Consider the following 143,732-nt stretch of genomic DNA (forward strand, 5'->3'; position numbering starts at 1 on the left):
TGGGACGGAGGTCAGAATGCTCATGGCCCGTGGACATGAACTCATGTACTCCTCTCTGGGCAGGCCTCGCTGGGACGGAGGTCGGAATGCTCATGGCCCGTGGACATGAACGCAAGAAAATAAGAACTGATAAGAGTTGGGGAAGGTGGAGCTGCAGCTGTTGGTGAGTTCCCAAAGTTGGCCAGTGCAGATAAGCCCTTATAGGGCTGTACAGAATTGTCTTGAGAACCAGCAAAAGCATCTTGTGGAATCTTAGACTATCAGAATTCTAGTGCTGGAAGGGACCTCAGGAGGTCATCAAGTCCAGTTCCCTGCCCAAAGCAAGTCCAACCCCACCTAAATTGTCCCAGCCAGGACTTTGTGAAGCCGGGACTTAAAATCCTCTAGAGAGGGCGATTCTACCATTTCTCTCGGTGATGCATTCCAGTGCTTCAACACCCTCCTAGTGGAATAAAAAGTAAATGGGAGAGCTCAGCAAGGATTGAACTCTCAACCCCTGGCTCACAAAAAGCTAGTGCATGAACCCCTGAGCTATGGGGGAAAAAAGGCTTCCCAAGAAAGTGGCTAGTGAGAAACACAGCATCTGCTCATCCTTACTGTGAGGCTGAAGTTGTCTTGCAGGTTCCCAGGAGGCTGAATAGGAGCATATTTAGGATGGGGACTGTGGACACTCTTTCTGTTCCTTCTCTCGATTTCGTAGCCATCCTGCTGTCTTCTCTAACCTGTGCTTGATGTGGGGATCCTTGGGAATGTTTTACAGAGCTGTTTTCTGCAATGGAGGACGTGAAGGGGCTGGAAAAAGTGTTGCTATTTCTTGATTGCTTTTGGAAGTTTGAGGGCTGCCCGGTGTCCTGGAAAAAACAATATGGGTGCAGAAACCATCTCCGCAAGCTGAAGAAACAGAGTGGTGAGAGTCTGAATCCTGGGAGGGGCCAAGCCCTGAGTAGAGCAGGGAGAAGGGATGCAAATTACTAAGGCTCCCATGTGGTTGCGTTCTGTGGACACCGACTTCTCGGAGCCAGCCAGGCACTGATTGGCAATATTTAGCTTTCTTTGTAGTGTGGAGAGTGTTTCAGTGGAAACTGTCCACAGAGGGAGCACCATGTGGGGTGCATTAGCTCCTTGCGAGTGAGAATAAAGGAAAAGCAAAAATTGCAGCCTAGACTTGCAGGCCCCGCTTGAGATGCCTGGTTCTGGTGTGTCTTTACTTGCCTAAACAGTGCCTCACTGTCTACACTGCTTTTCATGCCAGTACTGGATGGCATGCTGTGTCTGTCCTCTGCATGTCGCTGTAAGTATGGACCTGTCGTAGACTCAGCCCCTCTGAACTTCTCCCAAGCCCTTTGTGCCCAGCTCTTACCAGCCCATGCGTGCGTGCTTCAGAATATTGATGACAGACAATGCTGCTAACTTAGGTAAGTCCTTCAGTCAACACGCAGCAATACAATTCAGGCACTAAAATTACGGGCACATTTTCAAAAAGGGGTGCTTTAAAAATGAGTGTGGTTCAGGAGAAAGAAGTTTTCCCAGCTCTGCTGCTGGCCTTCTAGGTGAGCCTGAGCGTGTCACTGCCTTGCTCTGTGCCTCAGTTTCCCCCCTGTAAAAGAAGGCTGGTGGTATTGACTTCCTTTCAAGTCTTTGAGATCTATAAATGAGCTAAATTTTATTATTGTAGATGCTAAGCAGTGGCCTGATGGTGTTTTTAAAAGGAGCTGAGTACCCAGTAGCTTGCGAGACACTCCTGGGAACTGGGGGCACTCAGCACTTTCTGAACATCAGGGCAGTTACAGCTGGGTATCTCTAAGGACCACAACTTTTAACTTACTCCACTTGGAGTACAAGGGGTTATAGGTCATCTACAAGTCTTCTCCGCTTCATCCTGTCTTGAGACAAAACTTCTAGCTGACTCCAGGAGTACCCCAGTTGTCCTTCAATCTCAGTAGGCCTTCTCCACCTTGTCGGAGGTCTTCCTTTTTTGCATTTTCCTGGTGGGTTCCATGTGAGAGCTCGATGGATGATGCTGGGATGATAGCGATTGGTGTCGAAACTGAAACCACAACTTAAGGTACCCAGTTTTGGAAACTTTTTTGGCTACAAGGGCCAGGACTTTTGGAGGAAACCTGAGGAAATTAAGGTTCTCACTAGAAATTGGGACTCTAATCTTTCCAAGTTCCAAACAGACTGGAAAACCTTCTATCACCATGACTAGTTCCCTCAGATTGTCCCTGTCAGTGACACTAATTTTGTCGGGGGGTGGCAGGTGAAGCATTGTGTTGATATTTATATATTTCATGGTGTGAACACATAGTGATTTTCATTTGGATTTGACAGTTAGTGATGTGGCTGCATGATCTGATTGGGTAAATTGACAATGCCCATAATATTTGTGAATTCTAAAAATTATTAGGTTAAATTAATTCCCCCACCCCTTACAAAAGTGCGCTGCTTCAGTCATTTCTGCTGCTGTTCACCCAAGAGCTTTCAAAGTATGTAAGTCTCACTCAAGCCAGAAAGCGAATTCTGCTAGGAAGGCAGAATTAAATTCCCTGTTTAGTGGGGCTGTCAGAGTATCTGGTTACAAGACAAACCTATCAGCATCTGTTTGTTGGTTAGTGGTACTGGTTACTCACAGCTCCCCCTGGCCCCACATAAATAGAGGGTGAACCAGCCACTCCCTATTCCTTCTAGCACTAGGATCAAGTGGTTGCCCCTGCTCTTGCTTGGCATCTAAGAGCTGAGTCACAGAGGATGACTCAGCTTCTGTCCCTTCCCCACCCCCTGCTTCCAACCCCTGCCACACTGCAGGGGAGAGGGGAACAGGTCACTCCCCAGGGTGGGGACAGAAGCTGAGCCAGCCTGTTTGCCAGTTCAGCCTTTTAAATGCAGAGTTGTGGGGTGGGGGCAATTAACTGAGTAACCAGAAATTTTGCTGGTTGCTCAGTTACCAGATCATTCACTCTTCAACATCCCTGGTGAGGAGCAGGCATGGCCCTAGCGCTGAGTAGCATGTGGAAACTAGTTCAGTGCCCGTTGGGCAGGTCAGTTACAGACCAGCTAGCGTAAATGGCGTGATGCTACGAAAAGGCCTGTGTTTGCACAATGCAGTAGAAGTGCAGTGCAGAACTGGTGAGCCCCAGCAAGTGTGCATGGGGCTGTGTATGCCATTAACACTGAATTGCACTGCTGTGCTTTCTTGGGTTGAGCTCAGATCCCTGTTCTTTGGCTCCAGCGTGTAAGTGAAGTCCCTGGTCTGTGCCTTGAAAAGCATGTGACTGAGGCACGCACACCCCACGATTGCCAGGGAACAGGGGTGCTTTTGAGAAGCCCAGCTGGAAGCATGTGCTTAAATGAACCCCATTGACTTCCCCAGGCCGTGCACCCGCTGAGCATTCAAAGGCCAAGTTGTCACAGTTTCCCAGGGTTGGCGGGTGCACCAACAGGGCCAGGAAATGCACAAGGTTCCCTGCTCTCAGGCCTCTGGCCCACTGCTGAGCTCAGCAGCTTGGGCCAGCACCTGGGAGGCCCAGGGCCTCTTTGTCATTCAGAGCCCACTGCAGTTTTGTCCTGGGACTGTGCAGTGAAGCTGGGGGGCTGCTCTCAGCCTCGACCACCCTGTCTCTGCTTGTAGGCAAAGAACTAACTCCTCATAGCTTTTTCCAGGTGCACTCTGGCTCCATGATCTGTGTGATGGGAAGCAGGGATGAGCAGGGGCTCTGGCCCAGCAGCTAAGCCTTGCTGGTAATTGTATACCAGCATGCCCTTGCTAAATGAGCTCTCCATCCTCAGCTGCAGTGTCCAGTCTTCCTCCTCCAGAGAGGCCAGCTGTGTGAGGGTGCACAGGAGAAGGGGCAAGTCTGCTGGGCCATCACAGATACTTTGAGCTAGTGAGCACTGCAAGGATAGCAGTGAACACTTGGAGGTGTTGGCTAAAATCCCAGGGGCTAGGCCTGTGTGTACGGGCCACACTACTGCAGCTTTACTGCTGAGGCCAACTGCAGCACACCGAGGGCCAGGTTACATTTCCCCTCCCCACGCACACAAGCTTGGGAATGATCACTCCGATCTTGCAGTTAGTGGAGAGCCACATAAAGCATTTTTTTGCAGCCTCTGTCTCCCTCCTGTGGCTGAAGTGGTGGTTGCTCTCAGCTCTCAATTGTTTCAGGGCACGTAAGCCACAGATTAGTTTGACTGTGGGGTGAACACTTGTTTATCCAGAGTGGAAAATGGTGCCAGGCATGATTAAGCATAATTGGATGGCATCCCTGTTAGTTTACAAAGCCAAGCGCGTGAGGCTGCAAGGGTTTTGTGTCAAGTGACAAGGCCAGCGGGGCTCATCCAGGGCACACTGCTGCAGGGCTAAGGCGGGCTGCGGTTTGGAGCCCAACATGCAAGTGGGAGGAGAACAGCTGATGTTTAGAATTATGGGCCTGTTGCTTCTGAGCCGCATGTGCCTTGGGCAGCTGTACATTGGTTTTTAGCTGAGGACGTGACTAATCTCGCTCCCTGCGTGGCGTTCGTCAGCTCCTACAGTGCAGGGTTGTGGTGATATCCCACACAAAGTGGGCAAACTTGCTTAGTGAATGATTCACCAGCTCCTTCCTCCACCAGCCAGACACACCTGCGCCCAAGCGTACTGTCTGAGACAAGGGCTATTTTTGTATTTCCTGTGGCAAGTGGGGCATGGGCCAGAGTTTTTGTTTTTCCTTTCGTGGGCCTGACTCAAACTCTACTGCAGTCCCTGGGCGTTTAGCCTTGTGGGGCAGGGGGGTTTTGGCTTGAACCGGCAGCATGGACATTGGTCCTAGGCCTTGGCCAACACTGAACTCATGTTTGTCGCCCTGACAGGCACGTGCCTAACAAGGGAGTGCGCCCATGGCTGGTTCCCATCTGCTGTTACACAAGTGCTGCAGCAGCTCCAACAAAGAAAGTTGTTAATTCTTCTAGCCCCTGGTGCCTTGTTTCCTCCAGCACCAGCCCTACTGCTCCTGTGCAATGCAGCCTGGGCCCTTGTGCTGAACCTAGAAGAGGGCGCAGCAGCTGCTGTCTGAGAGTCGGTTTCAGCGTTTACGTGCTCCTGGGGAGGCTTGCCTCCACTTTATGCCTGTGCAAAGGGAAATGCAGCAGTTAAAAGCCCACTCCAGACTTCATTGTTATTAATAGGTGCAGGGCCAAGCACTGAGTGAGTGTGTGTGTGTGTGTGTGTGTGCGTGTGCACGCGCATGGGTGCGCATGCACACTGCTTAGCAAGGCCTGGACTGGCTCTGCAGCAGCATTGGGCTTGCATGCTAGACAGGGTTCCTGCCCTGCTGTGCCAGTCAGCACCACACCCTCCCAATGGGCTGCTGCACTGTCAAGTAGGGGTGTAAAAGTCCATTCAAATGCCAGGGGGGGAAGGGGGGGTGCTGGCACCTGGGGCTGCTCAGGACAGCGAGAGCCTGTTGTGTGCAGATGGCAGTGTGGGGTGGTACCCCACGGTAGGTCCACTCAAGTCAGGATGTCAGTGATCCACAGGCGCTGTGGCCCCCTGCCCTTCGATGCATTTTTCCTCTCACACGAACATGCGGGCTTCACTGTGAAGAATTAAAGTGCTGTGGGGAAGAGCTCTGCGCCTCATACAGCATGGCTGTCGGCAACTGAGGCTGTGAGCCCCAGCTGTGCAGGCAATTGTCAAGAGATGAACGTAACGGGGGCCTCTTCTGTCAACAGCTTGTGGGCAGGAGGAGTGTTAGGAAATCTCTCTCACACACACACACACGTGTGCGTGCACACCCCCCCCCTTGTTAAAAAGGAGGCTTTGTCCACCTGGGGACCCTCCCCCCCTTGCCCCTTACCCTACAGCCGCTCCTTCCTTACAGGCTGGGAATGGGTATGGGGCGGGGGGGGGTGGTGGTGGTGGTGGTGGGGTGTGTGTGTGTGTGTGTGCGCGTGCGCACGCACACAACACACAGCAGCTGAGTCATTTGAGCTATGCTAAAAACACCAGAGGTCCCCCCCTGCAAACCTGCCTCATGAGGCACTTTCTGCTACCCTCGTCACCCCCCCGCAGCCAGCTGCCTGAAAACCGTCTCCTTGGGCAGGGCTCGCTCTGCCCGAGGGCCAGAGTGCAGCAGCCTGGCTCGAGCACCACTTACGGCATCTTGACTCCTTTTGCACAGGACAGCAGCAACTTCCCTTGGTGTAGTGACTGGGCTACCCCCCATCTGCAGCACGTGAGGATGGACCCGTATTTCCTGGGTGAGCCCCAGGGGGTTCTTGTGTTACCGGGGCAGAGGCAAGGGGAAGGATCAGATTTTTTTAGGGCATTGCAGAAAAAGGGCTGCATTAAATGCAGGGCTGTGGGCACAGTCAAAAACAGGGCCCACACTTCCAGAAGCTGGTACAGGAGCTACTTTTGGGTATGTTGCTGGTGGTGGCAGGGGGAGAGGGATTAAGCCTGGGGTGGGTTAGGACAGCAGGGGGAGGGGAAACAGGGATGACCAAGGGCATGCACGGGTTGCAGCCAGGTCCGTGGAGGGTTAGCGGCACAAGCCCTGTGGGCTACACCAAGGGCTGGAACCCAATCCCCCTGTGGGGCTGGTTGGGGCAGAGCTGGGGCCCTGTGGGGGGGGGGGGGACCACCACAGGAAGCAGCTAAGGGGGCTAAACCCCTTCTCCCCTTCCCAGAGAGAGAGAGAGAGGCTACTGTCAGCTTGACAGCAGGGCCGCTCCAGGGAGGGGGTTTAGCCCAGCTGGCCGCCCAGAGTGACAAGCAGCTAGGTGAGCTAAACACCTTCCCTTTCCTCCCCAGGGAGGTGCCCAGTGCTGCTCTGTGAAGACAGGGGCAAGGGCCTGTTAGCCTGTCTAGTTTCCCACAGCAGCAGGCAGGCTGACAGCCCCGCATCTTCAGTTTGTGTGAAAGTCGCATCAAGGCGAGATTCACACACCCTGAAGAGGCGTAAAGTGAGGGTTTACTGTATTTGATTCTAAAAGTACTTTCAAACTGATTAGCCCCTCCCATGGACGCTGAGGCTGCAGAAATGCATTAGGGAGCAAGCACAGCCCCAGCAAAAGACGGGGAAGCTTAACTTTTTTGGAGCCTGTGACGATTATAAATGCCACGAGTGAGACACATCATCCCTTGGTGGCAGTAGGACCGCCTGTTTTGCCAGGGCCTTGTGCCTGCAATGATGGGTGCTTTTGAAAGCACTTCCCCAGCCCCAAACACTTGTGTAAATCTTGTGCTGAAAGGCTTTGCTGGATAAGATCTTACTGAGGCGCTCTCCCCATCAGTTTGAATTCTCAAACCAGGGCTTCACTGGGAGGTAAATGATGCCTACTCCTCTGCACAGGGGGTGACTTTCACTTGTCGTCAGCTGCTTCTTACTCACATCGCCCGGGTATGATCCTGTTTCCACTGAAATGAACACAAGTTATGGCATTGACTTCAATTGTGGCACAATCTTAGTCCTCGGCTTGATTAAGGTTAAACCCGTAGGCTCTCATAACATCAGTGCCCCATCAAGCAGTGCTAGAAGATAGTTTGCGTAGGTCACATTTTATTAAAATAGCAACAAAAACTTGTGGAAGAAGTGAAACAGTAACAAAGTCAGGCCTTAATCTGGCAATGAACTCACCCCCCCATTTAAACGCTTCCGAGGCTCCCTGTTCTAAACGTAATCCATTTCAGAAGTGTTCTAAATGTAGCTTCTTCAGAGCTAGTCAGTTTTGGGTTCACCCTTAACTGCACTCGGGGTATCACCATCATCTTCTGCTATTGCAAAAGTATTCATCCACTCCTTCCAGCGTTAGTTTGGTTGAGTACACTTTTCTCTTGTGAACGAGAATCGCAACGCTCCCTGAACTAAAAGTTTAGTCCTAGGAGAGGTAAGTTTTCTTGACAAATCTGTAAGGCTGATCTAAGAATTTGCTTGAGGTATGAACACAGCGAGCTGATCAGAGAGAACTGGTAGTTCTACCACGCCAAACTCATCTCTCCCTCCACCAGAGAGCGTTCAAACCCTCTACTAGTGTCAAGTGCCCTGCGCCCACCTGCTTTGACAGAAAAAGCACATGTGCATATTTGGAGAAGCAAGGGTGACTCTTCTTCCAAAAACAAGCTAAACCAGACTGTCGACCCTTTGTAAGGCTGCACTGAACTAGGAGGAGGGTTTGTGGTCACCAGCAACAACATGCCAGCGTTTGAGAGCAAGTGCTTTTAAAAAACAAAAACACACCCACAATACACCTAAAACAGTGGTCGTAATGAAGGGAGCCCACTGACAACTGAGGGCCCCCGACTCTCACAGGGAAATTCAGTTACAAACTTACTTTGTTTTTAGCAAGATTTTGGTACTTCTCAAGTGCTTCCCGGCAGAGGCGTCTCAAGTAAACAAGGGACAAAGTTATGCCGGAGTCCCACAGCAAGACTACAGAAAGCACAAAAACCAATCACGAGGGGGCAGGGGCGGCTCCCCAGAAATTTAAAACCAGTCCTCTCCTCAAACAGCAGTCTGCAGGGCTGGACGCCCCAGGAAAAGATCAGGTTTTTCAGCAGACCTCCTGCCTCGCTGTGTGCAAAATGTGAACAAATTCCATCACCACTGTATCAAATAGCAGCTCTCTCTGTTCATGCCACTTCATATTAAAAATAAAGTCATCCCTGTCCAAGGAACCATTTGAACATTTGGCATAAAACGCACAGGCGCAGATACATCACGAATGCACAGCTTTCTAAGTACCAGATCAGGCTGCCTGTCAGAGCCACTGCTAGTTTAAGTCTGTGCTAGTCCACCACCATCTCTTAGAAGTGCACACTCATTCTGTGGTCCGTAAGCTGCTTAATGACAGCAGTGTGCAGGTTATGGCCAAAGAACAGATCCCAATGTAATATCGGCGATCAATCCCATAGAAGACGTACTGATCACCACTGGGGGTGTCCAGAGCCTTACAATGACACTTCCCTGACCCTTGCTTTAGAGAGAGAGAGGTGGAGTGACGGAAGAATGAGGTACATCTTCTCCCAACGGGCGTATACGTGTCCCGCTGCCTCTTCTAACGTCCGTTAGGAGAAAGGGAGTGGGGGCTTGGCAGGATGACCGCTACATAAAGAAGAAGCTACAGAAGAGAGAAGGAGAAAAAGGTTCAGAATCAAAACGAAAGGGAAAAAGGAAACTAAACACTGCTAAGGAAGCAAGCTGTGAAGGAGATCACGAGCGTGTGCACCTGCAAAAGTTTTAGTGCAGTAGGACCAAAGCAGGGGTAGTGTAAAGTTGTCAGCCCACCAAGTTTAGTGAACTGGGGAAGGGGACCATGGAATGGGGTTTTTAAAATGCTAATGAGTGCTGCCTCGGTGAACGGCTTTGACATATGAAAAGAGCAGGCCACCGCTACAACAAACACCAACCTTCACATCAAGCAAGCATGAAAAACTCACACACGGTTCTCGCACGTCCCTCCACTTCCTTTTGTCACCGAACAACCACAGCAAAAGAAAGTTACAAAGGCCACAAAAACGACAGTGTTTGGGTAAAAATATATTTCCCCTTCCCACTTTGTGTGTGTTGGCAAGATTCACATTTGCACCGCGGAAAAAAAAAGGAAGCGAGACATCCTGGAAGAGCGAGCCATTTTGAACTTCAAAAATGAAATATTCTGACATCAAAAAATGACACATCTAAGATGCATACATACATAATTCTGCATTAACACTGGATGTAGGTACACAGTTATTTTGACAAACACATGGGTTATTTTTAAAGAGCAACGTACAAATGTCCTGCACTTATATTTTAAGGCCATGAGCATGTTTATTTTTTAAGAAGTACACAAAAAATAGTCCTGCTGTTCACAGCTTTATTTTCAATTAGTTAAAAAAAATCCTTCATGTTTATATAATCCCATGCTGCCACACCCTGTGGGATGACCTATAATGTAAATGCACTTGGTTCTTTGGCATAGGTTGTGGCAGGATTAGTTGTTTCTAACATCTAAAGAATGGCAACTCAAAACATGATTCAAATGGACAGAGCTGAGATGATCACACACACCAGGCATTGCTGCTTTTCACCACAGCCATTTGAAAGTTGAATGAGAACTACTTGAAAAAAAAAAAATGGTAGTAAATAAGCATTTTTTAAAGAGACAAAATACAAAAGTCGTCTTGACAGGGTTACAAGCAGGGAAAATATATGAGGCATCCAAAGGATAAGTGATCATCTAGTTAAGAAAACTCCAATGTTTAGGAACACACTACCTGGCCAGGCTGCTAATAGGATGCATTCTTCAGAGCCAGACCTGGTCAGTTTTTCTAGTTACTTCATATTCCCGCACTGAGTAATTCCCCCTTTCCGATCTGCAAACCCTTGCTCCTTAGCCCCAGAAATGACGTGACATCCGACACTGAAAAACGGCATGGATTTTTGGTACAAGGGTGAGACTTTTTTATAGTTACCATTGAGGACAACCACAGTCAAGGCCCAGGTTAAGAAAGGGACACTTCATTTACCTCCTTGTTACACACAGCGTGGGACTGTCCGGAGCACTCGGTGTTGGCCTGACTCTGGTCCTTGAAATGTCCCGAGCAGTTTTGCCCTGGATTTCAAAAGGAGCCTCGTGGCCACTACTGAGCACTCAAATAACAATCCTCACCCTCTACGCTTCCAATCTGATAACAGAGGAGATGGGAAGTCAGTGAGAATAAAGGTCTGATCCGGGCTTTGGGAAGTCAGCCCCCACTGTGCACAGTGCATTTCAGAACAACTATCAACCTTCCCAGGGAGTCAGCCAAGTCCAGGGAGTGTGCAATTCCCAGAAATGTGCTCTCCATCATTCCTGCTCATTTATAACATCCTAAGAAATAACAGGCCAGCACCTCAGGAAAATGCAGCGTTGTCAGTGACCAGTCATGGCTCCCTAAACAGTTGACAGTTAGCAGATCCTTGCAAGCAAGCATTAGTTTTACGCTGCTACTGTAACAGGCTAGCACTACTCACTAGCAATTTAAGCTTGGAATTTTCAGCAGAGCTAAACGGTTTCTAATACCCAGTAAAAGCTGGTGCCTAAAGCCCTTTGACTCATCTGAAAATCCCAGCTGAAGCTTGTGATTGTTCAGTAACAGTTTAGAAACTCTCGGTACCGCCAGTGGCAGAGAAATCGACTTTCATTCATTTCAAAAGCGGGCAGAGGTGTCTTTTGTGGCTGTACTTACATGCAAAGGTGAAAGCACATCCAACTAGCTTTGAGGGGATCATTTATTCCGTGCAGAGCCAGGGACTACTGTGAAAAAAGGCACAGATACAGAAAGGAAAGAAGTGCAGCAGTAATCAGCTAAACATGGCCCAGGGATTATTAAAAGCTAGTGTGCCATGGGGCGGGGAAGAGGGAGAAACGGGGACTTTTGCAAGTTTCAAATTTATTCCAAATTTCTCCAAAACTTAATGTTTTTTGTTTAAAAACCAAAAACCTGACCCCCTCCCCCCAGCATTTAATATATTTGGCAACAACTCTGGGTCCACAATAAAAATAGCCAGCTGCAGCTAATATTTTCAGCCAAGTGTCCCCTGAAAGGGTTTTTAAACAGAGCAGGAAAAACTAATGTTAAAGTTCAGTTTTTCCTTGGCACAAGACCCCCCGTGTTAATTAAAAATAGAACACGCACAGACATGGCTGATGCACGCACAGTACACAAGCAGGTAAGCTGCAGACTTGAGCAGATTGCATGATCAAATGCAGCCAATGGCGAGGGAGGAAACTGGTTTCACGTGTTCAATACCACGTGAGTTTCGCAGGTTAGGCTGAAGCAGAACTGCAAAGATCTCTGATTTTTACTGCTATTTAACTCAGACTTTTGGTCAAGCCAGTGAATGTGAGGGTCACAAAACAACCGTGCTTGAATTGCAAAAGTTTCTCCCGTTTTTGCTCTGCTTAGATTTCTGCAGTCAGTTCAGGCACCCTTTCCCCTCCCTATGAGCCATGTTTATGCAGTAAGGAGGGGGACAGAGAAACACCACCCCCTGACAAACCTGCCTTTGTGAATGTGGTAGCCTCGTGGTTGGGTAGAAATAAGCAAAGCTGGAATGTGTGGGATCAGGTGGAGAGAGTTAATTGCAAGAGGAAGAAACAGGAAGCTACTTAGCCAGGTGCAGAGGGAAACCTGGCGGAACACCGGCAGTAAAGGTCCAGAAGTCAGAGGGTGAACACGGGCTGCCACTTCTTGGAACGTATCAGAAAGGAAAAGACTCTGTCCGAAAAGGAATGGCATAGAAAATAGCAATTCAGCAGCTCAGTTTTCACACCAACGATGCCCTGAAGAAAGGCCTGGCATAGGCTAGATATTCAGTCGCTGTTGTTTGCATCCCAGCTGCTCAAAGCACTGATGTTACTTTCATTATGCTTTTGTCAAGCAAGCTAGCTCTAGACTGTGAACAGCTGAATTCTCCATTTTCGGAGTAACTGAAGTTAAGAGAGTTTTAATTAACTTTTTAATGGTTCACGGGTGCTTCTCAATAGAAGCCGGGATGTTCCAAGACTGATCCTGCAACCACATAAGCCTGTGCAAATATTTATTCCCGAAAGGACTCCTACTAAAGTCAATTGCATGAGTAAAGTTACTCTCTTGGGTTTGCTGAATGGGGAATCAACAGATCAATGGTGAGATGACTCTTACTCAGGCAAGTTATAGCTAACGTATTTAAGCTTTGGATTGGGTTTCAGTCACCTGGTTAGTTTTTGATGACGGACTCTTGATTTCAAAGCAACGGGGGGACCTGCTATCTTGAGAATTTGCCATTTCTTTCGATGCACATTTTGCACGGCATTTCATGGTTAGCCACAACACTTAGTATAGAAGAATTATTGCAGAGATATTTAAACTGTTGGGTGCGTTACAAAAAGCCAGGCAAAAAGCCGTATTAGCCGTAAGGTAAAAAATTCATGCAAGAGTAAACACATGCAACGTCTGTTGCTCTTTCGATACCTACGCACACAAAAACCTAACAGTTGGATTTCTACGGTCTTACAAATCAGCTATCAAGGCAACACTCATTTAAATGGACTTCTGGGGTTTAGCACTAAACTGGGGAGGCTCTGGCTGAGTCTGCAGTGACCTAGTTTGCACTGAACAATACTCACACCTCAGCTAATCCCAGGAATTTCCCTGGAAGTACTTACTCATGGAGCAAGACGCCACTCAGTGTGACCCAGGCCAATTGCATGTAAGGCCTGGTCCTGAATCCCTTCCATTGTCTTTAAAGGGCTTTGGAGCAAACCCATGATGGACAGTACTTGCTGTCAATTCAAAGCTAAGTGGCAGACAGAATCAACTGCCCCTGCTATTACCCAAGAGGTAAATGGCATCAACTTTTCAAACACACACCTCCCCTCCCCACCCTCAATTCCCAGCTGCTCACACCCACTCCATAATTAAATGAGTTAATAGCGATTTGTGTTTAAAACAAAAACCAAAACAGATGGCAGAGACACGTTACTGCAAAAGCAGGTGAATGCAGGAACATCCTTGGCTTGCCAGGCTTTATGTGAAGCTTGCGCTGCAAGTTAAAACAAAAACAGAAACAAAAAAACGTTAGAAATAATAGAAACCCAAAAGAAGGAAAGAGATGGAACAGCTGGCGCCGGCCTTCTGCTGCCGCGGACGCCCATGCAAATGGGTTATGAGATTAAAAAGGAGTGAAACAAACCTGAACACTGGAGTCAGTTCTATTCTATATGACAAGCAAAAGCAAAGGAAAACTGAGTGGGGATGGGAGCCACATAGTTAGTTCACACTAGTTTCCTGTTTGGTAGTGTCTTGGGCCAACGTTTTCTAAAAGCAGTTAGGATTTTTGCACGCCCAATCTCTGACTACCTCAGAAAGGGATCTGCTTTTCAAAGGGTGCTTGGCATTTTCTGAAAACTAGGACCTTTTGAGGCCTCTCAAGTTGGGCACGCTAAGCTTCCTCTACACTTTCAAAAGTGACATCCATCTGGATCCCACTGAAATCAACTGGCCTCTTTTTTCAATGGGTGTTGCTCCCAGGTGATAACTGAACATATTACATAGTGTACAGTAAGGTTTATACCATGACCAAATACGGCCTGGTACAGCGATTCCCAATTTTTACACTAGCATGGACCCCGATCATCCCCTACAATCATTCACGAACATCCAAAGCCCATTTTAGCTGTACATGTCATTAAATGAAAAGGGAAACCACAATATGGATTTTTGGACAGCAATTAACAACATTATTGGAAGAGATTTTATTTATAAATAATTGATTGTAACTTTGCAATTTACCTTAAAAAACTTATTTTCTATGGTAAAAGAAAGCTGTGTTAGTCTGTACTCCAACAGAACAAAGCCGCAGAAATGTAGCCCTTTAAAGGCTAACAAAATGATTTATTCGGTGATGAGCTTTCGTGGGACAGACCCACTTCATCAGATTAATTTCATTTCCAATCTGGACTGACGTATATAAGTACAGAGGACAAAAAAAAAATAAAATAAATAGCAATAAAAACTGACAAATCAAATAGGATAGAAGAAAGGGGGTGAGAGGTGGGGGGATGTTAATTGTCCTGTCTGAGACAATTACACGCATCAAAAGAAGGGAAGCAGTCCTTGTTATGCCTGAAGTAATTGATGTCTCTGTTCATATCACATGTTATTGTATCGAATTTGAATACGTACTCTAACTCAGAAACCTCACGCTCTAATCTGTTGATAAGTTCTCTGTGTTCCAGGACACAAACTCTCAGGTCTTTAACAGAATGGCCCACTCCATTGAAACGTTCACTGACCAGCTTATGTGTATTGAGTTTCTTGATGTCTGCTCTTTTCTTTCTGGTGCTCTGTACTTACAAATGTCAGTCTGCTGGAAATGAGATTCATCGGAAGACATGGGTCTGTCCCACAAAAGCTTATCACCGAATAAATCATTTTGTTAGTCTTTAAAGTGCTACATTTCTGCTGCTTTGTTTTACTTTCTATGATCATTTTCACCCCTCCCTTCCACCCCCCCGAAAGACCCCTGCAATACCCTCACAGACCACCAGGGGTCCACAGACCCCAGGTTGGGAGCCACTGCCCTAGCAGAGGAGCACCAGTTTAAAACTTCCTTTCACTAAAAGGAAATTGGAAGAGAAGTTTCTGGTACCGTTTTAGGAAGCGACTGTACATTAGAACAGCCAGTAAGAGTCGCACCTCCTCTGCGTGTCTGAGAAAGTGCAGGGAATACAACGCACGCCTCTCGGAAAGCGGCTGATGAGCTTTTTAAGGGAAGAGACGAGAACCATTTCACGGACCTGATTCCAAAGGACCCACTCTGGTTGTGCTGTGATCACGTGGTGCCAGCTGACACTGGGATGTTTAAATATGAAAAAATACCAAGGCCACAACTGTGATTGGTGATGCGATCAGGAGTCAGGTACACACTTAAGCACACAGTTATACAGAGCCTAACACAGAGGGGTCCTGGTTTACAAATAGGGACCTTAAGTGCTGTGGAGATTTATACTCATGTGCAAGTGCTGGTCCCTATCAAATATTTTCCCCTCCCCTATTATCACAAAAAAAAATTAGAAAATGAGTCTGAAATTCCATTTACGAATCAATCAGCAAAACACAGTAAAAAAGCAGTAATAAACACAAGGGTTTCTTTTCATGCAACAGGACCAAATTCTCTCCAGCCAAGTTCCGCCAGCAGACAATGTGGCCCTTCTTCATTATTCTGGCATGTGCAGAATTTTGATAAGCTCTCAGCTGTCCAAGTGACAGATGTTTAATTCCACATTTTAAAAATAATCAGCTCAATAAATTGCATTTTGGGGCTGCTACAAGGGAAATGTGGCTGAGACCGTTTTAGGGATTAGCCTGACTTGCAGTAGCAATTGTATAAAACGTCACAGTCACATCATTCAGTTTAACGATAAGAATGAAAAAAACCTTACCTATTAAAACTATCATTTCCTTCACACTCAAAAGGAAATTTAAAGCTTTTAGGGACCAAGGTATGCCACAATGCAGATGCATCCGCATTTCTCTGCCCAGCTTCTGTTAGTAATTTGACCATTATACAACAATTTGAGAAACTCCCAACAATGGGTGTGGAATGACAGGGTGTGTGGGCACTATTTTAAACATATTTACAAAGCAAAGTGCAGGTTCCTTGTGACTGGATTTCTGTGGCAGAGCAGAAACCACGTGATTTGTGATGGCAATTAGAAACATGACATATATGATACACCTATCTCATGCATGTGCCAGAAAAATTCACAGGAACAACTAAGAACTAACATCTGCTACTACAGTTACAAAACCAAACCCCGCTGGGCATAGCTTCAGTCTAATACATAAAGAGATGAAGAAACCTATTGCCGGTTATATATAAATATTAAATTAGCAGCGCCATTTAAAAGATTTCTGAGTAGGAAAAGGTCAGCAAAAGTCCCAAGTTACTCAGGAAAAAAATGCCGTAATACTAGGGGAACACAATGTAGGAACAGCCAGGCCAGGCGGGACCCTTGTTCCAGTCTACCTTATTTAAAGAAAACACACAAGGGAGAAGTCTCAGCACTCGAGGCTGGTTGCTGCCAGAGTTTAGTTCTGTACTGATCCGTTTTTTAGGGTTTTTTTAAAATTATATGAGTTTCCTGCACACATGAAAATGCTGCATTTTCTCTCTGCTGGTTTTCACATAAGGTTTCAGGGCCAGCTCCTCAGCTAACATAAGCACACTGATTTACACCACGGGGGGAAACTGGCCTTACATCGTTTTAAATGTCTTTGCTGGGTGTGATTTTTGAAACACTGATCCAAACAGCATCCACAGTCTATGGATGGGCAAAGTGCCACTTCCCAGTGCAGAGAAACACGCTCGTGTGCATGAAATGAAGCAGACCCTCAAGCTCGCATTAATCCCCCTAAGAATGGTAGAAGTTCGTCAGTTAGCAAGTCCGATATTCAGATTGAAAAAAGGAGAGGAAAGGCGATTTAGATCACACCAGCCGTTCCTGAGCGACGCCATACGTAGATAAGCCTCACAGGGCCAAAGAAAAAAAGAGCCCCATCATTGGTCACACTTCATTTCCTATCGGCAGTGACAGCGTAGTGTTAATCATTTATGACAATATTTCATAAAATGCCAGGAAATGCGCTCCACCACATGTATAATGCAAGACCTCTCTGGAGCGTTGCCTACTCGACATTTGCTGAGCTCTGGGGGTGACAGTTTTTTGGCGGTCTAAAAGAAGTGTGTTACTCAGTAAGATTCTCCTGCATCTCCCTCTTTAGAGGGAATGTGTATCAGTAAAATAAGGGTGTGCTTTTATCTCAGGCCACTTGGGATGGACTCCTGACAGGACCTCTATCCTCTCTGAGGCTACTTTTACCTGAGACTGGCCACAAGTCTAACAGCTTGTCCTGTTCTGCTCTGCAGACAATCCATTCTTATTCTCCATCTCTGTCAAACGTACACGCTTCCATTGTAAATCTCCAACCCAGAGTGTCTTTGGGGAGTTTTAAAGCAGGATGAGGCAGTCAGTGCACATAACAAACACAGACCGCTTATCTTAATTCTGACAGCTAGTGCGATCTGAGCTAAAAGACAGCTCCGGCTGGGGGCAAATGCAGTCCCTTGCAAAGAGACAGCAAGAAGTAGGTAATATCAAAATATTTACTAAAAAAAATCTAATGTTGGACAGGGGCAGGGGAGGGACAGGAATCTCAAAAGAGCCCAACATCTGCTTTAATGCTACAGCTTCTTGGCCAGATGGAAAGTCATTTGAATCCAGAGCTTTAGGACAGCTTAAGTCATACTCTGCTCTCATTGAAGACAATGGGAATTTTGCCATCAGTTTCAACACGAGCAACGTCGGGCCAGTAAGATTGGCCATTCCAGCTCAGACCAAAAGTCCATCTAGCCCAGTATCTGTCCTCCGGCAGTGGCCGATGCCAGGTGCCCTCAGGAGATCTGTTCCCAGCTGCTGGCAAACAGAATCTATGGACACCGGGTCAATAGCCATTGAAATAATCTAACCCTTTTAAAAGCCAATACAAGGACAAATTCTGCCCTTGGATACATTCTGCCCTTTGGAAGCCCTGTAAGTATCTGAGAGTTGAATTTGCCTGGAAGTGTAAGTACGTAATAGGAGAAAACACAAGGCATTACCTTTTGCCAGCTGCACAGTATTGCTAGCTTATTATGTTGAACTGATACTACGTGAATGAAACTAACCTGGTACCGTAGTTTTAAACGAAACATTCAAGTTTCCAAGTGTTCACTTTTTGGCCCTGGGCTGGTCCATGTCAGAATGACATGGTTGTTAAGCTTTTGGTTTTAAATGCATTTATAGCTATAACTGCAACCCTGAAAGCGTTAGACTCGGAACTAGCTTCAACGTATAAATAAGTAAAGTAGAACTAGAGGCCCTCGTCTTCCACTCAGAAGAGGGAGTCTGAATGGAGTGCCCCAGAGTCAGTTCACAACACACTTGAGAAATCCCAGACTAGCCCCTCTTCCTCCACCGCTTTCCGACTGTTCTCTCACACCAGCCACAAGGATACATTAAACTGCCAAGTACCCTTGTAACAAAAAATTAAAATCCTCTCCCCACCCCGCCCAGCCCCTTGGAGAGAACCTTTAATTCAATCGGTCTGGTAAGAGCCCAGTTTCCAGCCTGATGATGGGAAAAAGCAAATACAGACATGCAACAGACAGAAAACCAACGCAGGCTGGACCAAGGCCCCATGGTTGTAGTGCGACAGCTCCTTACTTTTTCTTGTCCTTGTCTTTCTTGGTTTGTTGGGACCCAGCCTGTTGAGCCTGTGACTGTAGTAGCTGAGCAGCTGCCTTCTTCTTCTGGAAGTTGCTCAGCTCCTCCTCAAGCTCCTTCTTTTTGTCTTCCACTTTTTTCTTCTCTTCTTGGTGCGTCCGCTTGAGATGGTCAAACTTTTCATGGAGCTGCCCGGACGGGGAGGGAGAGAAGAGTTGGAAGAGACAGGGAAAGAACAGAGCTGGTTACTATTTGTACGTAGGCCTGCACTTCCTAGCCAGGTCCCATCGGTCTCGGGGCTCTGCACAGACTCAAAGCAGAATCACAGCAAAACCACAACACCAGCCCTCACGAATTCACAGGCTAAACAGAGAAGGTGGCTGAAGGAAAAATCATGCAGCTGAGGTAGAGAAGGAATAAGGGCATGACTGAAAGCCAGCGGGATGCAAGAGCCTAAATCCCATTTCCAACCCTGTCTTATGTACGGCGGGCCTAAGTCATCGAGGCACTTTTGAACGTTACCATGGGTAGGGCTGGGAACTGAAGGCAGACCGTCGCACTCCCGGCCTTCCCCGCTAAACCCGCCTTGTCTGATTTTGAAAGGAAAATTTCCTAAAGGGATCTGAAACATCCTTCTTACTCTACAGGGAGGAGCTGCGTATTGCTAGGTCCTTATATAGCAGTTATTCCGCCAATGGGCTTCAGGAGAAATGAAGATTTCATCTCTTGTGGTGGGAAAGCTGGCTGGGAGAACTGCCCTAAACACCTGGTTTATTCAAGTGTTGACACAGATTCAAGAGACCTTCCTGAGAGGCCCCAGCTTTCCCCCCCAACCCTCCAGCCTGGCTTTTCTGAGACTGTTAGGGAACAGAGTCCCAATTCAGAGTGCTGGGGAAGTCACAGCAATGCACGTCTCGTTGTTCATTGTAACCAATGTATTCCTGCAAATCTGAGCTCTCGTACGTGCATAAAGCCAACAGACCCAGCTCATCATCAGAAGGGACTGAACCTGTGACCTTAGGAGCTAAAGCCTGTGCTCTGCCACACGAGCTAAAGGCCAGCTGGCCCCAGGCAAGGCTGCAGAGCAGAGTTTTCACTCTCCCTTGTCGGTGGTCTCAGGCCCTCTGAGGACGCACCTGTGTGCAGTGACAAAACATTGTACAATGGTGACCGGCAAAACCGTGACACCATCACATGGTGAGACGCTCCCCAGAAACTCAGGTGTGCAAGTGGCAAGGGGTCACGTTGCTCTCGGAACATTCACAGATAACCGTGCGCTGACACCCTCGCCCGTTCGATTCCCCTCTGCCCTGCACCTTGTGGGGGCAGCCGCATTCGCACGAGGCGCATAGGCAGCGGGCCCGAAGTGCCACCTCTCTCGGCTGAAGGTGCGTTACTCCCCTTCGCACCCATGCAAAGGGACGACAGGAGGTGCAAGGAGGCGGGGAAATGGACTCTCGGGCTTACGGCTCCAGGGAGCACAGACAGAGCAACCCCTTTTCAAGTGGATCTTCCAAACAACAACAGTTCGACCACACTGCGAGAAACCCCCAGGCTGCAGGGGGACCGTTCGTCCTGAGAGCAGGGTTAAAGGGCGCCTGGGTAACCGTCCCCGTCCGGGGAGGCCGGACCGTTCGTCCTGAGAGCAGGGTTAAAGGCTCTGGGCCGCAGCCAGATTTCAAAGGCCTGTCCTGGAGAAGACACCGGCCCTTGAAACTCGAGACAGGCAGCGGCACTGCGCGCCACCCTGTAAAGCCATCAGCTCCCGGATGGCAGCTGCTGCCAGCGCTGTGGGCAGAGGGGAACCACAGAACTAGATGTCCCTTTCTTTGGGGTAGGAGGCCACTGTGCAGGAAGGTCTCCCATCTGCAGAGCCAGCCTTACATATTGGCTGGGGCTTTGAGTTCTCTGTGCCTATGGTACTTATTTGCACCCTGCTACCACCATCCTGACGGCCTCGGAGCACCCTTATGAAGCAGGGAAGTGCTCTATCCCCACAGCCCAGATGGGGGAACTGAGGCACAGGGACTAAGGGTCAGTTGTTTAGGTGCCTAACTCCCACTGAAAACTAATTTAGGTGCCTGGACATCTTTAAAAATCCAGCTGTAAGTCACTTGCCCTTTACCTCACAGGAGGTCTGTGGCAGAGCAAGAACTTGAACCTAGGTCTCCCGGAAACTAGGAATGGGCCCTAAATCACTGGACCATCCTTCCTCTCAGAGCATTGCTGGGATCTGAATGTCTAAGTCCTTTAGGCCCATTGACACTCCCCAGCCTAAGCCTCCACACATGCTCCATTAGGTTAGAAAACACTCACATCTTTCTCCGCTTCTTTTAATTCTGCTTCCTTCTCCTTCACTCTCATGACGAACATCTGCCTCATTTCTTCCTCCTTCTTCTGCAGTTCACCCAGGAATTCATTCCGCTTTGCTTCGTAGGTCTCCTGGAGACTGTTACAAATACACAAAGGAAAAATGATCACGATTACACTCAGCGCGTGGAGCAGAGATATTCACCTCAGGCTCTGGAGCGCTTGGCATACCACTTCTCCCTCCATATTGCTGTGAGACTTCAGAGATCTGATCACAGTGTGCCCATCTCAGTTCCCGTTTTCCAGAAAGCTGCGGACTGGGAATTATAGGAAAGATACAGGCTGCTAGAGTCTTCACCTCACTTAACAGGCATCATGAATGACTCAGCTTCAAACACACCTACTGCATATGCACTGACCACAATCCAGCTGCTATCACCACCTTCCAGGATTGGTACGTTATACATTTGTCTGCTTCCAATCTTGCCTCATCTTTTCTCTGCCCTGCCTCTAGCCTATGTAGACTGTAGGATGCAGACTCAACAGAACAGAACACAGATTCTGGGCTGGTATATGTCATTAAACACTATTATTCTCCCTCTGAATCGTTCTCTTCTACAACTTGGCTTTCTTCGTTCCTCCATCAACACAAGACATCTCTTTCTTGACACTGATTTTCTTCCCAGTGAGGCGATTCTGCAGGAGACATCGGGGGGATAAAACACACACCTATAAATATAGCTACAATTTTCAGAATCTCTCAGGGGATTTGGAAGCCAAATTCACAATAACTTTATTCCTTCGGCGGCTTTGAAAAATTCATTTCGTAAGGATAGCTTAAATATGATGAACAACAAATGGTCCTGGGGCACCTTATAGACTAGCAGATATTCTGGAGCATCAGCTTTCCCGGGCAAAGACCTGCTTCATCAAATGAAGCAGGTCTTTGCTCACAAACACTTATGCTCCGAATTAGCTGTTAGTCTATAAGGTGCCACAGGACTTCTTGTTGTTTGTGAAGATACAGACTAACTCAGCTACCCCTGAGACTTAAAGATGACAGCAACTATTTCTGCACTTTGTATTTCTAAGAACAAATCATTCTAATTAAAGGTCTGTTGAGGTGGATTTTATGTTTACACACAGGCTCTGGTGTATGTGTAAGCACTATGGGGAAAATTAAAACTGAGTTTGAGAAGATTTGTCCCTAATTTGGGACACGTTTTATTCTTCGTTGCATGCAGTGATTTTCTGTGTTAGTCCTCTGCCCATTCCCAGTCAAAAATAGCCTTCAGATTGCTAAATGTTGGGCTTCATCTTGCACAAGGTGCTGAGTAATCCCAGCTCCCACTGATGTCCCCACAGCACTCTGCAGGAATGAGTCACTCATGAGTTGTTCTTTTACAGTATCATTTGCAAACAGATACAGTCTCATGACGCCTGGTGACCTAGTGGGATTCTCCGCATGCTGAACAGGGGGAGTTTCCATTTTTGTAAGATTCTCACCACCTGACAATGGCAAAATGAAAGCTGGCTTCTTTGGCTCTGGCCTGGCTACAGTCCCCAGACTGGTGATAATAGGTAAAAATCCAAAGAAATTAATCAGAAACTACCCGATATTTGATGTTAGACACAAGGTTCTGTTTGTGGCCCATCTCTAATTGAAATCCTTTAAAGCATCCAAGTATAGGTGCTGGAAAACTAACATCTTCATCAACAGAGCTGCTCCCCATGGATGCTTTCAGTCTTCTCCGTTCACTGGAGTGAAGATTAGACACTGCAGTTGCACTGTAGTAATCTAGAGAGCAGCAGAGTCTTACAAAACAAAACCAAAAGCACTCCCTCCTCCTTTAATCATATCCTGTCTTGCAGCCGCCACCCTAGTAAGCTAATTTCCAACCAAACAGCAGGGCAGCGTGGCAGGAGGAAGGCTGGCCAGCTCAGGAGGAGGTTTTGTTTTTTTTTCTCCCTGGTGACAGACAAAATTACTCATTTTTACTGATCCTGGCTTCTTATTTTAGACTGGGATTTGCAGAAGAGCCTAACCAAGTTAGATCCTCAACTACAGTGGGAAATCCCACCCTTCCTGTTAAAACTTTCAAATACACTAAAGCCGGCCATGCAAATTGTTGACGTAATACTACCAACTTCCCTGACATCTGCCTGGGCCGGATTCTCTATAAGCACAACTCCATGATGTCTCTGGATTTCATCTGAGCCAAATTCTTGGTTGGGACAATACAGCTGACCTCTCTGGCATTCTGCCAGCAGATAATTTGGCTTGGCAATTCAAAATGACATATGGAAAACTCACTTCCGGCCTGGAGGGATATAAAAAGCATGGCCACTTGGGATTTCAGTAACTTCTTGTTGTTGCAGCTCTCAAGAAGATGCTGTTACGTCAACTAGCAAAGAGGCAGAAGCCTAAATTCCAGAGAATGCTCCCAGGGCCTGAACATCTACATCCAATTAAGGAAAACAGGTTTGCAAATTACTATCCATTAAAAAAATAAAAGTTCTAGTTTTTATTTTAAACACTGACAGCAGTTACTAACCCAAGCGACAGGAAAAGGATTCTGTAACAAGGAGAAGAATGCACTGGAAGCAGGCAAGTACAATAATACAGGACTACCATCAGTATTTTGTGAGAACAAACCACCTCTTCTCCAGCAAAAAGACAAACCTCAAAACCAAAACCATTCTGCCCGGCTCAGAGACACTTCCTCTGATTTTATCACCTCTGAAAGTCTGCACAAGTAGTGACCCGCACCCTTGCAATGAGCTTAATTGCACTGTTACTGGCCTCTCAATGTATGCTTCCTTTCTGAAACAGCCTGTAAGTGTAAACAGTTTGCTGGGATCTCTTATCCAGTTTGGCTTAAGATTAATGGAACACTTACTGCTCCCGACAGAGAAATGTAAACCAGATCAGGAACCGAGACAACTGTGGACGTGTGGGCCAAAGAGCACAACACGCAGGCTTGCTTGCTTGTCTTGGAGGAATAACGCCTGCAAACTCTAAAACCACTGTTCCCCTCATTTCTGGAATGCTTCTACAGCAGCCAAGGGGGCGGGGGCATTTAAAACTCACCTCCACCCCATATACAAAACTAGGCACTTTCCCCATTTCCTTCCTACTTATAACTTGGTCAAAAGTGGCCTCCAGCGCACAGGAAGCAATGGGAATTCCTTGAATTCCTGCAACGGAAGGGTTGGCCCACGTTAAATTATTGCCCTCTGGAAAGGATATCAACTCAATGTCACACGTGAGCTGGCTAGAGAGCAGCGTGTGTGTGTGTGTGTCTGTCTGTCTGTCCTCTTCTCACTCCCACTGAGATCACTGATATTATGCCAGTGTGGGTGGAATAAGGCCATATCTTTACCTTGAGTTTTGGCACACACCTGGGTTTGTATCAGAAAGAAATTCTGTTCGCAGCAGTGGATGCACTCTCATTGATGAATGTGGCTATTCCCTTTCACGATTTAAAAAACTGCCCCCCTCCCTCACAACAGGCCCTTCATGCTCAGACATGACTAAGAGCATAAGCACATCCTGCATTTAAGCGCAGGCTGACTGAGGGGATGTCTTCACTGCGCAGAAAATCGGGCTGGTCAGGGTCGATCTTCTGGGGTTCAGTTTCATGCCCCTACTAGGGACACACAAAATTGAACTAACTGGGGTCGGCAGTTGACCCTTGTACTCCTCAATATCAATATCCTCTGTGAGGATGGCCACGTAAGGCGACTGTTGATAAGTCAAATGCAGCTAGAACTGCGTATCTACAATTGACTTCCATGTCTCGTGTTGACCCGGCCTTAGTGGTCTAACAGCAGCAGTGCAACCAGGTTCCAGTTTTGGATCTCACCTCAGGGGGGAGGGATAGCTCCGTGGTTTGAGCATTGCCCTGCTAAACCCAGGGTTGCGAGATCAATAACTTGAGGAGGCCAAGAGGTTTCGGGCAAATAAATAAATAGAAAAAAAATCTGTCAGGGACAGTGCTTGACCCTGCCAAGAGGGCAGGGGACTGGACTTGATAACCTCCCAAGGTCCCTTCCAGCTCTATGAGATGCATCTCTCTATATATTATTCCTTACCCCAGCCAGGAATGACTTGGTGGGCGGAAAAGACATGTTTGGATGAGGGGAAAAAAGCCAACCCTGAGAAGAGCGTGGGAGGGTAGAGAAAGAAAAACAACTGCTGTCCCTCACCAATGACTCACCCCAGCAAGGAATGTGGGCTTTGTTAGGCTTCCCTACCTGAATGGTTTACTGTCTGGGTCGGTGTCCTTGAAGCCCATCTCTTCTAGCTTACAACGCCTGTACAATTCATAGTGACGGGTGTGCGTCTGCTCTCTCAAGTCCTCCATGTTCACTCGGATCAGCATCTCACGCAGCTTCACAAAGTCACAGTGGTTTTCATTTTCGACTACAATAGAAATGGCAAGAAAAATGACCCGTCAATAAAAAAAAGTTACATGCAGGATTCATCCCATTCCTTCTTCTGCAGGATTAATATTCACTGTGCATCTATAAGTCTGGAGTTCCACATAATAACAGGCCTGCTGACCGAGGCGTGGAGGGGGGCGAAGGGGGCAGTTTCCCCAGAGTTTTAAAGGGGCCCGGACTACAGCTGACACTGGTATTTTGGCAGCAGAGATGGATGGAGCTCTGAGCTCCTCTGAAACACCACAGTACCATCACTGGGCCACTCCAGGTAGCTGGGAGAGGGGGCAAGACAACAGGCAGCCGGCTAGGCCCCACCCCTTCTGCCCTGGCCACACACCCCTCCCGCTTTGCCCCAGAGCCCACAGAGGCTGCCAGCTGCACCGCAGATCAGTGTTAAAAGTTAGGGGCCAAATTCTCTTCTTCCATGTCAGAGCAGCACACGCTAGTGTCACTGTAAATAGGACTAGGGCACTAGGTTTCCCGAGAACAAGACAACACTGACTTTGCACAGGCCTCACATGAGATTTCGGGATGCTACTTGCTCATTGCCGAACCTGAACTCGCACCAAGATGTCACTGTTTTGTGAGCAACTGGCAAGTTCCCAGCGGCTCAGTGAGCAGCCTGTGTGATCACCACCAGGAAGAGACTATGGCTCTGCAGTTTTCTCCTGACAGCTGAAGAATTATTTTTTAAACGCTCTTGCCGCTGGGTCAGAGACTCAGCCACAACGGAACGTTTTCATCCAAAACCAGCAAAATTCCTCCTTAATTCCTTGGCATCAGTAATACCCTCAGAGGAGGGCTCGTAGGAGAGAGAGAGAGACACAGACTGTTAGACATTTGTCCCTCCTGTGGAAGTCCTCAGGACCTTCTTGGATGGAGACCATTACCAAGGTAAGAGTCCTCCCCCATAACAGCCAAGGTATTTACAAAGTTTTTTTCAGTGGCGGCAGCTTGGATGAAGAGTGGGCTGGACAGTCAAACACCTCTATGTCCCCTGCCCAAAGGCACGTGCCTCACTGAAAGCAAGACCAGGGCATCTGCACCACCAGTGCTGGCCAGATCACACAGCAGGACGAGAACAGCAACCAGGGTCCCTGTTTCACAGCGGCCACATCTGCTGCCTCCTGAGCTGCAGTGGGGTGTGTAGGGGGGTGTCCACTGCCAGGCCTAGGTTTTGCCAGTGTCTATAGCGTCCGGGTTGACTCCTCAGCCGCAATAAGGGCTTGTCTCTACTACAGCCAGGATCAGTCTTGCAGCAATTGACACACTGAGGGAGAGTGGGGGTGGTGTCGATTTAGCAAGTCTAGTGAAGATCCACTCAAATAGACCGCCAACTGCTTGGACATCACCTCTCATGCTCTACTGGAAGGAAATGAGTAAGGGAAGCTGATGGAAGAGTTTCTCCCATTGACCCAATGCAGTGTGGACCCTGTGGTAAATAGATCTGAGCTACATCGATTTGACTTACGTGACTAATATAAATCAAATTGTGTCACTTGGAGCAACATTTTCCCCAGTGTAGATCTACCCGCATGGCATGTCTACACTGCTCACTAACACTGGGGTGTGACTCAGGTTTGAATCCAAGCTCGCCTTCTGTCTACACACAATTCAGTCTAACCTGGCTCAGGACCTGGGCACTAGGTCCCTGACAGACACGAGGGTCAGACCCTGATTCCTTCTGAGACTTGGGTCCAACCCCAGCTCTGAATCAGAAGGTCTGAGAAGTGTAGCATGCATGCACTAGCACAGCCATGAGAGGTTTACAATGTAGTGTGGACACTCAAGCCTGGGGGTCGAGACACCAGATCCACAAGCCCTGCTCCCATAGACCCATGCAACGCAGACAAGTTCTTGGGACTTCGGAAGGAACCAGCACACTCAAGTGGAGAATTTGGCCGTGTGTGCATGTTGTTCGAATTTCAGGATGAGATTTTCACAAGCACTCAGCATTTGCTTAACACTGACCCCATTTCAATCAGTGAGACAATGCCCATTGACTTTCATCAGAGAAGAACCAGGCCAGCTGTGTGCCCTGGGGAAAATTCCACCAGGTGAGAGAAAGCAAACAAGACCAACCATTCGATGGGCTGGCCATTCCTTGTTATTCAAAAGAAGTTTGCTGGCACAGAAATACCAGGAACATAGACCATTTAAAAAAAGAAGTTACGAATTAAATATACTTAATTCTTACTTGCTTTTCCCCTAGACCAAGCAGTCAGGTGGTAGTGTCATGGGACAAAACACAAGTTTCAACAGTGCTAGTGAAGGCCTGTTTTGTTTCACTTTTTCAGTGGCTTTTTTGACCCTTACCACTGCAGAGCTCTGACTGCCCAAAGGCAGAACATTGGCAAGATCAGCAATTTTTGTTTTCCATTGGGACAGCCTAAAACAAGGAGATCTGTGTTTCTCTTTTGACATACCCTGCACGACCCCCCATGGATATTGCCTGGCCTTGGTCATCTTATTGCCAATCTTGACTTCTTCGGTACTGCCAACAACAGCAAATGGAAGGTGGACCTAGAAAAGCAAAGGCATAAAGAGATTAGGGATTTCCTCTGTTTCTTTGCCAGCGAGTGCTTTTGAAGAAAGCTCTATTTACTACAGCAGCTGTGATAGTTTTATTTCAAGTTACTGAGTTGCCTTTGCAATCCAGCTGGCGTCTTTGGAAGAACAATGGAGGCTCTAGCTCAGAGGCGTGCTCTGAGTTCAGATGGGAAAAATCTAAAGCAGATCAGCTCCCCCTCACAAAAAAAGTCCTACCTCACCACCGCACTCAAGTTTCGTTAAAATATGGACTTTACAGTTAAAGGTTAGTGCAACTCACTGCAGTTTACTACCCAACATTCTGATTTTCAGAAACAATTCTGAACAATTCGCCGGCTATTTGAGAAGGGACAGTGATTAAATCCTGCAAATAGAAGAACGCTGACTTTTCTTTTCTATCCGTCCCTATCAGATGACCATGCTAATGTTAAATCCAGCACTGGTACCCTCTGCACAAGGCAATGAAAATAGAAGTGGATTGGAATGCGTAGATGGACAGGAGGAGAAATCTGCCCTGCCTGGCCCCAGAGCAGTTGCAGCTCTGTGAGTAAAACAACCTCCCACCAGCCTTTCCCCTCCGCCCCACAAGGGTGTGAGTGAGAGTTGATAGATGATTCTGCTATCCCACCCTGACTGTGGAGATGGGTCAGATTTCACTCTGCTCACCCACTCCTGCTGTCCTGGAGCACCTGGCTATGTCTACAACGCAGCCACTCGTGTGCTTCCCAGCATGGGTAGAGGCTTATTAGCTCTGCCAGAGTCAGGGCACCACCACCAGTGAGGAAGGTGGTGGTTCAGACTAGCCACCTGAGAAAAGTCCCAGGAATGCCAGCTCCTACGTTCCTAGCGAGTTCCCTGAGCTTGAGCAGAGCTAACGACTGTCTATTGGGTGCTGGGATCTGTGCTCCTAGCTGCAGAGCAGACAGAGCCTCAGTTACTTTGCTGTAGACCCTCAGGGACAACTTGCTGTTTAGTGGTGGCACCACAGACAGCATGGGGGACCTTCTGGGAAACAAGAGACCTGGGTTCAACTTGTGGCTCTGAGCAAGCACCTAGGCACAGCCCATTGTGTTGAGGCGCTGCTCATACAGCAGCAGCCACCACAGAGAAGCAAATGTCAATGTATATAAGTTACAGAGGGAGAGGTGTAGGTTGGCTATTAGGAAAAACTACTTCACCAGGAGGGCGGTGAAGCATTGGAATGCGTTGCCTAGAGAGGTGGTGGATTCTTCATCCCTCGAGGTTTTTAAATCCTGGCTTGATAAGGTCCTGGCTGGGATGACTTAGTGGGGGGTTGATCCTGCTTGAAGCAGGGGGCTGGACTAGATGACCTCCTGAGGTCCCTTCCAGCCCTAGGATTCTAAGATTCTTGCACTAAGTGTGACTAGAAACACTCTCCTCTCGGCAAAGCAGAGCTAGCGTGATTTTAGGCCACCCAAGCTGTGACTATGAGCTAAGTCAGTGGTTTCCAACCTTTTCACTAGTGGGACTGCCAATCACCCCCCCCCAAAACATTTGCAGACCCCCAAAGCCAATTCTATCTGCTATGGACACTTCATTAAACGAAAACGGAAACCACAACATAGATTTTTGGACAGCCAATAAGAACATTATTGGAAAATATTTAATTTAAAAATAATAATGGTTTGTAACTTTGCAATTTATGTAATACTTATTGTCTATGATGATTTTTATTTATATTTTATTTCTTTCATGGACCCTCTGCAATAACCTCACCTGCGGACGACAGGTTGGTAACCACTGGGCTAAGTTGCTGGAACGGCAGAAATGGCAGATCACCTGAAGAGACTGGTTCTAACTACCAAAAATTGGAACACACACAATCTTGGTTGGAGGACTGATGCTGTATACCATGCAGCCCACAGCTGCAGCTGGGAGGAAAGCAGTGGGGGAGTGCTAAACCTGTGCTTTCACCTGTGAGAACAAAGTATAACAGGGTCCAGAGAAAGAACTAGAGCAGTTCATGGAGGACAGGTTCACTGATGGCTCTGAGCCAAGATGGCCAAGGATGTAACCCCAAGCTCTGGGTGTCACTAGCCGCTGGCAGCAAGAAGCTCTGGACTAGACGATGGGCTGCACAGATCACTACACAATCCCTGGCACGATGAGGCCCTGATCTTGGGTGCGAGCCTCTATAGCGCAGTTAGACGCAAAAGGATTTAGTTTTCCTGTTGCTTTTGCAAATAAGCCTCCCGGTGAGTGATCTGTCCCTGCCTGCATAACCTTTGCACAAAGGCCTGTCTGCGCTTTGTTCCCTAAAACCTCTTCATTGCTACCACTCAGGCGGCTAGTGCCAGCATGGGCCAGTTTCCAGCCCTCTACCCACTGCACCACCCAGAACTGCTCCACCCGAGACCAGAGCTGCAGCTGCCTGATTCTAGTCCATCTGCCAGCACGGAAGTCCAAGGAAGGTGGAGTGAATCCTCCAGCCACAAACTGTGAGTGGGTGGCTTGGAACAGGAAGCTTTGCTCCGAGTCCTCTATCCTGCTTACCATACTGCTCTGGCACATGAATCCTTAGTAAGGGGGAAAGCATATGGGAAAAGACGTGATGGGCAGAGAATTATTTTCAAAGTTTTTGGAATATAAGTAAAATGGGGCCGGAGGGGCTGACCGGAGCAGAGCGCAGCTTCCATCAAACTCTACTCACTGGCTCCGATCGGAGTTTGTTTGGAAAGCAAAAGGATGCAGCACGCCCTGCCCTGCCCGTAGGGGTGGATGGGCTCAGAAGAGCCAGACTTACGCTCATTGTGGCATTTATCTCAGCCACTGTCTCTTCATCTGTTGGGAACTGATAGATCTGAACGCCGTTGCTCACCAGTTCACTCATGATTTTACTCTTGAATTTATGTAACTCGTTTTTCGCAATTGTGTCCGCTTTGGCTATTATAGGGATAATGTTGACCTGCAAGACAGAGAGCACCGTCACTGGACTCTGCCAGCGCCCTCACAAAGGACGCCTCCCTCAATACATTCCACCAGAAACAGACAAAGCACGTTAAACAGTGATGCAATACAGATCTTCGCAAGAACACGAGATGCCCATCTGTCCAATTCGTTGGCTTTGGGGTTGGCGCAAGCAGCACTGCCTTAGACAGGACTGCTCCGATGGCTTGGCATGTGCAGAGAAGACCGCCATTACCAAGTCAGCTGCAACTGGGCCGTACGTTACTTCCTCTTCTGCAGCAGACGCCACTGGGCCTGCGAGGAACCGCAGCCGCACAGATGATACAGACACTTCTAAAGGACATTACCACTGAGGCACTCATCCTCTTCAGCTCTATGGCAAGTGTAACTACTCTGGGGTTCACCTTCAGCAAACAGCTTAGAGATCTGTCCTTGGGCACGGTGACAGCCTGTTATTACAAGGAAATGTTCAGACTCAAGGAACTAGGTACAGGGACCGGTACAGAGATTAACTGTCCCTTTATTGCTTTGGCCTGAAACAAACCACCTTCTCCCTCCCCTGCATTAAAGAAGTTGGCAATCTCCTGTAATATATATTGCCTAGGGGAGTGGCATTGAATCCGGTATATAAAACCAAACTGGACACAGAGCCAGCAGATTTACATTGGCAGAGGACCACAGAGTGCTTCAAGCAGGCCACAGCACTGCTGGGATATATGAAAATGGGCTGGGTAGCCTTTCTTGGTCTACATTACTGGCTGTGGTAACTTGCTTACAGCTCCCCGCAGAGGTCTGGCCAAGCCAGCTCACCTTAGCCATAGGTTACTAGAGCTCCTGATAGCCAATGCCTTTTCAACCCTCTCTGAAAAGGCCACGCCACTAGGTGCGATCTAGGCTTGATGAGCAGCCTTCCTTTGTCTATTCTGCCCTGTGGCCATATAAAGTGTGCTACAGGTTGAACCTCTCTAGCCTGGCACACACTAGTCCAGTAACACCCGTGATCCGGCATGGTTTTAGTTAGCCGGATGACATCTTATCATGAGCATGGACAAGTTTCCCGTGATCCCATATAGTTTGTTTCTGGCCACAGTCCTGGCTCTCAGTGCTCTGTGCTGTCATTTACCCCTACATGTCTTCTAAGAGCCCAGTAAGCAGTGGAAGTGTTGGTAACGTGCTACACAATATTGACCTCCCACAGTCCAGCAAATCCTCTCATTCGGCACAGGTCAGGTCCTGAGGGTGCCGGACTAGAGAGGTTCAATCTGTACCATCAGGAAGATGTTAATTTTGACCTATATGGAGAAAGCATAAATACAATCCTCTTAAATTACAAAAACTAATTTCCTTCTGCAGATGGCCCTGTAACAGCAGCTAATCCCTGTCCAGGGAAACATTTGCCAAATACAGGCCAATTCTTAGCAAAATCCCTGCAACTACAGAAAAAGCAGGCTCCAAGGTTTAACCACCTCACCACCATCAGGCAACCTGTTACAAATTCTTTCTGGCCCTCAGGCCTCAGGGTCACTGAACTGACGTGGAATCTTCTCTGCATCTGACATGAAGAGCTGCAGATGCCTGCTTTACTGTCCGGTGCGTATGTCAAACCAGAATACTAGCAGCAAAGGTGCCTGCTGCACAGCAGCAAACTATTTGGTAAGACTGGCCGTCTTTCAAGTGGTCTTGGCTTTTCTTCTGACTTTTCAGTACAAAACAAAGCTCTTGAAAATGGGAAATTTGCACATGAGCTTCTCTACCTTTCCAAGGGCTAAATCAGCCTCCCCATGTTGCCTAAATAGCTCCTCTGGCTGTAGGATCAGTAAGGATTGTGTAGCCTGCCGTGTGGAACTGCTGATCAACTATATCAAATAGTGTTTGGTGCCTATGTCTTTGAGGAGCATAGGGGGACAATTACAGCAAGGCACAGTTGACCTCCGCTCCCACAACAGCGTTCCCTGTAAGCTGAGTGCTTGGGTGGCCACCCAAGAGAGATTCAAGGGCCGCCCAGCTAATTAGCAGAGCGCCCACAGCCAACACCTTTTATTACTACTGGTGGTGCACATAAAATTTATTCTGCCCATGGATGGAAAAAATTAGAGAGAACATTGCTTTCTACCCCCACACCCCAAAATGTGGCTCTCTCAATGGTAGCCACAACCGTTTAACCTGCAGCAGACTGCTTCAGGACTTCTGCTTGTTTGGGGCTGGTGGGAAGTAAAGTGGGCGATGTTGTTCTAACTCAACATGGCGGACCAGTTGGGACTACAAAGGATGCAGCTTTCTGTCCAAATCCCTGTTTCTGGTGAGCCTCTGGACATTCGTTCGTGCTAACCCGCCCATGCTGTCTAGTGATCAACCAGCAAGTCATTTTAAGCCTTCCCTGCACGTCTATCCCTTCACAGCAAATCGTTATTTTCCATACACCTTTGGGGAGACCTCCGGCATGGGCCCCAGATGAAGTGGCAGCAGGAGAGCACCCCAGGGACACGAAATGGAGAGCGTGTACCTTGCTGTCGAGCTTCTTCATGGTGACCAGATCCAGAGACTTCAGCGAGTGGCCAGTAGGTGCGATGAAATAGAGGCAGGCGTGAATCCTCGTGTCGTGGTAATTAAACAGGGAACGCTTGATCTTCAGCTCCTCCTGCAGATAGGCTTCAAACTGAGTGTCGATATATTCCACTACGGGCTTGTAGCTGAAAGGGTGGAAGGAAAAGTCCTTTTCAGAACAAGGCATTCGCTGGGGGTAACTTCCAGTCTAACCGGCAGACACGAGTAGCGTCTCTTTGGCTGGTTTGGGTTTCGGCCTGTCTAATTTGAAGACTGCCGCCAACCACCTTCACGTTCGCCAGGAGAGTTTCTACTTCTGGGGCCAAGGCCGGCCCCCAGCCCACACGTCTCCGAATGACCACGCGCTTTACCTTTGCTCAGAAGAAAAAAGGCATCATAGGAGAGCTCAGCAAGGGCCGGGGGCAGAGAACCCGGGTTTTCATACCACTGACCCTGCCACAGCCGCCTATCCCCAGAGTAGAACACATTTCCTCCACACACCCGACAGCACAAACCGTTTGCCTGTCTGCCTCAAGAGAGACCAGATGCAGAGGTATTTTTTACATCAAATAATAGTCACCCCCAACTGTTCCAGACTCCTGGCTGGGTGTTATATGAGAGACAGAGAGAGAGAGACTTACCCAGGATAACCCCGGCTTCTCCAGAGTTTGGATCTCTGAGCAAACATAATCACCATTTTTTTTTTCTTTCTAGCATCATAGGAGATGCTACCACAGTGCACCGCAGTCTGATTTGGTAACTGACTGTGCTTTCAGAGGACGATGTCCAGCTTTGTAGCTAGTACTGTTCAAACTGCCTCTTACTGGTAGGTTTCCGAGGTGGGGACAAAAAAGTTAGTTCCTTGTAGAGATGACAAAAGTTGGCAACCCACAGGATGCACAAGGGCCTCTTCCCAAGCACTAGCAGGCCCCCGTCCCTCAAACGATGCATGCTAGGAGACCAACTGCGCAAATTTTCATCCCTTGTTTAGAAAACTTTGTTCAATTGACTTCATTTAATCTTTCCTGCAGCTAATGTACGTTCGGTCAATTGAACAGCATTAATCCTCCGCTGCTGCAAATCGGTGACTACAATGGATAGCGGCCAGTTTACACCAGCTGAGATTCTGAGCCTCCTTTGCCAGATCCCAGCAAAAACAATGGCTCCACCTACTTTTACACCCTCCCCTTACTTTCACACTCTCCCGTTCCGGTTGGCTCAAACACAAAGCCCATTACTAGGTCCCGTATTTGAACGCATTCACATTCCTAGGAAATCCTGCTTCAAAGCCCCTATTTTGTATTCATGTTTTAGAGCTCTTACAAGATGAACGATGGCCTGCTCCTTCCAATGTTCTGTGGTTTAGCTTGTCCCAGGACCAGGGAGCAATGCAAGACGTGGGTCTTAGTTCTGTTAAGTGACATTACACTGAAATTCCATCTCAGAGGGGCAGCCGTGTTAGTCTGTAACTTTGAAAACAACAAGCAGCCTGGGGGGTATCTTACAGACTAACCAACTAAAAACCTAGTTTTTTTTTTTTTTTAAACCAATGAAGTGCGTTTATCCATGAAAGCTTCTGACCTAATAAATTGGTTAATCTCTAAGGTGCCACAGGACTGCTTGAAATTCTGCTGCTTTTCTGCCATCTTCTCAACCTCCCTACAGGCCCAGGCACAAGAGAACACACTCCAAGAAATGGCAGGAGCATAAAGCTATGAGATGTTCCCAACACATGCTCCACTGCTGGTCTCCCAGCAGTATCATGGGGATAACAGCTGAGAGGATGAAGATGAGTCCATTAGGGGTCTGAGGTGGAGGAGCTGAGAACATTCAGAAAAGGACAACTAAAATGATTGGGGGATTGGAACGGGTCCCAGATGAGGAGAGGTTAAAGAGACTGGGACTCTTCAGTTGAGAAAAGAGGAGACCAAGGGGTGGGGATGTAACAGAGGTCTATAAAATCAGGAGCGGTTTGGAGAGGGTGAATAAAGAAAAGTTATTCACCTGTTCCCATAACAGAAGAACGAGAGGACACCAAATGAAATGAATGGGTGGCAGATTTAAAACGAATAAAAGGAAGTTCTTTTTCACACAGCGCACAGTCAACCTGTGGAACTCCTTGCCGGAGGAGGCTGTGAAGGCCAGGACTATAAGAGAGTATGAAGAAAGCTAGATAAATTCATGGAGGTTAGGTCCAAACAAGGCTATTAGCCAAGGGTGGGAATGGTGTCCCCGGCCTCTGTTGTCAGAGGCTGGAGATGGACGGCAGAAGGCAAGATGCTTGATCACTGTCTTCGGTCCACCCCCTCTGGGGTACCCGGCACTGGCCACCATCAGCAAAGGGGATGCTGGGCTTGGCGGACCTTCGGTCTGACCCACTAATGGCCATTCTTACTTTCTTATGTAATGTTCTTATTCCCCGTGAAGGTGGTCAAAAGTGTAACTTGCATCTGAGTCCAGAGCAGGGAACCACATCCAGCTTGAGGCTGCAGGGCAGCTGTCTGACAGCTATACCCAGCAGCACGTGACTGGGCGTGTGATACATCGAATTCTTCTCCGATTTAGCTCTTGGGCAGAATATGGCCCATGCAATATAAAAGCCACCTGGAGATGGGACACAGTTATCCACGTGGCTAGAAACAGCTGTCACGCATCGCACTGTGAATGCTCAGCACAGAGTCCTCCCGCCGGGCTGCGGCCCCTGGGTAATGCTGTCTGATCTGACTGGGAGAAGCCAAGGAGCCACCCCCCGCCGCCTGCCCCGCAATAACACTGTATTTTAGAAGTGGCTAGGGATGTCTGCCTGGGACCCGACGTGGTCTGAAATTAGAGGAGATGTAAGAAAGGCTCACCAAAATAGGCTGGAAAGGCCTAACCTGATAGCGCCAGCTGCTAGTCATGGGTGACATGTCTCAGATTGTACTCAGAGAGTTAGAACAATAGAAACATGCTTATTCCTCCCCACCACCACACACACACACCCCCAGCTGCCTCTCCAAAGGTGCTCTGGAGAGTGAAATCTGAGAGACTTCAGTGACAATGCCGCCTGCTCTGTCCGGCTGTTGAATGAATCAAACACAAAGTGACCCAGCAGTAACAAGCTGCTGTGATCCCACACTGAACACCTGCTCTGACTTGCCTGCCTTCTAGCTTGAGAGCATATGGCCTTGCTCAAAGCACAGAGCTGCCTCGGGCCAACACACGCTTCACTTGTCCTTTCTCCTTTGTAGGAAAACACACAGGGTGTTAGTAACAAGCTGCCGCAGAGCCGGCAGAATCGCGTGGCTGGTACCCAACACACACACAGCGCTGGGGTGCAAATACAGAGATGCTTTTCAAAACAGCAACGGCTTTTCAAAACCAAAACCAAAACCAACCAACTTCCATCAAGGGGCAGAAATAGTAAGACAACCCTAACACTCATAAGGCTCCGACTGGAGCTTCTCTGGGCCAAGGTGATCCCAGGGGAAGGCAGAAGTGTTCTTAAGTGTAAGATTGCCTAGTTGAGCTTCCTACAAATACTAAACAACGACATATGCTATATGTTGGGTCACCCACACAGAGTGTTTATTTCTTCTCTGCTAACCGAAATAAACCCCATCCACATCCCATCGCCTTCGCACCAAGAGAGAAGTGAGTTATCTAGTGCTGAAATCTAGAGGAACGGGCCCCGAGTCAGGAATACCTAAACTCCAGTCCCAGCTTGGTTACAGACTTGAATGACCTTTCGGCAAGTCACTTCACTCATCACGTCCGTTTCCCATCCAGCAAAGGGTGACAGAAGCAGCCTGCTTTCCAGATCTGAGGCCAGGATTCCCCAGCTGATGTTTTCACCATGCAAAGCCTCATCTAAATGAAGTCATGTTATTTAACACACATTAAAATCCATTGCCGCTGGGATCCCATTCATTTACACTACACTGCAGCTTAATGAGCCCTTTGGTCAAACCAAGAGTTTCAGAAGCAGCTTGTCTTTTGCTTAGCGCAATAAATCTCCACAGTTTAGGGCACTATTCTGCATTATTATTTCCATTACAGCAGTGCCTATATGTCCTCCAATCAGACTCAATGCTTTACTGCCCTCACGCACTGCATATGCCTGTACGAAGATACAGTCTCTGCCCTGACGAATTTACTTCCTAAAGAGACAAGACTGGCACAGGTTGGGAGGAGACAGAACTTTAGGGCAGGTCTACACACCACCTGGACACCCAGGCCTATGCAAACAATTTGGACTTGTGGGGCTGGTTCATTTCTCCCCTATCATGGGGTCCCACAACCCAGGCTCCAGCCCATGCCCAGAAGTCTGTGCGGTAATGAAACAGCCCTGCAAGCCTGAGCCCCAGGAGCTGACGTTGGCTGACATGGACCAGTTCTCCATCTGGGACAGGGGAGCAAAGCCCGCAGGTAAGTGGAGAACATGGAAACCTGGGAGATGGGTCGGAAGTAGGAGGGAGCATGGGCAACAATGTCAGAGTAAAAAGAGGGCCAGGAAAAAACTGGGGGGCAAGTTCAAATCAATATCTAAGATGCCCATATACCAATGCAAGAAGTATGGGTGATAAGCAGGAAGAACTGGAAGTGCTAATAAATAAATACAACTATGATATCATTGGCATCACAGAAACTTGGTGGGATAATACACATGATTGGAATGTTGGTATTGAAGGCTACAGCCTGGTTAGGAAAGACAGACAGGGAAAAAAGCGGGGAGGTGTTGCCTTATATATAAAAAACATACACACTTGGACTGAGGTGGAGATGGACATAGGAGATGGACGTGTTGAGAGTCTGTGGGTTAGTTTAAGAGGGGTAAAAAACAAGGGTGATGTCCTGTTAGGAGTCTACTACAGGCCACCTAACCAGGTGGAAGAGGTGGATGATGCTCTTTTTAAACAACTAACAAAATCATCCAGAGCCCAGGATTTGGTGGTGATGGGGGACTAACTATCCAGATATATGCTGGGACACTAATACAGCGGGGCACAGACTATCCAATAAGTTCTTACACTGCATTGGAGACAATTTTTTATTCCAAAAAGTTGAAAAAGCCACCAGGGGAGAAACTGTTCTGGATTTGATTTTAACAAATAAGGAGGACTTGGTCGAGAATTTGAATGTGGGAGGCTGCTTGGGTGAAAAAGTGATCATGAAATCATAGAATTCACAATTCTAAGGACTGGTAGGAGGGAAAATAGCAAAATAGAGATGATGGACTTCAGGAAGGCAGATTTTGGTAAACTCGGAGAGCTGGTAGGTAAGATCCCATGGGAGGAAAAACTGAGGGGAAAAACAACTGAGGAGAGTTGGCAGTTTTTCAAAGAGACATTATTAAGGACCCAAAAACAAGCTATTCCCCTATGTAGGAAAGATAGTAAATATGGGGCAAAGATCGCCTTGGCTTAACAAGGAGATCCTGCATGACCTCAAACTAAAAAAGGAATCCTATAAAAAATGGAAACTAGGACAAATTACAAAGAATGAACACAGGCAAACAACACAAGAATGCAGGAGTAAAATTAGAAGGGCTAAGGCACAAAATGAGCTCCAACTAGCTACAGGCATAAAGGGTAACAAGAAGGCCTTTTACAAATATATTAGAAACAAGAGGAAGACCAAGGACAGGGTAGGGCCATTGCTCAGTGAGGAGGGAGAAACAGTAACGGGGAACTTGGAAACAGCAGAGATGCTTAATGACTTCTTTGTTTCGGTCTTCACAGAGAAGTCTGAAGGAATGCCTGACATAGTGAATGCTGGTGGAAAAGGGGTAGAGTTAGTTTTTGAAATATAAAAAGAACAAGTTAAAAACCATTTGGAAAAATTAGATGTCTGGAAGTCACCAGGGCCTGATGAAATGCATCCTAGAATCCTCAAGGAGCTGATAGAAGAGGTAGCTGAGCCGTTAGCTCTCATTTTTGGAAAGTCATGGGAGACAGGGAGATTCCAGAAGACTGGAAGAGGGCAAATATAGTGCCCATCTACAAAAAGGGGAATAAGAACAACCCAGGAAATTACAGGCCAGTCAGCTTAACTTCTGTGCCAGGAAAGGTAATGGAGCAGGTAGTTAAGGAAGTCATCTGCAAGTACTTGGAAGGTAGTAAAGTGATAGGGAACAGCCAGCATGGTTTTGTAAAAAACAAATCATGTCAAACCAACCTGATAGCTTTTTTTGACACGATAACGAGACTCGTAGATAAGGGAGAAGCAGTGGATGTGGTATACCTAGACTTTAGTAAAGCATTTGATACAGTCTCGCATAATATTCTTATCGACAAACTAGGCAAGTCCAACTTAAATGGCGCTGCAATAAGGTGGGTGCATAACTGGCTGGCTAATCGTACCCAGAGAGTAGTTGTTAATGGTGCTCAATCCTGCTGGAAAAGCATAACAAGTGGGGTTCCACAGGGGTCTGTTTTGGGACCAGTTCTGTTCAATATCTTCATTAACGATTTGGATATTGGCATAGGAAGTACGCTTATTAAGTTTGCAGATGATACCAAGCTGGGAGGGGTTGCAACTACCTTGGAGGATAGGGCATAATTCAGAATGATCTAGATAAATTGGAGAAATGGTCTGAAGTAAACAGGATGAAGTTTAATAAAGATAAATGTAAGGTGCTGCACTTAGGAAGGAATAATCTGTTTCACACATACAGAATGGGAAAAGACTGTCTAGGAAGGAGTACAGCAGAAAGGGACCTAGAGGTTCTAGTAGAGCACAAGTTAAATATGAGTCAACAGTGTGATGCTGTTGCAAAAAAAGCAAACATGATTCTGGGATGCATTAGCAGGTGTGTTGTGAACAAGACACAAGAAATCATTCTACCGCTCTACTCTGCGCTAGTTAGGCCTCAGCTGGAATATTGTGTCCAGTTCTGGGCACCCCAATTCAAGAAAGATGTGGAGAAATTAGAGAAGGTCCAGAGAAGAGCAACTAGAATGATAAAAGGTCTGGAGAACATGACTTATGAAGAAAGGCTGAAAGAATTGGGCTTGTTTAGCTTGGAAAAAAGAAGATTGAGGGGGGACATGATAGCGGTTTTCAGATATCTTAAAGGGTGTCATAAGGAGGAGGGAGAAAACTTGTTCTTCTTGGCCTCTGAGGAGAGAACAAGAGGCAATGGACTTAAGCTGCAGCAAGGGAAGTTTAGGTTGGACATTAGGAAAAAGTTCCTAACTGTCAGGGTGGTCAAGTACTGGAATAAGTTGCCAAGGGAGGCTGTGGAATCTCCCTCGCTGGAGATATTTAAGAACAGATTAGATAGATGTCTATCAGGGATGGTGTAGATAGTGGTCAGTCCTGCCGTCGGGGCAGGGGACTGGACTCGATGGCCTCTTGAGGCCCCTTCCGGTCCTAGTGTTCTATGATTCTATGCTCAATGATGCTGTTTCCTTGATCTGCCTGCCATTAAACTCAACCATAACTACAGCACCAGGTTTCTGACGCTGCGATGCTCGGGGACCTGGACACTAAAAATCTTTCCAGTCGTAGGTTTGAGACCTTCCGTCCTCAGGCCGAACTACTGCAAGCCCTATGCAAATCCATCTTTACCTGTCATCTTTATTAATCTGATCCCCAAATCCAACGGTGTCTACGATCGTCAGCTTCAGGCGGACGTTGCTCTCCTGGAGTTCGTAGCTTCTTGCTTTCAACCTCACACCAGGCTCATTGTGGGTGGCGGGGTCACTTTCAAACTTCGTGTTAAACAGAGTGTCCATTAACGTGGACTTGCCAATGCCGGTTTCACCTGAGCAGAGAGAGGAGGTGTTAGAGATAGTGACCATTCCACCCCCTACTGTTCTGTCCCAAGCTCTCTTTACGGCAGAGAGACGGAGGGTGCCATTGTTACTTCTGTGGCACCAAAATCATACTGGATGGCTCTCCAACATATGGGGAAGCTCCTCAGGGCCCACACGCCTCATGAGATGGCTGCCATCTTGGCCAACTTCCAGGGACTGAACTGAGGACTTTCAGAGATAAAAGCAAATGCTGCAGTAGCTTGAGCTTAAGTGGGCTTGTAACAAATGCATTTAACAGCAGACCAGTCAGGGAGGGGTACCTATAAGACACCTTCATCACAGGACTATCTTAAGGTTGCCAACCTTGCAAGATTGCCCTGGAGGCTCCGAGAATTAAAGACTAATCTTTCATTTGAGGTTATCTTTCACGATGAACCCTCCAGGAATATGTCCAACCACAGCTGGCAACTCTAGACTTTTTGAGACCACGGAACACCAAACAGTAATATTTTTATGTAGCACACCTGTGAAAATTTTCTTCAAAAAGATTGTTGGCAGACCGAAAAAAACCAAACAGCAACATATCCAGCAAAAAGAAAATGAAGTAATGTAATCAGGTATCACAGCAGTGAAGTAACATTGCATCTGGTTTTAACAACAGAAAATACTGACCATCAGTGTATTTTTCTGAACACTCGCGGCACACCTGCGAGCTGTTCGTGGAACGCAGTGTAAGAAACACTGCTCTAGACTACTTACCTCTTCTGATCGAAGGAAGCTCAGCCCAATCAAGTGCCCTCATCCACTGCGTGATGACTGCAGACACCTGGTACCAATAGAGCTACGAGTGGGAATTTCTGAGGCTTGAGCCAGGCTCTGTCGCTGAGCCATAAGCCACCAGTTCCTAACCTTTTCAGTAACACGGCACACTTCACTGAGACAGACAATTCCACAGCAACCCCACATTTTTAAGCTGAATCAATCGCTCATAAATGTCTCCCCTCTCCAGCAGCCCACTGGAGCCAGGACGTGGCATTTTAACCATGTCCCAGCTCCTCTCCTCTCCCCCTCCCACAGTGGGGGCAGCTCCCCGTCAGCCCGTCTGGATCAGGAAGCAGCATTTCAGCTGCCTCCCAGCAGGAATGGGCCCTGCGGGATTGGCATTTCCCTTCACAGCAGCTCTGAAGAGAGCTGCTTGGAACTGACAGACCCTATGCCAGCTGGGACTCAGCCAGCAAATTGGCACAGGGTCATCAATTTCCGCCCCCCATTCCGACTCTGCAAAGAGCTTCCGCAAGGGGAAACTGATGAAATTTCACAGCACGCTTGGCCTGGGCTCATGGCACACCGGTTGAGAACGACTGCCATAACCGACTCCGATTCAGTATGGATTGGGCCCAGAGGGGAACACACCACACACACCTTTTACGGAGGGGCAAAGGACTGATAGGGATAGTTTCCAACAGTAGTTTTGTTACTGCTTCTCGGGGGGGGCGGGGGGGGGGGGGAAACGAACTGAGGTCTGTAGGTCTCCTGGAGTAGCTGAGAACCAAAAACAATTACAAGCCCCCTAATCAATTTTGTTGCCCTTTTCTGAACTTTTTCCAATCTGTTTTTGAGATGAGGCGACCACATCTGCCAGCAGTCTTCAAGATGTGGATTTACAGAGGAAAGAAGATAATTTGCCTTACCCTCTGTCCCATTCTTAATGGTTCTTAACATCCAGCTTGCTTTTTGGACTGCTGCTGCATGCTGACGAAAACAAGATGCAAAAAGGGCACGGACGTGCCCAATTTGTTTTCAGGGCACAGGTGGCAGGTTTAAAACTAATAAAAGGACGTTCTTTTTCCACACGGCACGCAGTCAACCTGTGGAACTCATTGTCAGAGGAGACTATGAAGGATAGGACTATAAAAGAGTTCAAAGAAGAGCTAAATTCATGGAGGTTAGGTCCAAACAAGGCTATTAACCATGGGGTAGGAATGGTGTCCCTGGCCTCTGTTTGTCAGAGGCTGGAGATGGATGGCGGGAGACAAGTTGCTTGATCATTGTCTTCGGTCTACTCCCTCTGGGGCACCGGGCCACTGTCGGCAGATGGGATACTGGGCTAGATGGACCTTTGGTCTGACCCAGTGATGGCCACTCTTGTGTTCTTATGTCACCGCCAAGACAGCTTGATGGAAGGCAGTACAGAGGAATGGCATCTTCACAAAAATAAAGGTGGTAATATGAGACCGCCTTGCAAGAAAGGCCAACAACAAAGAGTAACAGCTCTGTGGTGGCCGTTTCCATTTAATAACCAAAGACAATCAGCCTGGTTTTAAGGTAAGGACCCTATTTGCCATGGTGCTCTACTTACTCATTTAGTAACACAATGTCCTCTTTTATTTAAAGAGGTCCTTGCCTCAGGTTGGCCTGGACCACGCAAAGAAAGATGGTTCAACACACATGGTTACTGGGGAATCCCAACAGGCAAAATGTCATCGGGGGGGGGCGAGGGGAAGCACGTCCAGACTACGGTCCCTGACTGCAGCTACAGCTACAGCTGACACTCCCGAACCGGATTTAATCTGGCTCTCTCGGGTGCTCGAGCAGTGTAGACATACAAGTGAGAGCCGATGCCATGCGCAGTTACACAGCACCTCAGGGGAGCCGAGCAGGCTAGAATAAAGCTTGAGTCTGCTGGCTCCAGCAACAGTCACACCCTGTCACTACCAGCTAAACATCCCCAGGGCCTCGGCCCATTCAATGCTGGCACTAGGCAGCCTATATTCCAGGAGTCTGCCCTATGCTAGTCCCAGAGAGCCCATTCTCCAAGCAGCTGGTCCTTGCTCCCTCACTGTGCTCCAAGAATGGGTCCCAAACTGTGGAGCTGTTCCAGGTAGAACTCCCCCCACCCTGCTGAACCCAGACTTGTACAAGCTGGGTTTTATTCTGACCTAATAGGGCTCAGGTGGGCACACTCCACTTTCTAGCAGCACCATCTGCCCCTAGCCAGAGACCTCCTTCCACCAAGGGAGCCCAAGATACTTACACCTATTAATTTCAGTCTTACAATTTTCTCACTGGAATACCACCATGACTCCTGCCTTTCTTGCACTGACTCATGGGACACATGAATAAATCTTGCAAATACATACAGGCCAGGAATGAAAAAGTTTTAGGCTTAAAATTTTCAATATTTAAATCCAGACTGGAGTCTAAATGCCCACTAGCCAGAGCGATCACTTGAATGGATCAGGAACCAACCGGTCTAGAAATGTTGGAATTTTCAAGGTGTTCCTGTCCTGGAAAGCCGCAAGATATATACAGAGCCTTAAAATCATTTTATCCTCATAGCCACAGGGCTTTCCCTTTTGCTTCCCTCCTCACCTGATTTCAGCTGCCAGTCTCTCAAACGTTTAGGGCTGAAAAACAATGCTTTCTCCAAACCAAGGGCAGGTTGGGATCCCAGCAAACCATAAAAACAGGCATCCATAGCACAGACACTGACCAGCTCGATGCAGTCCCCTTGAGGAATGCATAGTGCATAGAATTACTATTATCAAACAGTTCTATTGCAAATCTTCGGTGCTGTGTCTGAGAAGCAGCTGTTAAAAGCAAAACACAGACAACCCTGCACACTGTTCTCTGCAGCTCAGAGGTACTTCAGCACAACATGCCTCACTTAGAGGTGTTATGTCACCATCCAGCAGGCAATTCCATTCTTTCCCTCAAAGAGAGCCCAGTTGTTTTCCCTCCTTCTTTCGGACAAGAGCAGAAACGTGTGCGTGAAATTTCTGTGCAGAGCTTGACAAAAGTTGAGTGGCGCATTTTGAAAAGAAAACCCGTGAAGCAAATTGCACCGTTAAAGACGAACTGAGCCCTGCTAGGCTAGGAATGTTTATAGCAGGAGGAGGAGGGGAAAAAAAACAAAAAGCAACCAATTTATGGTGTTTTAATCATCCAGCGGCTTGCTGGTGGGGAAGCTCCTGGCTGAATTTTAAACAGCTTCATGCTGCTAACAGGCTCGTGAAGGTCGGTAGCTCTGGTCATCTTTCTCCACATTTGTTCTCCTGTCAAACTCTTGCACACCGAATGCTGAAAGAGGGGTCTTGTCTGGTTAGCCAGAGGTGCAATTCAGATAGCAGAAACTGCACAGCGGGCAATATTCTAAACATGCCACGAAAACCCCAAGTTAAAGCATTTTTTAAAATAAACCTAACGGCCCTAATCAGAAAAAGATAAAACATTTTGCTTCACCAGACGAGTGATGCCAATAGTGCATGGACTGCACTGCCAGGGTAAGCATGTGATTTGCGCACAGAACAATGCAACATGATATCCTGAGGACAACCAAGACGTTCAAACTGCTTCAACATGTCTCCCTGAGGTTGAGCTGTGTAATTTTTCATTTGATGTAGTTTGAAACTACATGTTGAACCTCTCTAGTCCGGCACTCTCTCGTCTGTCAACATCCGTAATGCGGCATGATTTCAGTTAGACACACAACCACTTAGATGTGGGTGCGGCCAAGTTTCCCAGGTCCCATAACATTTGTTCCCAGCCACCAGTCCTGGCTTTCAGTGTTCTGTGCTCTTATTTAGCTCTAATTTGCCCCTAAATGTCTTGTAAAAGCCCAGGAAGCAGTGGAAGTGTTGGCAATGCTGCTAGACAATACTGACCTCCCGTGGTCTGGCAATTCTCTCACTCAGCACTGGTTAGGTCACAGTCGAGAGAGAGATTCTACCTGCACTTATCACTGGGGGGTGCTGGGAAGGAAGTCCAATTCTCAGAGGAGCGTCTCCTGGACAAAAGGATTTGGGATTCCACTCTGGGAGGAACAAAGAAACTAAGGCAAGGGAACAGATGCCATATGGCCATGGTGTTCAACACGCTAGTCACTAGCCACACATGGCTATTTGGCTGGTTGAGCGTGGCTAGTTGGCTTGAGCAATAAATATATATTCAGAAGAACGTGCCTAGTTCTGTATAGCAGTAGCCACTACAGTATAGAGAGAATCAGGCCTGCCACCTTTTCATTGACCCCCACACCTTCGGGCCCCTCTGCATTGCCAGAGCAGTGTAATAGGGCCTTCACAGAATCAGGCCCAGCATGAGCAGGCTGCATTCCCACCCTGCCCCAAAACATAGCGGCCGCCGAGGAATCTCTTGGCTTTACTCACAAGCAGAAAGTGAATCGCCAGCAGAAGTGTTGGCAAGGAACACCCACAAAGTCTGCACGTGTTACCTAAAGTCAACCTCGCCCTCCAGCATTACTGGAGTTTCAGCAGGGCTCGCAGGCATCTCCCACGGCGCACTATTTAAAGGCAGACAGGTTGCTGGGCGGGGTTCAACCCAACATATTAGTAGAGTGAGTAAACTGGCATGTGACCCTGAGCACGCCTGGGCAAAACAGTGTCAAGTTAAAGAGAGAGCGAGCGGGGGGATGGGAGGGGGTGCACACCCATGGGCAAAATCAGAAGTCTCCTCCGCTCGCCTTAGGCAGTGCTGGCAGAATGGGTTTTCAGGAGGGACTTCAAAAGAGGAGAGGACAGAGGCGCTGGGGCGAGAAGCTGACACACGCGTGGAGGAGGCTGGCCGCTTTCCAACAGATGGGAATAGCAACATCACTATCAGGCAAATGCCCATGAGGAGCGGGGGGTAGAAATGGGGGCAGCGGGGTTAGGTAGCTTGTCTTCTTCCACAGTACAGGGTTTTTCAGTGTGATTCAGTCATAGAATCCTAGGGCGGGAAGGGACCTCAGGAGGTCTAGTCCAGCCCCCTGCTTCAAGCAGGATCAACCCCCACTAAGTCATCCCAGCCAAGACCTTGTCAAGCTGGGACTTAAAAGCCTCCAGGGATGGAGAATCTACCACCTCTCTAGACAACACAGTCCAATGCTTCACCATCCTCCTGGTGAAGTAGTTTTTCCTAATATCCAACCTACACCTCTCCCTCTGTCGCTTCAGCCCATTGCTCCTTGTTCTGCCATCTGACACCACTGAGGAGTTTCTCACCCTCCTCTTTAGAGCTCCCCTTCAGGAAGTTGAAGGCTGCTACTAAATCACCCTTCAGTCTTCTCTTCTGTAAACTAAACAAGCCCAAATCCCTCAGCCTATCCTCAAACGTCAGTTGCTCCAGCCCCTTAATCATTTTTGTTGTCCTCCTCTGAACCTGCTCCAGCACATCCACACCTTCAAAAGGGAAACACAAAGGAAGGCCACGGGCCACTGGTGTGCTGAGACCACTGCCATGCTGACCAATAGATCAGCCTCTCTCTCTTTCCGCATCCACCTGCAACCTTCTGTCGTCTCTGACGTGAGGGTGAGACTGCAAGATCTCCAAGGGCAGACATCATCTTTCTGTTCAGCACCTTGCACCGCGAGGCCTGAAGTCTTTGACTAGGGTTCCTAAATGCAGTGATAATACAAATAATACAGACGCAATAAGGAGTATGAATTTTTTGAGGGCAGCTGAGAGGGAGCCAAAGGAAGGATTTGGACTTGCATCTGAATTTACTGCACATCTTATTTTTCCAGCTACAGCATTAAATTCCTAACACCAAGTAGCAAGTGCTTGTTCATGCAGTCGCACACCAAGGCAGCTGGAGTTTCATTGGTTTAAAAACAGAGCTGCCCACTGCACAAACTGTCCACCTACAAAGCCGTGTTTCCTTCTAGGAGGCCCTGATGCTGGACCATATTTTCAAATTTCAGAGGTTTGACACATTAACAACAGCCTTTTAGAAAGGAAGACAGGGCCCGAGAAAACCAAAAAAGTTACAAGCCCTCCCTTTCCTGCCCCCACTTTTATTTTGGAGCAGCAGTAGAAAATGCCACTAGTTCCTTGTAGATGAATAAAATCAACTATTCGGGGCGGGGGGGGGGGGGGGGAAATGAAGAAGGAAAATCAATTTTTAATTATTTCAATTATAATTTAAGAAAAACAAAACTTTTTAAATTAAATCTGAGTTTAATTCAACAGCCATTAAGGCCTACACATTTTAGAATCTCTTCAAACAAAAAATAAACGCTGGTTTGTGTGTTTAATTAAATTCCAGCTTCCATCTTAATACAGTCTGACACCCCTCACGAGCAAGAAGTTAATTATCTACTGAATGAGCAAGGCATCTCATTCACCATCTTCTTACTAAAATATACAAGAATCAGAAAATATTAAAGCTATGTATTTGCTTAAATAAATGTATATATACATGGTGACCACATACTGCCCTAGGTAAGAGAAAGATCTACGACTGCTAGTGTAAAGACATTCTTTAGTTGTTAATTGTCTTGTATTAATGATTAAGGAAAACGTTTATTCTCACTGGTGACATGCAAAATAAGTGAACTATAAACAGAAAAACTGACAAAAATTTAGGCTTTCCACTGGATCATTTAAATCATTGCTCTCTAGCGCCCTTTGATAAAGCTCAACTGATTGGATTACCCATTTTACTGAGCGTGAGGGATTTTGGTTTTAAATGCATTCTCTCTTTCACACACGCACACCTTCATGCACAGCCCCATACACCGTTATATTAACAATTTCCTTGTCACTGCCTTTCTTGCTGTGAAAAGCCATTTGAGCAGCAGGGCAGCACCACTTACCAACGCAAAGAATATTGAAGCAGAATCCCTGAGAGGTTGATTTGTTGACCAGCTGATCTGGAAGGCTATCAAAGCCCACATGACCGGAGAGGGCCAGGTTTCGAAGCTCATCGTTCTGAAAAACCCAAACAGAAAACACTTGTAACCGAGAGGCAGAGCGACGAGGTATGGGGTGGCGGGGGGTGAAAGTTACAGGACTATCGGGCCTTCTCAAAGGAGAGGAGAAGCATCTTCCACTGGGTCCCCTTTCAGTCAAGGGGGCCGAAGGCAGGAGGGAAGGACAGTGTGGATTCTCAATCACTCGTCATTCTGGCTCAATTTCCTGCTCAAGTGTCTTCCTTGCGTGAGATCTACCCAGCCCTACTGTGGTGTTAGCTATCTGCAGTGCCCCAAACCATAGAAAGTAGGCAGTTCTTCTGTGCCAGATACTGACAGATCAGCAGGCAGGAGCAAACTGCAGAAGATGCAACGGAAGTTCTGTGCCCCAGCTTTGGACACTCTTGTGGGGAGCTGGGAGCGACACACACAGCCAAACAAGGTCCTGCAGGACTTCTCTCAGAGGAGCCCTGTTGTGACTACCCCCGACCAAGCGGCCACCATGGGTGGAGCTCATCCGAGCACAGCTATGGAGCACCTGGGGAGACGGGATGCTCTGCCTGGCTTTGCTACCCTGGAGCACAGGGAGGCTGACAGACATGCGGGGACCCTGCACGGCACTGGGGGAGGGGCGGTTCTGTGCTCCCAGAAGGGGCAGGGCCTCAGGCGGAAGGGGGCAGGCAGCCGACCCGCTGCACCGCCCAGAGTGGGCTGCGTCGCATTCTCCTGCGCCGTGTGGCATTCCAGTGGGGATTTAAAGGAGCCAAGGCTGTGACCGCCGCTGCTCCTGCAGTAGCAGTGACAATGACTGGGAATCCTGGGCCTTTCTGAATTGCTACAGCAGCCCTATGCCACCCCATCAGCACACCTGATGGCACAACCAGGGCTGCTAAGGGGATGGCAGCTGGTTACTTCTACCTTCCCGAGAGCCTCCTAGTTGTCTGGGGTGGAGGGAAGGGGACAGCCCCTGTCTGGTGCAGAACCACGAAAGGCAGCTTCTCCACCACTGCCCCTGCAGCGGGAGCACTGGGGTGAGAGGGAGTCGTAGGATTACCGTATCTGAAGTTTCCGAGAGGGGGCATCTCTCTATCCGTGTCCACCAACTCACGCTGTATTAACGTGTTATAGTACAGCAGACCCCGAGTTACACAATTTCGACTGATGCGTTTCCTGCAATAACAGGACTCGAAATCATGAGTGGTGGGGAGCCAGGAAACTGATCAGCGCTGCTCTACCTGCCTATGGGGCTCCCGCCACACAGAAGCAGGAAACCAGGCATAGCCAGGACCTGGAGGCGGCAGGGCCCCTCCTCCACCCCGCCCCGACTTATGTGAAGTTGGACTTATACTTGGTTGCCCAGGACCGCAATCAACGCCTAAGTCAGGGGTCTACTGTCCATTAATACAACATACATACCTCATAGAGCTGGAAGATACCTCGAGAGGTCATCAAGTCCAGTCCACTATCACCATGCGTGACAGATTTTTTAAAAAAAAAAAAAACAAAAAACTTTTCTTCCTAATCTAACCTGCCCCAGGCTCTTAAAAGGTCCCCTCAAGGGCTGAGCTCACAACCTTGGGTTTACAAGGCCAATGCTCTAACCATTGAGCTCCCCCCGAGCTGGCAGATGCTGATACACGTACACTGCCTCTCAGGGGTGTCCTCTTTTTTGCAAGTTCAAATACGGTAACCCAAAAGGATCATGGCTGGATCGTGCTGCAGTCTAACCATCCCCCAGCTGGCCGCTTGGGATTTTGACTTCAATGTCATTAGTTCTGATTTAAGTGAGCGGAGAACCAAGCTTGCTATTCTGTTACACGCATCACGGAAAAAGGCATTCTGAGGACTCTACCGACCTGCAGCGTAACAGAAACGGGACACTGTGTTTCAGCCCAGTGTACTGCTCTCTGACTACAGCAGGACCGAGTTCACATTGTTCAGATAATGCCCCTAACATCAGCTAAATCCCCGTCGGCTTGGAAAGGCTTTGGATGCATTGTTAGGACAAGGAAGACATGTACGTCGCCCCATGGATGGTTTGGTTTAAACCAGTACTCCCTGTAAGCTGAGCACTTGGGCAGCCAACCAGGTGGGATTCAGGTGTCACCGAGCCGATTAGCCGATCACCCGCAGCCACCAGCATGTGTTTCTACCGGTGGTGCATATCCACACATGCCTCAGCACACAAAATTTATTCCACCCAATGGATGCAAAAAAAAGAGGGAACGCTGGTTTACCCTCAATATCAGCATAACGTGAAAAAGCCGGGCAGTCATCCCTCAGCTTTTAACACGATGCATAATTTCCCATGCCTTATGTGCCAGAGCCTTGGAGGAGAAGGACAGGCACCCAACTCAGACACATTCAGGTTTTCGTTCAGGTTCACTTCAAGCACCTGGGATGGTTCAATCCACCCACTTCCCTCTGCTGGTTTGCTCAGGTACCCTGAACTGAAAGGCCCAACACCAGATATTTTTGTGGGGTTTTTTGTACCAGCAGAGACTTTGCAGGCTGATGAGCTGGAGCAAATCCAATGTTATATTTAGAGTTTTCCGGCACAGCTGTACAGTAACTTACATTTTAGTCTAGAAAAAGCAGCTTCACTAGTTAGCTCTTCTGCCAAATCACACTAACACAAATGCCTTGAGAACAGATTACAGAACTCCCGGAAATGAAACAAGACGTTTTCCACAGAAAAAGTTGTGTCCCAGACTCCGGGCCTTTAACTTTTTTTCCAATACTAGATATTGGCGTAGGAGCTACTCAATATATGTTATATTTTTGCAACCAAATTATGATCCTGTAACAGTTTAGGCCAAATCCAATCTCACTCACTGGACACTCACTGGGAGTTTCTCCATTGATTCCAACAGAGTTTGGAGCAAACCCTGAGACATTAGTTCTTAGGGATCATCCTTGTTTGCTGCTGTGTTCTAGTCTCCCATTCGCCAGGAGCAAGTCATTGATCTTTCCTATGTCCATTTCCCACCCAGGAATAAACAAACAAACAGCCCTGTCGCTCACAGGCTGAGAGACTCGGTACAGGTCTATACTTCCACGGGAAGATCGACCCAGGCAGGGACCCAGTCAGGGTCGGTCTTCCAGGGTTCCATTTCACATGCCTGGTGGAGACACGCGAAATTGAACCTTCTGGGGTTGGAAGTCGACTCCTGTACTCCTTGATATCGCAAGGAATGAGGTCGATGGGAGAGCTTCTCCCGCTGATCTCCCTCTGGGAGGACAGCCAGGTAAGTCGATTGCAGATAAGTCAATTCTAACTACGCAACTGCCATGGCTATAATTGTGAATCTGCAAATGACTTGACTCCCTAGTGGAGCCCAAGCCTAAGTCAGTTTCCTGGCGAAAGTAAGGCCCTGTCGACACTGAACTACATTGCTTAGGGATGTGGATTTCCTCACACCCTGGTTGACGTTGTCAAACAGGACTTAATTTATTAGGGTAAACCAGGCCCAAAATGTACCACCACCAGGATGTTTTGCCAGCATTACAGAGTCTGCCCTAGGCCTTTGCCAGGAGGTCTATTTCCATCGGGGACGGAGAGAAAGCAAGTGTTACAATCAATCATTTTTAAATTAAATCTCTTCCAATAACATTATTAATTGTTGTCCAAAAGTCTTATGTGGTAGTTTCCTTTTTCATTTAATGCCGTGTACCTCACAGCCAGAACTGGCTTTGATGGGGTCTGCGAACGGTTTGGGGGTGGGGGGGCTGTGATCACGGCTCTGCATTAGTGGAAAAGTTTCAAACCACTGCCCGAAGACATTCAACTAAGTGAAACGCACAGGACTCTCTTATGCAGGTACATCTCAAATGCAGGGACTGCAGCCCCGAATGTTTACCTGAACACAAAACGGAATGAACAACATCCTGTGGATACCAGACATTTTAGCACCCATTCGATTAACTTTTAATGAAGAAGTAGAAGATAAAGCCTGATCCACCACAAAAGGCGGCATGAAGTTCTGCTCAGGAAGAGGCCACGGCTCTATCAGGGGAGCCTTTTAGGAACGTTTCCACAAATTAGTTATTCAGCAGGCATAGTAGATAAGAGTCCCTGGTTTTTTCCATTGTGCTTTGGCGAGAAGGGACCAAAAATGGTGATTCGCTAATAAATAATAATGCCACCAGCGCTGAATGCCATAGAGCTTCAACATTTACCATAACTCATGCTATTTATTAGCCAGGGGGAAGCCCCAGGCAGAGACAGCCTGGAATACACTAGAACCTTCAGTTCACGGCGTAGGTCTGGGCTGAACCCCTGCTAATTAGAGCCTCTCCCCTCTTGCCACAGCCAGGAGAGGACAAAGCCAACCAGCTGCCACCCTCCAGAGAGCCAACCAAGTCTACTCACTAGCATGGGAGACCTACGCTAAAAGACTCTGCCTTTCTGCGCCCTCGGGGCCCCTGCTCTGACTAATGGGACCGTACCGAATGGGAACGTGACGGATTCTGCCACGCACAGGGAAGCCTCCAGGGGATATCAGCTGCCATTTGTACTTAGGTAAAGCCAAGAGTGACAGCATCAGTCTTAAGGGGCGTGGAGCAAAGAGAAAGAGCAGCACAAGTACATATGGGCATGAGGTCTATTTCTGAGCCACAGAAGAGTTGACAACAAAGCAGCTGGGTCTATTCTCCGCTCTCCATTGCGCTGCGTTGCTCCTGCCTTCTTTAAATGGAGCAGGACTGAGGTGCACGCGCGCGGACCTGAGCGCAGGGTGGAGGGCACAGTCTGCACCAATGCCATTTGTGACAGTGCTCCCAGTGAAAGAAACTGGGGAGTGGAGGGAACACTGAATAGTTGCCATACCGGCACGTGGGACGTCTAGGAATGGTTCTGTGGTCCTTTTGCAGGCACGTTACCACTTAAGTTCCAGCACCAGGTGCCCACCGCCAGATCCTTAGCAAGGTAAATCAGCACGGATCTACTGGAGCTGCAACATTTACACCGGCTGAGGATTGGGCTCCACCTCTCGACCCTCGGTGTGCTCCCTGGCGGTCTGTCCATGTGCCGGAGCCCTGATCACTGACCCTTAGCAATCCCAGGAACGTGGGCAGGCAGGTTTTGGATGATGAGTTCCGAGCGGCATCAGCCGAGCAGGGAACGTGTGACGACGAGAAATCCACCCCAAAGGCAGACCAGGCAAGAGCTGCTTCCTGCAGAGCGATCCAGCCCAACAGTGTGAGCTCTCCCACGGGGCCAAAAACCACAGCTGGAATTCCGCTCCCTGCTTTGGCTGATATTCCTAAGGCTATGTCTACGCTAAGGAAAGTCAGTCGACTGCAGATACGCAATTGAGTAGCTAGAATCGATGTACCCGGCCATCCTCACCCAAGAGGGTCAACAGGAGAGTTTCTCCTAACGACCTCCCTTACTCCTGGCTTCTCACACAGAGTACAGGGGTCAATGCTGACCCCGACAGGCCCATTTCGCGCGGCCCTACCAGATGCGCAAAAATCGAGCCGTGGAAGATCAACCCTGAGCGGGTCCCTCTGCTGGGGTAGTGTAGGCACAGCCGAAGCCAAACCAAACTGCAGGGACTGCAGTGAATACACTGAAACTGCATTTAGTCTGTTTCAGTCACCAGCCCTCCCCCCCCGGGGAAGGCAGCGAGCAGAGCCAGAAGTGCTGAAAACACGAGTCGCACAAAACAGCTCGCGGCCTCCGATTTTATCAGCACAGAGAGGAAGCCACTGCAGGGGAGCGGTAAGTGTGACTATTTCGGTCCATAATTAGAAGAGGGGGAGGATGATTCACCCATTTGGTGGGGCACAGCAGGACTATTTTAAACGGAAAGGTGCGAGCTCAGATGGCCTCCCTGAGCTTGTAATTAGCTCCTGTGACACACACCCCATTGGGGGTCCGCGAGCTAGATTCTGCTCTGAGATACACGTATGTAAATCTTGTTCGACGAATGTAGGAGAAAGGCCGGCCTTGGGGAGGGACCACTTGTCTCTGCTGGACTACTGAGATCTCTTTTTCTCAGCTGGAAGGAAATGCCAGTATTCTGATCAGGCTAGAAATGCCACTTTTCTTCTGATCCTGGTGTAAAAATAGATTCTCTTTGCAGGAGTTCATGGAGCTGCATTTAATGCTGGTGCACCTCGGATCAAAAACTCTGCATTTCGCTATTCCTTATGCGAAGAGAATCTTTCAAAAGATGCAAAGCTCTCAATGAGCCACTGCAGTGCAGGGGTTTGTTCCCAGACAGAAAAGCCCATTGGGTCCTGGTGCAAGATTCGCCCCGGCATCATATTCTCCAGTACCTTATCCAAGCCAAGCCAACTATGAATGGGTCTTCCTGCCTCCTACAGTAGATTTCAAGATCTCAGTGCAAGCAGATTTCCCTTTCATCATCATCCCCTCACAGTAAATCTCAAAGGGATACAGTTTCCTTGCAACTCATGTGCCAACCAGATCCATCCCTAGGGAGGTGATGAAGGTGGTCTGGATGTACATTCAGGTTCTCCTTGCTCAACAATCACCCCTAGTGTTACTCCCATCCCACTTTGGAGCAAAAACAATGCCTCTAACATCACTAATACTGACGACTAAGAGAAAAGGATTTCTGGCATTAAGGGATGGACCTATTAGTACACAGCCATTTGTCAAAATTCAACCACATGCCATAAAAATGCAACTAAGGGAACACTGCCTGGGTCCTTCCCAGCGCTCCCTCTATTTTTTTCCGTCTGGGGCAGAATAAATTTTGCTACATGCATTAAAGCATGTGCAGTTGCACACCACCAATAGAAATACTGGCTGCGGGCACTCTGCTAATCAGCTGGGCAACATCTGAATCCCTCCTGGGTGGCCACCCAGCTTACAGGGAACACTAGTCCCTCCACAAGAGTTATTTGGCCTGTTAGGTCAAATCCTCATGTAGTATCAATCAGTGGTGCTCCTCTGATTTCAAACAGAGTTATACCAGCTTGCACCAGGCGAGGTGCTCACCTCTGACATCGAGATATTCTAGCGTGTTGCAGACTTCTCAAGAGAAGATAAAAGGGAATTTTCATTTTTAGACTGGTGTTCCCTGTACATTTGGGAGTCAATCATTCTGTTGCTAGCCACACGGCATTGTGTTAAGTGTACACTCATCCCTCGCTCTACGAACACAATTGGTTCCTAACTTTTTGCTCATAGGCGAAAACTCGTAAGAGGGACACTAAATTCCTACTAAAACACTTGCAAAAGTCTCCGATTGGTTCCAAGTGCTCGGAGCGGCAGCAGGTGGTGCTGCTTTCGAAAGGTGAATGAACCTGGGGTTGGGGAGGGGGTTAAAGGCTGAGGGCACTTTGGGGACGTGAGTGGGAGGGAGGGTTAAAACATGGTGGTGGGTTGGGTCTGCAGGGGGAGCGTTCAGGCTGCTGCAGTTTGGGTCTGTGGGGCCAGTGGAGCGGTTGAGGCTGCAGTGGTTTGGGTGCATGGGGCCAGCGGGGGCAGGGCTTAGGTGTCTGTGGGGGCAGGCAGGCCACAGTGGGTTGGAGACTCGGGAAGGGAGTAAGTCTCGTATTAGCTGGGAGCGGGGGGCAGTTCACGCGTTGAGTGAACTAGGGGAGGTATACGTGTCCCTTGTTTAAGCGAGTACTCGTAAATAAAGTACTCGTTTAATGAGGGATATGAGTGTATACATTTCTATGATGCACTTTGTAGGTCATCAGAATTAATGTGCCTTATCCACTAATAGCTGCTGATTTGAGCAAAACAGAAACATTGAGAAAATATTCAAAATGCTTAGTATTACTGGGAAAGTAAAATGTGATGTTGCTTCACTCGATGAACACAGAAACTGAGGAGCAATGATATTCCTCGTTCCAGCACTGGAGCTTTCAGTGTTTCTTTGTGCAGGGCAAGGGAAGGACGAAGCGGCACAGAGACACAAACTTTCAGAGGCTGTGGATAAAGCAGGGTTCCATTTTCCCTGCAGTACTTAAAGCAAAAATAAAACAAAACCAAGAAATGGCACCATGAGATTCCAAGTGGAGTCTGTGATGACCAGGAGACCAACATGTTGACTTGCCCAGCGAGTGTAAAGGTTGAAGACCTTTCAAGACGTGTGCCGTTCTGGAGATGAGCTGGTGATTGTGGTACGTATATGTACGTATTAATGACAGTAAGGAAAGACAGGCAAGAGGGCCTGCAAGCCAAAATGTAGGTTGTCAAGTCTAGGACCTCCAAGGTAGCGTTCTCTGAAATACTTTCAGTTCCATGCACAGGAGCAGCTAGACGAGCGGAACTGCAGGGTGTCTATGGATGGATGAGATGGCGTTCAGACGAGAGAGTCAGGTTTGTTACAAACTGGAGAACTTTCTGGAAAAGGAAGGGACTACACAAGAAAGATGGGCTCCATCGAAATCAAACCAGACCCAGATTGCGGGCATGTAAAATTAAAAAGGTAGCGGAATTTTTCGGCTCTGGCTGGGGAAAAGTCAACCAGGAGGGAGAAGACAGATCTCCCTTTGAGCAGGATTTACTGGGGGGGGGAGGGAAGGGCTGCTCTATATCTAGAGGAAAGGCTATACGTTAATAAAATAAAAGGCAGGAACTGAAGAGAAACAGTCAAACAAAAACAAGAAGTCTTTTGGCACCTTACAGATTAACAGGTATTTTGGAGAATACGATTTCATGGGCAAAGACCTGCTCCATCAGATGTATGAGTGGGGGGGTTTCAGGGGAGGATTTAAAGAGGGAGTCTCAGTCAAGGGGAGGGCCAGAACTGACAAGGTCTCTTCAAATCCTCCTCTGGAACCCACCCCACCCATGCATCTGACAAAGCGGGTCTTTGCCCACGAAAGCTTATGCTCCAAAATATCTGTTGGTCGATAAGGTACCACAGGACTTCTTGTTGTATTTGACGATACAGAGTAACTCGGCTACCTCTGTGATACTAGCCAAACAAAGGACAGTTCCATTCAATTATGTCACAAGAAGGCAGACAGCTAAATACAGACATATACTAAGATGGGTGAACTTGAGTGTCTGGTATTAAATAAGGATATTGATACAATAGGTACCACGGAACCTTGGTGGAATGATGATAATCACTAGAACACAATAGCATATGATAATGAGAGCTGGTCACACTCGTGGGGAAGCAGCATTATATGCAAACTAAAACCTGGAGTCAGATATACTAAATATCTTAAATGACTCAAACTGTAGCACACAATCTCTATGGATAAAAATTCCATGCTTGAAGAGCAAGCCAAGAGCATAAAAGGAGGAATATATGGCCAACCACGTGACCAGAACGATGACAGTGACTATGAAGTGCTCTCAGAGAGCAGAGAGGACACAAAACAGAAAATTCAGAAATAATGGGGGATTTCCACTGTTTGTAAATTGACCACATACATGTCAGCCCAGAACAGGATGCAGACACTAATGGCGTCTAGCAAGTGTGACTGCTTCTTGGAGCAACTAATCCTGGAATCCACCAACGAGGAAGGCAGTTGCGTCTTGAAAACGTGCGTATTCAGCAGCATGCTGTACGGATGTGAGACAAGGATGATAATCAAAGATTCAAAGACAAGGATATTGGCATTCAAGAGGAGCTGCTGCTGCTATAGAAAGATCCTGAGAATATAATGGATGCAGAAGGTCACCAATGAGGAATTCTATAGGGAGGTACAGCTGAAAGAGAAGCTACTGCAGAAGGTTGTACAACGCAAGTTACAGCTATTTGGGCACATCTGCGGAATGAACGACAAACGAAATATCAAGACCCTGGTATCTAGCATAATGGATGGTTCAAATGGGACAGGCAGGCCCCACAGAGAATGGGTAGATGATGTAGTAGATTCTGTAGACCAGCTCCACACCAAACTAAGCCACTCTGCACCGGACAGGGAAAGATGGAAGGAAATAGTGAGGGAGGCATCGGACACCAATGGGCGCTGAGCCCATGGTTGTTGATGATGATGGAGCACAGGATCGAGGCCACGAGGTGAATATAGTTGATTCATTGAGTTGCTGAGATGAGTGAAGGACAGCGCCCTGGTTCACACCCTCTGAGCCATGCTGACTCTGCTGGGCTAACAGGAATAAATATCAATACAAACTTATTTTCTTGACTATGGGCAGCAGGTATGATTTTTCCATGCGGGGTGGGGGGTGGAATATGACTTCAGGATTATGGTGGTGCCATTTTTTCTCATCCCTGCACTGAATTAGGCAACAAGGACCTTGCCTTAGCAGCGTATATTGTTCTCTTCCCATAATGCAATGGAAAGAGCCTCCAACATGCAGCTGAATCCAAGGTCCTGTGGATAATTTATAGATTCATGGAGATGAAGGCCAGAAGGGACCATTAGATCATCCAGTCTGACCTGCTGTCTATCACAGGACCAAACTGCATTAGTTACTCCTATACAGAGCCTAATAGCCTGTGTCTGACTAAGGGCTCTTGCTGCCCCTTTTCCATCTAAGCAGCTCGTCAAATTTCAGGACCAGAGGAATGCTCCCCTGGAGCGTGGATGAAGTCTGCTGTTTTCTTGGATACATTTATGTCAACATTGCACGTCTCTGAATGCAGAATCAGATAGCAGGAAACAGCTTTTTAGTTCCCAGCACCAAATGCCTTCTTTCCAGCTTACATTCCTGAGCCACACACGGTCTTCTCAAGTTTCTTCCAGCGTCAGCTACCATCTTTCAGCTTGCCTCTGTCTCTCCAGTCCCCTGTGTGTTCTCCTCCCACGCACATAGTCCTCCCACACACACAACAGCGGGTCATGATCGCCCCATCATACCGGCCCTACTCAGTTCTCATCTCTGAGCAAAATCTATTGGGCTTTCTTTTAGGTGTGGCCTCTTGCAACTGCCTTAAATTGGGGGGGGGGGGGGTGTTGGTCACTGGTTTGACCGAGATTTCACTGTCTTTTTGAGAGTAAAACAAAAAGAGTTGCAAATTCCAGGGGCGGGGGAATTGCTAGATAAAATACTGAGATAAACCACAGAGATGAAGCAAACGTTTAGTTATTTGAGGCCACACATTTTAGGAGCAATTTCAGAAATATTCTTAGGCATTTACCAGAGTGAACATTTCAAGCAAGGCTACATTTTCGCTTGCCTACTGGAATCATATTTCCCCATTTCTGACAGCAGATCCAAAGCTGGAAGCTTAAGGCTTCTTTGTGCCTTGCACAGGCAGAAAGTGCACGGAAGGCCTTCGTGGAGAGAGCAGTCAGAATGGAAGTTGGGACTCATCACAACAAGAAATCTGCCACCACCTCCCACTCAGCTTGTAAGTCAAGTAGCAATGCTCCAGAATGTTGTTCTGGAATTGTACTCGCATTCTAGAGCTTTAATTAAAAAAAAGCAAACAAAAAAAATGGCCTGGACCACCGATCTCATCCACTACCACAAAAAAAACTAGAGTACTCAGGGACTTTTCATGGCAAGCGTGCAAGAATCTACAACCACCCCTAACACCAAGATGGGGAGACAGGAGCGCCATGCATGTTTGGAACAGCGCCTGGAGATGATCCTCACTGTTTCCTGATGCAGGATTAAGTGATGCCGAAAGCCTGGCACTGGGAGGGTGTTCCACCCAGGAGAACCCAGGCATAAAACCATGGAGAAAACATCCAACAGACAGTTACTTCTTTATTTCTAGACACTGGCAGTTCCCCACCTTGGGCTCCAATCCACCAATGACATCTTAAAACTAATCAGTAAGGCATTCATTAAGAATGACAAGAAAGGCATGTTCGTTAGGGATGCAGAGTGAGCCTCTCACCAGGACTCCCAGAGGCTGGAAGGAATGTGTTACCAAGAGCTGTCATTGCTGGCTGGTTGCAGACCCAGCCAGACATCTGTGTGTGGTTACACTTGCTGTGTGTTTGGAAAGCTCTTGGTGAAACCAGAAGGGCTAGAAACACTTTTTCAAAACAGAAAACTCAATGTTCTGCACTTTGGGGACATACAACGCGAGCCATGTACATACACGAAGCAGGAGTATCAGCTGGGCATTCAGCACCTTCACCCTACAACGATCCCATGCTGCATTTCACTACGAATGGATCTAGTCCAGGGATTCCCAGCCTGTGGGTCGGGACCCAATCATGGGTCACCATTAGATTTTCTAAGGGTCGTCAGCTGGGCTTTTAAGGAGCCATTTGCAGCCACTCGACTCCTCCTTGGCTCCCATCCCTGCCCTGCGGTGCTGAAATGGAACTCAGTTTAAGTGGTTTAACAGCCGGCATTAGGGATCCTGCCCTGAAACCAATTAAACTGGAGTCCCATTTAACCCTGCAGGGCAGGGAACTGCCCCACTGCAGGGGGCAGGGAAGGGAGTAGGAGGGCTGTGGGGAGCCAGGCAGAGAAGGAGGCAGCGGGGGGGTCAGCAGTGGCAACTTGGAATCCCCTGTGAGGTAGGTGGGGCGGCCGGGGAGGACACCTGTGGGCAGGTGGGTAGAGGAGGCTGAGAGCCAGTCAGGGCTCCACACCCCAGCCAGCTCCCCGCTGCAGGGGTTTAAGCTGGCAGGCTGTGGGGCACGTGGGGGCTGAGAGGGGGTTAAGCTGGGCAGCAGAGAGGTGCAATTTTCCCAGGGAGAAACTCCTCTCCCTGCTGCCAGGTTTCGAATTGCGTTGGGTCACAAGGTCTTCCTGAATTGTCAAAATGGGCCCCCGTCTTGAGAAGGCTGGGAACTGCTACTCTAGTCCTTCTAGAACACCTATGTCCGTTTTGTGTCCTTGCCAAGGCAGTGCTTATCAGCCCCCCAGACTCTCCTTGTTAGAACCTGGCCTGTGGCGCTGGGGACTCCCAACAAGCATATAACAGGGTACACCTCCCCCTGGGACAACCTCACTACTGCTTATAGGAAGGAAAGAAGTCTCAGTCATCTCAGTGAGAAGGAAAGCTGCCAAGCAGGAGATTTCACAATACTAAACTATAGCTGGCCCCATCTCAGCATAGCTGTTGAGCCCTCGGCAACGGGAGACATTTCTCCTTGAATATCGTTACTGTTTCCCTTGTTTATCCTGGAGCACTCAGACAGTGAAAATTTGTTATTTTGTGGATGAGAGGCAGGAAGGGAGCTGGCCGATAGCCAGACCAGAGCACACTCAGGATGTCGTAAGATAACGTGACCAACAAGAGCCGCGGAGATAGATAAAACTGGTCTTAGCTAGAGACAGAATTGTTCTCCAGTTCTATAAATCTAAACTGGAGCAGCGCTTGGCCTCAGGAGGCTGCAAATAGGGTGAAATGAGAAACTCTGCTGTAGAGTTACTCAAAATAGTAACATCTCAGCAAGCAGGGATCATTCCAGAGACATGGTTTAAGCAGCAACTCTTGGGAGGCTACATGAGCTTGGACAAGCAGATAGGCCAAAAACTACATTCCAAGGAGCGCTCATTACAGGTATGATTGCCAGGGAGACCACAGCAAGGTACGACTCTCTTTTAGTTGGGATTGTTAATTCCTGTTAGTTCTTCGGTGTCTATGCAAAGTGGGCCAGACACTTAATACTCCAATGAGAGCATGGGTGCAGGTTTGCACTAGGGTCAGCCTAAGAAAGCCAACATTTGCCTAAAAGTACATTTGGAAGCTGGCAGTGAAACACAAAATGGGAGAGTTCCCTCATGCAAGTCACTAATTCTACTAAACATTCAACAGCTCCTGCCTCCTGGAAAAGAAAGTTTCAGCAACTTTGGAGGTAGCTGGCAGGCTTGGATACCTTTACAACAGCATCCATCGGGGAATGGTTCCTTCCCCAATGCGCTGACTACCCCAAGCTACAGTGTCTCTGTTCTCCAGTCCTCTTCCTCCTTTCCAAGTTTGCAGAGTCTCACGTTCCTGAGCTTATATGACCGAATTCCCACATGCCTGATTCGGAACCTAGAGAGAGAGGGACAGACGTCGCTCTCCACTGCTTCTAGTCCAAGCTGGCAGTCCGCTACATAAAGCCAACAGGGAGATAGCGTGAGTCACAAACAGCTGTCATTCAATGGAGCTGTGTGTGATTGTGTGGGGCAGGGGGGCAGGGATTTCTTTCACACACAAAAACTCCCCAGCAGTTGGATCAGCTGGCTTGACAGCCCCTTCGCACTGCCAGAGGAGCCCAAGGGCAGCTATCTAACAGGCCCATCAATGGTTCACCTCATCACCAGAATAAGGCCATCAGTGTCCACCACATTATCACATAGGTTTTAAAACAGGTGTGGGGAACCTATGCCTGCAAGCCGGCTCTGGCCCACGGCTTCCCTGGATCTGGCCCTCAAGGATTAGGGCTCCCCCCTGCAAGCATCCAGCTTGTTGTGGGGTTGGAGGGGCACATGGCCCCAAGGCTTGTGGGCTGGAGTCAGGCAAGCCAAGGCCGAAGCTGACCCACAGGCTCCGCCGGATGCGGGGAAGGAGCAGCTCCCTGCACTGCCACTGGGAAAATGGCACTGCAGGGAAATGCTGCCTGGAGGCTTTTCCCCTGCCCCTCTGATTGGTCAGATACGTGGCCAATAGGAACAGCGGGAGACATGGAGCCACGAGTGTCCCTGGGGAGCCATACCAGTAAGCGCCACCCCATTGCCCAGACCCCACAACCTGCCCCTACACCACCCTTCTGCCCAGACCGCTCACCTCCAGCCCCCACTCCCCAACCTGCTCCTGCACCTCCCTCCCGCCCCGACACCACACCCCAAGCCCACTTCCAGGCAGCCCCTTCTGCCCTGAACCCCTCATTTTCGCCCCACCCAAGAGCTTTGGGGAGGTCCACCAAACCTGCTGGCCCCGTCCCCACCTCCCCCAGGCTCTGGGGCTGGTGTGTGAGGGGAACAAAGGGCTTTTTTCCTGCTCGTCAGTCGGGACCACCTCAGTGAGGTGCTTTGGGGTGGTTGGGTTTTTGGGTGTTTTTTTTTTTTTGCTTTCCACTTGTTCGGCCTCCCACTGTTTTTCCTGCGGGTCACTGGCCCCTAACCCAGCAAGGCTCCCCACCCCCATTTTAAAAGCCGAGTCCCTGGGTTTTTGAGGCCTAGCACGGTGTGGCAATGTATTTCTCCCTCAAAACCTCTCCCCGGACACCCTGGCAGCTATAATCCATGCGCCAGGCTCTGCTGCCGAACGGTGCTCTTCAAACACCGACACCGCTACAAACAAGAGAACACCACTGGGCCCAGGGCCCAGCCTCTCTGCAGCAGCCATACCTCAAAGGCCCCTGCTTGGTTCTTCCTGTCACATGGGCCAGACTGCTCCTCCTGCTGGGCTCCCATTCTGGCTCGCTCTTCAGTTAATACTGATTTTAAATGTTACTGCCAGATGCCACATAGGCAAAATTATACAACAGCAGCCACAGCAGGAAAGCCCAGCAGGGTGGGGCCTTATTTTAGTGCTCAAATTCTTTGCCTCCTCTTCCCACAGAAACCCGTTCTTCTCCACACCTGCTTCCCCACAGAGAACAAGAACCAAGGCCGTTTAACTCTCTCCTAATACCCCGGCCTCAAGAGGCTTGTTAATTTGTGTTTGGGGATAGGGAATTCTGGTCCAGTCGGGGCTGCAGAAGGCCAAAGCCCACACGCACATCCTTCTGCCATTGATACAGCTCATGGTGGTACTCTCTCTGATCGTGGCTTGCAGTGGAGACACTTGGAGGGGAACAGCTTACCTTGGCACACTGTGAAAACTGAGTGAGACGGGGGGAGGGCGGGGGGAGAAACAGGTACAGTTCACATCAGCTTTAGAAGAGTCAGCAAAATGCAACAATTCACAAGCGGCTGCAGGGAGTGGGAACGCACATTTCTGTGCAAGGCAAATTGTTTAGCTTAAAGGTCAGTGCAAACGCTGAGCAGTGACATCTCTCTTTATGCCAAAAACGGACATAAAAAGGCACTTTCTTTCCTAACTTTCCAAAAACCACCAACATTTCTATTTGGAGTAAGTGTGACTAATGCCTCCAACAGCCCTAATGTCACAAACTGCTAACCAGCAGAAAGCTGAAGTTTGGGAATTGATAAGGACCATATGTGCATTCCGGCGAGTCTTGTAAACTTACTGGAGAGAGAGTGGGGCAGTAACGTGACAAACAAGTACGAGGAATTTCCAAAGGCGAAATCCAATAAGAAACAGATGCTGTTCGCCTCACTGGCCCTGGCTCTGTAGCATCAAGCAGATGATGGGCAACACTGCCATTCTGAACCACTGAGTTACGCTGATGAACTGACGTCAGAATAGAAGTCAGTCAATTCTAAGCTTCCCAGGTTTCAGGAGTAGGAGTGGTGGGTGCTAAATTACTGTGTTCCACAACAGCCTACAGTTTGTTTTTAAAAATTAATTTCCTCTTGACCTCTGAAGTTATCTTCTCTTGTGACACAAGCATAGCGTTTCTCAAGTTGTGTCCCACGCACTCCCCTCTCTCTCTCTCACACACACACACACACAACTGTGGTGCAACGCTACAAGTTCACACAAAGATGTATATGACCAGGGCCTGATCCTCTGGTGACTTACATTAGCATACAGTAGACCCCTGACTTACGCAGAGGTTGCACTCCTGCACAACCCCACATAAGTCAAATTTCACATTACTCAGGGGAGCCAGGAAATTCACCAGTGCAGCAGCACCTGACAGTTTCTTGTTTGGCAGGAAACTCATCAGCGCTGCTGACCTGGTTAGTTGCCCTGCTCCTGTGAACAGGTGGGAGCTGAAGCCTGACTCCCAGCTCCCTGCTGCTGATCAGTGCTGCTGTGCTGGTCAGTTTCCCAGCTCCCCAGTGGTGGGCAGCTCAGAGCCAGACTCCAGCTCCCCGTCAATCAGTCACGGTAACACCAGATTCGTGCAACTTGAGTGCGCCTATCTCGGGGTTCGACTGTATTATTGCTATTGACTTGATGCAGCTACATCAATTTACACCAGCAGATGTAATCGGGGGCAAGGGTGAGGCTGGAAGCTTTCAGAACAGGAGTTGTAGAAAACAATTTTATTTTCAGTTATTCTGTCATATTCTATCATCATTCAGGCTTTCAGCCCTTCCCAGAGAAAAGCCCATATTTTGAGAGAAAGACTTCAGCCAGCAAGGCAAGAAAAACATGAACTATATCTCCTATTAAACACTCCTGCCCTTCTCCACCTCAAACAGTTACTTCACATACTCATAAATAAACTGAGGTAGCCTCTGCTAAAAAACCCCACAAAGATGATGTCAGAACAGAACACAAAAATTACCCCAGAAAGGAACATTTGATTTTTGTAGCAGTACAGAGGCAAATCTGGTTTGGCGCAATGACTTTTGATTTTGCAGTTCACCCCAATACGGGGGTCACATGTCTTGGTGCAGAATTCGGCGGGATATTTTGAAAGCAGTGTCTGAATCTTGGCCAGCTGTACTCAACTCCATAGACAATAGTCATGGGTGAAACAAACCATAGTGAGAGATTGATTTAGAAAGACTTTCCTCGTACAAGGCTCTCTTGTAAACCTGCCAGGACGTTCACACTACAGGTTGAACCTCTCTAGTCCAGCACCCGCAGGACCTGACTGGTGCCAAACAAGAAAATTTGGCTGACCACAGGAGGTCAATATTGTCTAGTAGCATTACCAACATTTCCACTGCTTACCGGGCTCCTACAAGATAGGGGTAAATTACAGCTTAAATATAAATCGCAGAATACTGAGAGCCAGGACTACTGGCTGTAAACAAACTTTATGGGACCACAGGAAACTTGACCACAGGCATGATATGTGGTCATCCCACTAACTAAAATCATGCCAGATTACAGATGTTGCTGGACGAGTGTGCCAGACTAATGAGGTTCAACCTGTATGAACTTTTGATGGCGCAAGTGAAATAAAGCACTAATTTTCTAGAACTCAAGTTGCAAGCTACCTTAATGATACCTAATATTCTTAACCAGTCTTGAATACTCTAACTTTTGTGCATTTGTGTTTTACTTGGAATGTTTTTTTAAAAGTCTAATGATGAGATCAGGATACGTAGGAGTGAGATGCCAACCTTAGCGATTTTTTTTTGGTGGGCGTGCTCATTGTGATTTTAGTGATTGCCTTTAAAATTGGATGGCTGGCTCTGGCAATTTGAAAATGTTAATTGCCCATCACCGAAAGGATCCTCCTGTGGAAAGGCACACAAGCCTGCTGCATAGTCATAACACTGGTGTATTTAGAAAAAGTCAGAAGCACAAGGCCACATTCTAACATTCTTCCTCATCTCAAATTTTGCTGTGCTGATGGATCGTTACAGATATTTAACATTTCTGGACTTCGGCGGCAGAAGACCAAACATTCTTTTCAGATACAGACCGCAGGGAAGGAATGTTCCCATGGCTATCCTCACATCTGTCCCTTGCAAAGAAAGCATTGGACCAGCGTGTTAATATGCTGAGATTCCAAGCCATTGAGAAGTTTTGAATGGGGCATGAGGGAAAGCTACCAGACATTCCAAAACATTCCTATCAACATCTTATAATGAGACTGATAAACCTCCACAGCAAAAGAAGAAAAATAAATATTTTCATAACCAGGCCATGCAAAGACCTCCAACAGTCTCATTTTGGGGTAGCTATAGATACTGTCCTTATATGGCATGACGCTACAATAACCAAGTATGGCATATTTTCTAAAATAAGTTTCTTTATAAACAGGACTTCTGAATTTTTGTGTTAAGCTTGCTAGTTCTGAGTTTAATTTATGCAAACTATGACCCATTCAGATGATTACATTTTATATAGGTTGGACATCCCTGTTCCAGCGACCTCGGAACCTGACTGGACCTGTTTCCATTTTATCTACTTGGGTTTGTGCTGAGCAGTATAAAAGAGGACATTAAGTGACCTTGATCTCAACTAAAAGACATAGGCTCTTTAAGGACTTCTTTGTGGCTCCTGATGCTATAATTGCAAAGTTAAAAAATAAAACAAACACACCCCCTCCTGATTATTTTAAATAAACAGTGAATGTCTTGCAGTAAACACATATCACATTACAAATCATTGTCTGCATGCTGTTCTTAAATAGGGATTGCAAAAGTTTGGTTTGACCTTATTTATTAAGGACTAGCTCGTATTCACGTGGATTGCAGCTCTTGAATTATCCAGGTTGTTACTTTGAATTTAAAAAAGGGGCTCTTCTTGCAATTTTGGTTGCCAACCCCTGGACTAGCCAGTTTCATCACATACGAGCCACCAGGACATCTCACCAATCTCTGTAGAATTGCCTTCGCATTACACACACACACACACACACAAATATAACCTTCAGCCTTCCCAGAAGCCCACTCAGACAGGCTACAAGAAGTCAACACCCTGGTGGGGGAAAAGTGTGAATTACTAAGTCATGGAGCCTGCACAGAGAATGCCTTGACTACCAGCATCCCACAACCAAAACATAAAGAGGATTCAGAGCAGAGATTCTCCCAAACCATGCAGAATTTTCAGCTGTGACACTCGTGCAGAGAAGACCTAATGCTTCTTCTCTTCAGACACTCTCCCAGCTCCACCATGGCTGCAGGCAGTTAAGTCTGGCTCCTCGGTTTGATCCGCAAATTAACTCAGGACAGAGGAGCACCTATCAGCAAACAAGCGAAGACAGCCTAGATTAAGCAGACTGCCTACCACCTGGAACCAATCAGCAGAGTGATGCTACGCAGATACTATGGTGGAGACAAGGCAACTTCACTGCCTCCCACGCAGCCAGGGCAGAAGAATTCCAAAGGATCTTTACGATCCATCTGATCAGCCTCAGCATGAAACTTCTGCCGCAGGCCCTCCTGGTTTTTCTCTCACGCTTCATCTGGGACAGCTCATCCCTAAACGATGGTGAGCTGAGGATGGAAGAGAGCATTGAGGGGCACGCTGGTAATAGTTAACAAAAGGTCACTATAAATTCCTACTAAGCCACTCACAGAGTTGATCAGTAAGAGTGTTGCCCTTGAATAACACACAGGCTATTTAGACTTAAGACAAATCAATGCCCAAACTCTCCACACAAAACACTGCCCTCCCTCCACCCGGTCCCAGAGAAATTGCGTTTTGCAGCAATCAGAGCAGCAATACCCCTGGTTGAGCACAACGGTATGTGCGGGCCCAATCAGGACTTCGGCTAGACAAAATAAGTCGACCGTAGATAGGCAATTCTAGCTGATGCAATTGCGTAGCTAAAAATCGACGTATCAGCGCTCGCCTGACTTGGTTGTCCATACTGGGGAAGGTCCATGGGAGCGTTTCTCCCCTCGACTTCCCTTACCCCTTGCGTCTCGTGAGGAGTGCAGGAGCCAAGTGCGACCCCTGAGAGATCCATTTTGTGCGTCCATATTAGGTGCGTGAAATCGAACTCCAGGAGGTCAATCCTGAGCGGGTTGATCTGCCGGGGTAGCCTAGACGTAGTCTAAGCGCAGGTTAAGCTTAGTGTGGTAGTTGTGGCACCACTTCTGGATCGCTTCCGCCTCCCTCTCTTCTGCTAGGCACTGACAAGCTCCCTCCCAGACTGCCACCCACAAGGCTAAAGACTTCTGAACCAGCCCAGGTAAAATGGAGGCCCCACACATTATCCTCAGCTTTATCCTGGGACACTTACATCACCACTGAGTTTATTGTGCACAGGTTCGAACGGCCTAAAATTCTGATCCGTTTCCACTGGTGAAAAAAGCCCAGCACGGCAAGTCTTTAGCAACTGTTGGGGCGTGCCATGGTAAGTAGGTCTCTTACCTAACAGCAAAAAGGGATTTAACTAGTTTTATGCTCAACAATCAACCATTTATATTTTCAGCTCCATCACTTGGCCCCTGACACAAACGGTCTCCAATCCAGAAACAAACACCTCCACCACCGTTTTACAGAGAGACTTTGTTCAAGCCAGAATCTCTGCCCTTGGCAACAAGCAATCCCACCCCACTCCTACCAAAAAATCCCCCTCCTGAGCCCAGGGTACAGTACAATGGAGATCAGGAATTGCTACATGCTGAAGGAGTATGACAGAAAGGGATCTTGGGGTTATAGGGGGCCACAGGCCAAATATGAGTCAACAGCATGATGCTGTTGCAAAAAAAGCAAACCTGATTCTGGGATGCATTAACAAGTGTGTTGCAAGCAAGACACGAGAAGTCATTCTTCCACTCTACTCTGCGCTGGTTAGGCCTCAGTTGGAGTATTGTGTCCAGTTCTGGGCACTGCATTTCAAGAGCGATGTGGAGAAATTGGAGAGGGTCCAGAAAAGAGCAACAAGAATGATCAAAGGTTTAGAGAACCTGATCTATGAAGGAAGGCTGAAAGAATTGGGCTTGTTTAGTTTGAAAGAGAGAAGATTAAGGGGGGACATGATAGCACTTTTCAGGTATCTAAAAGGGTGTCGTAAAGAGGAGGTAGAAAACTTGTTCTTCTTGGCCTCTGATGATAAGACAAGAAGCAATGGGCTTAAACTGCAGCAAGGGAGGTTTAGGTTGGACATTAGGAAAAAGCTCCTAAATGTCAGGGTGGTCAAACACTGGAATAAATTGCCTAGGGAAGTTGTGGAATCTCCATTGCTGGAGATATTCAAGACCAGGTTAGATAAATGTCTATCAGGGATGGTCTAGACAGTACTCGGTCCTGCTATGAGGACAGGGGGCTGAACTCGATGACCTCTCAAGGTCCCTTCCAGTCCTAGCATTCTATGTTTCATAGAATGATAGAATCAACAGCACAGAGATCACCAGGGTGGCCCAGGCTGGCAGGAATGTGGAGTACTGTACGGTCATGGAGGGCCTTCAGGGCCAGTCTTGCAACTGCCACTTCCTGGGCCAGTAAAAGCCAGGGAGGAAGCCAAATCCTCTGCAAAAAGGTTATATATCAAGCTCCTTTATTTCTACATTAATATTCTGATCTGCACACAGAGAACACAAGTCCTGCTAAAACTATACGTTTTACACCATGGTCCCTATGTGATACGTTCTGTAAAAGCACCACTGCCTACGATCGAGGTAAAGGGCAGACTTGAAAGAAATGCTACCCAGGGGAAGAGGGCCCACTCAGAAAGAAAAACAGAACATCAGACGTAGAGCAGAAGCTCTACTACCTGCGCCACTCGTAAAGAAATTGTCTCCCCTTGAAAAGAAATGGACATTTCTGTACCTTAAAGGCTTTACAGAAAGTCTCGAACTTTCTACAACACAAGGGGCAAAGCTTTAATACTTAGGTCTGGGCATAGCAGGGCTGATTCTCACTGGTGTAGACCAAGCCAGCTCTGATTTATACAAGCTAAGGGACTCCAACTCAGAAATTTTTAAATGGTTTTTGCAATCCAGCAGAGTCACCTGCTGCAGCCTGTGTGTGGCTGATACCGATTTAACCCAAACGGTTCAATACGCTTTCTGTCTCCGTCACCCAAAAGCCTGAGCGAGGGATACTGCAGTGCAGGAAATGTCAGATTCAGCAGCAGTGGAAAAAGGAGCACGGGAAAGCGCTTACTCCTTCATACTTGGGAGATTTAAAAATCAGGACGTCTCACGTGTCCCTGTCAAGCAGGAAATCGAATCGCCAATTGAGGTGCTAAAAGGGAAACTATGCTGGGGGCAGCAGTTACTGTCCTGTATAATGGAAGCAAGAGCTGTACTGAGCAACAGCGGCTGAGTCTGGAGAACTGTTGCTCTCACTGGCTTGGAGCAGGACCGGTGGGGCTTATTTAGTAAAAATTGGGCAGGATTCTACTCCAATTTGCACGAGTTTTACCCAATGTAACTCCAAGGGGCCGGATTAAAGGGAGATATGACAGAGGTATATAAAATTGTGACTGGTGTAGAGAAAATAGATAAGGGATTGTTATTTACTCCTTCTCACGACACAAGGACTCAGGGTCACCAAATGAAAACAACAGGCAGCAGGTTTAAAAACAAACAAACAAAACAATAGGAAACATTTTTTCACACCATGCACTGTTAACTTGTGGAACTCCTTGCCGGAGAATGTTGTGGAGGCCAAGACTCTCGTAAAGTTTAAAAAAGAGCTAGGATAAATTCATGGGGCATAGGTCCATCAATGGCTATTAGCCAGGATGGGTATGGACGGTGTCGTTAGCCTCTGTTTGCAAGAGGCTGGAAATGGGCAACAGGGAATTAATTGATCGCTGGATGATTACCTGTTCTGTTCATTCCCTCTGGGGCACCTGGCATTGGCCACTGTTGGAAGACAGGATACTGGGCTTGATGGACCTACGGTCTGACCCACTATGGCTGTTCTTACGATCCTCAGTGGTATAGGTTAGCGTAGCTCCGGTGAACCTACACTGGTGGTAGGCAACCTGCGGCTCACATGCAGCCCCCTGGGGCTCCAACTGGAGCTTCTGGACCCCCTGGCTGCACCCTCCCCTTATACACCTCTTGTGCCTCAGAGCCCCACACTTCCTACTTCTCTCCCCCTCTCCCTCACCTACAGCACTGGCAGAAGAGCTGCAAATCTCCTGACTCCTCCCCCTCCCTTCCAGAGCTGGAATGCTGCAAATCAGCTGTTCATGACATTCCAGTTCTGGAAGGGAAGGGGACAGAGTGCGAACCAGGCGATGCGTTGCTCTGAAAGTACTGGGAGGAAGGGAGGGACGGGGCGTAGTAGGAAATGTGAGCTCCAGTGCCCAAGAGGCACACAGGGAAGGAGGGCAGACGGGGCCGTAGGACAGCAGGTGGAACCCCAGCAGGCTACTGAGGTGAAGGAGGACCACTCATGCAGCCAATCCACTATTCGTGGCTGCTCGTCCCTGAATGACACTGATTTAGAGCAGCCACAGCTATGACTCACTGACGCTGAGGGAGCTAAGTGCAAGGAAGCGGTTAGTAAGAGCCTACCCCTGCCCTCCAGGTGCTGTGCAAGAAGCACTCTGGCCCTGCAGGTCTTCTGAACAACCCTAACAACATCCGATGCTAGGACATCCACCTGCAGGACCAGAGTGCCAGGTGGCAGCCACAGAACGCTACAGACCAGAAACATTTTATCATTTTATCCATTCTTGTACTTAAAAGGCCCAAGTGCTCACACAGATCCACCCTGCCTTTTTCTGCCACTCGAGTTGGACTCCTCCCAATTTTAAGACCTTTACTTCAGAGTCAAAGAAGAGATGATGACTTTTTCAACTCTTCAAACTCACCGAGTTCTTGAACTCTGCTGCAACTGCTGATAATATCCAGCAACTATATGCCAGCATTCTTTAGAAGAATTAACCACATTAAATATATTCTTAAATAGGACACCGACTTGAATTGTTCTGTTAACAAATAACTTAAGACCCTTTCAGGCCCTAGATAGACTCCCTGGAATGCCCAAGCAGTTTTTGTGTTGTTACACCCAGGTTTTCCTAGGTTATTAAATACTCTTCTCTTTGGTTGATGTGTGCAAAACATCCATACAAACAACCAGGGAAATTGGCAAAGAGAATAGGAGACACAGTGAAACTGATTATACACTGAAGGTACATGTACATTACATGCTGTGATCCATCTTCCAGAGTTTGATTTAGTGCACCTAGTGGAGAAGCGCTAAATTGAATTTACAGGGTGCCCCCACGGTACTCCTGACCCCCGTTAGAAGAAAGGGAAGTTGACCCTTAGTGAAGACTGCACAGACGCCTGAATTAAGGTATGTCAACTTCAGCTAAATAATTAACATAGCGGGAATTGCGTACCTTAATTTGACCTTTCCCGTAATGTAGACTTGCCCTGAAAGCATTCAAACTTACTGTACATGAAAGAGAAAGGGAATGAGATTTTTTTGTCCATTTTTGTTAAACCTTAAGTAAGTGTTACTTGAACAATTGCAGGGAAAAAGTTTCCAACTGAAATCAAGTGACAGTGTTACTGTACATAGCCCTGTATTAATGGCTATATTCCAAAAGCTAATTAGATCAGCGGTCACACCACAGTGCAATCACATTCATATTGTTTAATAAACATTTAGAGCTTGACCTGAAGCACATCAGCTGCTGATCCTTCTTTCCTGTTATGCATTAACTGTTGCAAATGCCCCTTAAGAACACAAAACAAAAAAATAAATTAAAATAACCTTCCTCCTCCCCCAAACACAGACAAAAGTCCAACAAACCAGGATGGGTAAAAATAGATGATTTGGGGAGGAAAAAGGTTTTCTTATTTAAAATTAGAATAAGTTTCTCTTTTTAAATATAAACATATTTAACATGAAATCTGAGTTTAATGCCAAATACGTTAAGGCCCAGGTGTATAATAAACTCATAGAACATTTAAATAAAAAATGAATATGCTGAATCCATGGTCTTTATTAAAAAAACACTGAGTCAAAGGTTGTTTTTCTATATAAAGAAAGAATTGGGTTAAGACATTTAACTTTCACAGTCAAGTTTTATTAATACTGCACAATAGGACATCCTTAACTGAAGTTCCCATCACTCTCACTTAAAGCACATTAGAACATTTTCCCAGGCTGACCTGAAATAATTCACTGACTACAGTTGATCCTTTGGTTTAATAACCCATTTAGTTGTAAATAAGAAACATGTTTTTTATAAAGAGAAGTTTACATATCCACAACATGCAAGGCTGTTTGGCCACTAAAAAACTAAATATTATATGCTGTCTTATGTGTTTAATTAAAGCTACTTTAAAGTGGTAACTGGAATTGACAAAAATCATGAGCAAAAAGTAACTTATCCAGTGAATAAGCAATATACATTATTCATCATTTTCTAACATACTAAAAAATGTACGATTAATAAGAATAGGAAAATATAATTGCTTAGAGCGACCGAGAGAGCATACATACCTGGGTAGCAAAAAGATGTACTAAGTTAGCACAAAGGTTTTATTTAATCGTAAAAGAATAGGTTTTATGCAGCAACAAGAATGTGCCTTTCTTTAGCAAATAGCTAAAGTCCAAGTGGAAAGGTTGATTAAAAGCGATGCTTTACATGCAGGCTTTCCACATGGTGATTTTAATTAATCCACCCTGCAACCAACACAACAGGAAGAAAACATCTTGCACAGAAATGTCACAAATTTCAAGGCTTTCCAGAAACGAGACCCATGCTCAGCAAGACTGCTGTCCCAGGGGAGGAACCAATAATCAGAGGGATGGAAAGAAGCAGTACTGATTTTAGTGGAGTCACTCTCCATTTAAAACTATTCTAAGTAAGAGATGCCCACCCTCATCATGTTTCAAATTCAAGTATCTACCTTGATCACAGCTGCTTACAATCCAGGTGTTCCAATGACACTCTAGCTGGGAGCCAGCCTTGACTGTAAGCCTGAACTTGCATGTTCCAGAAGGGATTAAGTACTACCCATGTCACAAGTTATACTTAGAAAATCTTTCATGGCATGACTTGATCTGACAAAGAGCTGGGATTATGCCACAGCCATTTACAATTTGCAGAGATGCCTCTGGTACCACTCAGACAGCGCGTGCAATGCTTCCCTGCCTGTGACAGAAAAATACAGCCATGTTGATTTGAAATAAGCAAGGCCCTTGAAATCTAGTTGCACTTCCCACACCCTTAAAAACCAACGAGTTTGCTTCTTCATTGTTCTACACGCTGCGCTGGTGTAAACAGCCACGCAAAGCGAGCGCTTGGCAGCACTTTTAACTAACAGGACTGCAGAAGTTGGAGGGCAGACTCAGGATCGAACTACATTTGGTCAGTTATTAAGTACACTCTACATCTACAATTTGAAGCAGCTAATGAATAGAGTCAACGTAACATGTGGGTTCCTTCAACTAACACCCGCATGCCCCCTGAACTGGGTTATTTCAATACCTCTTGCTAGCACTACAGTTTGGCTCAAGCAGTTGTTACAGAACTGGCCTTTTTAGCATATCTGAAAGGCTCTTGTTTTACAACACATTGAGTTATACCTCCAGCAACCTCATGCTGGCTGTGTCTACACCAGCCGCCTGCTGCAAAGGGAGCATGCTAAGCAGGGTGTCGGGAGATTATTAAAAAGGTGCTGCGGTGCATACGCAGCATTTCATTGAGCTAATTCTCCCCCCGCGGCAACTTTGAAGCGTTAAACTTCTAAGTGTCGGCTCCTGTGTAGCCACGGCTCACCTGCCTGTACTTCCAAGTGCCTGGGCAACTTGGAAGTCCCTCTAGTCCTCAAAATTTTGAGGTGAGCCGCGGCTACACGCGAGCCAGCACTTGGAAGTTGCGGTGGGGGAGAATCAGCTTAATGAATTGCTGCATATGCACCACAGCACTTCATTAACAATCTCTCAGCACTTTACTTAGCATGCGCCCTTCGAAGTAGGGAGCTAGTGCAGACACAGCCTCCGTGTTTCAAAGCTCAAGAACCTTTTAGGATTGCATCGTCTTGGATTCCATCAACACAGTTGGCTTTGTGCAACAGAAAGCACTGCTGATTGTAGCAAAAGGACCGGCAGCAAGTCATCAGCTAGTGTAGTTAGCAGCTGAACTAGAGACAGGAAAAAATACTTGACAGAAAAAGAAAAACAGAGTCCAACTTAGTGCTTTAGGTCTGCACTGAAAAGGTCCAAGCAGCCATGGCGAAGTGAATTCACAACTTCAAGCCTCCTCTCCCCCCTCATCAGTGGGCCTGGTGAATGACTTGATCAACAAGGCCACAAGAAGCAAGCTCCACCCCTTCCAAATCACACGAGTCAGTCCGGGTGCCGGGGCAGGGTGCTGAGTGCCGGTGATACTTTTTAATGTCACTAACAGCCCTACTTACAAGAGCTTCATTAATAAACAAACAGAGATGCAGATCGGGGTCAGCAAACTTTCTTAGGCGGAGTGTTAAGGATCTTGGCTGAACTGATTGCAGCGCGAAGTTCTGAACAGTGCTGCAGGGTCTTAAACTCCTACCAAGTCCTGATTACAATGGGGGATTGATCCTAGGGCGCTTCAGGGTTACTCTATTCCTTCCATCCCTGGGGCCTAGCCACGTGTGTGATGGGGGGATGGGGGCCCCTGGGGTGGCAGGGTGTGTTTGAAGGTGGGTTGGGTGCTGATCTGTGGGAGGAGGGCCAGGTGGTGTGGGGCGAATAGGGGAGCGGCACAGCGGGACAAGAGGGTAAATACAGGGGGAGAGGATTTCCTGGTCTGCGGGAGCCAGGCTTGGTCTGTGAGCCCCAGAGTGGCAGCCGGGCCTTGGGGTGCCCAGTCCCCGCTGGGCTCCTGGCTGCAGCAGTCTGGATGTCCAGTGCTCATTCGGCCCAGGGTTAAAGCTGGCCTGGGGCAGTGGGCTGGGTCCTGCACAGCTGGGACTGCTACATTGCTCACCAGAGCCTTTGCCCAGGCGGCGGGCAGGAGAGGGAGGCGGCTGCGCTCCAGGGCTTTGATTCCGAGTCAGCCCCAGGCAGAAGCCCCTGAAAATGCACAGCCTGGGGCACGTGGAATGCCTGTCTCCGATGTCCCCTCCGTGCTCCGCCACAGGGACAAAGCCACTGGCTCCTGCCCTGGCTCCATGAGTGAGCCCAGGAAGCACTACAGACCGCAGCTGTACGGGAAGTGCAGTGGGGCAGGAGTCGGGGCAGCCCAGCCCCTGCCCCACCTTTGGGCTGAAGGGCCCAGCCCCAGGCTCCCAGCAGCGCCATGTCCCTGCAGCCCAGCCCGGCCTGGTCCCTCTGCCAGCCAACCCGTTGGCAGGGCTCGCACGTCCCCACTGGCTCCGCTCGCAGGGGAGCGGCGTCTGCTGAGCTCTGTGCCCCTCCTGCACGGGAGCAAGAGGGGCGAGGGTGAGCTCACGCTGGGTGCCACGGAAAATGGCTCACGGGTTGCACTTGGCACTCGTGCCGGGTTGCCGACCCCTGTAAGAAATACCAGCCCATGAACCAAAAAGCTTGGAACCCGAAAGCCACTGAATTGTTCTCTCCCGGCAGCTCCACACTCATCCCTCGCGCTGCTCTGGGGCAGGTGCCGCTCCATTTTGGGGCTGTAGCCAATGTTGGCAGGCAGGCTGCTCCAGCTAATAAATGAGAGCAAGTCCCTTAAAGCCCTCTGGGCACGCAGGGTGCTAATGTAATTTGTCTCACACCGGCACATAGAAGGCAGCTGGCAAAACACAGAAGTCTTCTTGTAGGGAAAGCCGCCACTTTGGTGCTCCTGTGAGGCAGCTAAGCAAGAGGACAGGAAGGATGGCACAAGGCCAACAGAGCTGCTGTCTATAGCAGAGTGGATAAAAAAAATAAAGGAAAGAAAAAGAGCTCTGGGGATGGAGGAATCAAAACCATCTTTATCATATTAGATTTTATGCTGTCATAAATTATAATCATTCATTTGAAGAGCAAATCGGTTTATAAAGAAATCTGAAGTTAATAAAAAAATATATTAAAGCTTAAGTGTGTTATGATTTCTTGAAGTATTTAAATTAAATATGTGGAACCCACGAGCTGGTGTCAAAATCTCTGTTTTACAGGCTGCTTTACTACATAAAGAATTGGAGGCAAAGCATCAAACTTTTGCAATAAAACTTTATATATATGGCACAGTAGTTCAGCCTGAGTAACTTAAGAGATTCACTCCATCATTTTCAAGAAACTTAGGCTGCATCTACACTAGCTCCCTACTTCGAAGGGAGGATGGTAAGTAGGGTGTCGGGAGATTATTAATGAAGTGCTGCAGTGCATATGCAGCACTTTATTAAACAAATCCCCCCCCCACCCCACGGCAACTTCAAAGCGTTAAAACTTCGAAGTACCAGCTTGCGTGTAGCCACGGCTAACCTGCCGGTATTTCCAAGTGCCCGGGGTACGTTAAAGTTCCTTTACTCCTCAAAATTTTGAAGGCATTATGTAAATACTTAGTTAAACTTCGAAGTGCCGGCTTGCGTCTAGCCGCAGCTCACCTGATGGTACTTCCAAGTCCCTTTACTCCTCAAAATTTTAACACTTGGAAGTTGCCGAAGGGGGGAATTTGCTCAATGAAGTGCTGCATACGCACCGCGGCACTTCATTAATAATCTCCCAACACCCTACTTACCATGCTCCCTTCAAAGTAGGTAGCTAGCGTAGACAAGCCCTTAGACAACTAGAAATTTAAGTCTCTGTCCTTTTTATTAAGGTATATTTGAAATTTCTTCCAGGATGACCCAAAACAATCAGTTTAATTCGCTGACTGCAGTTAATCCCTCTGTTTCATAAGTCATTTCATTGTAAATGTGAACCAAGTACTGAAAAGAGAAACTCACATAACTAGAAGATGTAAAGCTGTTTTGTTTCAGAAAAATAAATTGTGTGTTGGCTTGTGTTTATTTGAATTCCACTTACCATTCAAATGCAGCTTGACAAATCATAAGCAAAATGTTAATTATCTAGTAAATGAGCAATATATCATTTACCAGTTTCCTAACACAGTAAAACTGTACCACTAATAAGAATTGAAAAATATTAAGCTCTATAATTCCTAGAAGTCATAGAATTATACAACACTAGGCCTGGAAGGGACCTCGAGAGGCCATTGAGTTCAGCCCCCTCCCCAATGGCAGGACCAAGTACTATCTAACCTGTTCTTAAATATCTCCAGCGATGGAGATTCCACAACCTCCCTTGGCAATTTATTCCACTGTTTGACCGCCCTGACAGTTAGGAACTTTTTCCTAATCTCCAACCTAAGCCTCCCTTGCTGAAGTTTAAGTCCATTGCCTCTTGTTCTATCCTCAGAGGCCAAGAAGAACAAGTTTTCTCCTTCCTCCTTATGACTCCCTTTTAGATACCTGAAAACCGCTATCATGTCTCCCCTCAATCTTCTCTTTTCCAAACTAAACAAGCCCAATTCTTTCAACCTTTTTTCATAGGTCACATTCTCTAGAACTTTAAGCATTCTCGTCGCTCTTCTCTGGACCCTCTCTAGTTTCTCCACATCTTTTTTGAACAGCGGTGCCCAGAACTGGACACAATACTCCAGCTGAGCCCTAACCAGCGCAGAGTAGAGTGGGAGAATGACTTCTCGTGTCTTGTTCACAACACACCTGTTAATGCATCCTAGAATTATGTTTGCTTTTTTTGCAACAGCATCGCACTGTTGACTCACATTTAGCTTGTGATCCACTATAATCCCTAGATCCCTTTCTGCTGTACTCCTTCCTAGACAGTCTCTCCCCATTCTGTATGTGTGAAACTGATTGTTCCTTCCCAAGTGGAGCACTTTGCACTTGTCCTTATTAAACTTCATCCTGTTCGCCTCAGACCATTTCTCCAATTTATCCAGATCATTTTGAATTATGACCCTATCCTCCAAAGTAGTCGCAACCCCTCCCAACTTGGTATCATCTGCAAATGCATAGTTGTAAAGTACTCAGCTAGGTAGCAAAAAGATGGACCAATTCTCGTGCAAAGGCTCCATTTAGCTATCAATCCACATGTTTTAACTGTTATGTCCACCAACGAAAATGCACCTTTCCTCAGAAAATAACTGATATATAAAGGGAAAAAGTTGATTAAATTCCATTATCTAAATCAAGGTTTCCACTTGGTGATTTATACCACGAGTTCAATCATGGATTTAAATCACCCTGATTAAAAAAAAAAAAAAAAAATGAATCCACCGTGTCATCACAGATCCCACAAGACTGGTGTCATGTGTAGAGTCTGTGGCCCCCCATGTGTCTTCAGTTACCAGACCCCCAATGAGCAGTGTTCCCTGTAAGCTCACTGCTTGGGCAACCAGCTGATTAGCAGTGCCCCAGAGCCAGGAGCGTGCGTTTCTACTGGTGGTGCACATGGACACAGGCCTTGATGCATGTAACAAAATTTATTCCACCCATGGATGGAAAAAAAAAAATCAGACGGAACATCACCAAGAGGTCTTACTTTTCATCCAAGGCACAGCATGAGACATCACTGATTGAACCCCTGGGAATCCAGCTCTGCACCCGAAGGTCTGCTCAGCAAGCCCAGCTGAGGGCCGCTCTACATTACTGGGAAGGACGATTTAAGGTATGCAGTTCCAGGGGTGTTAATTTTGTAGCTACAGTCAACATATCGTAATTCAGCACTGTCTCCACTAATGCCTTACTGCCACTTGGAGCAGGAGTATCGCAGTGGATGGGGCCCCCCTGTGTCTTCGATTTAGTGCATCACCACTCTGCATGCTAAATTCAACTCTGGAAGAACGACCACAGCAGAGTCGATCTCCCCTGTAGTGAAGACATACGCTGAGAGCTGCGCCTGGCAGAGATTTATACACGTTTTGGATTAATGCGCTTCCCCAAGCATTTGCAGCACAGTCAAAGCCCTGGTTTATCTAACCCCCCGGAACCCAGCATAAGAATGCCTTACGCCAGCAGAGACAAAGGACGGTTAACACACCGCGCAGAGTCCAGCAATGCTGCAATAAACTTCCTTGTTCAAGGGGTCACTGTCTGACCTCCTCGGTCAGATTCACGATGAGAACTCTGACTCCTTCCAGTAGCCAACTCCTTTGTTTCCTCCTCCCGTGTCCATTGTTCAGGAGCTGGACAATGCTCCTGAGAGGTGGGGAAACCCATCTCCTGTTGGGTGGCTACTTGCCAGGTGTCAATGCCCTTGAAGATTCCCCAGGGATATGACGGTGTCTTGGTGTGGGAGGAGGATGGGGTAAGAGTGGGGGGGATGGTGGTGCTTGGCTTTGGGGGATGGCAGGGGAGGGCTTGGGCAGCTGGTTTGCAGGGCTCGTGGGTCTTGAATGGCTGGCCCCAGCATCACAGAGCTTGAGCGGCTTGGGCTGCCAGGTGGGTGGCTGGCCCTGGCAGTGCATGGCTTGGGTGGCTCAGGCTGGTGGGTGGGTGGCTCGCCCCAGAAGCGCATGCAGCTTCGGTGGCTGGCCCAGGGTCTGCGGCAGCTGGTGTGTGGGCAGCTGGCCCTGGCAGTTTGGGGCCCTGAGAGCTGGCAGCTCTGGCAACGCAGGCCTCAGGCGGGTGGTGGCTGGCATGGGGCTCAGGCAGCTGGCCAGCTCGGGCTGCACCAGGTTCCTGCAAGGGGCCAAGAAAAACTATCTGTACTTTTTATTTTTGTGTTTGTTTTAAATTACAAATTTAATTTTTAGGCAAGCGGGCGCTGGATGATGGCAAAGAAGAGGCGGGGGGTGAGGGTTTCTCAAAAATCACAAGGGGATGTGATGCTGGAAAGTTTGGGAACCACTGATATTGGAGAAGCTGAGGCACACATAGGCGGTCATAAAAGTGTTAGCAGAAACACGTGCTGTCACATGAATTTCTAGCTCTGTTAGTCTGAGTATCAGTGGACAAGCCAGTGGGCCTGTTTTAGCTGCCTCTGAAAATCCCACTAGGCACCCATCTGCATCCTTGGTTGCCTCAATGCCTTTGTAAAATCTGGCCCTTAACCTGCCTGTGCCTCAGGCCTGGTCTATGCCCAGCACTGCCTCAGCTGAAGGTAAGGTGTGGTTGTTGAGCAGGTGCTGTTTTGTAGGTGGACACTCTTACATGAGTAACAGAGAGATAGCTGTGCTAGTCTACATACTACCAAAACAAGAAAGCAGTCCAGTAGCACTTCAAAGACTAACAAAATAATTTAGTAGGTGATGAGCTTTCATGCGACAGACCCACTTCTTCAGCCCATAGCCATACCAGACTCAATATTTATGGCACAGAGAACCAAAAATAGTAATCAAGGTTGACAACTCAGAAAAAAAATTATCAAGGTGAGCAAATCAGAGAGTGGAGGGGCGGGGGGGGGGGGGTGTCAAGAATTAGATTAAGCCAAGTATGCAAACAAGCACCTATAATGACCCAGAAAATTCCCATCCCGGTTCAAACCATGTATTAATATGTCGAATTTGAATATAAGAGAGAGTTCAGCAGCCTCTCTTTCCAAAGTAGTGTGAAAATTCCTCTTCAGTAAGATGCAAACTCTTAAGTCATTAACAGAATGGCCCACTCCATTAAAATGTCAGCTGACCGGTTTGTGGATCAGGAGTGTTTTTTACGTCTGTTTTGTGCCCATTAACTCTTTGTCTAAAGAGAGTTTAAAGTCTGTCCAATATACAGAGCATTTGGGCATTGTTGGCACATGATGGCATATATGATGTTAGCTGAGGAACATGAGAATGTGCCTGTGATTCTGTGACTAACCTGCTTAGGTCCAGTGATGGTATCTCCAGAATAGACATGTGGACAAAGCTGGCAGCAGGCTTTGTTGCAAGGAGTGTAAACCTGTCTTAGATCAGTTCAGCTTCTCTCTATGCTTCTGGGCCTGTAGACAAGCCCTGGGATAACACAACTGACCACCTCGGTAGCCCTAAGATGAAGTGGGCTTATCAAGAGCTGAGACAAAAGGATTTTCTTGACAGTGAACAGAATAGGGGAGGGGCGTCAGAGAGGCTGCAGAGGAGCAGCCCAGAGCCAAAGTCTTTCCCAACAAACTACTCAGGCTTTTGCTTCCCACACCCTTCGGCATGCAAAGGCTGTGAGGTTACGAACACGCCTCCTTCCACTGCCACCCTCAAGCCGCAGAGCATTCTTTCCACAGCACTTCACTTCTCTGTGAAGGAACAGATCCCAGGCACTGCTGGGGCGTGACATTCGCAGATATTGCCATGTTTTCCTTCTAACATTATACTCCCCGGGGCACTCCAGCCGCTCACACAGGGACCGTGTGATCTGTGACAGTGATCTGTGACCCATCAGCCCTTAGCTGCACACTTTATGGAAGGGCAACCTAAATTATTCCACACGCAGTCTGCTGCAGCAGTGATTAGCTGTCAGCAGAGCCTGGCAGAAAGGTTCGGCTAGAACCTGCAACTGCAATGCAAAAATTACAGCTCAGTGGTTTGAGTATCGGCCTACTAAACCCAGGGCTGTGAGCTCAGTCCTTGAGGATCCCATTTAGGGACCTGGGGCATATGGCTTTTTTAAAAAAAGGATGGTGCTTGGTCCTGCCAAGAGGGCAGGGGACTGGCTTGATGACTTTCCAAGGTCCCTTCCAGTCCTGTGAGATGTGTATCTCCATATATATTATATTATTATTAACCTTGTTATTTTTCAAAAGCAATAAAGCAAAACCTCTCTGCTGAATGATTTATCATTGTCCTTTTGGTCAGGCTCCTTTTGAGGTAGCTGGCTGCAGCACTGCAATTAATAAGGAAACGTTAAAATACACTCAACCTTTTAATACAACATTTTGCTTGATGTATCCCCAAGGGAAAAAGAGCGTGTTCAAGCTGTTTTTCACATGCCTCCAGACACGTATTCCAGCTGCAGCTACATGCCAGAGGAAAAGAAGTCTCAATCAGCTATTCAGATTCGCTTCCTGGATACTTCAGCTAAACACATACCTGCCAGCATTTGAAATCTTATGACTTTATTTATGAGACACAAATAGAGTCAAACCTCCTCACTTTGTTGGAATACCCTGTAAAGGGGGAGGCAGCTTTTTGCAAGGATAAAATGGAAGACTGCAGCTCTACTGAAAAAAATAAAACAGGGGAGTTGATTCTCCATTCCCTTGTGTCTGTAGGCATCTACCCCTGTGCAAAGCAAGCATACAGGTTGAACCTCTCTCATTCAGCACCCTCGGGACCTGACAGGTGCCAGATGAGAGAATCTGATGAACCACAGTTGCTCAATATTGTCTAGCAGCATTACCAACACTTCCCCTGCCAACTGGGCTGTTAGAAGACATTTAGGGGTGAATTAAGTTAAATCACAGCACAGAACACTGAGAGCCAGGACTGGTGGCTGGAAACTATGAGCCCATGGAAAACGTGGCCACACCCATGATAATTGGTTGGCCAGCTAACTAAAATCATGCTGGATTATGGATGTTGCTGGATCAGTATGCCACATTAGAGAGGTTCAACCTGTAGCATACTACACCTGCTTTGCACTGGAATAAGCCACAAAATCCCAGGAATTTAGAGCTGGAGGGGGTCTACAGAGGTCATCTCTCCATCTCCCCCATTCTGAGACAGGACAAGTACCCCTAGGCCACTCTTGAGAGCTGTTTGTCTCTAACCCGCTCTTTCAAGCCTCCAAGGAAAGAGGCTTCCCAAAGCCTCCTTAGGTTCATGCACTCTGCAGTGGTAGCTGGGAATCCATCTGAAAGACTCACCGTCTTACACAATGATGGTTTCATGCAGGCACTAATATGCGCTGACTTTTACAGCCCTCAACCTACATATCAGATTAAACCTGCAATCTCAAACAAAGCCATTCCTGTAGAGATAGATGCTGGACACAGCCCAAACCAGGTTGCAAATGCTGCAATTGGATCAAGATGGGACAGACCCTTGCGCCTGGGCAAAATCCCACCAACTCCAGTGGCACTCCAGCAAGATGGCTAAACTAGTCCTACCTGGATCTGCTGGCACAATCTGGGCCTCGATCTGTAAAATTGAGACCCCACCTCAGGTTGCTACAGATTTAAACTCTCCTCCAGCTGACTGAGTTTCGGCAGCTGACAAAGAGCCTGGCTAGACCTTGGGAAGTCAATGTAGGTTCCTGTAGTCATTTCCAAGAACAAACCTCCAAAGGTTACGGGAGAGAGCAAAGGGCAGGGCCAGTCCCACACGATCCTCTTAGGAACGGAGATGTCATGGAACAACTCCCCTGGCATTCCAATCAGGAAAAAGGCCTGGCCCTCTCCCCTCCGAACAGGGGACCATGGTCCATGTCCGCTAGCAGCTGTAGACACTCATCTCAGCTGGAGACTATAATGTCTCCTGGCTTTGGGCCCAAATCTGAAAACATCTACTCCCAGGCTTTGTCCTTCCAGTGCAATTGGCCCCATTGGGTCCCATGGGAAACGTGGTGGGGGGGCAGCATTTAGTTCTCATTTCAGAAGTTTATTTCTTTAAAAAAAAAACCACAAAGCAGCCAGAGCTACGAAAGGGTTTCAAAACTTAGATGTAAGAGATGGCAGCAGCCCAGCCGCTGGTTAGATAAGGGTGGGGGTGACGTGACATATTTTAAATGTATGCAATTGACTATGTCTGCGCTGGATGAGAACTGCCTGGGTCCCATATATACCGTATTTTGGACACATTGGAAAGACATGCTAGTTCTTTACTAAGGTCCTGATTCTGCCTGCCGCACCCCACCTCCCAGGCCCCTGTATTTTATATTACAGAGGTAACCGGCCCCAGTGACATCAAGAGCAGCGCCCGCACCTTGGCGGTAGCCACGCTGTAACATCCCATGTCCCTACTCACGCCAGTAATTCGGGCAGTTTATCCAATTGGCATGTGTTACAGTCCCGACATTAAAGGGCTCACACGTGCCACTTCGGCAGCACAAGCCCTGGGCGCAGCAGGCACCCGGTGACTCAGAGGGATGGAGGGCCACGGGGCTCTACAACTCCCTCTCCTAGAGCGCTCCCTTCCGTACGGCCAACCGGCACTTCTGCTGAGTGCCGGGCCCTTGCGACACCCCATCTCCTCGGAGCACGATGCAGGTCTAATGAGAGATGCTCAGATTGAACCCACGCGAGTCAGAGAGGCCACGTCATGGGCCAGGCCAAACCATGGAACACAAGAGGGACCTTCTCCTGCAGGACTTACGAGCCACGTAACAGTGGCCACGGAGAGTCCGGTAAGTGAGTTCAGCACAGAGGAGGATGGGAAGAAACACGTCACAGCTACGGTGGTTTCACTAGGGTAGGAAAAGAACATAAATGCTCCTTGGGGACTAGGCTCTTCCATGCTGTATTTCAAGTGCAGGGACCCCCTGGCCTGAAGTCCTGAGCCAATCCCGGCTTGCATGGATCTGGGCCCTGAGGCTCGATCGGGCAAGCCAAGGCTGGACCTAGCCGATGGGCTTCGCCTGGAGTGGGCAGGATGTGGCTCCGGGCTCCGCATGCCATCACCACACCTCCTTCCCCTCTCTCAGCTGGGGAAAATGGCAGTGTTGTGCTGCCTCCAATGAGGTTACTCCTGCCATTTCCATTGGCCAGAATTCTGGCCAATCAGAGCAGCGGGGGTGGGATCTGGCAGCAGTGGGCAAAAAAGCTCCCTGGGGAAGCTTTTCTCCCACCACTTCCCCAGCAAGAAGATGGGGCAGTGGTCAGAGATAAGCCCCTCCCAGCCCACCCCCACCATGCTCCTGCCCAGGCCCTCCCGCCCCACCCTCCTCCAGCATCTCCCACCCACCCAACCCCTGACCCTCAGCCTGCTCCTGCACCCCTCCTGCTGCCCAGACGCCGCACCTGCTCCCCATTAGCCCCCTTCCACACACTGAACCCCCACCATGTTTGGTCCCACCCCAGAAGAGTTAATCTGGCCTGGGGGAAGCCCTGAACCCTTCTCCACCCTCCTGCCTGTGGCACTGGAGTGGGAAGTGCCTCGGTCAGGGACCACATCCGTAGGGTTTTGTTTCTGCTTCTCACTTCTGTATGCCCACGACCTGCCCTGACTGATTTTTCTGTGGCTCAGTGACCCAGAACCAAAAAAAGCTTCCCCACCCCTGTTGTCTTCCAACCAGGAACCAGCCACTCAGAGCCACCCCTTCAAATAGTCACACGGCTTACACTTGGCCAGCGTTTCTGTAATAACATATTACACAAAACTTAATAGACGGCTCCCTGGATTTGTGTGTCAAATCTTCTGGCTCACTCTGTTAGAAGACAGCATGTTTGCCAGGAGTTGAAAATGTTTAAAAGTTAAATAAATAAAAATAATGTAAAAGGAACTTGGGCCACATGGAAAAACTACTCTGCCAGGACACTGGGACACTCTTTGGGGCAGAGCTGCCCTGTTTGATACCAAATGGCACCTGTCCATTTTGCTAGATAATTGGCAGGTGCTATATAAAACTTTGCTTTAGGTTCAACTGATTCAACATGTAAAACCACCTTGTGTTTTGGAAATAGGCTTGGCCAAATCTTTTGATTTTCACTGAGCAGATTTATTTACAGTATTATTAACAGCATTGTTAGGCTTCCTGAAATCACTCCTTGAATCCCCTTGAAAAACCACTTACACAATGTATCTTAGTTTTATGCCAGTATTCAGAAGTCACTAGAAATTGGCTGATGAAATATTTAAGTGGCAAAACTCTCACTAAGCTCAGTGTCTAAATCCTTTATTATAGTATAGCACTTTTTTCAGCCATAGATTTCAAAGCATTTCACAAAGAAGGGAAATTGTCTCAAGATAGTGACTTGCCTGATGTCACCCCGTAAACCAGTGACAGAGCTAGGAGTGGGACCCTGGGTCTGAATCCCAGTTCCATGCACTGTTCACTACGTCCCACTGTCTCCAATTACATGGGGAAGAGTAAATTCGTACTACATAAGAAAGGGGTGGGGAACCTCTGGCTCCCTGTTTAATTTAATGCAGCCTGCAGCAAGGCTCCATGCTACAGGCAGGAAGCTCTGAGCCGTGGTTCCCCTCCTCGTCGGAAGCTACCAACACCACCATTGGCAGCACTGAGAGAAGCCCCACACTCTCTGGGAACTGAGAGCCAACGGGAGTTGCAGGGGCGATGGCTGCAGGCAGGGGGAGGGGCCTCGGGCACATTCTGGCCATGGCTTCTTCTGGGAGCCCCAGCAGTGTGGGGAGCCTGCCGGGAGCTGGCTGAGGTAAGTGCTCCACAGCCTGTCCTGCACCCCAACCCCCTGCCAGCCCTGTACCTCCACCCTGAGCTCCCTGGCCCTGATCAGAACACCCCCCGACCCCCTACACCCTAACTCCCTCCCCGACCCCACACCCAACTCTTGCCCCAGCCCTGAGCTCACTCACACACACAAGCTGCCTTCTAAAGCTTGCACCTGCACCACTGCCCCAGCACTAACTCCAACCTACACCCCTACCCCCCCAACCCCTCCTTGCTGCCCCACTCAGAATCCTAACCCCCTTCACACTCCAAGCTTCTGCCCCCTCCTGAATCCCCCCATTTTTGGTCCAAGCCTACACACCCCTCCCCACAAGGCTGCATGAGGCCCAAGCCTCCTCCCCCACCACACCCCCCAGACATCAGCAGCCTCACTAAGAAAAAGGTTCCCACCCTGGGCAGAAGGCTTCGTAATACTGCCAGACGCTCCTCCTTCAAACAGGAAGGAACATGTGGCTCAGTTTGAAATAAAAGAAGAAAACGTACGGCCGAGAATGAGAGAAGCACTCGCTTTCTGAAGGCTGCTTAGCTAACATCCCTCCTCACCACGACAATCAGCGCATGTCCTGGAAGGAACCGCCCTTCTCTGAGACACAGCGGGGTTTCATCTTTCGGCTCAGCTCCCTCGGAAATTCAAAGCACCAGGAGGGCTTTATTGCTGCTTTGTCACACTGGTGGCTCAAAGCCAAAGTTCAGATCCACCTCTGAACTTCCCTAAAGTTAAGCAGTTTCCAGATCCATGTTTTTTCCCCCCTTCACGGGATGTGAGTAACTGCCTTAGAGTCAACGGCAGTTACTCACGTTCACCAGCAACGCAATGACGGCCCGCCAGTTTCATTTCAGCCTGCTACAGAGAGTGAGTGCACAGCATGCGGGGGATGGGTGTTTAAATTGGAGGTTATACATTGGGCCCATCTGTAATTGTTAAACAAGCAGCTTGCCAGACATTCACAGACCCGGAAAGCACATTCTACCGGATGCAGACAGCTGGCGTACTTGCAGTTCTAACTTCTTTTGTCCAGGCCACATCAAGTCACATTGTACAAGCTTAACCTCTCGCGTCCGGCACCCTTGACGCCTGACCAGTGCCAAGAGATTTTGCCAGACCATGGGAGGTCAGTATTGTCTAACACATTACCAACAGTTCCACTGCTTACTGGGCTCTCAGAAGACATTTAGCGGTAAAGCTAAACAACAGCACAGAACACAGAGCCAGGACTGGTGGTGGTCAACAATCTTTATGGGACCGTGAGAAACTGGGCCACACCTATGATAATTGGTCATCTGGCTAGTGAAAACCATGACGGATTACAGCTGTTGCCAGACAAGAGTGGTTCCCCCTGTAGTTTCTCCCCCTATCAAGACACCCAACTCATCCCTGAGCTTGGCACACAGTTCAGGGGAGAGGGAGTTTCATGAGATCTTGCTGTCCCGTTCCCTTGGGCCAGCTAGTGACCACTTCAGCAAGCCACCTGTGCACAGCTGCCTATGGCCTTTCGGGACTCAGCCGTAGGTCCAGGCCCTCGTACCCTCAATGCTGGCCAGACCAACCTCATACTAGACACACAGATGCAACGGGTTCACATCACCCTTTATGACAGTGGAGCCCTGCATGGATTTTCTTTTGTGAGAATCTCGACTCAAACATGAGTATAGACAACAGAATCAAACAAGACTGGGATAGCAGTATTCAAAAGCACTGGGCACCCCTCAGCTCTAATAGACTTCAACAGTATCCGTGGGTGGTCTGCACCTTTGAAAATTGTGCCACAGGTTTGCAGACTGCACACTCACGCTCCGTGTCTGAGCTCCAAAAACAGGTTAAAAAGGGAATTGTAAATTAGGTCAAATGCTACTGGAAAGTGCCAATTATTTTAGAGCCAGCAGATTGCACGAGAATGCCAGTTAATTCTCAGCTTGCAGTTGTCAGATACTTAATGCAATTTCTGCTTTACCTCAGCTGCCATATTAAAGTGCCACATACTCAGTATAAATGAGACAGGAGGGGAAAAAAAAAAAAAAAAAGAGATTACCTTCGCTCTTTCTATGATAAAAGCTGCTTTATGGCAGACATAAATTCCTATAAATATTCACAGCATTATGGGTTTCTCAGATTAGATACAGTATTACTTACAATACACTGGTTGAATAAAGACATTTTCCACATCTAAACTGAAATCTAATGCCTTGAAACACCCCCCCCCAAAAAAACCCGTACAGGATAAATCTACACCCCAACTCCACATTTGTTAAAGCCCCTAACTTTGTTATTTTGTTTGGACACCAGCAGGGAAATGTTAAGAGCTGAAATTGTAGGCCAGGATTTTGAAGCGACTAGTGATTTCAAGGTTACTCCACTTAAGACTCCTCAAAGCTCCTGTCCAGGGAGGCCTAGCGCAGGGGTGCACAAATTGGGGGCTGGACCCGCTGGTGGAAGGGGGGGTGTGAAATTTCATAAGGAGGGCACAGCTCGTTTGGCTGCTGGGTCTCAGGTCCATTCATCTAATTAAAGATGTTGAAATGTGTTACTTTTTTATGTCTTTGTATTCACACTTACACACCAACTAATAAATATTTTACATCCTACATCCTTATTTTCATACACATCCCAAAAGCTCTCTCTTTTTTTTTTTTGCCCATATGAGTATAATCAAAATTTCTTTCTATTTGGGTTACATTAGACAGGTTGGGGGGTGGGGGGAAGCTGCTACTAATTTCAGGAACAAAAGGTGAGGCCTAAAGTAAAACATTTTCTCACCCTTGATCTAGAAGCCTCTTCAAAGAAGCACTGAGAATCACTGTGATCCACTGTCCGAAAGCTGAGCTCGGTAAAATTCAATCTGGAAATAAGCACTGGGGGCAGAGGTGCTCTGGTTCTCAGACACTTTGGCTGTGTCTACGCTAAAAAAGTAACTTTGAAGTTGCTTACTTTGAAGCGCAACTTCGAAGTTGAGCGTCTACACACACCCTGCTTCTAGGGAATGGAGTAAGGGTGTCTAAGTTGGGCTCCCTACTTCAAAGTTAACTTCCAAGTAAGGGGAAATGTGTGTAGACTCTCTGCTGGCTACTTCAATATAGCGCTGAACTCCAAAGTTAATTCCTTGTGTAATTGCACCTTTTGTGCAATTACCCAATGGAACAGATTGCCAAGGGACATGGTAAAGTCCCCATCATTGACAGTCTTTGAGCAATCAGAAGTCTTTCTAAAACAGACAGACATTACCCACACCCGCCACTTTTTCTACCCCAGTTCAGTGGGCTTAATGCATACATCACTGGGTGAAATACAGCCTGTGTTACATACCCAGCCAAATGAGAGGATTATTATGGTGCATCAGCCTTATGTTTATAAGGGTCCAATTTTCTAAAGGTGGGTGTTCAGCATGTTCTGAATAAAATACATCTCCACTTGGGAATCAAAACAAAAACAAACACAAACACCAGACAAAAACTAGTCACTTTAAAATCTAGACCCAAATTACTAATGAAGTGTATGTATTGTAGATGAAATGCTATTGATAACAAAAGTAATCAAGACAAGAGACTCTCAAAAATACGAAGCAGCAGAGAAAAGAGTTACAGCTTCAGTTGCTACCCAATGCCAATCTAAGTTTCCCATACAGGTACCTTGGGTCACCCCCCCCCGACTCATGCATCTGATGAAGAGGGTCTTTGCCCATGAACACTCATGCTCCAAAATATCTGTTAGTCTATAAGGTGCCACAAGACTTCTTGTTGTTCTTGGGTCATCACTATTACTACAGTAAGGCGCCAAAAGGTGTTTTCAACGCTAGCCAGAGGCTGCTGCCTTTCCGGGTTGCAAGTCTCCCACTTGCCAAACCACACTGTTGCCTGCCAAATACTCTACTGGAAAAAAGCAACAATTATAACTATAGCATTCTTCATTCAGCTGAGTGGAGCCAAAAAAAAAGTGATTCTATTACAGTCAGAGACCACCACTCACATTCCAAAGGGTGGGTGTTCAGATCAGATGAAAAAGAGGATTTGAAATGCAAAGAATAGGTTGTGGGAGGAAACGATGCATGCAGCTATCTAACAGTAATAAGAGATTTTCAGTTTGTGTTGCAGTTAATCATTAGGAGAAAGCAAAAAAAAAAAAAAAAAAAAAAAAAAGGGAAGCTTCTTTGTAATTATCAAAGCAATCTTACAAGGCTGATCCCCATCTCATCTTTATACTGTTTAAAAATATAAATGCATAACGGCATGGGTAGGAATCGTGGAAGCTTGACTATAATGATATTAAATTGTTTGAGCCAAGCTTTGAAATACACATCCTAAACACCAAACCTCTTCCTTAACTGCAAAGGTGGGGCCTGATCATATTTTCTTTGAACTCGAGGGCAAAATCCCCACTGACTCCAACAGAGCAGGATCGGCCATTTAACAAGAAAAAGTATCAGACTGGAACCCTCAACAATTTCTGAAGATTCCCCTCAGGATCTGATACACTGAACCAGTAGAAAAATTTTATGAGAAGTGAACACACTTTCAACTCAACTTCATCTTGCCATATAAAAGATATTGTTACACAGGAGTGCACAGGATAAATGCAAACACATGTACAAAAGGATTTTGCAGCAGCTGTTCAAGAATGAGTTTGAAGTAACCAATTTCCAAAGGAGGAGGATTTTTGGATGAAAAAAAAAGATTTCTTGAATGTGCTCTTTGCATATGTCTGTTGAGGGGGGCACAGGGCTGGAACTGATATAGAAAGTAGTCATGATTTTGGATCAAATGAGCTATTTCTTAAAATATATTAATAAAATCTTTAAAATGGTAAATAGAATCAAAATACAAAAGCAGAAACATGAAGATGGTGAATTCACCTATGCACACAATCAGAGTTAAGGAAATAAGCAATCAGTTGAGAAAATCCCTGGAATGCCCTTTGACATGATGCTGTCAGTGATTACAGAAGAAAGGAGAAAATAAAAGGCCCAGTCCTACAAACAGATCCACATGCACCAGGCCTAACACACAGAGTCCGAGTGACTTCCACAGAGCTAAAACACACTTCACAGAAGAGGACTCTTCTAAACAGAATGTTTTAGATTTTTGGATAAAAATATCCCTAAGACATAAGCTGAGAGAGCTGCGAGACTGCATTAATGAGATGGTGATAATAGGCTCTTGGTTACTTCCTTGCTGTTCCAATAGTTGGTAGAATCCAGTTTGGCGTAGTGGAGGAAATCTCAATAGAAGCCGAGAGAGAGCCCAGAGCAACAAGAATTTACTGGAAAAACTTGGGTGATACTTGTAAAACATCGCAGGGAACTGTTCTGTCCTGTGGATTTCATTTTTAAAGCGCACTGTGGTACTTATTTAGGCCTTGACTACCCTAGAGTTCATACGACATTAACCTAAATGTGCATAAAACTAGTTCTATTAATGTTACTAACACTGCACCATACACTGCCCTATGTGAAGGTGCGCGGACAAGAGCAATGGGGGTTAAAAGAGCCCCCTGGACATTCAGTGGACCACAGAATAAGTAACATCTCAGTGGTGATCCCCCCTGACCCTACAGGCCCCTTTGCACAAGGACAACGTGGGCAGGGCTTGGAGGATTGGCACAGGCTGGCTGAATGTGTGCCACTTGTTAAAAAAATAAAAGCTCTGTGCCTATCCCACATTTGCAATTGTTAGAGCAGGGAAAATTCCAAGGACGAAGGAGCAAAGAAAGCCCCCAGATTCCTCCAGGACAGGCAGCCAATGGGCCAGCAAAGCAATCTCTCTCCCTTGGGGCCAAGGAGGGGACAGTTCAAAATGCCTCATCTCTAAGCAAACATTTGTTTCTCAGACAAGGGTGGCTGAATGACCCTTGGCATTTCAATGGTCCTGGTTAGACTTTAAAGCCAAATGCCCTGTAGCATCCCTCGATAAGAGGCATCTCCCAAGAATCTCCCTCTTCTTCTCCCCCTCCCGTCCCCCCCCCCCACAGTCATTCACCAAGCACCTAGCCCAAAGGAGAAGATGGACAACTCTTGCAGGTATCAGAGAGGCAGCCGTGTTAGTCCGTAGCTTCGAGAACAAGAAGAAGTCCTGTGGCACCTTGTAGACTAACAGATATTTTGGAGCATAAGCTTTCGTGGGCAAAGACTCTCGCAGGTCCACCTGACATAGCAACTGGGGGGTGGGGCAGAAGGCACAGTTCTCACCATTGCTGACATGGGGTACAGCTGAAAGAGTGGGAGCAACAAGGAGAAAAGCCTGAATAAATACTCCTAGTGGAGAGGGCATTTGAGGGGGACACAGGAGACTGGAGAGCAGAGTTCACACATCTCTGCTATGTCCGCGATTTGGCTGAAGGCTTCCCAAAAGAATCACCGCAAAAGAAATACAAACCACTGAAAAAGAGGCAATCGCAAGCAGGGAGAAGACAGATCTACCACTTAGCTCAAGGGTGTGGCCACTGACCCCAGACAAATCAGTTCGGGGCCAGATAAGTGAGAAGCAAAAAAAAAAAAAAACACCACACCACTCCCCTCATTCCCCTCCTGCTCTGGGACTGGTGTGCATGGAGAATTCAGCGTGGGAGGGGGCTGCCAGGAAGTGGGCTTGAGGTGTGGGGTCTGGGTGAGAGGGAGGGTGCAGGAGCAGGCTGAGGGCAGGTGATCTGGGCTGGAGTGGGGAGCAGCAGCAGGCTGCAGGTGGGGGGTCCGGGAGGGGGGCAGGAAGAGGATGAAATGGGGGCCTGGATGGGAGGGGGTGCAGGAATGGTCAAGGGGTGCAGGTTGTGGGCGATGGGGGGTGTGAACTTACCTGCACATGACTGCCCTCCCCCCCCACTTCCTCAGCTCCCAGGCACCACCCTCCACCTGTCTGATTGGCCAGAATTCCAGCCAATCAGAGCAGTGGATGAAGCCTCCAGGAAGCGCTGCAGCTGCCACTGCCAGCCCTACCCCATTCCTCCCGCTAGGTCAATGGCAGCAAGCAGAGCCCGGAGCCACATCCTGGCCCCCCAACAAGAGCCCACGGTCTGGATCAAGCCCTGGCTGTCTGATCCAGCCAGCGAGGCTTGGGGCTCTGATGAATACTGGGGAGGGGAGCCCTGAGCCTCAGGGTTGGGATCCTGGCAAGCCATTTGGACGATGGGGTGGGGTGCCCCACCCCTGAGCTAGGTGCTACTTCCTGGTTCAATTCCTGCCCAGCCAGCCTTGCTGCATTACCTTGGGTACATCCTGGCTTCATGCCGCAGGCTCCAAATGCAGATGACAACACCTCCCTACCTTACAGGGCGCTACAAGGGCATCTCCCTCATGAGGTGCTCAGACACCACAATAATGGACCACATGAGTACCTAGGATGGAAGCCGAACTCCCCACCTGCATACAGCGGTCTGGGAGTCTGCTTCCCCTTGACCCATCTCCTTACTCCCATGTGTCCAAGCCATCTGTAACTCCATAACTCCCTCTATAAACTACTAAGACCCCATACAGGTACGAACATGCATCTGCTAATACAGAGGGAGGTGCTGAGCACCCACAATGTTTACTGATGTCAGTGGGTACCACAGGCACCCAGCACCAGGGTCAACTCAATGGTGCTCTTTTTCTCTTGCTCTCTTCCTATTTTTTTTAATACAAAGTCTGACATTTTGACAGCAGCAAAAAGAAATAAAAAAAATTCCAAAGATCCTAAAAGAGGTTGTAAATCCAAGTACTCCATTAGTCCAACTTTTGTTTTCTCTCTGGAAGGCACAACTGGTAGCCCTTCTAGCATAATTAATATACATTCCAGGATAAATCTAATATCGTCCAAACAATTTTTACAATTGCAACTTCTGCCAAGGCCCCTGCATAAAACCAGCATTTGAGTACAGCTTTATCTTGCATAGCGTTTTTGGACCTGAGTTACTGGTCTTCCTTCAAAGCTAAGCCATGATCCTGAAAAGAATTAAACACATGCATGACGTTAAGCACACGCAAATTAGAATCCGCAACCGTGATCCTGCAAAAACATATGCATGTGCTACATCTAGAATTAGTCCCACTAAAAACAATGAGTTTGCCTGCAGCACATGGGCTCCGTTAGTGTTTGCTGGATTGGAGCCTTAAAAAATCTTCAGCCTAGCAGATTATAATTAAATATAGTTTCTTTGGAGTAGTTGGTTAGATAATATTTGTTCTAGTTATTGCTAATGCATACATTCCCACTAGTATAAACCTTACATTCCACATGGGCCATCCCTAACATAAAATGGTAAGACGCTAGAATGCTATCTTGGCTCATTAAATCTGATAAAGTGGTTTTTAATTTCATTCCTCCTGCTTTCATTTTTCCACTGAAAATACACACGTTTTAAAAATACAAATTCGCAAATATCAAACAAGGGGAACTTCAGCACTACACTTTTATACCATGTGCTAAGAATTAGCCATTTCTCCAACTCCCCTTCTGACCAACATGATACGCAAACACTTATGAAGGTGCGGAAGAGAGGATTAGATAAAAAGTTTTGCACATACAGAATGCTCCCCCAGGATTCACATTGCAACTGTTGGAGACACTGTCCGGTCCAACCAGGGGCTCGTTGAGTTATGGAACCCAGACACTGCAATTCCAGAGCAGCAGTCTCCCAGTACAATTGGCTAACAGGCCGTGTGCTATGTAAGCAGCAGGTTAAATAAGTGGCTGCTGCCTTGGGCTTTGCACCAAAGGCAACCTTAACTCTAAAGCAAAGATTTTTCCCACTCTTCTCCCCTTATGTAATTCATACTTCTAGCAGTCCCGCTGAAATCAATGAGGGCTCCCTTACGCACAGCCTTGCATTCAGTTTAACTGGTGCAAACTTCCATTCCTGCGCTATTATTTCAGTTTAAGAAATGCTCCTTTTGGTTTAGTTTATACCTCTTCCCAATGGACTTTAAGACATGAAAGCCCTGCAGCTTTCTGCATCAGCTTAACTAGATAAAGGTATCACTTTACATTGAACTGACCCCAGTCAATGGAATGGCGCTTAAAGAATCTGATCTGTGGTTCCCCGTTCGTCTACACTAGAACTTACAGTTAATTGCAGACACACAGTTCTAGCTACAGCAATTGCATCCTTTGAATCCAGGTATCTGCAGTCAACTGTAAGGTCTGTCCTCACTGAGTGAGGTCGAGGGGAGTTGCACCCATTAACCTCCCTTACTCCTCGCAAGAGGAGGAGTACAGGGGGTCAACCACCAACCCAAAGAGATCGATTTTGTGCGTCTTTACCAGACGTGTGAAACTGAACTCCAGAAGATCGACCCTGAATAGGCTGATATCCTGGTAAGTGTAGACATACCCTTAGGTTTGTGCTTACATCCCAACAGACTGCAATAGGATTTAAGCCTGTGCTGAAGTACAAGCCTCAATTTAAGTACATACTTAATGCCTGGCTGAACTGAGATCTTAGAGGGAGGACCCTTTCACAGCAAGCTCCGGCTCTGCAATAATTAATACAAAGTTGTTCTGTTATTCAACTTCAACTCTTGTTTTGTTTAGCAGCGTAACTTCCCCTTCTACAGCAACACCACTAAAGGACCTTACACATTTATTTCGCTGCATTGAAATACGCAGTTTTTTAGCCTGCAAGAGCCCTAATTATGTAATAAACGCTAGCAGAAATCGTGTGATCCAGGTCACATCTTGCACACAGACTCCATTTTCACATTATGAAAATAGCTCCCTTTAAAATCTTGAGCGTGTATGCCACATCTGTTTTACTGGTATGCACAGGAAAAAGTCAATCAAGTTCCTTTCCCTTCCCCCGCTCTTGAAGAAATGCGAAAGTGCAGTCATCTGGTTAGCATTTCATTTCTCCCACATTTTTGCGGGTTAGGCATAATGAAAGTGGTGTGTGTGTGTGTAAATGATGGCTTTGAATGCTTTTGGACCTTCCAACAAATACAAAAAACTCCAAGGGAACCGCGGAGCAAAGCAAACCCTCAGACTTCAACACAAAAAGCAAGCAGTCCTGCAGCACCTTAAAGACCCGCACATTTATTAATTAAGTAAAGCGCTTAGGTGGGTCACACCCATTTCTTCAGCTTCCCAGACACACACCCAAAGCTGCAAAGGCTGCTAGCTTGTCCTAGGAGACCACTTTAAATCAGGGTGTCTGATCTCAGGGATTATCCAGCCAAGTGGAGGAAAACCCCTTTCCAAAGGGAAAGCCCCTGCATTTCCCCCTCCCCGATAAATCCGAGGCGCTCTCTGCCGGGGCACTTCCAGCCAGCAGCTGCGTCGCTGCTGCCTGTGGGAAACTGCTCGGGAGAAGCCAAATGCCCACACGGCGGCTCCCTCGCCATGCAGCCAACGCGGGGACTCGCTGGGGAGGAAGCGCCAGCGGCTTCTCACGCCGCCCTCCCGACTCGCTGCGCCCCCGCCACGCAGCGCCGAGTCCCCCACTCTCCGGCCACGCAGCGCCTTGCGCGCAGGCGGAGCGCTCCGTCCCGCGGCTGGATGCGGCGGGGGAGCGGGGCGCTCTGGAGCCCCCCCAGGCGCACAAGGAGCCGCCGGCCGGGCTGGGGCTGGAACCGCCGCTACTCCGCCGCAGGGGGCGCGGGGCGCACACCCGGGGGGGCTCCCCCGGGCTCGGGGCGCCCCCGTTCGCAGCGGCCTGCAGCCCCCTCCGGCGGGACCAACTTCTCCCGCCCCCGGCAGCACTCACCGGTCGCGGACCCACCGCCACGGCCATGCCCGCTCGCTGCGTCCCGCCCCGGCTCGCCTGCGCGCTGGGCTCCGGCTGCAACATGGCCACCCGGCGGGGAGGGGTCCCCCCACGTGGCGCGGCCGCCGGCCCCGCCCCCGCCAAGCCCGGCCCGGCCCCAGGGCACCCCCGGGGACAGACGCAGCCCCCGGTGGGGAGCGAGGGCCCGAGTCTGCCCGGCGCCGGGGCGCCCCCCACAACTGCAATTGCTGCAAGAGGGTCCCACGTGCCCCCGGGGCCGGTTAGCGGGGGACAGGAGCTCACCCCCCCGCCTCGCCCCAGTACCCACCAGTGCAGCGCTGGGCACAGGAGCTCCCCCCCCCGCCTCGCCCCAGTACCCACCAGTGCAGCGCTGGGCACAGGAGCTCCCCCCCCCTCCTCGCTCCAGTACCCACCAGTGCAGCGCTGGGCACAGGAGCTCCCCCCCCTCCTCGCTCCAGTACCCACCAGTGCAGCGCTGGGCACAGGAGCTCCCCCCCCTCCTCGCTCCAGTACCCACCAGTGCAGCGCTGGGCACAGGAGCTCCCCCCCCCCCTTGCTCCAGTACCCACCAGTGCAGCGCTGGGCACAGGAGCTCCCCCGCCCTCGCCCCAGTACCCACCAGTGCAGCGCTGGGGCACAGGAGCTCCCCCCCCCTCGCTCCAGTACCCACCAGTGCAGCGCTGGGGCACCTGAGCTCCCCCCCCCGCCTCGCCCCAGTACCCACCAGTGCAGCGCTGGGGCACCTGAGCTCCCCCCCCCCCGCCTCGCCCCAGTACCCACCAGTGCAGCGCTGGGCACAGGAGCTCCCCCCCCCGCCTCGCCCCAGTACCCACCAGTGCAGCGCTGGGCACAGGAGCTCCCCCCCTCCTCGCCCCAGTACCCACCAGTGCAGCGCTGGGCACAGGAGCTCCCCCACCCGCCTCGCCCCAGTACCCACCAGTGCAGCGCTGGGCACAGGAGCTCCCCCCCCGCCTCACCCCAGTACCCACCAGTGCAGCGCTGGGCACTGGAGCTCCCCCCCCTCCTCGCTCCAGTACCCACCAGTGCAGCGCTGGGCACAGAAGCTCCCCCCGGGCCTTGCCCCAGTACCCACCAGTGCAGCGCTGGGCACAGGAGCTCCCCCCCCTCCTCGCCCCAGTACCCACCAGTGCAGCGCTGGGCACAGGAGCTCCCCCACCCGCCTCGCCCCAGTACCCACCAGTGCAGTGCTAGGCACAGGAGCTCCCCCACCCGCCTCGCCCCAGTACCCACCAGTGCAGCGCTGGGCACAGGAGCTCCCCCCCGGCTCACCCCACCACCCACCAGTGCAGTGCTGGGGCAAAGCAGCTCTCCCCCAACCCAACCCAGCACCCACTAGGGTCTGGCACCCCCCACCTGCTGTCCAGCACCTGGCCCCAGGCCCGCCAACTGGGTGGGCAGTTGGCCCAGGCCTGGTGTTTCAAAGAGGCGTGGAGCTCCAGCCACCACCACCACTGCTATTTTGGTGGCAACAGAGGCCAGAGCTCCAGGCCTCTTTGCAGTGTGGGGGCAATGCTGCTCTGCCGCTGCCCACCACTGAGTGAGTGAGTGGACAGGTTTCCCGGCACCATGGCTTCTAGGTGGTGCTGAGGGAGGACTGTCCTAGGCCCTGCCCCTTCTGCCTTTGACCCCGCCCCTTCCAGCATGCAGAGCCCACCCATCCCACCTTGCCAGCTCCTGCGTGGGGAGTTACTGTACGCCGGTGTTTCTTAACCCTTTGAGACCAGGGAACACCAAACAATATTTTTATGAGAAACGCCTATGAATATTTTCTTTAAAAAAAATACCCAGCAACATATCCAGCAAAACCAAAATGAAGTACTTGAATCAGGTATCAGAGCAAAGAAGAAGTAACAATCTGTCTGGTTTTAATAGCAAACATACGCCCTGGGTGTATGATATCAAAAAGTGTCAGACGCTTGCTTCACACCAGCGCTCTGCAGAATGGAGTTTAAGAAACACTGCAGTGGCAATTCAAAAAGGGCCACTTTTGAATGTGCGTGGCTTGGCGTGGCTACGCAGGGGTCCTTTTCAAAAGGACCCCGCACGTTTTGGAAAGGACCCCTGTGTAGCCACACTGAGCCGCACGCATTCGAAAGTAGTGCTTTTGAATTGCCACGGCCGCTGGCATGCGAATGCTAATGAGGTGCTGAATATTCAGTTCAGTGCCTCATTAGTATTCTTTGATGTGGCCATTAGCATGGCTATTGCGAAGGGTTGGCCAAGTGTGGTCACAGCCCTTGTGTAGTGGCAGATGGGGGATTAAGCCCCAGCAGGGCTGCACTGCCCCCTCTTGAGCAGCTGTATGGCTGCAGTATGGCTCTGCAGCCAGTTCTGTTTCTGGTTCTCTCTTTCACGCAGCCTTGCCCAGGCCTGGAAAGGATTCCCAGACTGCCATGCATTTAAAAGGGTATTGTCTGCACTTGGAAACAATGTTGCTCACACAGCATTGCCAGACAAATGTAGGTCCCTTCCCAGGCACAAAATGATCACATGCCATGCTCATTGCTGCTGTAAGGTCTTTGGGGCAGAGCCCAGGTCTCCCTTGGGGCATGGACAGACCCAGCACTCAACATGGTGCTTTATAAATAATCTGTGATGTTCAGAGTGAATCCTAGTTTTAAAACCCCCACGGAAGGGGCCAACGCCAGTTCTGTATTTGGCCCTACCAGGCTGGAATCCCAGTCAAGAGGAGTCCCCTGCTATGCAAACACAAATCGATCCTGACCGCAAGTACTGGACTTAACATTTATCTGGAAGTGACCCTTCCCCCATAGGTGAAATAGAATCTCTCATATTGGATGAACTGTGTCACAGTCTCTTAAAACAGCAGATTACCTCATAGGGATGATCTCTTCTTGTACAGGTGTCCCTGTAATTGACGTGTGGAAGGAAAGGGGAGGAGAAATGAAAGAGAACTCTCAGTCGCAGCTAGAGAAGAGATCCCTCCCCTTTACATAGTGAATGGCCGTGCTGTGTTCAAAGTTCCTGGCCAGGGCAGCTCCTTTAGGAGATTGGGACCCCTCGGGGGGTTGTGAGGTTCTTACACAGGGGGAAGACTTGTGCCGTTGGCCAGCATCCCAAAGCTTGCTTTGCATCCAGCATTTATAACAGTGTTAAATATATTTTAAAAGTGTTTCCTAAAGAGGGTGGCACTCAGAGGCTTGCTGTGTGAAAGGAGTCAGCAGCAGTAGAAAAGTTTGAGAACCTCGGACAGTCTGACCTCTTGTAGAACATGGACCATAGAACTTCCTTGGACAACACAGAGATCTCCTAAGATGCAGGACAACAGCTGGGGTACTCCTGAAGTCAGCTAGAAGTTTTGTCCCAAAGGCAAAGTGATGTGGAGGAGAGTTGTAGATGACTTGTGCTCCACTCAGCATGCAAGGACTTAAAAAAATAGACTTTTCCCAAAACAATTCCTAGAACAGATGTTCTAGATAATGTTTATATCACGATGGGATGCTAACAGTGATAGGCTCTGCCATGACATGGGGTATATTGCTCCAATGGTTTATTTACACCTAGGACGTGCACATTCACCATCTAACACTATTTTTTAAGATCACAAAAGTGGTGATGTGGAAAGAGGTTGAAAGTTGGATGGACACGTCTCTGCTGTGCCTTTGTGCAGTGATGTCACTGTCAGCTGGCTGGATCCTGGGGCGGATGCTGTTAATAGAAGCTATTGATCACACTACAGCAGGGGCACTCGATAATGAGGGGGATGCTGATTTCATACGTATTAGAAAGCCCATCACAGCTGGAGCAGATTGTGCATGGCAGAGAATGATACCTTTTCAGACTGCAGCGGGGCGTCAGCTAGAATCAGAGGGGTTGTCATGTGAGTTTGTGGCTTCACAAAAACCAAGCTGTCCAATAGCACCTTCAAGGCTGAAAAAATTTTTATTAAGTAATGAGCTTTTGCGGGTAAGACCCACTTCTTCAGATTGGAGTAGACGTTTAGAATCCAGGGTAATAGAGCATGCAGGGGGAATGAAAAAAGGAGGGGGTCATATGTTTTGACCCTCTTAACAGGTGACCCCCCCTTCCCTCCCTCACTATATTAACCCTGGATTCTAATTGTCTACGCCAATCTGAAGTGGGTCTTACCCACAAAAGCTTGTTACCTAATAAGTACAATTGTTAGCTTTTAAGGTGCTACAGCACTGCTTGGTTTTTGTTCAACTATTAAAAAGTGTGCCATTTCCTGCTCCTTTCTGATTTGTAAAGATGACCTCATTGAAATTTTTTTCTGCTTTTAAGCTGTCTCCCACAATCCAGCAAGTAGGCTCAGTCCTGCAATGTGTTCAACAGCCTGCCCCCAATCACGCAAAGCACTTAAGAAAGTGTTTAAGCACCTGAGCAGTACCAGAACCCATAGGTTTAAAGTTTGCTGGAACAGAATTAAAGTATGCAGCCATTTGTAATATTGAGCCTCTGAAGTGTTTACAGCATAAGGGTCAGATCCTGAACAAATTCACATTACATGTGCAAGTAGTCACATTGAAAACAATGGCACTCCAGCAGTCCACATAGTTACACCTGTGTGTTTCTTGATCCATGACAAATTGCACACTGACAAATGATAGGGGAAAAGGGCACAATAAGCAAGCTAGTTGTTCAGGATGGTAATTAACCATTGCTTAGTAACAGTGGTTAATAACACAATGTTGTGTGCATAGCTCCATACTCCTTTAACCAAGTATTTTATATCTTTATGCAGAAAGTTATCTACTTGCTCTACAAGGAGAAGCACGCCAACCTGTATAATGCACACAGTCTTACAAAAGGCTCAGTCTTAGCTCAGACTGCATGCTGAAGGGACAGCAAGCCCACATCTTGCTCTCTCTGATGGGTTCGGTCACAGGAGTGCTCTCGAGACTGTCACCTGGTGTGCTGGTCATGCCACTGAGCCCGCAAACCTGCTCTCTAGGGCACCCCATCTTCCTGTCCTGCTGGACCAGAAGGTCTGATGTCCCCCAGCCAAGGCACAGAGTTGGGGTAACAGCCTCCCAGCTAAAAGGCCATGGATAGCACCCAGGAACACCATCCTCAAAGAGGGACCAAAACCCCAAATACATCTTACTCAGTATAAAGAAGTTTTACACAGAAAAAGCTCATACAGAGAAAACAGAAAGCTGCCCTGTGATTGGCTCTCCCCAGAAGCCTTTCACTTATTGGTTGGGGGATCTGCCCATACTCCCACCAGCCTGCCTTCTTTGCAGTGGTGGGCATTCACGCCACTTCAGGTCCCCCACCTGATTTTTCTGTGGTTCAGTGGCTTTCAACCAAAAAAAGGTTCCCCTCCCCGTGGTACAAGGTACACAAATTCATCACTTAGAGAAACCTCAGCATGACTCATCCCCTTCTTCCTCAACCATGAGAGCTGTGAATCACTATTCTCTCTCTGAGTATCAAGCAGATGATTTCCTGGATACAGTTGTTTAGGACAGAAGGGGTGGCAAATAAAAAAAATTAACAATAAAAAAAGATTTTCTTGGGTCCATTTGAACTTGGGTAATTAGAGGGCAGGGTGTTCGTGCAGCTCAGCTGGATGGGGGGACCAGGCAATTATAAAGATTTCACACCTTCAGTCCATCAAATCTAAGATCACATCCATACTTTGGTGTAAAGAGAACTTCACGTTTGAAATACTGATTCATCTCCCCCACTCCCCCTAGAGGAGCCCAGCAACAGTGAAGCCCTAGAGTTGCCCAGCAACAGTAAAGAGCTAAACTTGATTAACTCCGAGAATCTAGCAGGATATTTACCAACAAGGCAGAGCAAACAGTTACAAAGGGTGGAGAAACAACAGTATCTCTTTAAACCACCTAGCTTGAAATGCACAAAAGAAAAGATTAGGGGTGACAGGGCTGTCCTAGGCACTTTTCTATGCGGCAACAAAGCTGCTTGTCTGCGCTCAACACTGGCAAAACTAGGGCTCTGCAGCTGTAGCACTTCAACATCCATGAAGACAGGACAGGCTCTCCCATGGGCATCAGTAATCTACCTCCCAGAGAGCTGGCAGCTAGGCTGACGGAAGAATTCTTCTGTGTGCACTGGAATTAGGTTGGTTTAACTACACCTCTCAGGGCTGCGGACTTTTCACCCACTTGAACAACTTTGTGGTGAAGATCAGGTCTTCATGCCTGGAAAGCTCCAGTGTAAATCCACAGCACAGGAGCTGTACACACATGTCAAACAGCAGTATGCCAAAACCTACCGTCAATGCCTGGCTTTGGGCAGGGGGCTGGACTAGATGACCTCTTATGGTCCCTTCCCGCCCTGGGATTTTATGATTCTGCGATAAACTAGAGAGCTGCAGGTCCACACTCAGCTTGCTGCTCTCTACACGTACAAATCCATTACCTTTGCCTGCCTGCAGCACTGCACCAATTTAGTCTTTAAACTGGATTCAGGAAACCAGCGCAAAAGACTGTGCGCACCCCCTTGGCTTGGTTTAAACCAGGCTGATTTTGAATTGGCTTGAATTGTTTTAAGCTAAACTGAATTTAGTCACTTTGAAACCAACACAGAAGTGTGTCTGCACAGGGTTTTGCACTGCTTTAAGGAACCCAGTTATCTAAAGCAGTGCAAATACTCATACGTACACATGGCCTCGTGATCAGGGTTCCCTGTAATCAGAGCACTTGGGCGGCCACCCAGGAAAGATACAGGTGCTGCCCAGCTGATTAACTGAGTGCCCACAACCACCTGCATGTGTTTCTACCAGAGGTGCACATCCACACACACGCTGGTGCACATAACACATTTTATCCTCTCCATGGATGGAAAAAAACAGAGGGAACCCTGCTCATGGTGCAATTTTGAGTCTGAGCCCCATCCTGAAAACACAGAGGCAGCTGCTTTCCTTGTCTAAGGAGCTCCATCAACTTCAAGAACAGGCCTAAGCAAGCCCCAGGACTGTCTGTGCAGGAGAGAGGGAAGTGTAAGGGTGGTATAAAAAGAAGTGGGTAAACTCCTGCACGGAACTTCATGGTGAGAAGTGGTAAACTCCGCTTACCCTGTTTATCCTTGGTGATATTACAGCTGGCAAACTTCTTTGCTGTTTCTCATCAATATCAAGGAAGGAAATGCTGCCCAGAATTATTAGAGGGGGAGAAGGGAGGAACTTTAAAAACATCTCCTGCTTACAGACAACTCCTTTGTCACCCTATCTTCATAATCGTGCAGCTGGTGCTTTCCAATTACATTTCTTTTAAATCTTTTACCCTAATAATCTATCATTCTTTCCTCTTTGATCCTGCAGTTACAAGATTAAGCAGCATTAGCTGCATCTCAGTCATTTCCACAGCGATGTGCTGATGTCATAAGCACAGGTTTTCAACGGAGGATTCACTGGAAGGTTGGTTGGTTGAGGAGGGAGAATGTAATTATTGGAGCTCCTTTTCTGCTGAATAGTGTACAAAAATACACAAAAATTTTCAACCAAAATGAACTGACTTTCATAAAAGTTATCAGAGGGGGAGCCGAGTTAGTCTGTATCTTCAAAACCAACAAGAAGTCCTGTGGCAATAAGAAAAGCCAAAAAAGATTTTGAGGAACAGTTAGCCATTAATTCAAAAAACAATAGTAAAATGTTTTTTAAGTACATTAGAAGCAGGAAGCCTGCTAAAAATGCAGTGGGGCCCCTGGTCGATAGAGACATAAAAGGAGCAATCAAGGAAGATAATGCCATTGCGGAAAAACTAAATGATTTCTTTGCTTCAGTCTTCACAGCTGAGGATGTTAGAGAGATTCCCAAATCTGAGATGTCCTTTATTGTGACAAATCTGAGGAACTGACTCAGACTGAAGTGTCATTAGAGGAGGTTTTGGAACTAATTGATAAGCTAAACAGTCACAAGTCTCCAGGACCGGATGGTATTCACCCAAGGGTTCTGAAAGAACTCAAATGTGAAATTGCGGAACTATTAACAGTGGTTTGTAACCTATCCTTTAAATCAGCTTTGGTACCCAATGATTGGAAGACAGCTCAGATAACACCAGTATTTAAAAAGGGCTCTAAAGGAGACCCTAGAAATTATAGACCGGTAAGTCTAACGTCAGTACCAGGCAAATTAGTAGAAACAATAGTCAAGAATAAAATTGTCAGACATGTAGAGGAACATGATTTGTTGAGCAAAAGTCAACATGGTTTCTGTAAAGGGCAGTCGTGTCTTACTAATCTATTAGAGTTCTTCGAAGGGGTTAACATGTATGAGGACAGAGGGGATCCAGTAGACATAGTATACTTAGATTTCCAGAAAGCCTTTAACATGGTCCCTCTCCAAAGGCTCTTATGTAAATTAGGTGGTCATGGGATAGGAGGAAAGATCCTTTCATGGACTGGGAACTGGTTAAAAGACAGGAAACAAAGGGTAGGAATAAATGGTAAATTTTCACAATGGAAGGAGGTAACTAGTGGCGTTCCCCAAGGGTCAGTCCTGGGACCAATCTTGTTCAACTTACTCATCAATGATCTGGAGAAAGGGGTAAGCAGTGAGGTGGCAAAGTTTGCAGATGACACCAAACTGTTCAAGATAGTCAAAACCAAAGCAGACTGTGAAGAACTTCAAAAAGATCTCAGCAAACTGAGTGATTGGGCAGCAAAATGGCAAATGAAATTTAATGTGGGTAAGTGTAAGGTAATGCACATTGGGAAGAATAACCCCAATTATACATACAATATGATGGGGGCAAATTTAGCTACAACAGTTCAGGAAAGGGATCTTGGAATTATAGTGGATAGTTCTCTGAAAACATGTACGCAGTGTGCAGCAGCAGTCAGTAAAGCAAATAGGATGTTAGGGATAGAAAATAAGATGAAGAATATCTTACTTACCCTATATAAAACTATGGTACGCCCACATCTTGAGTACCGCGTGCAGATGTGGTCTTCTCACCTCAGAAAAGATATATTGGCGTTAGAAAAGGTTCAGAAAAGGGCAACTAAAATGATTAAGGGTTTGGAACGGGTCCCATATGAGGAGAGGCTAGAGAGACTGGGACTTTTCAGTCTAGGAAAGAGGAGACTGAGGGACGATATGATAGAGGTATATAAAATCATGAATGGTGTGGAGAAAGTGAATACAGAAAAGTTTTTTACTTGTTCCCATAATATAAGAACTAGACGACACCAAATGAAATTAATGCGTAGCAGGTTCAAAACTAATAGTAGAAAGTTTTTCTTCACACAGCGCACAGTCAACCTGTGGAACTCCTTACCAGAGGACGCTGTGAAGGCCAGGACTCTAACAGAGTTTAAAAAAGAGCTTGATAAATATTTGGAGGTTAGGTCCATAGATGGCTATTAGCAAGGGGTAAGGTATGGTGCCTAGCCTTTTGTCGAAGGCGGGAGATGAATGGCAGGAGTCAAATCGCTTGACCATTGTTTTCGGTTCACCTCCTCTAGGGCACGTGGCACTGGCTACTGTCGGCAGACAGGATAGTGGGCTAGATGGACCTTTGGTCTGACCCAGTATGGCCGTTCTTATGTTCTTATGGCACCTTATTGACTAACAGATATTTTGGAGCATAACCATTCATGGGCAGAGATCCGCTTTGTCAGATGTCCATGAAAGCTTATGCTCCAAAATATCTGTTAGTCTATAAGGTGCCAAAGGACTTCTTGTGATAAAAATTATTAACTCTTCCACGGGATTCTCCCTTTTAAACAGCACATATATAGCTGCAGACAGGCAGACTAGAACCTAGGACTTCCTGATCTTAGTGCATGGGCCTCTGCAGTTTGAAGTAAAAAGATAGCTAGCTCTCAGCTAAGGCTAGTTCTTATTTCTCTCTGTAAGTGGTCTAGGTGCTGCTACATGGGACAACGAACCACCCCCAAGAGGTGTGTGGTTTGTACGTACTCTCCAAGCAAGCGAATATTGTTGGTAGGATGTAAACAAATGTTTATAAAACATACCCAAGTCAAGAATGGCCAAATAGACGATACAGACAGATAGTATTACGTGTCGCTGTCTATGCTCCTCTGCAGGAGAAACTCATGAACCTGCTGATAGATTCCTGAACAGTTCTGCTATTTGTTCCTGCCATGTAACTTTTCCTGTCGCAATTTAAAGCTTCTTAGAGTGACTGTGTTATGCTGAGAGGGATACTTCCACAAGTGCAACAGTTAGGATTACTCTTCGTGTGGAATACAATTTGTTACACCGGCCAGTATGATAAGCTGTTGCAACTGAGACCTAGACTCAGCCCCCTCAGTAAATGTAAGTGCCCAGTTCACCTCCTTGAAACCAGTCTTGCAAACACTTATGCAATGTGTCATACAGATAAGCGTTTGCAGGATCTGATCCTTCATTGTTATGCGCATAGTTAAAACAACCATAAAAACTGTGGGTATGTGATTTCTTATCATAACAGTGCATGCACTGTGTTCACAAAACCTGTGTGTGCTTTGGGATCATGAGGCTTGCAGATCTGTGGTTGTATAAGCCAAACACCTGAAAGGCCTGCAGTGATATGGGATACCTGCATGCCACTGGGTGGCAGAAAGGACAGGGGCCTGTCTTGTGGTTAAGGTTGGATTCCATTCCTAGTTCTGTCATGGACTTCTGGTACATACCCAGTCGGCTGATCTAAAGCCCTCTGAAGTCGATGACCTTTTATTGACCTCAATGAGCTTTATATTAGGGCCTCAGTCCCCCTGTGTCTAAGTTCCCTGTGTCAGTTACCTTCTCGCCCTTTGTTTGATTTGTCTCTATCGATTGTAAAGCCTTTGGGTCACAGGACATCTCTTACTTGGGGCATATGCAACATCTGCGCCCCGCTAAGTGATACTGTAATATAAAATAAGGACCTCCCCCTTTCCTCAGAGATGTGTTCCTGCTGCCACTCATCTGTAGATATCTGGTATCATTTCACTTCAACTGTTTCATTGTGGCATTTGTGCTCATTTATAATACCAGCACAGTCATCTACAAACCAAGATACCCTTGCTGGCATTACATGCCATCCATTTGTTTCCTTTTTTACACTGAGCCCTGGCAGGCAGCGCGAGCCACGGAACCCCAGCCAGGGTGCGGGGGAACCCTGCAGCCCCATGGCTTGAAAACAACTGGGGTGCAGACCCCTGCCTGGTTCTCAGCCCCCCTGCCACCTGTCTACAGGCTTAAACCTCAGCCACCCTGGCCCCTCCACCTACCCCATAGGGGAGTTCCGCATAGACCTGCTGACCCCTTGCTGCTCCTTCCTTGGGCCATCTCCTTCTCTGGCCGGATCCCCCCAGCCCTCCTGCTCTCTTCTCCCACTTGCAGCAGGGCAGTTTCCTGCCTCGCAGGCTTAAATGGGACTCAGTTTAATTGGTTTCAGAGCAGGTTCCCTCCTGCTGGCTGGTAAACGAGTAAACAGAGTTCCATTTCAGCACCACAGGGCAGGGACTGTGAGCCCACAAGTCAAGTGGCAGCTCAGGAGCTGCAAATGGCTCCCTAAGAGCCCCATGTGGCTGGGAGCCGACAAGCTAGTGACCCACAGAAAATTTAATCACAACCCATGCTTGGGTTGCGACTCCCAGGTTGGGAATCCTTGCTAGAGAGTGATCACTTCATATGAAGTGTTCACCCACAAGTGATAGTGTTTTCTTGTCTTTTATCATTCCCCTGTGTAGGTTCCCCGGACAGTGCAGTGATTGTCTGGCTTCACCCTCAAAGTTGTTACTGGGGCATTTAGTGCATGGTTTGACATACACCTCATATTGTGACAGGCACATGTAGGGTCCCCGGATCCTGAAAGGTCTGTGGGGGAAGGTTGATTTTTGTAGCAGATGCAGTGGAGATACACCTGCAAGTTTTGCATCTGCTGTTCTGGAAGGGTCTGGTGCAACTCTGAGTGGGTGGGTCCTGGTCTGTGGGGAGCTTGCTTCTGATAATAAAGTTGGAGAGGTTTTTCCCAGGGGCTGGGAGAGGGTTCAGGAATTCTTTTTTCCAGGATGTGGTCTCCCTGCCCCGCCATCAAATATGTGTCGTGATTGATGATACACTTTATAGCAGTATTTCCCAGTTTTATTTGGCCATGGGACCCTTTTAAACTTGAAAGAATTTTGTGGAACCCCTAATAACAGTCTTTATATGGATCTGAAAATAGTAGACCACGAATAAGTAAGGATAATAATAAACAAATGCTAAACAAGGTTCTGAGATCAACATTTAGTTTTAGTGCACATATTTAAAAACAAAGAAATCACATTGGATGTGTCCAAAAACTAAAGCTCAAAAATTAATGTGCATTATACTGGAAGCTTTCAATTAAACTCCCGATTTACTTCACCAACTACATCCCTCTCACTGCTCTGCTGGCCATTAAATCAATTAAATTTAGTGCTACTGGTTCAGCGGTAGCCGGGCAGGGAGCTGCAGAGGAGTCAAGCGGTGGCGGCATCCAGAGCTGCAAATGACTCCTTAAAGAGCCTCATGCAGCTCTGGAGCTGAAGGTTGCTGACCCCAATCGTGGTCAATTTATATTTGTCATGGTTAAATTTTTAAATACAAGAAACCATGCAACTCTACTATATTTGTATTCAGTCACCCATGTGATCCACTCTCCCTGAGCAGGAGTACGGGGATTTATGGTGGTATATAAAAGGTAATCGCACCGCTGGCTGATGGGTGCGCAGTGCTGAGTAGTGACATTGTTGTCCCCACTCTCTGGCTAAGCTGGCATTCTACAGAGACACTTATTGTAGCAAACACAAATGAAAATTGTTTTAATAAAATTCATAAATGCTTAAATACTAATTATAATTTTAAAACCACAAAATGTTACTGTAATGGAACTTTCTCATGGAACCCTCATTTTCACTTTGCAGAACCCTGGGGTTGCCTGGAACACCATTTGGGAAACACAGCTTTATAGATTCCAGTTTCGGGTAGTAGCTGACTCATAGTTTGGGCAGTCAGAGCGGGTTTTATTTTTGTATTGGAGCAGGTCCTTTCAGAAGATTTGGGTTGCCCATTCCATGACATGATCCACTTCTCTGGTGGAGTGTCCTTGTTTGCTGAAGACAGTTTTAAGTGTATTATGGTGTCTAACCCAGACTTTCACCTTGGAGCACGCTGTGATTTCTTGGTGCACTTCGGGTGGTTAATGAATATGCAAATGTAGGTGTGGTGAGCTGTGGGTTTCTTGAAGGTACTTGTCTGTCAGAGTACATTGTTTTGATGCTGATCATGGCGTGCAGGATGTTGGTGGTAGCGGATGAGTATTTGAAAGAGCGTTTGGATGGGTGGTGATTGTTCAGGTTGTGGTGGAAATTTAGGAAGCAGTTTAGCTTGCCTGTCCAGAGGACCAGAATATCATTGATGTAGCTCAGGTATATTCATAGTACATTTGTCCATAAATTTTTCTTAAAGGCCCATGAGGATGTTAACATACTGGGGAGCCATCCTAGTACCCATGACTGTTCCTATGGTTTGGACAAAATGGCATTGCATGTAGAATTGTTAGGGATTGGGATGAAATGGATGAATTGGCGATATGTTTGGGGTGGATACCTGAGAGTGGTATGTGATCCTACAAATACCTGAGTCAGGCAGCAATGCCCTCATTGGGAGGGATATTGCCATATAGGGAGGTGACATCCATGTTGGCAAGGATGGCATTCTGAAGGAGGATGCTAATGTTGCAGTTTCTGGAGGAAGTTGTCTGTGCCCTGGAGGAAGCTTCATGTGGTGAGTGGTTTGAGGGCAATATCTATGAATCCCAGTAGTCTTTCAGTTAGAGTGCTGTGGCCAGATGGGTCTGCCTGGTTTCCCTTATTTGTATAATTTGAGAAGTATGTAGAAGGTCCCTCCCTGGGGTGAGTTTGTGGTGGATGAAGTTGTAGAGTGTCTCAAGAAGTGGTCTGGGGAAGGATTTGATGATATCCTTAAATTCCTGGGTAAACTATGGTGAGTGTTCTTTCCATTATTTATAGTAGATGGTGTCAAAGGGTTGTCAGTCAGGCTGCTTAATATGCTCATGATTGTTGAGGACTATGGTGGCTTCTCCTTTCTCGTTTGGTTTGATCCTTGTTTGATGGTTGAATTCAGAGACTGTACAGCTGTCTTCTTGTCAGCAGAGAGATTGTGGTGGATGTGATATTTGTTACACATTTCATAGTCTTTTTTTCTCCTGAACCAATCTGTGTAATGACCAAGAATGTGGTTTCATCTGCACTGGTATGTCCAGTCTACTTTTTTTGTTCCTTATGTCAGTCAGTGGGTACAGAGTAATCATGGGTGTTATTGTTGTGAAAGAATTCTGAGGCTGAGTCAGTTTTCCACATATGAGTATGTATCAAGTTCTGTGGTGAGGCAGAAGTTCAGTATCTTGCAAAGTACAGATAACTCCATTGCAATCAGGGGTAGTCTTGGTAAATGGCCCATGTCAGATTATTGTGTACTGTTCATGTGGTGAATCCCAGAGCCACAGTTTCTGGTAGAGAGGCTGTCTGTTGGCTAGGGTGTTGTTGCTGACTCCACTTTCAGTTTTAGCAGCTGGATGCTTGTGATGAGGTTTATTTGCCAATTATTTGGGGGTTTGTGCGTGATTTCCTGCATGATTTCTTGACTTTTTTCCTTCCAGTGTGGGGAGAAAAGTGCTGAATTCTTGTCTGGGGCAGTCCCTTCTGGACCATGTGAGGTGCAGTTCTTTAGTTTTCCTGTAGTCCTGCAGAGCTGTTCCACATATTTGGAATCTTATGTAGTGGCCAAAGAGAAATTTGGTAGGTTTTCTATAAAGACTAGTCCAGCAGGATTGGCAGTTCATTTCAAACCATTTCCAGCCAACTGCACTCTTAGGCTGCAATCTTGTAACTGATAGCATGCAATTGGCATGTTAAGTGCATGCAGAGCCCCATAAACTTTATGAGGCAATTTGCCTAAACACTGTCAATTGCAGAATAATAGTATTTGTCAGCCTTCCTTGAAATACTGGCACTTAGGAGCATATGGTGCAGGTTAGGCATTGTGCCCTGCATACCCAGGCTCTTATGCAACAGGAAGGATTTAATAAATACCTATGAATGTGTCTTGCTCTCGTTACCTCATACAATGAAACCTGGTACTAAAACGTCAGAGCAGAGTCAAAGAGAACAGAAATGCTGTTCTTCCCTGAGACAATCCTTCCCTCTCAATCACATCCATTTTTTCAGATTAAAGCTCCATCCGGCTGAAACTCACATTCCTGTCTGAAAATTGCCTGACACTTAGGAGCACTGTCAGGCATTTGAGAAATAAATATATCTCATGTTCCAAGTTAACCTTATTTTCCTTTGCTCTGTTTTCCCTGTGTTGCCAGTCAGTTCCACACCTATCCTGGAACGGGACCTGCTACTATGGGTCCATATTTCACCCTCTGATATCTGGTGGAAGCACAGGACTACAGCCCGGGCACTGGGGAAACATGCAGTGGTTTCGATTATAGGAGCAGCACCTGAGTGGCTGTTACTCATGAGCTACTCAGCTGTCTGAAGTTACTCCCACACCTGAATGTTTGCTTGAGGGCCTTAAGCAGCTTCTCATAGACAGCTGAAAAAGAAACCACTTTTACATACCCCGTGCTTGCTCTGAAGCTCATCTGATTTAAAACCCATCTGGATTAGGCCTTTCAATGCAACATCCCTCAGGACACATTTTAAATGCCATTTCATTTCAGCGCTATTATTGCAGGTGGCCTGTTCTCTGTTTACATGCCAAGAGGTACACTTTGAAAGGGAAGCGGTGGGGGGGGGGGCGTTGTTTGTAATTTAGGACACACTGTTTCAAGAAACATTTTCCAAAATGGAAGCAGCTCCAACCCTTTACCCTGCAGAAGTGCCATATGCTTTGTGTGTGTGTGTGAGAGAGAGAGAGAGAGAGAGAGTGTGAGTGAGTGTCTGTGAAACTGTGTAAGTGCAAGGAAGTGTGCATGTGAGTGTTTGAGAAAGTGTGTGTGAGTGAAAGTGTGTGTGAGTACAAGGAAGTGTGTGTGAGTGTGAGTAAGTGCGCATGTGAGTGTGTGAAAGTGTGTTTGTGTGAGTGAGGAAGTGTGCGTGTGTTTGTGTGAGAGAGAAAGTGTGAGAAACTGTGTGTGTGTGTGAGTGAGCTCTGGTTCCCCCAGAAGTCCACTGCCCCCCTACTCTCCCTCCAAACTGGCGAGGCTCCTTCATCAGAGGGAAGGCCAGACAAAGGGGCCCAGTTCCCCCCGCAGGCTGCGGGCCGGGGTCAGAGAGCGGCTGCCACACCCGGGCAGAAACCGGTGAAAGTCCGCTGGAAACCGCAACCACAACCACAACCACAACCACAACCACAACTCGCTGGAGCCTCCCCCGCCCCTCCCGGCGCACCTCGGCCCACACACGTGGCCTGATCGCAGCCTGGGGCGGGGCCGGGCCGGGCCGGGGCGCAGGTGACTGGGGCTCCCGCGGCCCCCGGGGCTCGGCGCGCGCCATGGCCCGGGAGCTGAGCCAGGAGGAGCTGCTGCAGTTCCTCCGCCGGGCCGGGGGGCGAGTGACCAACGCCGCCCTGCTGGGCCACTTCCAGCGCGTCCTGCGGGAGCCCGGGGCGGCCGGGCAGGCGCAGGAGCGCCGGGAGCGCTTCAAGGGCTTCGTCAACGCGGTGGCCCGGGTGCAGCAGGAGCCGGGCGGCCCCAAGTACGTGGTGCTGCGGAGGCGGTACCGGGACCTGCCGGCCCCGGGGGAGCCCGCGGGAGGCCGGGGGGACCCCCGGCGCCCCGGCCCGCAGCTCCGCAGCCGCCCCGCCGCGGAGCCGCCTCTTGCCCCGGCGGGCGGCCCCCCGCGGCAGCGGAGCCGGGAGTGGGCGCAGGGCAGCGGCTCCGCGCCTCCCTCGGCCCCCAGCCCGGCCCCCGAGGGTCGCTGCGGCCGCCCCCCTCCCGTCTTCCGCAGCATCCGCTGCCAGCTGGCCCTGCAGGGCCTGGAGGAGGCGCTGGCGGGGCGGGGCAGCCCCGGGGTGGGCCCCTCGCCGCGGGAGGAGGGGGACAGGGCTGCCAGCCCCCCCTGGGGCGCAGGGCCCAGGGACCCCGGGGGGCCGGACCCCCAGTGCCAGCCGCAGCTCCGTAGCCGGGGCCCCAGCGCCGCTTACTGCCGCAGCCAGCGCCGGGCAGCGCCCTGCACCCACCACCCCGGCAGGAGCAAGAGCGCCCCCGGGGGCGGCAGGGCCTCCTCCTCGTCCTCTTCCTCCTCCGAGGAGCTGGGGGACCAGGCCTTGACCCAGGGGCAGCGGGGCCGGCGCCGTCGGAGGTCCAGGAAGGTGGCTGGGGGGGCGGTTCTGGGCTCCCCTGGGGTGGACGCACCCATTACCTTCCGGTACCTGGGCTCTGCGCAAAGGCAGGTTTCTGGGTCTGCAGAGGAGGCGCTGCCAGCTGCCCAGGGTCTCCCTGAGCCCAGGCCCGTCGCTGTGCCGCTGGACCCCAAGGAGCACCACTGGATGGTGGTGGTGGCTGCTGGTTCCTGGCTCCAGGTCCAGGCGCTCTTCCTGGACGATCCCTGGCTTGCTCTGCAAAGGGACTTTATCTCAGGCTACACCGCACTGCACTGGATCGCCAAACACGGAGCCACCCAAGTGCTCCAGGACTTGGTCAACGGGGCCCAGAAAGCAGGGGTCCCCCTGGACATGAACGTGAAGTCCAGCTGCGGCTACACCCCCCTGCACCTGGCAGCTATCCATGGGCACCAGCAGATCATGAAGCTGCTGGTCGAGAAGCTGAACTCCCAGGTCCACGTACGGGACAGCAGTGGGAAGAGGCCTTGGCAGTACCTCAGCAGCTCAACCTCTGGAGAAGTCTGGCAGCTGCTGGGGCCTCCTAAGGGCAAAACCATCTTCCCCACCCAGCCTTTATTCAGACTCTCCTCGCCCCCTAGGAAGGCCAAGAGCCAGGAGGTGGCCAGGAGCATCAGCAGGAAAACCTCCCTCGCGGCCTGCCTGAAACCCCAGCATGTGAAATGGAAAACGGCTGCCAAGTACCCCGCCCTGAGGGAGCGGGGGGAGTATAGTGACTGACAGGACCACGCAGCCAGCCCAAGGAGGAAGCATGCATCCAACATGCCTTGGGTGGTTGCTACGGAGCCCATCTGGGCAGTGTGGGTCTGCGTGGGGGAGAAGGGGCGCACTCTGGTTAACTGTTCTGGACTGGACTCTTGTCTGACCTATTGTGAATTGAAAAAGCAGCCAGGAAACCTTCTACTCAGTGAAGTAATACTGTGGGGAGGCAGCTGGGGGCACTGGCTCCCTGAAGCTTGGTCACACACTTCAGCTGAGTTCCCTGAGATCTCACACTACTTTCCCTCCCATGGCCCCTGGTTCAGACAGTTAGCCACAGAACCATTACTTGGTGGAACGGTGCGGTGGTGAAAGTTACGCTGGGGGAATAGTGATCACTGGGAAAAGAGATTGGAGAATTGTTAAATCATCCCTGCCTGGCATGCCTCCAGATAGAACCCAAGGGCAGAGAGCTGCCAAACTCACGTTCAGATACTTCCTGCTGTGGAAGGAGGCACAGATCATCACTAAAACATAACAGAAATATTCCCATGCCCTCTAGACGAGGGGGATGATGCAGCTGTTCAGCTGGGATGACAGGTACTCGAAACTAGATGCTAGCTAAGATTAATTTATTTGTCTTCCGAAGAGCTTGTGTGGGAGCGAACGGACGCTCTTCCTTCTGGAATGTTAATGAGAGAGATGGAGAGTTTCCAGGACAGATACTTGGTCTGAGAAACCCAACCTTTAAAGCTGCTTTGATTGAAAACCCAAGACTTTTTTCTGAGTGGCTGAAAAAGGCACTGTCACAAAGATGAGAAATAGGGTTAATCTATTTAAAAACATGTTTTTTAAATTAACAACGTTCGTAAAGCTTTTTTATATAATGGAGATTCCTTAGTCCTTCGTAAGGCTGCCAATTAGTGTCAAGTAATGCTTGTCAGCAAATTGGGGTGTTCTTTTCATCCACAGCTGAGGAATCTTTGAAGGGTTTCATAACACCCGTTGTGCTCCTGGGTGCTGTTAGCTGTCCAGCACCAGTTTTGTTACTTGTGTTGTGTTTTGTGCCTCTTGCCTGTATTTTTCGCATTTGCCCAGGTGATTATTCCTACATGCAACTGGCTAGTGTTTGCAGTTGCAAAAATTAGAAGAGTTTTCTATTTGAATATTCTATGCAACAAGCTGCTTTGTATGTGTACATGCGCCACTGTTAAACCTGACCAAAGACGACTAACACTACTTATGGATTTGCACTGATTTTTTTGTTTAGTGGTTGCACTTCTTGCATGGAGGGTAATGAAAACAGGCCAGCTGATTTCTGTTTTAGATTCTCGGACTGGCACACTGCTCCAAAGCCTTGGGTTGCATGTGCTGCTGGGGGCTGGAGTGGTTTCTGCAGCTGAGATTTTCAGTTTAATGGAAATATTTCGTGGGCCTTAACATTTAGAATTAGGGTTTACAAAACCAATGTGGGGGGCAAGTTTAAAGAGTGGCCCTTGAACCTGGGTGATTTTAATATTTTGATCAAGGGCCCAGCTCACTTTGGAAGCCAAAGAGGTTAAGTTGTACATGGGCAGAGGACCCAACGGCCTTTTGTCAGGCAGAGTGTCTCCAGGCAGGGTGGAGGTGTGTAGGTCAGAGCAGATGCTATAGGGTGTGCCCTGTTCATTCCTGAGCTGGTTCATTCCAAACCACTCCACGCCCACTTTCGGTACAGTGTTTAGCGTGCTGACAGTCTGCCACACCGCCCTGCTCACCCTTGGGGCGACGCTCATCCCTGGTGCACAAGGCTTCTTGTCAGCTGTGCGTGTGGGATCTTGTACTCCCTGTGTGCTATAAGCATTCAGCCAGTCCCCTGCAGGCGGAAGGCCACAGTGGCAGCACGTGAGGGTCACGAGCACGGTAGGGCTGCAGGCCAATGTTTTGTGAGGACTTTCTGCCCTATGGATTTACTGGGGCCAAGGGAGAGCTGGTCACTTACACCAGTGCAGTCAGTAAAGAACCTGGGTCTGGTTTCCTTCCCTTTGCCCATCCCCCGCCCCCACTATGAATGACTCCAACTTACTGGGGCTGGAGAAGTGGTCCTCACAGCTTCACTCCCAGGAGCCCTGCTTTATTGTGGCTGTCTCTTATGGGTGCAAGTGAGGACGGCACAGCTGCAGCCAAGGGGGCAAGGGCCTTATGGGTCGCTGAGGGCGGCAGTGAAGCCGGCCAGCCATTGTCAAGTTGTGGCTTGCCCTAGAAGCCCTGAATCTTCTACAGCTGTCCCAGGACATTTGGACCAGCTCTGAGGGCAAAACCATGCTTATGTGCTTCAGGGAAAGAGATGGAACTGCTAGATCAATGATGGGTGGAAGAAGGGCTGGAAACCTTGTCCTTTGCCTTACAAAATAATCACCCTGCAGGCTTCCATCTCCTAAGCTGACAGAGCTAGCCTGCAGTTAGCAAAGGTAGGAGATCCTTTTGTCCTGCCTGAATGCCAACCACTACTGGGTGACAGCCCCTGGTCTTGCGAACATGTGTTTAACTTTACTACCATCCCTAAATGCCCTTCTGTTGTAAGACTGTGTGTGTGCAGGATTGCAGCCTATGCACTAGACCCTGTTGGCGGGTAACCTCAGGAGCACTAGGAGCATGAATGCACAAAGTTTGTGACTTGACCTGTTGCATAAGGTTTTCTGTAGGACAAGGCACAATCCCCCCAGTGTTTGCAACCCAAAGGCTACAGCATTGTGGCAGAGTATGAGTACCAGGAAGTGAAAGGGGCTAGAAGCAAACTTGAATTAAATGTGACAATGTGGAGTCATCTTCGTTATCCAAGCTGAGCAAAAGGCACAGAGTTAACCCTGGAGGAAGTAAACAGCAGAGAGCAGCTTAGATTTTTAAACTCCTTTTTTTTTCATTTTCAATAAACTACAGTATTGTACATAAACAGGGAAGGAGCTTTTGAAATAGCTTCTGAAAGTTCAGCCTAGGCCAAAGGAACGGGCCCAGCAAGAATCAGCTGCAATTAACAAAAATCAATAGAGCAGAATGGAGGACAATCATATTCCTAAAGCTTCACCTATTCATTCCCTTAAGAAAATCTCCCACAGCAACTATAAGCAAGCATAGATGATCCCTGAGGTGCCACACCAAGAGGCTCCTTCCAGCTGCTCCTGAGGAATGACTCTATAATCCTGCCCTGTTAGTGTTGTCTTGGGCATATTTATGTTGCTGTGCACTGAAGGTGAGATTTTTAAGCAGTTGGAAGGCATTAGGTGTCTAGCTCCAGGGAGCAGGGTGCCAGATGCACCTGGGTGCTTTTTGAACATTAACTTTAACATGCAAAACAACAGCTGAAATTCCTCCCTGCCCATTGTCAGGCCTTTGCGACAACTCATTGAATCAGTTCTGTGCCCTATCCCAAGTCCTTGCCAAGGTCAGGAGAAGGATTGGGCCTGGCATCAGCAACTCTGTGCCTAGGCCAAGATCTCTTTTGAACTGGAAATACTTTAAAAAAAAAGTTTTGATAGATTTCATAGATTTCCTCTCCCGTTAATTTACCGAGTTCTCTTTTGAGCCCGGGGGAATTCTGGCCTTCACAGCCTTCCCCAGCTATGAGCGCAACAGATTAATGGCGCAAAGAACTTTCTTCCCACACAGTTAACCTGAGACACTCAGGACCAGGGGCTGAGGCGGTGGCCAGAAGCATAACTAGGTTCGAAAACCAAGTACGTGGTTTCAGGGAGAATAGGTCCATCAATGGCTGTTGGCCAACGCATTCAGGGATGTAACCCTATGTCTGAGGTGCACTTATACCCCAACTGCCAGTTGCCCTGTTCTGTACTCTTCTCCCAGAGCTCTGAGAGTAGCCATTGTTGGAGACCAGCTACCTTACACCTGTGTTTCTTGAATGTTTTGAGACCACGGAACGCTAAACGATAATATTTTTAGTGTGGAACCCCTATGGAAATTTTCTTCAAAAAGATCAACATGTACAGCAAAACCAAAATGAAATAATTTAATCAGGTATCATAACAATGAAGGAGTAACACTGTGTCTAGTTCTAACAACAGAAAATCCAGACCCTCAGTGTAGGAAATCAAAAAAGTGTCAGATACACATGGACCACCTGTGAGTTGTGCATGGAACACCAGACCATAGTTTAAGAAATGCTGCTCTAGGGGGACTGTTTGGCCCACTGTGGTCATTATTTTCTTCTTAAGTGTGTGAAAAAGTGACTGTCTAATGGGAATGCTGACAACCTTCACTGGCAGGGGGCCAGCAGATGGAACTCCATCATCTTTCAATATAGGATTGCTTATTTGCTGCCGTGGATGATACCCAGCTCTTATGGCACTGTTTTAAGAGCATATTCAGTCATTTCATGTAGGCACAGAAATTCACTTTGCCCCTAAAGCCTGAGTAGTCTGGCTTTCTGCAGGAAGCATCTACAAGAGTTAAGAGTGTGAAATCCATCCCTCAGCCCATAGTTACAGCATGGGGCCACAGGGCACTTCCCCCCCACCCCATTCCCCTTTAGCCACCGATCCGGTTACAGCTACTGCACCTGTCCTGTCAGGGCTCTTGGGTCAGTGGATCTGTGCATGTCTGAAGCATCCCTTGCAACAGGCAGAGTGAAGGTTCCCCGTAACCTGCATAGCCATCCCTCTCGCAGGATAAAAACACGAGGCTTCAGAGCTGCATTGCACACGTAAAGAATTAAGTGGATTCTGCAACGACAGGGAAAATTTGCTAAGTGTCGAAGTCATTGGGAGATTTGCCATTGACTTCTGTGGAGCGAGGATTTCACCCACCAAATCTAGAATCTATGGCAGCAGATTTGAGAGCTGCGTTGTGGTGCCTCATGCCAGCACAGTCTGGCAAGCAAATGTTGAAGATTTCCCCTTCTGGCTGAAAATGCTGCTTTATCTTTTGCAAGTACCTGTGACAAAGCTCAAGCCATGAAGAGCCCAGATTGGTTTCCAGAGTCCCAGGGCCCACAAGGCAGTCCCTCAAACTTGCTGCCTTACTATAAAACTGAGCAAATTTCTCATAAGGCCAGTGACCATGGAATCCCGGCATACTGTGCGTCTTCACATTTGAGCTACACTCACAAGAGATGCATGAGAAAAGCCTAGGCAAGTCAGAGCCTTCTGACTATGCAAGAGTCCTTGTAATGGGTCAGCTGCTGTGTGCGAAGTATCCATTCTGAATCGAAGGAATCGGAGCTGGTCCTGTTCTGTCTTGTCTCCACTCTATTTTTATGATCGGGGGCTAAGGCCAAGTTCTGGGGAGCTACTTCAGAAGAACTGAATGCCAGTATTTCCTTTAACGTTTTTCATCCCTGGGTGGAATAAATTTTATGTTCCATGGGGCTTTGCAGGCGTGCACTGGGGTGGGCAGCTGTGGGCACTCTGCTAATCAGCTGGGTGACATCTGAATCTCTCCTGGTGGGCTGCCGAAGTGCTCAGATTACAGGGAACCTGATGAGCGCTCAGTGCAGCCAATGCCCTGAGAGGTTTGAGTGCAGTTGGAAAGCAAGTTCCTGTCCAAAGGACGATTAACCTTCCCAGTCTTCACTTCCCCCTTCATGACAGGAGGTTTTTTGCATAGGTATGCAATTTGCAAAGCAGCAAATAAGGGAACAAACACAGGCAGAAGAGTGGTATAAATCAAGTAAAGTGCCTTGCAAATGGCACTTTGTTCTTTGGCTCCCACCAAAGCAGTTTGGTGTAAGTGACTGATGCTGGCACGCAGTGGGGCACTAGTCAGGGGGTGCCTGTTCTGAATGAGGTTGCTGGAGCTGGAACATGGTTTAAATGCCACATCCTGGCTCCAAGGGACTGGCGCAGAGGGGAGCTGCTTTCAGTGGTTACTCGTTTACTCAACATCCCCAGCGTGGCACGGAGCAGGTTTGGAAAATGTGTCTGGTGGTTTGGAAACATTAATGTATTTGCTCCTTGTTAGCTTGTTGTGTGCACTGCTCGAGTAAGGCTGTAACCACAGTAAGTGTAAGTGGGACCTTTATGAGCAACAGATTCAGCTGAAAACAAGCAGGTGTGCTGTGGAATTGTCTCACTGACGTGTGCCGTGTTACTGGAAAGGTCGGGAACCACTGCTCTAGCGTATGCCTCATTACAGGTATGTTTCTCGCTCCTGGGCAGCTGCATTACAGGGGATCGCAGAGACCAGGTCCAGCCCAAGGCCATATGTCTGTACTGCAATTTTACAGCCTCGCACACCGAACATGTGGGACGAGTCAGCTGGCCCAGGCCAACCGTGGCAATGCTGCAGGTCTTTTAGTGCAGTGTCAGCATACCCTAGAGCAGTGGTTCCCGACCTTTCCAGTAACACGGCACACGTCAGCGAGACAATTCCACGGCACACCTGCTTTCTTCAGCCGAATCTGTTGCTCATAAAGGTCCCACTTACACTTACTGTGGTTACAGCCTTACTCGAGCAGTGCACACAACAAGCTAAACAAGGAGCAAATACATTAATGTTTCCAACCCACCAGACACATTTTCCAAACCTGCTCCGTGCCACGCTGGGGGTGTTGGGTAAACGAGTAACCACTGAAAGCAGCTCCCCTCTGCGCCAGTCCCTTGGAGCCAGGACGTGGCATTTAAACCATGTTCCAGCTCCAGCAACCTCATAGAATCATAGAACACTCGGACTAGAAGGGACCTCGAGAGGCCATCGAGTTCAGCCCCCTGCCCCAATGGCAGGACCAAGTACTGTCTAAACCATCCGGGATAGACATTTATCTAACCTGTTCTTAAATATCTCCAGCGATGGAGATTCCACAACCTCCCTTGGCAATTTATTCCACTGTTTGACTGCCCTGACAGGAACTTTTTCCTAATGTCCAACCTAAACCTCCCTTGCTGCAGTTTAAGTCCGTTGCCTCTTGTTCTATCCTCAGAGGCCAAGAAGAACAAGTTCCCTCCCTCTGCCTTATGACACCCTTTTAGATACCCGAAGACTGCTATCATGTCCCCACTCAATCTTCTCTTTTCCAAACTAAACAAGCCCAATTCTTTCAACCTTTTTTCATAGGTCACATTCTCTAGACCTTTAATCATTCTTGTCGCTCTTTTCTGGACCCTCTCCAGTTTCTCCACATCTTTTTTGAACGGCGGTGCCCAGAACTGGACACAATGCTCCAGCTGAGGCCTAACCAGCGCAGAGTAGAGCGGGAGAATGACTTCTCGTGTCTTGTTCACAACACACCTGTTAATGCATCCCAGAATCATGTTTGCTTTTTTTGCAACAGCATCACACTGTTGACTCATATTTAGCTTGTGGTCCACTATAATCCCTAGATCCCTTTCTGCTGTAGTCGTTCCCAGACAGTCTCTCCCCATTCTGGATGTGTGAAACTGATTGTTCCTTCCCAAGTGGACCACTTTGCATTTGTCCTTATTAAACTTCATCCTGTTTACCTCAGCCCATTTCTCCAATTTGTCCAGATCATTTTGAATTATGTCCCTATCGTCGTCCTGCCCTTCCTCCCTCTTACCACAGCAGGGAATCAGGGGTGGGCTCCTCACCAGCTCATTCAGGCTGTGAAGCAGCACTTCAGCTGCCTCCGAGTGTGAATGAGGTCTTGTGGGGTTGGCATTTCCCTCACGGTGGCTCTACAAAGAGCCTCCATGCAGGGGAAGAGCCATTAACCAAACCCAGTCCAGCCACCGTGAGGGGCAATTAGTGAACACTGCCTCTGCTGGGACTCAGGCAGCCTTGCTGCTTGAGCCCCAGCTGGTGTGGGGTTGTCAGTTCCTCCCCACACCTCTGCCACGGTGGCTCTGCAAAGAGCTGCAACAAGGACAAACCAACAACATTTCTCTCATGGACGGTTCTTGCGGCACACTGAAAACCACTGCCCTAGAGGTGCAGGGTTTGCAAGAATACCTATGTGACTTAGAAGTGCAAAGCTCACTGAAAATCAATGTGCTCCTACATCAGGTGGGCTCAGATTCTGTAAGGTATGTACGTGTCTAATGTATTGAGGAGCCAGGCTCTAGGAATTTTGGAAAAGCCAAATTTCTCTGGTTACCCAGAGATAGAGGGAATAAACCACCTTTTCCACAAGCTCTCAAGGGCCATGTGTCACTTGCCAGAATTGCAGCCCCTTGACGTGGGAGAACACGGGTCACTATCAAGAGGCTTCTGCCCTCTCTTTCAGAGCAGCTTGTCTAAAAGAGAAGAGAGAGCAGTCAGGGCCATTCCTCATCCTTCACAGGTACTAGCTGACGGAGCTCACTGGCCTTATACTGCACTCTTTGAAGAGACAGAGCAAGTTTACACCCAGGCACAGTACAGTAGCTAGAATGGCTTGAAAAACAGGAAAACAATTTTGCAAACCACTTTAAGATCTTGCAGTGGTTTCAGTTGTACGTGGTTTGAAGTGGCTCCATCTTTCATAGTATTTCTCAAAGTGGCTTTTAGAGTTTCTTGTTCATCAAAATGTAGATTTTTCTTACCAGATATTTAACAAGTGGAAAAAATTATTATTATTAATTATTTTTTAAAAGTTCCATAAAATTAATAATATTACACACCTTGCTGCTGCTGCCAGCACAGTCTGAGACTGGTGGGGAAACCAGAATATGTCAATAACTGTGATTTTTTATGAGCAGTTTCACTATTGAGCAAAGACCATTTGGGCAGAAAGAAACTTCTGAGCTGAAAAATTTCAGCCCAGATGAAGGATGAGATGAGGCCTGGAATATGAGCTGGGATAGCTAGGAGTCCTTGGAAACCAGGGGATGCGTGTTTGCAGGTGACAGGACAACGGGGGATGTACATTTCTGCTTACAGGGTGGCAACAGTGAGCATGAAGAAAAAACAAAAAAACAAAGCAATTTTCCTATAGTTATTTTAAAAGAGGAAACTGCAGGGGAGGACAGAAAAGGTGAAACTGAGCGAGCCCTTTCCCTAATAGAACGATGCACTTCAAATACTTGAAGGCACTAAAGCACAGCTGAAAAATGGTACAATTTCATGCACAAATGCAGAGTTTTCCTTGGCCGTCTGTCAATATGAGCTGACACATGTTGACAGCCCTGAACCTATGGACTAGTTCAGTACACGAAGTGCTTCTGACATGTGCCAGGGGCTCTCTATGGCTATTGATCACAGTGAATCGAGTGCTTCTTGATGCGCTGATGTAGCTGTATTCACTGCCCCTGTATATACACAACCCCGATTAGAAAACATCCAGGCTTCCGCTCTTCGGAAGGTCTGAGTTGTCAGAGCTCCATTGAAGTCAGTGGGCAGGGGCCTGTTTATACCATCTGAGGCCCTGGTAAGCAGTGTTTGGGCATGGAACACGGTAAATATATCTGCTTGTGTCTGTCCCCAAGTGTGGGGAAGCCAATGGAGCTGGCCACAAGCACACAGCTTGGCCCGTGCTTGCAGGGTTAGGCCCTTCTGTACGAGGATCTGGGTTCCAAACAGGGAATTTTCAGTAGCACTGACCTCTCCCTCCCACTGCCTCATGTGGACAGAAAACCCTCCTTCAGGGAGCCACTGTGGGAAATGAGCCCACGTGGCCTTGGCGAAGAACTGCCAGGATGAACCCCTCAGGGACTCCAGCAGGAAGGAGCTGCCAAGGCAGAAACCTTCAGCCAGTCAGAAAACATCCCACCCCCCCAGTTTTCAGGGAACAGTCTCCGCCCTGTGCTCTTTGGCTGCTGGCACCAACCCTCTCCCTCATTTGGCCTTTTCACCTCGGGTTCATGCCAGACCTGCCCTGTCGGCCTCGCTCCGCTCCTTCAGCGTCCCCTCCCTTGCCCTCTTCTGTCTCGTTAATGGAGCCCCTCCTGACTGAAACCCACCCACTACTCTATTGCAGAACTGGGATGACAGTGGCTGCTATCACAGTGTTCCCTTGGCCCGTATGTTCCACCAGGCCTGCCAGGCAGGCAGCCAAGGGGGCAGTTGCCTCAGGGCCCAGCATTTCAAAGAGGCTTGGAGCTCTGTTTGCCACCGCTTCCGAAATAGCATTGGTGGCGGCCATAGCACCAGGATCCTTTGAAATGCTGGGGCAGCGCTGCTCTGCTCTCTGCGTGGCTCTGAGGAAGGGGGCGGAGAGGTAGCACCATGCTCTGCTCAGTGGTAAAGGCTGCCTGATCTAGGCCCCACCCCCTTCTGCCCTAAGCCCCGCCCCTTCTGCCCTTGGCCCCGCCCCTTTCAGGACACAGAGCTGGTCCTCCCACCTTGGCCCAGGGCCCACGATGGCTGTCGGCCTGGCTGTGTTCTACCCCTTCTCCCAGCCTACGTTTATTTAGATTGCACGCTCTTCATGGCCATCTACTATGTTTGTCCGCTGCCTGGCTGGACAAGGCTCCATGCTTTGCAGTAAACCTAGGGTAATAATAAAAAAAAGTCGCAAAGGGAAAGGCCCCTGACGAAGGTAATAGTGGTCAGCTGGGCTTTGGGGGCCAGTGCCCCGTTAAAGAAACGAGGATCAGGTAATCAAATGTGCACAGCTTTTTAAAGGAGCATTACAAATGGTTGGGATAAAGAGATTCTGATTTCAAATCTCCCTCAGGCTGCAGATATTCTATAGCTTCTATTCACGAAGGAAAAAAATCCATAGTTGGCAAATGGAGTTTTTTGCCTTATGTTTGTGTGGCTGTAGCTTCAGAAATGGTAAACGGACAGCAACATGGGGCAAGTTTGGGCTGAGTGAGATTTTTCGATGAAATGCTTTCTATCATTTTGTGTTTTAATATGACATTATTCCAGTGTCGGGTGCTTTGTGCGCATTCCACAGTTGCAGATAAATGAAAGTGGTGTTTTTTTAAAAGACCAGTTACCATTTTTACCCAGAAAGGACACAACAAACCTAGAGTTCCAAGCCTCAGATAGGTAAGCATGTAATTCAGCAGGACTGGTTCCCATCCATGATGCTACCATGAAAATGAGTAGGATTACTGCCTAATGGGTCAAAAGTATTAGAGAGGTAGCCGAGTTAGTCAGGATCTTCAAAACCGGCAAGACGTTGTTGTAATGGGTCACAGTCGCTTGCCAAAATCCATGCAAAGTCAAAAGCTGCTAGTCAACACCAGATCCTTTCAAAGGATTGTTTATTGGGGTTTTGTAGCCAGTCTAATCTTTCAGCTCCCTTGGCATCGCACAGAACGCAACAAGATGTTTTAGGGAATGTCTTAGTGGTGCAGAATCTTCCTTAACAGAAAAGGAGACTGATTAAACAGTGAGGATCCTATTATAAACCAAGGAACCAAGTGACCTAAATTGCATAGCAATAAAATCCATGCAAGTACAGCGGTGATGTTATCACAGCCTGGCCAAAGTCCTCACAGCAGTCAGCAAGTACGTGGGCTTTGTACTGGGAACTGAGAGAGTGACAGTTCTTAATTACGTTCAGAGAAAGGGAAGAGAAAGCTCTTCCCAGTAATGAGAGAATGAGGGAATGTGGACATTGCTGGATGTTCTTGTCAGAGCAGATGATCCAATGACCAGAGCTGTATTTGCTCCACTAACTAGCGCTTGGTGGGAATGGATGCCAGAGCGACAAAACGGGCCAGTGTCTGAAAGGGAACGACTGATTTTTTTTTTCATTTACAGAGGTAAGTCAACGTGTGTGTTTCTCTCTGTGCAACAGCCTAGTCCCAGGAGACTGAAATCCGTCAGGGATCAGGTCAGTGGTATGCAGTGTCCTCTCCCACTGACATGAGATACTGCTGTTGTTACCCACCCCTCCTGCACAGCCCAGAAAGCACAGCAACGATGCTAATTAATTTACTGGCTTAGGGGCAAGGTCTTTTCTCAGACCCACCCAGCAGCCCTTGACCCACGTGCAAAGGCATCTGCACATCAAGGAGCAGCATAATGTCAGCACTGGCAGTTGCTATCAGACCTTGCCCTGCCAAGCGTGGGGCCTGAGCTTCCAACCAGAGCACCGCCTGCACGCCCACCGGGGGCCCAGCCTTGCAGCGGTTCTTTCCCACCAGCATCCCTATTGTCTGTCCTGGTTTTGCAGCACCCTGCAAGTTTCACAGTCTGGTCCCCAGCCAAGGCCCCCTTCTGGGCCAATAACCAACCTCTGGACAGACGGTTCTTCCGTTCCCGTTGGCCTCAGAGACTCTCCAGTCTGCCCCCAGGTTCTCTCCTCAGCGCCTATTTGAGCCACTTCTGGGCAACTTGGAAGCTTTTGTCGCTCTGTCAGCAGAGAGCTGTTTTCAGGGCATTTCCCTTGGAGACCCTTTTTCTTAGCATGTTTCTACTGCCTCGATGCTGGCAACTTCTCCATGGGCTGTCCTGGCTCTGTGCAGCCCCTCCAGGAGCCTGACTTGATTCCTGTAGTCACCTTTTTCCACCCCGCTACTTCTGTGAGGCCCAGGTGTTCAGCAGATGTCCCACTCCCTTGTGCTGGGTGGCAGCTAATTAAGATGCCCATTTCCTCTTAAAGGGGCTTGCCATTTTGACAGAGCCCCGCTGAGGCAGGCCTCTGTGGCACAGTGATAGACAACTTGGGGCAAAGGCTGAGAGAAAAACCAAAGGTCCCTCAGCAGGGCAGTGGCAGAGCCCAGAATACAGTCAGGCTGTCCTGCCACCCAGTTCCGTGCCCAGCCCACGCTGCCCTCTCCAGCGTCTCAGCCGAAAGCCAGGACCGAGTGAATGGGGTTTGCACGTGTGGTTCAGGCCGGGAAGAGGAAATATCCCTGAAAGCCCCCTCTAAGCACCACCAGGGAGTCACTCCTCAGCCAGTTCCACAGCCTCACCTCCGCTGGCGGGGCCACACTACGACACTGTCACCACTGGCTGGCTCGTCCCCCAGGAACCATCTGAGAGCTCCGGGAGGCCAAGGCTCCCTGGACCACAGAGCAGCCAGAGGCCCTGCATGGCTCTTTGCACACCCCAGGCAGTAGAAGGGCTTCTTTTCCAATGCCCTCAGCGCCCTCTGGGAGCACGATTTTTCCTAGGTCGCGTACTAGGGAAGGAAGGAACGGCAGTCGCTCCCTCGGTCCCAGCGCCTCAGCCACCAGCTCGTCTTCCTCTGTGCAGTTACTAGGGTTATTTGTTACTTGCATTCAGATAGATACCCTGAGGAAGACCCTGTTCCTGCTCCAAGGCTCTCGCCAGCGACAGGTCAGTGCAAGCCCATCACTCCTAGGGAAAAGGGCACGCAGCGGGCGCCATCTCTGCAGCTGGGGGCTGGGCAGGGGCTGTGGTATTACCCCACTGCCCACACGCACTGGCTGATGTACACTGAGTCAGGCGGCCCTGTGCCGTGACGTGAGGACGGCGGCAGACTCTTCCCAAAAGGCGCGTGCCAGGCTGTCCCCCCCGAGACCCCTGGGCTTGGCCCTAGAGGGGCGAGACGCAGCCAGGGCCACTCTGGGGAGCGAAGCCGCCCGCAGGCAGCCACGCAAGGTGCTGGTGTTTGCGCCCTGGTTTGTGGGGAGACATGGGGCTTTGCGACAGGTGTTTCCCTTTGGGGATAGCAACTAGGCAGAGAGGAGGTGGGAGAAGCCAGGCCCAGTGAAGCCATAGTGCCACCCCACTAAACACTGGCAAATGGAGATGACTGGGTGGCTGAGGAGGGCGTGTTACACCCCGGCTGGTGTAGCCAGTTACCTCCCGTACGAACCTCACCCCGCCGCCCGCTGCAAGACAGGAGCCATGGAGGGTACTGGGCGCAGCGTTCCCTGAAGGCTGGGCCTGCGGGAAGGCACTCAGGAGAGATCCAGGTGCTGCCCAGCTGATTAGCAGAGCCCCCCATGGCTGCCCACAGACGGCAGCGTGTGTTTCTGCTGGTGGTGCACAGCCCTACGGTGCCTTGGTGCCCATAAAATGTATTCTGCCCATGGATGGGAGAAACGAGGGGGCACATTGACTGGCAGTCGAAGGCACAGTGTTCTCCAGAGCGCCTCCTGGGGCAGGTCCCCGCTTCACTAGCTGTCAGCCTGGCCCTTCCCGTCTGTAGAGCAGGCAGGAGACATGCGGCGTTATAGCACCCATGGGCGAGGGTTGCTACGACCTGGCTGCTGGCAGCCGCACATGCGTGCTGGCTCCGGAGCGGGTTTGCTCCAGCGCCAACAGCTGCAGCGAAAAGCCCCAAATCACTCAAACATCCAGGAGCCAGAACTCTTCCCCAGCGAATGTGAGTGGGTCCCTCGCAGCAAAATGGTGTCCGCTGGATTCACGGCTGGGCTTCTGAGTCCTAGTGTTAGTGACAAGGAAGGTGAAGGCTGCATCTTGCTTCAGCATATTCCTCGCCAGAGGTTTTTGGGGCTGCAAGCCTGTTAGCTTGTGTTTGTTCTTCGAGTTGGGGTCCTGCTCGATAAGCTGAGATGGTTTATAGCACGGTTTCCCAAACTGGGGGGTGGGGCGTGAGGTGACCCGGCCCCCTCAGCATTCCCCCACCTGAAGAAAGAGCCGGCTTTTGCTTCCAGCTCTCAGGCCCTGCCATTTTATGTGGATGGCCGGGAGCAGCTGCTATAAGAAGCAGGCAGCCGGCGAAGACCCCCGTGGAGTTAGCTGCCTCCTGCAAAGGTAACTGAGTGTGGGTTTGGGTGAGGAGGATGGGGTTAGATGGGAGGCTGGGGATGCCTGGGTCGGGTGAGGAGGATGGGGATGGGGTAAGAGCAGGTGGCTGGTGGTGCCTGGTTTTGTGGGAGGGGAGGGGCTCAGGCTGACAGATGGGTGGCTGGCCCCAGCAGTGCAGGGCTCAGGCAGCTCAGACTGCTGGCCCCAGCAGCATGGGCCTCTGGCTGGCAGGCGGGTGGCTGGCCCTGGCAGCTTGAGGAGGTTGCTCGGGCAGCTGGCCCACAGCTGGGGCAGATGGCTGGTCCTGGCAGCACAGGGCTCTGGCGGCTGGCAGGTGGGTGGGCGGCTCTGGCAGAACAGGTCACAGGCGGGCTGGTGGTTGGTTCAGGGCGCTCTGGCTGCTGGCTTGGGGCTCAGGCAGCTGGCCAGCTGGGGCTGCACCAGGCACCCTCAAAGGGCCAAGAAAAACTATTTGTGCTTATCTTTAATTTCAAATAACTTTTTTATATCAAGTTTTTGTGTTTATTTTAAATTATGAATTGAATTTTTTGTTAAAGGGGGTTGGAAGATGGTAAAGAAGAAGTCAGGAGGTGTGAGGGTTTCTCAAAACTCAAAAGAGGAGTGTGATGCCAAAAAGTTTGGGAACCACTGGTTTATAGGCACAGGCTAGAAATTCACTAGGCAGACTGGTTCCCCAAATAGACGACGCTGATGCCAACAAGAGAAACTTCCCATATACTATTTCCTTTGGGGCTGGAGGAAATGAACAACATCCTACCCCAATTACATAACATGTATTAGGCCCACGTCAGAACACATCCTCTTCCAGGAAAATGAGCAAATGGGTGAAACCCTAGTTCCTTGAGAAGCTGTGGTCTGATAGGCTGAAAACAATGAAATGCTCTTCACGAGACCGACTCCAGGGCAACTCCCAAACTGCAGAGCAGCTTTAACAAATGCCTTTCAAAAGAAGTCAGCAACAGACGTAGCTGTGCAGGAATTAGCTAGCTTGGTTATGTCTCCTAGTGCAATGTAGGGAGACAGCTAATGCCATTGGAAGAAGGAAGGATCTGCATTGGAAACACAGACCCTTTTCAGTTCATGAATCATTTACAACCTCACCCTGAGACTTGTTTTAGTACGTTATTTGTAAATAGGGGATGAACAAGTTGAGCAAACCACCCATGTATGTTTGCAAACTGATTGGCAGGAGTGGATTTTGGGGCTTTGCAGGCCAGCGTTCCCAGTGGAAGAGCAAGCTATGACAGAGCCTGGGTATATTGCAGAGTTAACTTGGTTCATTTATACTATATGAACCAGGCCTAGGCCAGAGATGGTCACAAACAGCATGCAAGCTACAGCTAGGACACTCAACCCTGCACCAGTGCCAGTTCTCAAGGAGCAACTCGGTTCCCACAACTGACCCTAATAAGCATCCAGATCAGAAAACAAAGTCCCTTGCTGCTTGACCCCAGAACCTTGCACCACACATTACATTGGCAGGACAGCAGATCTTTCCATGAGTGAGCCATATGAAGAAAGCAACATTGGTAGCTTGTGTTTAACAGTGCCATCTGGTGACATTGGCCAGAAAGCTATTCACTCTGGTTTATTTACTTGTTATTAGTCATGATCGCTCACTGATGCCTCATTGTGCCTTCTCCCTTGGGAAAGCAAAGAAATCCCACAGAATTCTGAATTTTCACATCTTTCAAAAAGAGTTCGCAAAACAAATGTTTGTTTCAAACACTGCAAAATAGAAAGCCCCTTTAATTTTGATCTCTTCATTTGTATGTAGAGGTGTAAGAAATCTTTTTTCTGCTTTCTCAACAGCTGCTATGCACGACCCACTTGTTGAGATCCCATGCCAGAGGTTATTACCAAACTAACCCTTTCTCCATGTTTCCCTCTGGTCTGCTCCATTCGGCTGTCATACAATGGATCAACCCTAAAGAAGCATTAACTGTAGTCAACCTGGAAACTTTAGCCAATTTTAAACCAATTATTTTTAGTTTTGGAAAAAAAAAACTAAATTAACAATTGCCCCCACCCAGGTCACATTTTTTTCTCCCTTGGAGGTGAGGAGGGGGCTGGTTTTTGGCGTCACCCAGAAGGAAGCTGCTGTGTGGGGCAGGATGCTTTCCAGCTATTTCTGGCCCATCCAAAACTGAGAAGCACTTGTAAGCTCATGATCAGACCTGTTCTGGTGAGCCTAGTTTTGCAGACACAAGGGGATCCAATGAAGCATTGGCAGGTTAGGTGCGTATCCCAGCTGACCCTGCAAAGCTTTGCCAAGTGGCGTTCCTGGTACGGGTTAGACACGGAAATGACACTGCTTTGGAGGCTTGGTCCACACGTTTAAGTTTAAAGCACTGCTATAGCAGCACTTTAATGTGTTCACAGCACATGTTCTATGATGGGAGTAGCAAGCAGTGCTGGGAGCATGTTTATGCTGGCACTTTACCGGGCTGTGACTTGCTGGGCTCAAGGTGGAAGGGTTGGGCGGGGGTGGGGGGCGCGGTTTACACACACCCCAAGCCAAAACGTTACAGTGCAGTAACTCGCCAGTGCAGACAAGCCTGGGAGGGCCACAGTGAACTGGCACAGGGGACTGACATTCTGGTATGTGCTGCAGGCAGGTTCCCGCGTGGCTTTCTTAACTAAGCTCTGCAGAGGCGCTGATTCCTTTATGCTCTTTTAACCTCCATCCCAACAGTCCAAGAACCTGGGTTTACTAACCCACGCACAGCTGTGGGGCTCCATTTACCACTGCAGCCGCTCTCAGGAAGTGGCAGCATGTGCTTAAGGCTGTACAGTTTGTACCCAGCATGGGACAGGGAGGGCTAAGCAGCTGTGGGGTGCAGGGGAAGGCGTGTGAGGTGGGGAGGAATCATTTCCATAAGTTAGTCTTTGCTTGATACTGGCACCCATCAATGGACCCAGGTGAGTCAGATTCACTGGTTTTTGTCCATCCCTTGCTGTGCTCTGTCTTATTCCAGCCCCAGAAATCCTGCTGTACAGAAGCATGAAGGCACCCCATAACTGGGCACTGGAAATGCATCAAGCCTATCAGGAGCCCATATCCTTCCCTGCATCTGCACAAGGGACACGCTACCCAAGCACAGCCTGGGTTTGGATGCCTGCTTTAAAGAAAGGAAAGGCAGGACAGCTGAATCTGCAAATCATACCCCCCTCCCTCACTTGGCTCCTTCTGCTTCAGGCCTGTTAGGTGGCATTCTGTGTCATGAATCGAGGCAGCCAGGAGCTACGGGTGCACAGGTTGGAAACCATTACCTATCAGGGCAGCAAAGCAGGACAAGCAACAGCATTTGCACAAGACGGAGCTGTGCTGCAGTGGCAAACGACTAGCAGAATAAAATGGCGGGTGACCCATTCAGTGTCCATCAGAAACAGACCTGAGCCAAACCTCTCTTCAGAACATACCTGAGGTCTGAAACTACATCTCACTTGGCCACTGGCCACTTCCTCTCAAATAGTCCAAACCACGAGGCGGTTCATAGCCAGAATCGGATCCATGCTTCAGGACATGGCCTTTTCTTGTGTTCCCCGTCAGCCCATGGCCTCTCTCGGCTCACACTGCCCTGCAGGGGATGATTTCTGTGAGCTGTGACGGGGAGGAACACAGCAGGAAAGAGCCTTTGTAAAGGGTCAGAAGAGCCTGGGAGAAGCTGGATCCTGGTAAGAGCACTAGCCTGGAAGCAAAGCCTTCAGCCAAGCAGGCCGTGCCACGTTCCCAAGGGTGGGTGAAATGCAGCACGAGACCAGCTGCACTGTCACTGCACTGCCCAGGAGGTGGATGCAAACGCACAATGAACTGCCAGTCCTAGTTATATCCACCACCCACTCGCCCCGTGCCTCGGCCGCTTGCCTCCGCCGCGCTCGGACAACCCCAGGTCGCTCCTCACGCAAGTTCTCACCGATCGATTTCGCCTCTGATAGCCGTCAGCAGCTGCTGGGTGGTAGGTGAGAATGTCTGGACAGCTGCAGTGACATTGGGTCGGAGAAGCGAGTGCCCGGCATTGGCAGTCTGAGCACGGCACGCAGTCGTAGCTGGATCAATTCTGCTGAGGCAACAAGTCTTGGAAAAAGAGAGCCCAACCCCCTGCTTTTTGGGAGGTGCTACGACATCCCCACCCAGCCTGGGGAGAAATGGATCAGCACAGGGCAGGGCCTGCCCAGGGAGGGAGAATGGCTGAACGCTGGTTCAGTTCCAGCCCAGCTCACCTGTGAACAACTAAACGTTGCTATGACAGAGCACTGTCACAGCTCACAGAAATCATCCCCTGCGGGGCAGTGTGAGCCGAGAGAGGCCGGGGCTGATGGGGAACGCAAGAAGAGGCCATGTCCTGAAGCGTGGATCCGATTCTGGCTATGAACCGCCTTGTGGTTTGGACTATTTGAGAGGAAGTGGCCAGTGGCCAAGTGAGATGTAGTTTCAAACCTCAGGTATGTCCTGATGAGAGGTTTGGCTCAGGTCTGTTTCTGTTGGACACTGAATTACTCTAGGGCTTGGTCTACACTAGGTAAGTAAGTTGACTGCAGATACGCAGTTCTAACTACAGCAGTTGTGTAGCTTGAATCAACTTATCTGCAGGCAACTCACTTGGCCATCCACACAGAGGGAGGTCCACAGGAGAGTTTCACCCATGGACCTCCCTTACGCCTCGCGATATCGAGGAACGCGGAGGCCAACTGCTGCCCACAGGCAGATCGATTTCGCAGGGCTCTCCCAGGTGTGCGAAATAGAACTCTGGAAGATCGACCTTCCCGGAAGTGTAGCTATAGCCTGGAAGCGGCCCACCTAGTTCAAGGTTCAGGCAGGGAAGCTGGCAGTCTTCAGTTCCCCAGGTGTATTTCTTACAAGGTGCCATTCTCCTATTTGCCCACTGAGGCCTGGTCTACACTAGGGCTCAAAACCAACAAGAAGTCTTGTGGCACCTTATGGACTGACAGATATTTTGGAGCATAAGCTTTCGTGGGCAGAGACCTGCTTCATGCCTCTGACGAAGTGGGTCTTTGCCCAAGAACGCTTATTCTCCAAAATAGTGGTTAGTCTATAAGATGCCACAGGACTTCTTGTTGTTTTTGAAGACACGGACTAACTCGGCTACCCCTCTGATACCAGGGATCAAAGTCGATCCCAGATATGTAATGGGAGCCAAGCCATTCGTGTAGCTAGAATCAATGTATCAGGATCAGCTGTGTTCCCTGGTGTAGCTCCAGGCTGTTCTGGGTCATGCTGGCGTCCTGTACTCCACATGGAATCATGGAGTACCAGGGTCGACAGCTGAGCCCAGAGAAATCAATTTTGCCACATCGTCACTGACGTGGCAAAATCACACTCTGGAGGCTCGATCATGGCATATCTAACCCGCAGTAAGTATAGATATACCCTCAGAGCTCATAGACCTGAGAAATGACTAGTCATCAACTATGTAAATCTACCCACTAATCAAGTCTACTTTTGATGAGGTTTCCTGAAGAGAGTCGGAGATGGCTTTATGCTCTTGCACAGGGCGACGCATGCGGAAGCAAGCGAGCTAGCTGGGAAATTTTCAACCACAAAGGTTCTCAACACGAAAGCTAAAATGGATCTGTTACACTCTGAACAAGCAGCTTTTCCTTCTCCTGACTGGTTCTGATGGTCTTGTCCTGCACCACGTTGGCCAACCCTACGCAGAACACTCTTTGGCCACATGCCGCTGAAAAGGTGAATGGCTCTCTGCCACCTCTGTGTTGGAGATGAACGGGTGGCAGCAAAGACATGCAACTCGGGGAGACAAAAGAAAAATTCTGATGCAGCCTGTGGTGACATCTGCCTTACAGCTGGGGTTGTGAAAGGCTGGTTGGGTAGATGCATCCACACTGGCTGTATTCTAGTGAGCTCACTACGGACAGCACTGAGGCCCAAACTTTCTCAATGCTGGTCAGCCCCGGCTTCTGCATCTCCAGATGCCCACCCAGAAGGGACCAGTAGCACTTACAAGGAGCCAGGCTCAGCATGTCTCCCAGATTAGAAAAGGGCCGGTGCATTAAATGGCTGGGCCTCCTGCTGCGGTTACATTTCATTTTTTCTGTGGCACCGCAACTTTTCTTCCCCAGGTTCCTAGTTCCAGTAAGCCAGTGGTGAGGCTGCCTGCCCAGGGCAGCAAACTCCCAAGAGAACAAGGTTTTTCCCCTGCTGAAAGAGTGTGCTTCTGGTCCTCTGAAGTTGTGGGTACCCTCAGCTCTGCAGGGATCTTGTGGAAGGGACACAGGCTGATCCACACAGAGCCCTTTGACCGGCACAGGAGCGTCACAACAGGCTGTCTGCTCATCCCAGCATTCTCCTGGACACAGTCCCATAGCTGGATCACAGTTCAGTGGAAACTCTCCTGAGCAGAAGGGGGCAACATGCGTCTCCCAGTTCTGCCCCAGGCAGCCAAACCCTGACCTATGGGGACCCCTGAATGCCTAGCAGGAGAACGCTGGTGCAGAGGTGGACTAGCCTCTTTCTCCACGTGTGGGATCAGACCCTGCGCATGACTCCTTCTCTTCAGGCATGGATCAAAAGCCCCCTGCTCTTTAGTGGTGCTGGTGCCTTGCTGCCAGCTCCCCCACTTGGTTTTCTTTCATCCATCTGCTCCTGCAGCCCCCCCCTCCCATATTATCCTTCCCCCCCCACTTCCTGTCTCCACATTTATGACCTCTTGAATTTCATGGCCCGCAGCCAGAATCCTTGATTCTTCCCAGCAGCTGTTTAAACATCTTGTTTCCTCTGGCAGTGCCCTTTGGAACGCCAGCCCGGGTCAGCCCTTTGTTCCAAAGGAGCTGTCACACCTCCTCCGAGGGGCCGGGGTGTGAGCTGGGCCAGGCAGGATTACGTAATATGCTTATATATACCGTGAAGCATTTTGTGAGGTCAGAAACAGGCTTTAGAAACCATCTCCTATTTTCACCTTTCTTGGCAGTCATTTGATTTCAGGACGGGCCTGAAAATGGAATGTGCCAAATGGGATCGGGCGGAGAAATGTGTCCCACAAATGGCTTTGCTGGTCTCTGTGGTGCGTGCGTACAAACGGCGCGCTTAGGTAAGATTTTCTTTAAATATTTCGTTGCAGACTGCTTCTGGAGTGATAAAGCCGTGAAGACCAGGATCTTCCTGCAGCTGGCTGACAAATGGAGCGGGGAGGAGAGAGGCAGGAATCAGCAAAGAGCTCGAGATTGTTTCTGTTTTACAGGGATTGGATGGGTTTTTTTTACCTAATTTCAGAACTTCTTGTTTTTTTAATCACCGGCATTATTGAAAACATTATCCGACTGGTCGACACCACTTTGCCTTTGCTGGAAACTGATTTGGCAAAATCCCAACCAGCACTGGCCAGCCTCTTTCTCATGGCTTGGGGTATGGGGGGGGTGGGTAGGGGAGGGGGCTTTCAGCTACAGACAGCCACAAATTCTCCTCCTGGAGCAGAACTGTCCATGTTCCATACAACGGAGGCTCCCCCACACCTTGGGAACATTGGGGGCAGGGGTTGGCTTAGGCAGGCTCCCGATCACAGCTTCACTCGCACGGATGCTCTGATGGATGCTGGCCTGGTCCAAGAGCTTGATCCTGCTATGTCCAGCTCAACAAGTATGTCAAGCCCCACATCGGGGCTGTCACAGACGCCTTGACGGTGTGTGTGTGTGTGTGTGTGTGTGTGTGTGTTCAGGGGGCTGTCACAGACGCCTTGATGGTGTGTGTGTGTGTGTGTGTGTGTGTGTGTATTTTAAACCATGAGCCATACAAAGGAAGTCACACGCTGACTCCGCAAAAATAAAGAAAAAACCTGGGGGGAAAAAAAAAAACCTGTGTGAGGTCTAAGTATCAGAGAGGTAGCCGAGTTAGCCTGTATCTTCAAGAACAACGAGAAGTCCTGGGGCACCTTGTAAACTAACAGATATTTTGGAGCATAACCTTTTGTGGGCAAAGCTCCACTTCATCAGATGCATCATGCATCAGATGAAGCAGGTCTTGGCCCATGAAAGCTTATGCTCCAAATATCTGTTACTCTATAAGGTGCCACAGGACTTCTTGTTGTTCTGTGTGAGGTCTGACACACCCTGCCTGGCTGCAAAGGAAAACTAAGGGCAGGTCTACACTAGACCTGAAAGTTGAGCTAGCAACGGAGTAGCTAGAATTGATGTATCAAAGATCAGACCGTCCTCACAGTGGGAGGTCGGTAGGAGAAATTCTCCCATTCACCTCCCTTACTCCTTCCAAGCATGAGGAGTGCCTGGGTTGACTGTTGAGCCCTGATGGTTTGACAAGGTCCTGGCTGGGATGATTTAGTGGGGGATGATCCTTCTTGAAGCAGGGGGCTGGACTAGATGACCTCCTGAGGTCCCTTCCAGCCCTAGGATTCTGTGATTCTATGATTTGGCGCAGCCCCACTAGGCTTGCTAAATTGAAACCTGAAAGATCGACCCTGAGTGGATCAGTCTTCTGGTAAGTATAGCTGTACCCTGAAAGGGGCTCGTGCCCTTGGTTGTGTTGGTGTTGTATAAATAAGGCTGAAAGGGCTATCCAAGATGGGAGCCCCCTTCCTGTGCTGTTACATTCACAGGTTCAAATCATGCCAGCCCTGTCTTCCGTGAAATGCTCAGTGGATGACTCTAGGGGCCATCTGACAGCAGAGTCACCTTGCCGGTGAAGAAGAGAGGTTTGTTCCAGCCTGCTGCGGGTGCTCTACCACGAGTGCTGTGCTCAGAGCAGGGCTCAGTGACGTAGGAATGCTGACTTCTGTGTATAGGACTTATTCCTAAAGTTACCCGACACCGCCCCTTGGAGCTGTGCTCTCACCCACCGCCATCAGTGGTACTCCCTCCTCCTGGAGGCAATGGCTCAGCCCTATACTGCTCTTCACCAGCTGAGCAGCACTGTACACCCTGTAGCTCACAAACACAAATATTTCCGGCGCCCCCCCCCGGCCTGCTGAAAGCCCTCAGCCGGCACGGAAGGTAATGCAGGAAATAAAGCTTCCAGCTTCTCCGTCATTACAACTGCGCGTCCAGCCCTTTGGGGTGGATTTGTGCAACTCTACAACTAGCTTCCAGAAAAGCATCCGGGTAGTCTAATGCCAGAGCACTGGCTCAGTGGAGAACACCTTTGGCGTGGCAAATGCAGAAAAGAGGCGCCAAGTTTGTATTTTCTTTGGTGGGGAATGACCTGCACTCTTGGTCATTAAAATCTTGCTTGAGGATTTACACCTCTGGAGAAGCAAAACAAGGGCCAGACGTAGCAGACCGTTCCCCAGGAACACACTCTCCCATGCCCTCTTTGTTGCCCTCAGACAGGAATAGTTGGCAATTCACCACGTGCTTTTTCAGTGAGCACCACACTTTCACCCTGTGCCGCCAGCCATCTCTGCTGGCCGGTGCTTGCAGCTCCTCGCCCTGTGCTGCACCAGCCCTGAAAGCTAATATTCAGGTAAATATCCCCCACATGGCTAGGCATGAAGCAAGGGGTAAAAGATAATGGGCGGGTGGAGAAGGAGGACTCTCATTTCCTCACTCCCCAGATCATCTAGTCACAATTAACGAGTCAAATACAGCCAGTTACGTCCAAAGGAATATGCTCAGCATTTCTCATGGAAGGACCGATACCTGTTTCCTATTCAAAACCAAGTGAATTTGCTGGAATTACAATGAAAGCTAGTTCGGAATCTGGCGTATGCTGTAGCCGTGTTTCACGTGGGACCATCTGTTGTCATGGCAGTAAAATCTATTGAGCTGCAAAAAACGCACAAGATTTTGTGCTCAGATGTCACAGGGACCAGAGCGATGCCGTTCTTACCAGATTTGCCCATTACAAGGTATCTTTTGCTTCTTTTTTATTTCTAATGTGGAGATCCCATCATGGACCAACCCCATTGTACCAGGCAATCCAAGGATAAGCCAAGCTACAACAGATATACACGCCCCGACAGAGGAATACCAAGAAACAGTGAGCTGAGACTGGTCAGGATGATAGACTCATCTCAGCACAGCAATTGTCAAACCAGTGTTAAATTTATTGCAGGCATGGCAACACAGGAGCGCTTCAAGAGGGGGTTATTTTCCCAAGACTGGTGAATTGCTTAAGGAAAGAGAAGCTGACTCGCGATTTGGAGACAAGTTAGAATCAAACACAGTGTGGCGTCTAAGGAACAAAAGCACACAGCCCCTCTGCCCTGTGAACACAAAGGCTGTGTTGAGGATGTGTTTGGCAGCTGCAAATCTATTAGGTGTGCCGAGAGAGTCTAAAACAGGAAACCCAAAGTAACGGCGAGCGCCACAGTTCCTGGTGGTTGCTAACTCCTTGTTCTGATGCAGTGCTGTCCCCAGGGATGGGATTTAAGCCCACCCCCGGCTAAGCTGGGTCAGTAGGAAAGAGGGAAATTTAAAGACACGAGGAAGAGTGACCTTTTCAGTAGCTCATTGAAGAATCAGAGCCAGCTCCTTTCACCACCAGGGAGATACTGCAGAAACTGCCTTATAATTAACCTGGGGTAACAGGGCAGCTTGCTCTTTAAGGGCTAGAGCTACCCACCCGGGTTACAGAACGAGCCCTACCTTGGAGCAATCAGGGTGACTGCCCTGGGATGGGTCATCACAGGTGCTAGGAGCCAGCAGGCTCTAGCCAAGGGCCCCTTGAGAGAGGACTGAGACAAAGGAGGGGGAAGAGAAATGTCTGGTTTGTGTGATGTTGCTTGGAACGTTTGGGGCTTTACTCGTGATGGGAATGGACCAAAGTGGAAGTTGCGCTTATGGACTGGTCCAAGAGAGGAAAGTGAGGCAGGAAGGCTGTAGCACAACCCTCAGCCCTGAGGGAGCTGGCCTGGCTGCACCTGGAAGGCAGGAGTGCTGCTTCCAGCACAGGGGGAGGTGGCTTGTGGGCACATCCTGCTCACACACAGCTGGGCAGCCCTGCTGGCAATGGTCAGGCTTCACAGGGGTGAGTCAGAGCAGGGTCTGGTTCTCTCGCTGGAGTCTCAAAATAACTCTCGGCTCTGCAGGAGGGGAAAGCACTGAAATACTGAACTCCCGCCGCTCCCCTGCAGGGCACTCAGCGCGCTGGGGGAGACCCCAGCACCCTGCTGAATTGGCTCAGCGTTTGATGGGGTCTCATAAGGCGTGACTGTGCCTGCACTGGCAGAAATCAGGCCTCCCACACTGCTCCACCAGGGTGGCTCCACTAATGCCGGGGATTACACATTGTGGGGATGAAAAAGGCCTCAGCCCTGTCTACACAGCAACAGCTATAGAGTTATTTCCATTCCAGTAACACCTAGGTGCCCCAGCTGCGAGCAGGTGCAGGGTGCTGGACACGCATCGTAAGAGACAGTCCTGCCCCACAATCTACCTAGACAAGCCAGACAAAAGGTAGAAGAAAAAGAAGGATTATTATCCCCACTCTACAGATGGGGAACTGAGGCACAGAGAGGTATTTAAATCCCTTTGCACATCTGGGCGATTGTCTCTCTGTGCCCACAGCCCGGTCTCCCTAATTCGGTACAAAGGTGGTGGTCAGGGGTGTGGTTTTGTCATTGATATAATGGTACAGGAACAACCTCTCTGCAACTGTAGCTCTCCTAGTAGAGCTTATTTCAGTTCCTGCGCCAGGGTACCGCTACCTGGCTCTGAGCACTTTTACACGGACAGAACCTCCTTAACACACCTGCCATTGTCCTTTGATTATACCAGCGTAGTAAAAGTGGCAAAACTTACCCGTGTAGACAAGTGCAAAGCCCTGGCAGAGCATGGACCCGAACCTGCTCTCCTGAGTCCAGTGCATTTAGCCACAAGCTCAGCCTTCCCCTACTACTCCTGCAAAACCCGCCCCCCCGGGGAGAACTCCAGGCTGTGAACAATCACCTGCGATAAGCTATAGGAGTAAAATTCCCTTTGTTACTCCAGTTCCAGGGAGCCTCCAGTCGCCTTGTGAAGCACACCAGCCCCACCGCCCACCCGAGCCGACGCACGGGGGTGACAGTTTCTGCAGCCCCAGTGGCTTGTTTTTACAAGCTGCAGAACCTTCGTGCCACCTGCTCCGTTCTTTCTTGACTTCAGTCACTCGGGCGATTGATAATTGAAGGTGGGGGGGGGGGGGATGCAAACA

The 143,732-nt window shown here is 48.6% G+C and overlaps 2 protein-coding genes across 4 annotated transcripts; one reads left to right on the plus strand and one right to left on the minus strand.

The window, feature by feature from the left end:
• Nucleotides 1-7,526: 7,526 nt before the first annotated feature.
• SEPTIN11 (septin 11) lies at nucleotides 7,527-99,156 on the minus strand. 3 transcript variants are annotated; one of them, XM_074993769.1, is made up of 11 exons: nucleotides 99,067-99,156; nucleotides 48,857-48,971; nucleotides 41,077-41,272; nucleotides 33,485-33,671; nucleotides 30,818-30,979; nucleotides 27,930-28,026; nucleotides 25,315-25,483; nucleotides 21,064-21,196; nucleotides 18,748-18,935; nucleotides 13,464-13,523; nucleotides 7,527-9,093 (listed from the first exon to the last, which is right to left on the minus strand). In XM_074993769.1, the coding sequence occupies exons 1-10, from the start codon at nucleotides 99,148-99,150 to the stop codon at nucleotides 13,508-13,510; spliced, it is 1,347 nt and encodes a 448-aa protein (XP_074849870.1). In that variant the 5' UTR covers nucleotides 99,151-99,156; the 3' UTR covers nucleotides 7,527-9,093; nucleotides 13,464-13,507. The 3 variants fall into 3 exon arrangements, with proteins under 3 accessions (XP_074849870.1, XP_074849868.1, XP_074849869.1); XM_074993767.1 differs by lacking the exon at nucleotides 13,464-13,523; XM_074993768.1 differs by lacking the exon at nucleotides 7,527-9,093 and having other exon boundaries at nucleotides 9,493-13,523.
• Nucleotides 99,157-115,513: 16,357 nt separating this feature from the next.
• On the plus strand, nucleotides 115,514-118,529 carry SOWAHB (sosondowah ankyrin repeat domain family member B). Its single transcript, XM_074992027.1, has one exon. It carries the CDS (start codon nucleotides 115,535-115,537, stop codon nucleotides 117,101-117,103), a length of 1,569 nt encoding a protein of 522 aa, XP_074848128.1. The 5' UTR covers nucleotides 115,514-115,534; the 3' UTR covers nucleotides 117,104-118,529.
• Nucleotides 118,530-143,732: the final 25,203 nt, after the last annotated feature.

The sequence above is a fragment of the Carettochelys insculpta genome, chromosome 4, assembly GCF_033958435.1.
Source record: "Carettochelys insculpta isolate YL-2023 chromosome 4, ASM3395843v1, whole genome shotgun sequence".
Lineage (NCBI taxonomy): Eukaryota > Metazoa > Chordata > Testudines > Carettochelyidae > Carettochelys > Carettochelys insculpta.

Bases quoted from the DNA above. Each gene is read 5' to 3' on its own strand.
- SEPTIN11 (XM_074993767.1), bottom strand. From the start codon at position 99,150: ATGTTGCAGCCGGAGCCCAGCGCGCAGGCGAGCCGGGGCGGGACGCAG. The intron at 25,484-27,929 runs GTATGTCAAAAG...TTTCTATTGTAG, and splicing joins TCCATGGGGGGTCGTGCAGG to TCGAAAATGAAAACCACTGT. The intron at 21,197-25,314 runs GTAGGGAAGCCT...TATTTGTAACAG, and splicing joins CCAGACAGTAAACCATTCAG to TCTCCAGGAGACCTACGAAG.
- SOWAHB (XM_074992027.1), top strand. From the start codon at position 115,535: ATGGCCCGGGAGCTGAGCCAGGAGGAGCTGCTGCAGTTCCTCCGCCGG.